The 144179-nt window shown below is 38.6% G+C and overlaps 1 protein-coding gene across 2 annotated transcripts; it reads left to right on the top strand.

Annotated features, from left to right (window-relative positions):
* Window positions 1-35149: 35149 nt before the first annotated feature.
* On the top strand, window positions 35150-141249 carry LOC149207666 (trihelix transcription factor GT-1-like). Of its 2 annotated transcripts, none has more exons than XM_089395824.1 (4): window positions 35150-36085; window positions 139333-139464; window positions 139821-140066; window positions 140262-141249. In XM_089395824.1, the coding sequence occupies exons 1-4, from the start codon at window positions 35551-35553 to the stop codon at window positions 140474-140476; spliced, it is 1128 nt and encodes a 375-aa protein (XP_089251950.1). In that variant the 5' UTR covers window positions 35150-35550; the 3' UTR covers window positions 140477-141249. The 2 variants fall into 2 exon arrangements, with proteins under 2 accessions (XP_089251950.1, XP_089251951.1); XM_089395825.1 differs by having other exon boundaries at window positions 35151-36085; window positions 139821-140045.
* The last annotated feature ends 2930 nt before the right edge of the window (window positions 141250-144179 follow it).

Raw genomic sequence — 144179 nt, 5'->3', positions numbered from 1 at the left:
CAAGGCTTTTTGGAAATTTGGACAAATGGATGATTTCGATGTGGGAACCTCTAGTGAACATACTTGTGCAATTATGTCTCGTTGTTCTTTATTTAGAAGTTTTGTCATTTCGTTAGAGCTGATTATCTTTCCTAGTTTCCTTGCGATACGCCTTAATTCAACTTCCTTTCCTTCTGAAGAGAATTTCATGAAAATTTCTTGAAAATTAAAAGTTATTGTACCCAAGGATTGTAGCCATTGGACTTCTAGTACAACATCAACACCACCCATTGGAATGGAAACCATTGGGATATTCAATACATATTCTCCCATGGATAGCTTGATATTATGGCACTTTTTCTGAGCAATTTATGGTTCCTCCACTTGCAACCATCACTTGACACTCTGGTTCTGGATATAGGAAGCAATTCAATTCCTTGGCTATCTTACAATGAATAAAATTATGGGTACTTCCTGAATCAATCAACACTATTACCTTTTTCTTCTTGATATGCCCTTCTATCTTGATAGTTTGAGGAGTGGTAATTCTAGCCAATGCATTACAAGATATGGTTGGATTCATTTCTTCTTTTTATAGGGTTTGTTCCTGGTGTATATCCTCTTATTTTGACATTTCTTATTCCTTTTCTTCCTCGTCTTCACAATCTATGTAAAATAATTTCTTCTTAACACACTTATGACCTTTAGTGTATTTGCTATCACAACTGTAACAAAGCCCTTTTGCTCTTTTTTCTTCCAATTGTTGTGGTGTCAACCTTGTAGGTTGTGTATGGCTAGGGGCAACAACACTTCCATCTTTATGATTGTGAATGGTAGGCTTCCTTGTTGCCATAGTTTTTCTTTCCATTTTTCTTGCCAACCTGAATTCCTTCTCCAATGAATCTGGTTCCCAAAGGATAACCTCATGTTGGATGTTATCTTTTAAATTTCCTATGAACACATCAATCCTATGTTCTTCTGGAATATCTTTTACCCTTACATTCAATTTTTGGAAGTCCTCACTATGCTCCATCATTGAACCCTTTTGTTTGAGATTTATCAATTGGCTAAAAAAAGTGTTGCTTTTTGTATCCTCATAATGTGCTATCATTTCATCCGTAAAAATAGCCCAAGTGACAATATGTTTATGAGAGCAAAGCCATCGATACCATATAAACTAATCTGGTTCCAAATATAAGGTTCCATTGTGTACATTTTGTGTGGTTTGCACATTATGGAGATCGAAAAATTGCTCCATCTGTAGTATCCATGTCCCGGGATCCTTGCCATCAAACTTCCTCATATCGATCTTTGGAACATGGTGGTTCTTCGATCCAACGTTAGAGTCTATGAAATCATTATTAACATTTATTTTTTTCTCATCATGAGTTTCCTTTACTACCCTTTCGCCATTAGTAAGCATTTCTTGTGGTCTAAACTTTGTCAAATTTGCCTTCAAATCTTCCATGCCTTTCTTTAAATCATCCATCTTAGCTTCCATGCCATCCATCTTAGCTTCCATGTCATTCATCTTAGCTTCTACACCTTTCTTTAAACCATCCATCTTAGCTTCTACATCTTTCTTTAAACCATCCATCTTAGCTTCTGTTACTTTTTGTGCGAGTGAAATTTGTTGCACTTGGTCTTGTAATTTTGATATATCATGTTGCATTTCTTCCTCCTTTTCATGAGTCATGCTAGAGCTTTCAGGTTGCTTACTAGGTGTTTCCATTTTCTTTCTTCGGGGCATCAATTACTGATAATAATGCTTCACTATGCCCTTTGAATTCCTTCAAACTAATTTTTCAAACCAAGCTTATGCAAACAGCAAACCAAAAATAAAAACTACACACCTCTTTTTTCACTTTGTAGGAGCTTGATATTGAATCTGATGTATCTCTATAATTTTGGATCTCCAAGGTCTGAAATTTCTTCCTGCAGTAACCCTTTGAGTAATCTTTCCAACCATGCAAGTCTGATCAATATTGGATTATCCAATGAAGAGTTATGCCAAATCTCCCACGATGACCTGAGTATAGACTAGTTCAGTAGAGCGAAATTGTACGATGTATCGCGGGTCACTGTTTCAACCTTAGGTTCTGAAAATGATATCCAAAAAACTACAGTCCGTCCTCTTTCTGTAACTTCTTACTAAAATTCAATCTGATGCTCAGAGCGAAAGTTATGACGATTTTCCCAAGGTCACCTGTTTGGAATGTAATCAGGGGGTCTACAAAAACCCTAATTTCCTCAGATTATATCTCCGAAAATATAGCGAGACGAGATCTGAAATTCAGGCCCGAGGTTCAGACTAATTCTGTCTCAAATGGGTTTTTTTTTAGCTTCTGAAAATTTGTAGCGAAAAAAGTTATAGCGAAAATTCTACGATGACCTGTTTGGAACAGTGAAACCCTAGAATCCAAAGCTCTGATACCAAATGCTATGAAACCAGCTCACAAAAATATAGAAAATATAGATCAATGCCTTAGAAATAAGCCTCTTCGAGGGTGCAACCTCCTTTACATTACACAAATGAACAATTCTTAAATGATTCAAATGACAAAACCTTCTTTATATATATAGGAGTTTAAGGGGTCACAATATAACAAAAGCCGACCTAACAATAATAATATCAAGGCACAAACATAACAATAGTGGGATTCTATGGGGCACAATAATAACAATATGGGGACAATAGGGGCACAACAATCAAAATAAGGGATACAATGACAATAGTAATGGGGGAATCACTAGTATTATAGGGACCTAACATTGTCAGAAAGGAACATAACTTTAAATTTAATATCTTGTAGCTTTCATAAGTGATCTTGATCAAAACATCTTTTAAGTTGTTGTGATTGCAGGGTATCTATCCAATATTTTTTTCTTGTATTCTTTCTTATAGTGGATTTGTGGCAGCCAAAACATTTTCTAGAACGTATACTTTTATTGGAATTTGAGTTGATTTAATTTTATGATTGAAAACACATACACGAGTTTTCTAAAATGAATATTGAAGCTTTAGATTTGAACAAGTACATTGCATTATGTGTTAAGTATTTCATTTGCATAAGCTAGCACACTACTCATATCCATATCAAGTTGATGTGTGATTGAAGTAGGTTTAGAGCCTTCTTTTCTTATGAAGCATATATGGTTTGACATAGAGTGATTATAATTAGGACTATGTGAAGTTTTGCAATTGAATCCATGTCCCTTTTTCGTCTTTCTCTCTACATTGAGTTAGGAAGAGAAATTGTCTACATTTACAGTCCTCTTTTGATGGTGTGAATTTTTTTAAGGGTTTTTGAATCCCTTATCCTCTAGAAAACTGAGATAGGCTTCGCACAAAAGTTTCTTAGCCCAGTCAAGAGGCAGAGTCTAGATTCCCGAGTGACCAGTAGTTAGGGTTTGCTTTCTAATAATTGCAATTGGGATTGCAAGAATATGATAGAGTTCAAGAAACTCATATGATTTTGAAATTTTGAAAGTGCTAATTGAATAGCTTATGTAGCAAGACAAAGATTACTTTTTGCAAGTCTTTGGAGTCTTCTTCTAGCAGATATTATGTAGTGCCCAGCAATATACAATACATCAGATTGACATGATGATGTTGGATTATTAACTAACATATACCGCAACCGATAAAAAGGAAAGAGAGCAGTGTCAATGGCTCAAATGAAGAATAGGACCCTCGGATAAGTAACCCATGGAAAAGATCAAAGAGTGATTAAAGAAGAAATAAAAGCTCCTGCCTCTCCAAATAATTTTGTTGAAGGTCAAGCATTCTTGTCAAGCAAAGGCAACAAGGTAGTTAATCAAGAAAATATCTGTGTGACCTTGGAAAATTCAGAAGAGGAAGGTGACATCCCAAATATCTTACCTTTGAGATCAAATTGTCCCTTCTAAGGAGATTCCTCATAAAAAATATATACCACAGGGAATTCCCCCTTTAGAGGATTCCCTCTTTCAGGAGGCTAACAATGAATATAAAGAGGGACAAGTTTTCCTCTCTCAAAGGCTCCCCCAAAATCCTCAGGGCCCATGTTTTGTGGATTCAATGGATGAAAGTTCGAAGGAGAGGTAATAAAAGAGGTGGTCAAAGTAAATTCCTAAGAAATTAGGGAAGAAATCAAATTGGGACATCCCTAGTGAAAAAGATGAAAAGGAAAAATAATTAGGTACCCAAAGCACTATCGAAGTATTACCATCAAGCAAGCCCATAATCATAAGGACGGGAAGTGATTTGGCCCCTGGAAATGGGGAAAACTTCAAAACCTCAAGTAAATGATGAAGGAAATCTCCTCAAACTATAGATGGTTGTGGAATGAGAAAAAGATAACAGAGGTGAGAAGTTTGATAAGGAAAGAGAAACCCCTAATCCTCCTTCTCTACGAGAAAAAGTTGGGGGAACCCTAAAAATATGTAAATTCTTGTGGTGAGAAAGCAATGCATTAGTAGTTGGATCTTGTGGGGCTTTTGAAGGCCTTTGCATGTTGTGGTCTAATTCATTTATTAGAAAAAAAAAGAAGACATTAGATAACCCTCCATCCTCTTTATATTCTAAGAAATGAGGTATGCACCATAGTAAATGCTAATGTGTTTGTAATGTACTTTGAAAAATTTTATTGTCATAATTTTTAATTAATCAAAATTGCTATGAATTTAAAATCAATCGTATAATTGGTAGTGATTTTAGTACCGCCATCCATCATTGGGAAAAAAAGGAGGAATTCTAGTACAAGATCCTTTTAGGGGAAAATATTGAATATCTCATATCTTCTCATGAACTCATTGATATACTTTCAGCCTAGGGAAAATTCACCTAGAGTAATAGGAAATTAGCCCAGGCCATATAGTTGTCAGGCTAGAACACTTCCTTATCAACAATGACCAATTAGATCATCAATTCTCTTTCACCTCTGAAATTTTGGCTTGGAGTGGTTCTAATCACAAGTAGATTATGATGTCCCTGCGTCTATAAGAAGATTAAGGTCCTCTTCCATTTTGATTTCACCATCACTGGCTTCGATTGTAGGAATTTTTTGAGGTGGTCTACAACACATGGGAAGGTAAATTCTTAAGCTCCTTGGTGTTCATGTGGGATAAAATGTTGAGAAAAGTGTTCTCATTGATGTCAAGAGAAGAAGTGAATACATGTTCATGGGGATTCTGTTTAGTGTTTGTTGATGATGGTTATTGATATGATGAAGCCTATCTTTTAAGGAAATTTTTCTCTTAGGTAATTTGACCAAACGCATGCATGAATTGGTTAGTTGGATAGTCCTCTCAGATACCTTTCCAATGGTATATGGAACTCAGAAAATCTCCCAAGGATTAAGGAGAAAAGGCCTTTCGAAGTGAAGGCATGACTGAGTAGTTTTTGGTTTGAGGTCATCTCTGCATATCCAAGCCAACAAACATATTCAAAATGTCTAGCTAGAGTGGAATTATCTGGAAATTTGGATTTTCAAGCTATGGAATGGACATCCATATATTTCAATTCATCTAGGAGATGAGGAGGTCTAGGGGCATTCGAACTTGTGGTAAATATGGGCATCCAGAGTATATGCACACGTGTAAACTTGGAAAATACCTAGATATGGATTGGCTTAAGGAAAAATTTTGATTGGTGCAATGTTCCACGCAACAAAGGTAATATCCAAGAATTTATCCCTTAGAAAGTTTATGAATAAAAACATAGAAAACACTTGAGACCCGAGATTCAGTTCCATACTAGTACCGGTGGCAATGTTGATAGATGGAAAAATTATAGTGGATGATAAGGATGAGTTGCGCAAATGTGGTATGACATCAACATGATGACATGGCAGGTGACACATGGAAAGCAGTTTTGGAGTTTTTTGGTGGCGAAGTGGATCGAATTTGAGTGACATGTGGCATGATGATGTCATCATGATGCAAGCATGACATCAACTAATGATGTGGTGAAGCATTGGGATTCACATCCACGAGTTGGTTTGTAAACAATTCTCTATGTTAATGAGTTTTCTGAAAAAGTGTGGTGACAAGGTGGTGGGCCAATTTTTTTTGTTAGATCCAAATGATCTGAGAGCAATGCAATATCTAACCCATATACAAATCCAAGGGTACAGAGATTGGGAACTGTGGAAAATTTTAAAACACCCATATATCGAATGAGGTGGCAAGGTTTTGTTTCGTCAAAGTTCTCCAAAGTGCCAAAATGTGGACCCCCCTCCATTAACCGTTGGAAATAAGGAGGGGGGCGGCAATTGAAAATGGATGCTTATCTACATACTGTTGGAGATTTGTTCATGGTACACCAAGGGAAGCTACAATGGAGCTAGTGATAGAGGCAACAAATTGTAAACCCCCCACTCTGTTGTTTGTTGAGCATACAAGAGGGCTTCTGAGTAAACATTAACTGTTGATTTAACTAGGGTTTAAAGATCAGAGACTGCAAGTCGTCGATTAGCACATGATTTTAGAAATTTGTACTCCATGATATTTTGGCATTTGATGCTGGTGTTTAACTAAATTTGGTGTTTTCACGGTGTTCTACGCATTCCAAATTTGGTGTTCCAATGCCAAAATCAAAACAGACATAAGGAACAAGTTGGCATGCAAATCAGAAAAGCAACAATATAGCAAGTTTCAAAAGATAAATTGAGAATAAAACATGAATATCAATCAAAGAGGAACAACCAGTGAAGAGAATCAGAGTATTTAACTCATTGAAAAGTAAATCAAACAACAACTAATTCCAAAAATAGAATTGAAGTCAGTCTGAAAGTTAAACTCTGAAATAGAAAGCCAGAGATAAGATTTGAAGCTTTATATATAATAGCATAAGCATTATAGAAGGTGCGTCTTTGGTGTGAACAACCTTACAGAGAATATGTGTTGGAGATTTGAGAGGATCTCAAATTGAGTACATGTGAGTGGAATGAATTAGAGAAAGATCAGAGAATTATTTCAAAAATATTTTGTAAGCTATTGACATAGCTCATATTTTTATGAAATAAATATTCAATTTGCATGGCATATCCAAGAAGGCAATTTCAAATATGGATACCATGTTTTTTTTTTAACTGAAACGTTTATATGATTTTTATTTATCTGGAAGCAAATGGGACTTTTTCGAACTGTCCCCAAATACAATGCAGATTTATGAACTCTGCCTCTTTTCCTCTATTACAAAATTCAGGGCATTTGAACAAAACTATTTTTGTTAACAAAAATAAGCCCTTTCATGATAACACTGCCTTTTTTAGCCATTTGATCCGCTTCACTGTTTAAATTTCTTAGTATATGATAAAATTTGCAGTTGTCGAAGTATTGAAGGACTCTTTTCAGTCTTTCCAACGTTTTGTTGAGGCTAGGATTATTGAATCGATCCCCCATGTTTAATTTTTTTATTATTAGCTCTGAATCTCCGAAGACTTGCAGCTTTTTCACACCTTTGTCTCTTGCAATTTGGCAGGCTTTGAGAAGCCCTAGAAGCTCTGCTTGATTGTTGGACTTCTGGCCTAATCCCCAATAGAAGATGTCTTTAGAGTAACCGTCTGGAGAGTAGATGACTCCCCCAGCTCCAGCTGTCCCTGGATTCCCTTTAGACGCCCCATCAAAGAAGACTGTGGGTATTTTTTGAGACCTCCACCAGTTTTGAAAGTAATCCTCTTTATCTCTTAAGCGCCATTCCTGTTTGTCACTTTGTGGTTTAGGATAGTTTCTGCTCGGATAAGGCACTAGAGAGCCTAACCACATCTTTTCTTCTGGCAGAAGCAAAGAGTCTTCTTTTATATACTGTTGCTGGGCTGCTTCCATCAGAAAGGCCTTAGCTTTTGCAGCTATTTGCAGCGGAGTGTGTCTCACCTCTTTAAATATCTGCTGCTTACGTGCCAACCAAATCTGCCAACAAACGTATTTGGGTATCATTGCCCAAATTCTGCTCCAGAATGATTTTTGGGGAATATGATGGGGGTAATGATGCCTCCAAGAGGCAAAAAGATCTGCTGCAGAGTTAAAGGATGGGACAGGAGTCTGCAAGTCCATTAATATGATCCCCCAAACTTCTTTTGCTACACTGCAATCCATAAATAGATGTTGGATTGTTTCTGAATTGTTATTGCACATAGCACACCTATGAGGTCCTATTATATTTCGTTTCTCTAGATTATCTCCCGTGAGAATTTTGTTATGAATCAAGGTCCAGCAAAAGAAATTTACTTTTGGTGTGGCAAATGAATCCCAAACGTTTTTCCAGAAAGTCGGAGGATGATTACTATTTCTTAAACCCTGCAGAGCGCTATAGCCAGCAGCTGTGGAGTAAACGCCAGATTGACCCCATCCCTAGCAATCTTTTGAGGCTCTATGTACAGGGGCAACGTCCTCCAATCGATCTTCCAACAGAGATTGTTGATAATTCAATCTGTTCGGGACTCCATGGAGATCCCAGCCCTCCCATTCCCCACGCTGGTTCCATTTCGACAGTTCATAGAGACTTTTGACTCCAACTCGCTCCAACCAGGATCTTAGATCTGATATATCCGCATGATCTGCTAAGGGAGCGTTCCTCATGATATTGTCCGTCCACAGATTGATGTGTTTGCCGCTTCCAGGGATTCGATACAGATGTTTTATGAAATGTTTACTGCTTTTACAACACAAACTCCAGAGTTGCGTGCTATTGGTTGTGGGCATGTGTGTTACATTACTGAGATCTTTGCTGACTCCATACTTTGACCACAATGTAATGCTGTCAGGGTGAGTGGGATCGTGGATCAATTTCCACAGGATTTTTCCTCCCAAGGCTAAGTTAACAAGCTGGGGATCTCTTATCTGTAGTCCCCCCTCCTCCTTCGTTCTCTTTACAACATCCCAATTCACCAGATGTATTCTGTTTTCATTGCCTTTCCCTCCTTGCCACAAAAAATATCTGAGTAGTTTGGAGATCTGCTCCATAACATTTCGAGGAGCCAAAAGAAAAGCAGCCTAAAAGATTGGGAGCACTGACAGCACCGATTTGATCAAGATAACTTTGCCAGCCTTAGTCAACCAGTAACCCCCCCAAGCTACAATCTTGGTTTTCATTTTTGAGATTATTTCGCTCCATAAATCTCTTTTATTGATTCCAGATATAATGGGCAGGCCAAGGTAATTGAATCTATCCCAGACTGTTTGTCCTTTGAACCAAAGAATAGAAGTTATGCCTGCAAGTTCTTGCTGATCAATATTCCAACTAAAAACTTCACTCTTGCTGTCATTAACTGCCAGTCTAGAGACTCTGCAGTAATTTCTGAGGACAGTGTCAAATGCTCGAGCAATTCTAGTGGAGGCTCCACCTAGGAGGAGAGAATCATCTGCAAAAAGTGCATGATTCGAAGGCTAAGCTCCTATTGAAGTTTTGAGGCCCGGTAAGATACCTGCAACTTTTTATGCATTGAGCTTTCGGCTTAATGAGTCTGCCATAATAATGTACAAATAGGGGGAGAGAGGGCATCCCTGCCTTATGCCTCTCTTGGCTTGGAAGAAATTTGTTGGACGGCCATTGACAAGGGGAGCGATCCACGGATTATCAATGCAAGATTTGATGAGATGAAAAAAAAAGGGCGAGAAGCCAAATGTGAGAAGTACTTTGCTAAGGAAATTACGGTTGACTCTATCAAACGCATTTGCCATGTCTAATTTTATCACCATTCCTTTCTCTTTCCGCTGTCTGCTGGAGTGGATTGTCTCCTGGACCTGGATTATATTATCCAGAATATGTCTACCTTCCACAAAACCACTTTGGGAGTTGGAGATCACCCTTTTTAAAAGTGGCTTAATTCTGTTTGCTAACAGTTTGGCCAGAATTTTATAAGACGCATTACACAGCGAAATAGGTCTGAATCTGGAAAAAGTTTCAGGATTGGTGTCTTTGGGGAATAAAGCTAGGTAAGTGGAGTTGGTTCCTCCACCTATCTTGGCTTTTGTCATAAATCCTCTTATCATTTTCTGCAGATCTGCCTTGATAATATGCCAACATGTTTTAAAGAAATGGATTGTGAATCCTTCGGGCCCCGGTGCCTTGTCCGCCTCCATGGCCCATATAACATTTATGATTTCCTTCTCCGTTATGGGTCTGCAGAGGATTGCATTTTCTTCAGGGCTGATGAGATTGGGTATGTTTGAAAGAAATGCAGCAGTTTCCTCATCATTACTTTGATCATCTGCACTGTAGAGGTTCTAGAAGTGAGCTTCAGCAGCTGCCTTGACTTGATTGTATCCTTTGCAGACTTGACCATCTGCTGTTTTAATTTCTGCTATATAATTCCTTGACAATCTTGCTCTATATTGCCTGTGGAAGAAAGATGTATTTCGATCCCCCGCCTTTAACCACAGACTTCTAGATTTAATTCTCCAATATTCTTCCTCCTTTCGGAATGACTGATATACTGATCGTTGTACTTGTGTTTCTGTTTCCAACAATTCTGTTGTGATATCTTTACTTTCCATGTCGGTTTGCAGGGTTTGCAATGAATGAACTGCCTCTTTTCTTTGTTCAGGAGGAGTATGGGTTGGTTTCTTGATCCAGTCTTTCAAGGCTTGTTTTGTAGCCTTTAACTTTTGCTCCCAAACATAACTAGTTGATCCATTGATGGGTTTGGACCAAGCTTCTTTCACCGTGTCTAAGAAACCCTCTCTCTCAATCCAAAGGGGACTGAAACGAAAAGGGATGGGACCAAGATCTTCTTCTTCTTCCAGGAGGAGCTGAATTGGCTTATGGTCAGATGTAAGTTTAGGTATTCATCATTATGGATCTTTGCACCAGAAAGCAGTCAAGTCGTGCAGAGATGTGATCCAGACCAATCCGGTTATTGGACCAGGTATATATACCTCGAACTGGGTTAAAATCCAACAGATCCCAGCTTTGGGAGAGCTCCTCAACCATGGGCAGCATGGGATCCCTGCTGACAATTCCCCCCTCTTCTCTTTTCCTTTCATTATGATATTTAGATCACCTGCTATAATGATATTGATGGGGGAAGATAGATCTAAAAAGGCAGAGAGGTTGTTCCAGCATTCTCTTTTTTCAGTATAAGAAACTGGTACATAAAGATTGAATAGAGAGATAGTTAACTTACTTGCTTTGTGTTTCAATTCCGTGAAGATCCAGTGCTGGGTTTCTTGGAAGTTATTCAGATGGAAAAGATCTTCAGACCAAAGGGTTGCCAAGCCCCCGGAGGTACCCCTTGCACTGACTGCTTTGCCTGCTTTTTTATTCCACTTTGATCTACTGACCTCTAGAAGGGCCTGCCCTTCTATTTTTGTCTCTTGGAGCATGAGAATATCTGAGGGTTCAGCTTTCAAAAGGTCTTTAACAGCCTCGATTTTGGAGGGATTCCCCAGTCCTCTACAGTTCCAAGAGACTAGCTTCATTATTTATTATTTTGATGGGTGAGACCTCCCTTGGAAGACCTTGGCCTGGTGTTTCGCCCGATAGACATTTCTATTGTGGGCTGACTTCCTTGTGTTTTGAGTCTTTCTGCCTCCTCCTCCCTCTTTTCCTTTCGGGATTTCCTTCCTGCTTTTTTTGATGGACGCTCGTAGGTTTCATCCTCTGAAGAATCTGAGCTCTCCATTGGTTTTTTCCTTGCTATATCAACATATGATAGGTTGGTGGGGCTGCCTTGGTTGGAATCGCTCTGGGTTGCTTCCGCTCCCTCTTTGTGTAAAGGAGGAGTATTTTCCTACTCCTCATTCTCCTTTGTTGGGTTAACTTGATGGATCTGTTGTTCACTTTCTGTCCCATTTGGACTTACTTCCACCTCTTGGTTTATTTTGGATCTGCTAGTTTCTCCATTCTTATTGCCTTTTCATGTACCTTTTTTTGTATTTGCATTTTTCTGCATTAGGATCCATTGATCCCCGTTTTGTTTGTCCACTTGTTCCTCCGCCTTCTTCTTGCAGTGCTTTGCAAAATGACCATGACCATGGCAGTGTCTGCATTTAAACGGCAGCTGCTCGTAGTCCAGCTCTTGTACATACGTCCACCCAACTACTGTAAGTTTGATGGCTTCCGGTAGCCCTTCTTCCAGGTCCACTTCGACGCAGATGCGTGCGCAGGAATACTGGTCCTTCCTTGCAGCTTGATCTATGTATTTTCCCAAGGCATTCCCTATGATCTGTAGGGTTTTTTGATTCCAATAGTGGAGGGGCAAATGGGGAAGCCTGACCCATACCGGGACAGCCGAAGGAATGTCCTGAGTGGGGTCAAAGTCAGGCGACCATTTGTTTAGGTAAAGGCCCTGGGGGCCCATGAAGTAAGGTCCATTTCTGAAAATTAATCCTTTTTCGTCAGGGTTTTCGAATACAAAAACAACGAATCCCTTACCCACGAAGTAGCTTTTGACACCCTCTTTAATGAGAGGCTTCTAGTTTCTTTGAGTCCACTCCTTTACCGATTTTGGCGAAGGCCAAAGGCCTATGAATTGGCCTATGTGGCCTCTTTCAGCCAGATTCAGGGCAGCTTTGCAAGTATCTTCTTCGGGCAAAGCCACTGATGGGATAGAGTCCATCTTTTTTACAAACCTCTGCATAGTCGCAGAAGGCAGAGAAGAGGGGGCGGAAAGCCCACCCCCGGACTGAGCAGAAGAGTTACCAACAGTCGATACGGGCCAGAGCAGAAGCACAAAGCACCGCTCACCACCAGCGCAACAAACAAGCGTCTTCAGGCCCGGGCCTGAGCGCCTCTCCGGCAGCCCAGAACGCTGCAACGAGAAACCAGTTTCAGACCTAGCTTGAATCGTGCAGAGCAGTTGAATATCCCTTTTTCTGGATACCATGTTCACTTCAAACTTTTGGAAAGCATTGTTTGTTGGTTTTGGAACTCAGCTATCATTTAGCACAGTCTATCATCCTCAAACATATGGTCAAACAGAAGGGGTAAATAAAATTCTATAAGACATGTTAAAGATGTATGTCCTGCAAATACTGAAGAGGTGGGAATAATTCCTACAATTAGTTGAATTTGCATACAACAATGGGTAACAAGAGTCGTTGAAGATGAGTGCTTTTGAGGCACTATATGGTAGAAAATGTAATACTCCCATTAGGTGGGATGACCCAATGAACAGAGTGATCCTTGGATTTGACATGTTAAGAGAAATGGAGCAAGAAGTGATTAATATTAGGTCAACATTGAAAGCAACACAACTTAGGCAAAAGAGTTGTGCAAACCAACAAAGAATGCACAAAGAACTCCAAGTGGGAGAGCATGTATATCCGCTTATCAGACTAAGGAAGAGCTCACTAAAGGTGGGGTCATGTGCTAAATTAGCAGCCATATATTATGGACCATTTCAAATTTTCGAAAGAGTGGGACAAATAGCTTATAGACTGGCCATGTCACCCATGGTGAAAACATGCGATGCATTTCATATATCTTTGCTTAAAAAGTATTTACATGACACTATGCATGTGATTGATTAGTTTGTGATACATGTGGAATTTGAGGAATAATTACAACACAACCCATTGTGCATCATGGAATAGAGACAAATTGCACTTTAGAGATGAGTAATGGAGTAGGTTAAGGTGCAATTGAGCACTTTGCACTCGACGAAGCAACCTGACAATTTGTAGAGCAAATGGGGGTACTCTGCCCATTGTTTTTTATGTATAGACTAATGTAAGCGAATATCAATTATAAAGCTCAATTTTGTGTTAGTTTATAGAACGCTAAGGACAATGTTCCTTTAATGTGGCGGGGTTGTGATAACCCGAACTTTTATCCCCTTGTTCCTTTTTGTATTTTGAATTTTAATGCCAACGTGGAGGGCATAACTAGCTAAGGAAACCTAATTGCAAACACTAAAATTAAATGTTAATTTTTAATGTTCACCTGAAGGGAGGAACGACCTTATGGATACCATATTTGAGGGAGCTTACATGCCATGAAAGACCACAAAACTAGCCTCAAATTTAATGTTGAACTACCATTTGTAGACCTAGCTAAGCCACGTGATTGACAGGTTAATTTATGAATTGGGTTTAGGGAGCCATGGGGGCAACCTTTCAAACACACATAAGTTTGGAGAAAATATGTGAGTGCACAACTTAAGAGAACACACAAACACACACACTCTTTCTCTCTCCTGTTGTAAAAATAGAATGCACTCGATGCTAATAGTTGGAGCATATGGATGTTATGGAGTATTAGCAACAAAAGATAGAGTGCCTTTCAACTGTTATGCAAAGCCTGTGTAAGATCTAAACCTCTGTGAATTTGGGTGCAATCCCTGTGAAATGTGTGAGGCCATTAGACTGTGTTGTCTAAGCATGTATGGTCAGTGGGAGGCCCAGTGGATGATTGAATCACTGTGGTGTTCATTGTAAAGTTGATAAACGAGTTGGACAAGGAATTTTGGGTCATTGTGGTGCTTGTTGAGTAGTTGATAAACACTTGGATTGTGGACTATAGACCCCTATGGTGCTTGCTATGAAAAGATAGATGATAAACCACTTGGATAATGGATTCCAACTCCATAGACTGAGCAATACCCCATCTAAACCTTGGGTGAATCCTTGTGAATGAATTCAGAGGAAAGAGTGAGTCATTATGTTGCTTAGTGTTAAGAATAGTTGATAAACCACCTTGGTGCTTACTGTAGGTACAATTGACAAATCACCTTGGTGTTGATGTCAAAGAGAAATTGATAAACCACCTAGACAATGGACTCTATCTTTTGAGTGTTTAACGAATCTTTTGGTGTGAATTCCCTGAGAAAACATCTCCTCAAACATTGTATCTGACTTAGAGGTGGTCAGCTACAAGAAAGTTGTGGTCCAACTAGCCTACGATTGAGTGGAGAGTAGTTATCCCCACATCAATTTCCAGTAGCATACTGTGAACAAGATAAGTGTGAAATTCTCTTTTTGTTAATGTAATGATATTATTGTGCAATGTTTTATAACTTGTGTTAAGCTAGAAGTATGTAAGTTTGTGGCAAAAATTATTTGGGGCCTTTAGAGACCATTCATTAAATGTTGATGAGTAATTGTAGGTACAATTGTGGATCACAACTTGTGTTCCAACTAGGAAGCTTAAAAAGCCTTATAGCTGTCATGAAGTTTAAGAGCCATTTGGACTATCATGAATCATGGAATGATCATCCATAATTAATTCATGATAGTAGGGAATATGGGTGTAAATGTTCTTAGACAATTTAAATGATGTATTTTGTTTTATTTTTCACAACAAAATCCAAATTAAATGTCTTAGATCTGTCAAAATATTGGGAGAAGTCAGGAGAAGTTAATAATAGTAAATTCTTATTCTTTTTCGTGTTATGTGGAGAGAAATAAAGCTACTTTTATGCATGCAAGACAAATATAGAACTTAAAGTAGCCAATTGTACCTAAATTCACGTTAATTACTTAATTCAAAAAATTATTAAAATTTGTTGTAGTCCATGTGTAAGGATTTTCAATGGTATTTATTTGAATTTAATGACACACTCCCCCATTATGTGGAAATATTTCCTTTCCCCCATATATTTTTGGTGGACTAGATTTATTCAGTGTGTGGAAGAACGTAGTATGTCCAATTATAATTTTTTGTGTTTTTCCTTGGTAAAAATTGGAGAGGAGTATGTACTTACGAGATAAACTTATAATTTCTGGAAACAAGATTTATTAATTCCATTAGCGGAAATAGGTATATGTGGTAAGTCTCCCCGCTTGAAAAATCTTGGTAAGTCTAAAGCTCGTGGGAGCATGTGCGGAGGTGAAAAAACACGTGCCGAGTTAAGGTATGTGAGGATATATATATATATATATATATATATATATATATATATATAATGCCTTAAAAAGCTCTTTGGGCATTTGGATTGTGTAGATTACACAATTTAAATTTGCAATTCCAACACATCTATGCTAGATTTTAAAAAATATTAATCGAACTACAAAGAAGACCATAATGTAAAATAGTAAAACTACTTGAAATGTCTTAAAATATTCTAACCATAAAAATGTTTTAATGACATTGTCCATATTAAAATGATCTTATATTATTAATATATTTTATTATATGTCAATATCACTTAATCTTGCATAGGGAAATATTTTATTTATGATCCATAATAAATAATTGTATTCTTATTAATATTTTTGAGTGCTATATATCAATTTTATTTATAAATTAAATGAATTACACATCACCCTCTCAAAATAGTTTATGAAGAGAGAACTAAGCCAACACGCTGAGAGTGACATTATTGATGTTTTGAAATGCTTTTAATTAAAACTACAAAATATGTATATTGATTTATATTTTACTATAGTCAATATTGTATTTTTGTTTAAAATATATTTTATTTTTATTTTAAAAGAGACACGTGTTAACTCGAGGTTGAGCAAGGATGAAATCACACATCGCCCTCATACTAGGTTGTAGGACGTGCCTGTCTACACAATGATTATTTATCTTCTTTGGAATTCGACCAAATTAGTTGAAGTGGATATGAATTAGTAAAATAATACAATTATGGGAATAAAGTTAATAATTTGTAAAGGATTTACCTAGTAAACATCCTTTTTTAAGTAACAACCACGTGTTAATAAACATAGACGTAAGTTAAGTGGAAATAAGGCAATGATTTACCATATTAGGGGATGGGTATGTGATACAATGGTATTAGAACAAGATGGTAGCACTCTCACAACCTGAGATGGCATAAGGGGGTGGGAGGTGTTACAATCTTCACATCCATCTGATGTATCATCCACCTATTCTCTAAAGCTATAGAGATAACAAGCCTAATAAAAGTGTATATTTTGACTGGAGCAAAAGTCTCCTCATAATCGACTCCCTCGTTCTTGGACAACCCTCTCGCCATGAACCCAACCTTGTACTTCTCGATACTATCAATTGCAACATGTTTGATCTTGAAGATCCATCTCTAATCTACCATTGAGTTCCCCTCTAGCCTCGACATAATTTCCCACACATCATTATTCATGATGAAGGCATGACATCTCTTCAAATGTGTTAGCCTATTGCCTCCTCATAGTTATTAGACTCAAAGTTAATGATGTCACTCATGAGCGCCATGTAACTAGGAAATTGTCTTGGTGGTATGCTCTCCCTAAAAGTGATCTTAGTAGCTTCCACATGCTCTTGAGCATCTCTTAATATCTGCTCAATCCATCTTAGCCTCCTCCTGATAGAAGTAGAAGGTGCCTCCTGCTCCTCTTTTTGACCCAAAGAAAAAGTACCTACTACGAGCCTCTCCTCAAGCTTCAGAGCCTCTCACTCCTAATCATCTACCATTGTTGGTACTGTATCATATGACTTCCTCAATGCCTTATGCTTCTCAAATTTCACATCCCTACTCAACATAATTTTCCCTTGTTATGGGGTGTACACCCTATTTGTCTTAGAAGTCTCATTGTACAAAACAAAAAATCCTTTCAATCCTAGGGGATCGAACTTTGTCCTCTTCTCTGATGGTACATGGATATACATTGGCCACCCAAATATACAAAAATTCCCCACCTCCAATTTCACTCTTGTCAACACCTCCTCAAGATTCTTAACCCCCAAGACCTTGCAAGGACCCTTGTTCTGAATATAGAATGTTATATTACATGCTTCAACCCACATGAGCTTGGACAAATCCTAATAATAGATGATGGCTTTAGTAACCCCAATGATGGTCCTGTTTTTCCTCTCACCAATCCCATTTTACTGTGGGTTGTAAGGAATTGTTAACTCTTTCTTTTGGCATGCCTCTTTGCAAAAATTCTTGAAGTCATTGGAGGTATATTCACCCCCATTGTTTGATATAGGGAATCTAACCTTCCTCCTTGTCTAGTTTTTTGCGAGAGCTTTAAACTCCTGAAACCTACTAGAGACCTCATCCTTAGCCTCCATGAAGAAGATCCATGTCCTTTTGGAATAATCCTTTATAAGGGTCACATAATATTTGTACCCACTCAAGGATTGCACTGAAATAAGACCATAAATGTTAAAATGTACTAGATCCAAAAATCCTTTGGACCTAGAATCATTTCTTAGGAAATCATTCTTAGCATACTTTCCCAAAGCACATCCTTTGCAAACACCTTATTGCCCCATGTTGAACTCTAGAAGACTAGTGACAATCTCTCGTAAAATAGGTAAAGCCTTATGATGCAAATGTGCCATATACCTATGCCACAACTTGTAAAAGTTGTTGTTGTCATGAACCAATGCTCATATTGGCTGACGCCTCAGTATATACAAGTTCCCTTCTCTCCTCCTAATCAGTCATCCTATGCTCAAAGTAGAATTTATAAACTTGGAAAATACTCGTCCATCTCTAAAGAACACCTCATACCCTATATCCTCCATGGATATGACTATTAGAAGGTTCTTGGTCAATATAGGAATGAATAATACCTTTGTCACATCCAAAGGCTTCACTGACTCTAGCTGAAATTAGATAGTACCAATCCCCTCTACAACACACTTGACATTATTTCCAAGCTCCACATGTAGCTTTGAGTATGTCTTTGAAATACTAGTGAATAAATCATGTGATCCCATCATGTGACGAGAAGCACCACTGTCAATGAACCATAGACCCTTGGATATGTTACTAGAAAAGAAAGATACAAGTGAGAATTCCTTCTCGAATTTGTTGGAAATTTTCTCACTTTCATATTTATTGAAGATGCTACCTTACTCTTACCCTTGTGTTGTTTCTTATTAGAACATTGGCCCACATAGTGGCCAAATTTGTGACATGCAAAGCACTTGACTTTGCTCATGTCCTTCTTCTCTCCAACTCCTAAGGTACTCTTCTCTCTTGTGCCATTCTTTCCCTTTCCCTTCCTTGCTTGACTAGTAAGGGCAAGGTTCTCGCCATCACCTTTACAGTGGAGAGACTTTTATCAAATCTCCTCTTATATGAAGTCATCCACAACCTCTCCCAATAAGGTAGGTGTTCAAGTGATATGATCCCTTTGAAAAAGGATTCTCAATGTTTCAAAACATCATTCAGGGTTGTCCTCACAAACTCTACATTTGACACAACCTCCCCCATTGTAACCAAATCTTCTCAGATCTATGTGATCCTGGTGAGATATGTAGCAATTCTATCTAAATTGGACATCTTGTTGTTTCTCATCTTCTCCTTCAACACCAATATCCTATTTGCATTGTCACTTTGATATAACTTAGTCAAAGCCTCCCACATTTCCTTGGCATATTTCTTTCTAAAAATATGAGGAATTACATCATCCTTCACCCCATTCAGAATGATTCTCCTGGCTTTCACATTGTTTTGGTTATGGATGGTCAGTTGTGCAACATCAGTAGGAGGGATCAATTGTTGATCTACGAACACCCAATCCTATTCTCCATCAACACTAATGTTATCCTCCCCTTCCAAGAATTATAGTTGGATGCACCCTCCAATCAGTCTTCAAACCTTAACCTTATTGTGGCTATCCTTGCAAACCTCCAAATCAAATGCTCAGAACCCCTTAAAATATACTACTAGCAAAAAAAAAGAGTTTGTTGCTATAAAATTTTATGACAACGATATCCACCTCATAGTTTTTAGTGCTTTGATACCATGTTAACTTTTAATACCAAGTCTAATTTACTTTTCCTCAATAATTAATTTATACCTAGAAAATATTTTGCTCAATAAAATTCTTAAAACTGTTGGAAAATAAATACGCTAGTATTTTAAATTCAGAAATAAAATTCCAGCATAAATAAAATAGGAAAATCAATCATAGGAACAAAAAATTTCTTTTGGCCAAACAAATTACCCCTCATTTTATTAAATCTATAAAATTAGGGCCTTCACCCACAGAGAATACACGAAAAGTACATCATAATTAGAACCTAGAATTTCGACTTCTAGAGAAATTCAACCCACTAGAATTTCGACCTCTAAACAAATTCAACCTTTTGAAAATTTAGCCCTACTAGAAAAACTCAGCTACTCTACCTGCAAATCATCACCTTCTTCTCCACCTATATGACCCTTTTCACACTAGGAAATTTAGCCTCTTCATAATTTCGACCTCCTCTAATAAGTCAACCTCCTTCACCTCAAGCTTGGCATCCTTTAATTTCACTCCAAAAAATTACTTGTTGCGCACCTTTCACTTCTCTTCAATATTTAAGTCTCTTACTCCTCGAGAAAATTTCTTTCTTGATAAAAATATGTAGTTCGCCTCTCCCCTAGACTTATTTTACAATTTCATTAAACCAAATTCATAACCCTAACATCCTAAGTGATCAATGGCTAGGGTTGGATCCTAAGCCTCACTTGAGATCAACGGTAGAGATTAGATCTAAGTCACTTAAACAATTAAATTATTTATCCTTAGAACTTGTTTAATAGTTGACATTAATTAATTAAATAATTAACGTACTTTTCCTCTTTTAATTTAAGAAATAAATCATAATAATCAATTACTCCCCATGAGAAAGCACCTAAAGATGCAATCTGACATCTTTAACATGCTAGACACAAAACCTATGTAGAAGCACATTTTTTAGCTATAGACATCAACATTTCTCTGGATACAAATGAATATGGCAAACATTTGGATCATAATACTCAACCATTCACTATTGGGTATCATCAATTGGGAGCCAACATGCATTTGCATATGGGATGAAGGTTTGCAGGTGAGCTTCATGTATTTATTTAGCCTTATAAAGAGAACTTCTACATGGGACCTTAATTTCTTGAGCTACTTCAACATGGCAATTGACACTTCTACAAAGGACCTAGGTTTATGGTGGATCTTCTCGAATTACTTCAGCATGGTGGATAACACTTGTATAGGGAACCTTATTTCCCTAACCTACATTATCATTATGATCAACACTCATCCATGGGACCTCGGTCTATGTTTATATTTCCTCATTACAAGCATTGATGGCAATGCATTTATAATAGGGGTGGAATCATAGTATCCTCCCTAGGGGTGTAATGGAGGGTTGAAGGACCCATTAGAGTGAAATATTGAAGGCTAATTAATGTAATATGGACTAGCTCCACCACATTTGATATTTTTAAATAAGTCCCATTATGGTAGTTAACATTGCATAAATTAACACAATCTCATTAAAGAAGGTCCACTTGGTAGTTAGGACATCGTTATGATTTTTGTTCTCTTATTAGCTATAAATAAGGAAGGAGTCTTCCTTGTGGAGATGTTTGAAAGAATATTGAATTTGGAGCTTAGGTCAAGAATAAGTCACCCTACCTTAAGAGGCAAGTGTGTAAGAGTGGATTCCTTCCATAAAAGTATCATTGTAGGTTGCCACCCTACCTTAAGGGTTTTTGTTATCTATGAAGTGTTGAGCATTATTTATATCACTTTTTTTATTCAATTTCTTAGGTAAAGGACCATAATAGGCCAACCTTAATGAGCAACTTTTAAAATTACTTAGTGTAGTCATGAACAATGCATTTTTTACCTTAAATTTTGTACTTGTTCAAATAAAATTTTATCGTAACATATGAGAAAAAACTTCTCTTTGAGTTTGAAACTAGCATATCCCATGCCTACATCATATCTTAGCCTTCTTGAACCCTTTCTTTCTACCTCCTCCCTTGGTTGTTGCATGTCCTTTACACCTAGAGTACACATATTTCACTTTTAAAGGATTCTCCAATTTCTCATATTCAAAATAATGATCCATGTCACTAATACAATCTATCAAATATTTTTCTTTTAAATTCCCATCATAATATATCAATGTAAACTCTTACAAGGCTTTTCTTGTTTTTGAGAAAACTTACTAATTGTCCTACAATATCTCATTCTTTTGTTGTATTTTCTTCATAATGATTTGGTTTTGGTTCACTGAACTACATGTCCTTGATTATACAATCTCATCCAATTCCTTAACTATTATTTTTAATGTTTATAACTCTCTACAAACAATTGCTCTTCCTCCTTTGTGTGCCATTTTCACTCCTCAAACATCTCTTTTTAAAATCTAATTCCTTATTCTTAGAATTCCTTTTTCGCTGGTAGTTAATCTCATTATCATATGAAGTTGACTCAACAAAAATGTGGAACTTCTTTCTTACTCCTTAATTTTGAATGACATGGAATTTGATGTGAGCGAAACACTATCTCCACACTTATTTAACTTAAGCTAATCTTGGAAGAAGAGTTCAACAACATCATTATTCAATTATTGACTAATAAAATACAATTATAGAAATCTTCCTTGTATGAATTCTAAAATTTTGACACTATCCATCCCCACCTTTTTTTCTAATATTCCCTTCTTTGATTTTTAATCCTTAATATTTAATAATTCCCTTGATTTTGTCTTCCTACATCCTTTGAAACTTATGTTGTTTGTTCATCTTCCATCTTTTGGAGCGAACACTTTTGATCCCTTTTCTTCGTGTTGAACAACACACATCATGTACCACATTCTTTGATTTATGCCCTTTAAGTCGTAATCTTTATGTTGGTGTGTTAATCAACAAATAATGTGTGATGTATGATCCATAAGCACACATCATGCATTATCCCCCTCATTGCATTCCTTCCTCCACACCATGGTTGTATTATAATGTGGGAGTTAACCAACCTAGAGTATTGCTAGACATATATGATACTCTTGCATCACTTTTCTTGAGTGATTAGAGAGTTTGTGCATACATAAGCAATTATAAGTAGTGCAAAGGTCAAACTAATAAGTGAAGTGCAATCAGGAAAGCAAAAGGAAGGAAATGTTACATGACATTGATTGACGTGAAGGCCTAGCCTCATTCATTGTGGTTGAAAAACAAATTTGAAGTACTATTGATTAAGGTGTTATCAAAGAAGTTGGACGATTGTCTATCCTCCTCGCACTTTTTGTTTTTTGGGTAAGGCTAGATATATCTTTATATTACAATATAACAAAAAAGAAACATAATGTAATTTTTGTTGCTACTGACTTGTCACTTGGGAAACTAGACTAGTAGCATTAATAAGTTGTTTTTATCCATATGCTTGGGATATATGATATCCTTTCCTCAAAACCAATAAAAGGTCTAATGGAGTCTAAAATGATGCCACAAAATTGAATTCTATCCAGTCTTTGAATGACAACCTTGTTACTTTTGAAACAAAAGAAAATACAAACAAGATAAACTTCTAACTTGATAAAGAGTCCACCTATATGGTGGATGATGCTTAAGTGTCCTCCTCTAATCTGAATAATTCCAAATCCACAACTTTATTTGCTATCATGGATACTTTATCATCAAGCTTCCAAATTTGTCTCTAAAATTCATCAACCCATAGGAAAATTTCCTATTGGGTCTTTGACTTCTCCATGAGCATCTCTCCTGTAATAGTTTTGAGCTGCCAATAGAAGTCCGCAATCCACATACGACGAGTCTTTCTTGTACGAGTATTTCAAAATTTGGGAATCCAACTACTTACTTCTTCCTAAATTTCAACATTAGAGATGAACCTTCTCTCTACCCTAGCTTGTTCCTCTGTGTGGTGAACTTCCCTGTGAATTTCCAAACCAATGTTGGCTATATAGCTTGCAGTAGAGCACTTTGTTGTAGATTGAGATTTTGGAAAAAGGGAGGGCTAAGGGCCACAATGAATCTTGTGTCTAGAGGGATGGTGAACTTGAGGCATAGTGGAAAAGTGAAGGTTAAGGAACTGAGGGACAAGGGGTAGAAGCGACTAGGAATGCAACACCATTCAACTTCCATTAAGGGTACAAAGATGAGATAAAAAGAAATAGAGAGCCATAAGGGAGGGACCTAGACAGACTTCAATTAAACCACCATGCTATCAGTGACACAAACAGATACCGCTAACTAGCCAAGAGCCCAATTAAAGGAAGAAAGACTGCCTAGCTTGCTCTCTAATGCAAAGGCTAAGAACCCAGTCTCAAGGAAAACCTTACACTTAGAGGTAACTTGATTAATATAACAGAGACTAGATTGAACTAAAAAGAGCAAAGAGAAAGTCCTATAGACAACAAAACAATTGAAAATAGAGTAAGGAAGAGTAAATACCAGAACTAACCTCCTATGGAAATCTTTGCCTATTGTAATATGAGAAAAGCTTGCCGAAGAAGGAGAACTTACCTATACTTTGAAGCAAAGAATTCTTTCCAAGGAGTCAAGTTGCTTATCTTAACTCAAAAATTCCCCCTAAACCTCTTTCTTAGCTTGATTTTGAAACACCTAAAAAAACCACCTCATACTTTCCCTCAAAGCTAATAGGTTATCGGTCTAACCAAAAAAGTCTAATACAGGTAGTGCAATAATTCCAATTCTGTGCATATTTCCTTTCCCACATATTTCATAGATTATCATTTTCCTTATTGATCTCCACGTTCTATGCCATGATTGTGGGATGCCACTGCGAGTATTGACACAAAGGGTATTGAGCACTAAGGAAACTATTGAACAATTGATTTGAATTCTAGGCATTGTGAAATTGACCATTAATGCACTTGCATGAACTATTTTCTTGTCCATTCGCCAAGTACGTGGGGCATTAAGTCCTCGATCTCCACTCCCTTGCATATTATCAATCCTTGTCATGACTGTCTAACACCCCTCATAGGAATAACCTCCTTGCACATTATAGCAAAGCATGAAGGACTCTAAGGCATGTGGAGATATGGTGCTTTTTGAATCAAACCTAAAAGCTAGTGGGGGTTATGCCTCCACCATTCACCAATCGAACCTCAGTGGGTGAAACAATGAAGATTTAAATCCAATTAAAAAGAAAAATATCAACAATTTGAACTTCTTAATGCAAAATTTCAAATATCTTTATCTATGCCTCTAGAGGGCTAATGAACTATTGTCTTTTAAAAAATTTCTTCCCAAAATATGCCATTTTCGAAGAAACATAAATGACGAAACAACTGTAATGACATAACTAAGTATTTTAAGTAAGACACAATCAAATATTAATAATAATGTAAAAAACATTAATTTATGAAAACAAAATTTTTCATATTATCTTATTGCAAAATCAAACACTTACATCTAACTAAAATCTTCTTCCCAAGCCACTCACAATATTTTTTAAAATTCTATAGAATTCAAAATTACCTTGAATTTACTAATACCTTTCAAACTATTTCCTAACTCTTACTAGTGGCCAAAAATGCAAATGACATTGGAAAAATTCAATAGAAATGACAGTGTCTAAAACATCAAGTAAAGCACGAGGAAAGTACAAAATCCATAAAATATTTAAAAAAATACCAACAACATTGTAAAAAAGCTATAGTAAATAAGTACAGTACTAAAGAATTACCAAAGGTTTGGTATATTATGTTTTTGATAACGATAGAGGACAAGCTTTCTAGGGTAGTTTAGTCTCTGTTATTTAGGTTAAAAATTATGTTATACCAAAAATTACATAAGAATTATAATATATATTAGTTAATATTGTTAAATTAATAGTGATTAATAGACAAATAGAATTTTTGTAATTTTGATGTATGAGGAATTAATACATTGAAATGTGATGATATATAGGGGATGGGCTCTGATGGCATCTGCGGCGCGCAAGGCTAACCGCGAGGGTTTCGATTAGGGCTCCCAGAAACCCTAACTTCGCAACCTGCAACATCTCAGCCACCTATCTCTCTTCCGACCGGGCCCGAATTTTCAGGACACAACTGTCGCTGTCGTTTTCACCATGGAGTCGGTTAATGAAGTCATGGACGGAAGAGGAGCTCGATTACTCCGAAGACCCACACACGTCTCAGGTATTCCCCGATCGACCCATTTTCACATCTCAGGTTGCTGCTTCGGGCTCCTTGTTACCTGGGTCGCACCCCTCTCCTGCGGTATCTATCCCGGTCCCCCCCCCCCCCTCAGGAACGTCGGAAGGTACTGTGCTCTCCAAATCGGCGGGCCTTGACATTCCCCCTCTCTCCCCGGGCACCCTCCGCTTCCTATCTTCAGTGATTCCCCCATCGCCGCCCTTCGAATCGCATCCCCCGTCATCTTCCATCCCGATTCCTCCCTCCACCAGCCACGCCCCTCCATCATCATCGGGTCCCTCTGCTTTCCTTCAACCTCCTTCGGGGTGTTTTGAAACTCCTGCAATCAAAGTTAGCTCTACTGGGGGAAACCCGCCAGACAGTCTCCCGGATCCATTGGTTCACCACCCAGCTGCGCCGAGATCTGGAAAAAAGAGAACCAAGTGTGTCAAATCTACTTCAAAAGACATTGCTACTTGGTTCAGTGAGGCCACGGCCATAACAGAGGCTGCTACCATGGCCAATACCATATTGGTGGGACATGTCCGGGGTCGTGCCTATTCCGCGACCAGATTAACTCTCTGGGTTAAAGAAATCTGGGGAGGAATTTTAATGGAGCTACCTGAGGTACAGGTCCTCTCCCGCGGATGGTTTGCTCTGCACTTCGCAAAAGAAAACTATACGGATATGGTTCTGGCCAGTTTCTGGCACATCGAGATGGCGCCGGTGTTACTCAAGCGCTGGAGCCCCCTGTTCGATCCAGAGCGAGAACAGATTGGAGCGGGGCCACTATGGGTTCGTCTGCCGGGTTTACCCCTTCAATACTGGAATGAGGAGACGTTCATCCGCATCGGCAATGCACTGGGCACCTATCTTGATCATGATCGCACCTTTGTGGAATCTAGAAATCGAACCCTCGCTCGGATACTGGTGCATCTGGACACTCGAGAAGGTCTGGAGGAAAAAATCACACTGCATTGGGGTAAATGCACTCGCGTCCAGATATTAGATTATGAAGGTGTCCCTTTCAGATGTCGTCGCTGTCACCGGGTTGGACACGTTTTCAAGGATTGCCCTCTCAATCAGAAAAGCACTGAGGCTCCTGTGGACACCTCTCACACTCCGAGAACTACCTCACCGGGGTTCATCAGGCTCCGGCTGCCAACATTCCCATCTCTGCTCCACAGGATCTGGGCATCTCACATGGGTGTCCTTCAGCACCGGTCACCAGATCCCGGGCGGCCTCAGCATCAGCATCTGCAGGCTTTCCGGGTAACTCTCTTATTCCTCCATTGTCTTTTTTATCTACATCTCCGTTATCAATTCCACCTTTGTCTCCTGCTATCTGTTCGATGCCCACATCCTCTGTCATTGCACCTGTGGTCACTGCAACGCTTCCTCCCTCATCCCCTGCATCACCTCCCTCATCTCCCAAAGGTGCTCATCATCCATATTACCTGAGGTCTCGAAATCACCCACAATGCTCCCAATCATCTCACATTGGTTTGGGAATTATCACTCCTGGCACATCCTCCCTGCCCTTGCGAGGGAGAAAATCAGATCTTACCAAGGCTATCCGGCGAGCGGGGGCAGAGGTCGCTACAGGGAGGCAATCCACTATTGATGGGGTACTTAGAGCGAAGAACACCCCTGGCCACTTGCCACCATGAAGTGCCTCTCATTCAATTGCAGAGGCTTGGCTAGTGCCTCAAAGAAACTAGCACTCAGGCGCTTGTATGAATCCTCTCCTGTCGATATTATCCTCCTGCAAGAAACTCTTGGTCTTGCGGACTCCATTGTGGCCACATTATCTACTATCATTCCTGGGTGGCAGTTTTTGGCCTTGGATGCATCGGGTCGATCTGGTGGACTAGCCATAGGATACAACCCTGTCACCATAAAAGCTCAGGGTTCTTGGGGGGGACCTGGCTTCATGGGGCTCGATTTCTTCTCTGCCGACCTGGGCATTGCCCTCAGGGTTATTAACATATATGGACCATGCCATTAGCGGGAATTATTCTGGAACCACCTTATGGGCTTAACCATTCTATCTGTCGACCACTTAATCATCGGAGGGGACCTAAATTTTTCCTTAGGATATGGGGAATCATGGGGAGCCTCTGCACAAATCGACCCCATGACTGCACACATGACTGACCTTTTGGATCGACATGACTTGAGCGACGTTCCCATGGTTAAGCCCCTTCCCACCTGGAGGAACAGAAGAATCGGAGATGCTGCCCTAGCCCGTAGACTTGACAGATTCTTGATGAAAGGAACACTGCTCGAAGATCTACATCACTACAAACAATGGGTGGGAAATGGTGGTATATCTGATCACCATCCCATCTACCTCGAAATAAATGGCCCAAACAAAAAACCAAAGGCGCCATTTAAATTCAATCATGGATGGCTCCAAGACCCTGCCTACATCAAACTTGTTTCGGATTTCTGGCCCATGCATCCGATTGATCGAGCTGACTCCCTGGCCAAGGGCTTTTGCATGAATCTGTTGCGGCTAAAGGAGCTCTCGATCAAATGGGCTAGGAACAAAAATAGGCAGGAGGTCTCGGCTCTCTTACACATTGAAGAGGAGCTCACCTCCCTCACTGATGAAAGAGGGCTAGGTTTTATTTCGGAGGCTGATAAAGCTCACCTTGTGGAGCTGGAAAATCAGAAGCAAAAAATCCTAAAGGAGAGGGAGGAATCTACTCGGCTGCGCAGTAGAGCTATATGGCTTAAGGCTGGGGATGATAACACTCGCTTCTTTCATAACTATGCAAAAGGCAGAAAAGTCAGAAATACTATTTGGAATCTCCCCATGCCAGAAGGCGGAGTCGCTGACACCTTCAATAAGCTCTCACAGTTGGGAACTGCCCATTTCAGGAACCTATATAAAATTCCCCCGGGCTCCAATCTGGCAGACATCATTAACATTGCTGGACATTTCCCCAGATTTGTCAATGAGGAGGAAGCAAAAGACCTGCTTGATCCTGTGTCCCCTGAGGAACTTGAATCCACCATCAAATGGTTTAAAAAGGAGCGTAGCCTGGGGCCGGACGGATGGACCATCGAATTCTACATTGCCTTCTATGAGATGATCAAAATGGACCTCCTCTGGGTTGTAGAGGAATGCAGAACAACAGGCAACATGTACAACGCCATAAACTCCACTTTCATTGCCCTGATCCCGAAATCTGACTCTCCTTCCTCATTTGATGATTATCGCCCCATCTCTCTCTGCAATGTCCTCTATAAAATAATCTCAAAAATCATTGCAAATCGCTTACGCCCCATCCTGTCTCGCCACATTGCCCCTCAGCAATTTGCTTTCTTGGAACACCGTCAGATTCATGAAGCCATTGGGGTGGCCCAGGAAGCCTTCCACTCCATATGGACTAAACATCAAAAAGCCATCATCCTAAAAATTGACCTGGCAAAAGCTTTCGATAGGGTTAGTTGGCTGTATATTAAAATGCTCCTTATTCACCTGGGTTTCCCTCATCATTTTATCACATGGATCATGGCATGTATCACCACCCCCTCATTCAGTGTATTGATAAATGGATCAGCTGCACCTTTCTTTCACTTTGAGCGTGGTCTCAGACAGGGGTGTCCCCTGTCTCCCCTTCTCTTTCTCATCATCATGGATAGCCTCAGTCGCCTGATTGACTCTGCCAAGAGAAATGGAGATTTTGGTGGCCTCAAAATATCAGATGACTGGTTCCTTACTCATCTACTATTTGTGGATGATGTCATGATCTTCTTAGATGGTGGCGTTCGGGACTCTCGTACCTTCTCCAAGATCCTCACTCTTTTCTCATCAGCCACTGGGATGCAGGCAAATCATACAAAGTCATCTATCATTCTTGCCAGAACCAATGTAAATGAATCGCATCTGGCCCAACAGCTATTTCCCTACAGCTTGCATCCTCTGGATCAGGGTCTCAAATACTTGGGATTCTGGATCAAGCCCATCAGTCCAAAAATTGCTGATTGGGTCTCGCTAGTAGCCAAGCTGGAAAAGAAGCTTAACATCTGGTGCCACCGATATCTATCTCGAGTGGGTAGGCTAGTCTTGATCAAAGCTGTATTGGAAGCCACCCCGGTCTTCTGGATGGCCTTAGCATGGATCCCTCGCAACATTTTATCTCGCCTTCAGCAAACCTGTAATAGGTACCTATGGAATGGGGCAAAAGACAAGCGCATATTCGCATGGATCGGATGGAAGAGGATCGCCATTCCAAAGAAATGGGGGGGCTGGGGGCTAAAGGATCTCCCATTATTTGCTCATGCATTAGCTGCAAAAATGGGATGGACCCTCATCTCTGGGGAAAATCTGTGGACTCACATGGTCTACCATAAATACATTTGGCCCCTTCAGCTCACGGATTGGCTCCGCCTTCCCTCATGGCCAAAAGCTGGGATCTCCTCCGTCTAGAAAGCACTTCTTCATGCTTTACCCCTCATCAGGGATAACTTGACATGGAGAATTAATGATGGCACATTGGTCAGGGTTGGGCTGGACCCTTGGAATGATAGCGGGGGCAGACACATCCTTCCGGATGCACTCATCCGTTTCCTGCACTCTCAAGGGATCACACACATCGTAGACATAGCTGATCAGGAGAACACCTCCATATTTGAACAGGGTTGGAAAACAGCTGATCAAATCAACATTCCTCCACTTTGGCACCAAGAGTGGAGGACATACACCTCTGCTCTATCAGAAGCTCACATCAGAATCAAGCAGGGCCCCGACGAACTCATCTGGTACCCCTCAAAGCATGGTACTTACACACCAAAAGATGGGTATCTCTCCCTCATATCACACAAGATCCCGGATCATATCTCCTTCTGGTGGAACTCAATTTGGAAGCTCACTGCACCCCCCAGACAAAAGCTATTCTTCTGGTGCATCCTAAAGGGTGTAGTCCTCACAGGAGACCACCTCATGAGACGAGCTGTCCACGGACCATCCTGGTGTATCTTATGTAAACAGGCTGCTGAATCTAGCATTCATCTCTTCCTCAAATGCCCCTCCATGACACTCATCTGGCAAACCATATCCTCTGATATACAATTTACAGGTAGATGGGAGGGCGAGGACATAAACCATACTTGGGAGCAATGGTACCTTCAACACAACAACTCTAAATTACAAAGTTTGCCCATAATCATATGCTGGTATCTCTGGCTAGCCCGAAACCGCATGACTTTTGAGGATAAGATGATCCACTGGCCACACCTCACAGCAAAAATCATTGCGGTATTTAATGAAATTCCGGAGCCCGCACAGCCAAAGGTCAGAAGACCACATGACCCTCCTCTTATCAACCAAAACAGCCCGTGGGCTTTCTTTGACGGAGCTGCCCAACAGCAAGGATGTGGAGGGGGCTTTATACTCCACAAGGCAGAACAACACTACTTCAAAGCAAAACTGGGTTTGGGTGCCGGTTCAAATAATTTCGCTGAGCTCATTACTCTCCGCCATCTTCTACATTTTGCATTAAGCCATAATTGCATGCATTTGAACATATATGGAGACTCAAAGATTATCATTGATTGGTTCAACAATAATACTACATGTCACACTCACACACTCCGCAGCATATTGGAGGAAATACATTTATTGAAGGCACAGTTTATTGATATCTCATGCTATCATATCTACAGGGAACACAACAGCAGTGCCGATCAACTATCCAAGGAGGCTACGTCACTTCCCAGAGGCGAGTGGATGATACAGGAGCAGCGCGGTGACAACGCATACCAGTACTACCACCGACCGTATATAGATGCACAGTATCCCCGGGCAGCTAGCCCATGAATATGTTTATGATCGGATATTTATTTTTTTGAACAATATTGTACATAGCTGAAAATGAACTACTGATTGCCCTGCGTGGCAACTTATATATATGATGATAACAAAACATCCTTATGAGATGCATTTTTGCTCTTTTTGATAGTACAGCAAGTAGAAACAGCCACACGCCTTTATGGCGGAATGAACATACAGCATATGCTAAACGCATCTACAACATGTAATTTTTTCCATATAATGAAAAGATTACGATTTTTCCAGTGGAAAAAAAAATACATTGAAATGTGAAATAAATAAATTAATTAGTTGCTTAACACATGGATTTGTGTAAATTTTGGTTGGTGGTAACTGCTTGTAAGTATAAACATTTACAATTTTAGTTCTACATAAAAACATAAACAATGGTTAGAAGTAATTTATGGTAAATATATTTATTTACATTTTACTCTTATTATTATTTTTTAATGTAAAAACTTAGTCAAATTATGATGGAAAGTCACTAGTGGTAAATATGTTATTTACTTCCTTCAAAGCTTAAGAATAAAAAAACACTACATAAAATTCTAAAAATAATGCATGAATATTGCCACGATATCCATAAATTATGGCATAAAATATGTGAGACACTTATCCACATGACATTATTTTGCTCCCAAAGACTACAATAAGACCTTCAAATTATGGTGCAATCAAATATTTGAAAATTAGTTTTTTAATAATAATGAAAAATAAATATTTATTTTTCAAAGTTAAACATTATAACTTGCATTGGTCAATGCTAAACTAATAGTGGTTCATGCCTTGGCAATTGGGGACTAATAAAAGGGAGAGGAGGGGAAAAAGTCATAAAAGGAGGCTTATAATTTGAAATGTTTCTTTTAAAATTGTGAAGATGTATTTTTTTTTTCGAACTTTGATAAAATTATTATTTTTTTATACACAATGAAATTAAATGCCTTTTATTTTTTTAGTGATATATTTAATATAAATTTTAAAAATATATGTGGATTAATGCTTAATAATAATAATAATTTAATTTTGTCAATTGGAGTTGTCTTGAGTGGTTAGGAGTAAGGAATGAGATCCTCCCAAAATTATTATTTTTTAATACACAATGAAATTAAATGTCTTTTTATTTTTTTTAATGATATATATAATATAAATTTTAAAAATATATATGGATTAATATTTAATAATAATAATTTAATTTTGTCAATTGGAGTTATCTTGGGTTGTTAGGAGTAAGGAATGAGATCCTCCCTACCTAGGTTCAATTTCTCATGTGACATTATGGATGTTGATAGTATTAACAATATGTGAACATACAAATATGAGGTAGTTGAACTTATATTGGAAATGACTTTTTTGCAGGACATTTATTTTGGTATATTTAAATCAAAATATGGTAGATATTTTTAAAAACTTGAATTTAAGTTGTTTAATCTATAAAATTCGATTGCCCCGATGGTTTTTCATGCTGTTGAATCTATTTATATATCAATCAAAATGTCTATTTCACTTATAAATTAGACTACACCTATTTAATAATATAAGATCATTTAAAATACAAAATTTTATATTAAATTTTGAAATATTTAATAGATAAATAAAAGGCGTAGTCTAACTTATAGAAGAAATAACTTTTTTCATGAGAATTCACCAAAATCTAGCAATACAATTTCAAATTACGCACAATTTAAATTAAATTTTTAAAAATTTATGTCAAATTTTGATTAAAATTAACTAAAAGAATAATTGTGAAAAAAATCATTTCCCTCCTGTTTCTGGAAGGCCTCTTGCCCCCTTAAAATGATCGTTTTCTCCTGGCTGCTATATTGGAATAAGAACCTCACGTGGGAAGTTCTTCAGAGGAAAAATTGGCAGGGTCCGAGCAGATGTTCCATGTGCTTCAACGATGCGGAATCCAATTTGCACCTGTTCTTTCAATGCTCCTCGTCTCTCCAAATCTGGTATGAATTGTCTTTACAGTTTGGTTTCCCTCACATGTCTTTCTCTTCTGTTCAGGAAGCTTTTATTTGGTGGAGTGGTCAGTCCTCTTCGGCGAGATCGCTGTTCATTATTTCCTGCTGGTTCTTGTGGTTATGGCGAAATGCCCTTATCTTTCAACATTCCAAAGAACCCATTCAGGTTATTATTCAGAAGATTCTGGCCTTCCATGATTCCTATGCTCGGTAGACTATCTTTCAGCTCCATGTCTCCTTGTTGGGTTTTTCTGCTATGATCGCATCAGGCTATGTGTTTTATCCATTTGGCTGTTGGTGTAATGATCCCTCTGTTTTCCTTCTCCTTTGAGGAGGCTATGTTCTGTAATCTGCTGCATCCTTAGTTATCTTGGGTCATATGTTTCTTTTAGCTGGACCTGTTAGAGGCTTTCAGGTTCAATTTTGGATTTTGTGGCTTTGGCATTCGGCCATCCTCTGCAAATCTGTAGGGAGTTATCCTTATGTTTCTGTTATATGTCTTTTTATATCTATATATAAAAATATGGCGGTTTTTTTTCCTCTGAAAAAAAAAAAAAAAAACTACGCCTAAATAAAATAAAGATATTAATCTCCATCAATTATATAAATTTAATTTTGTATATAAATTAATAATAAAAACATTTAGATGGCTTCGTCACCTGGGTAGCTTCTTCCAGCCAGGTGGATAGGGACACGCCTGACTCTCCGCAGCATGCAGACTAAAGCCGGCTCTTCACCGACGGGTGGCATTCTTGCCTCTGCTCTGTGTAATTTTGACTACGTGTCTTCGTTTCCTAGTCTATGGTCCTATGTCTGGTTTATGTTCTTGTTCAAGCTCGTGGCTCTAGCCAACCTGCTCTCTGTTTACTGTTGCAACTGTGGGTTTGATGGGTACCTTTTTGTATTTTTGATTAATGGCGGGCATGATAGTATGCGACTCAGTAAAATTTCTGGGAGGGTCATGGTCCAAACAAAATCTTTTGAAGTGTGCAATGTGAAATCAGCAGAAAGCATGAAATGTAATATCTCTGAATATTTGGCTGAGGGATGGCATCGGCCTCCTCTGAGGTCTTGACCTCATTGTACATAAATTTTCTCTTTTTTAATAGAATTAGTATTTACGCAAAAAAATAATAATAAAAACATTTAGAAATAAAATAATCTTTAGATTTAAATTTAAAAAGAAAATTTATTATGGAAATGAAATATCTTTAAATTTAAATTTGAAAAAGACAAAGACAAAAGAGAAATTCATTTTTCCAATATCATAATTTAAAATAAAAATATAATTTTAAATTTTCGTTAATAATCTAAGTATATAATAGACATATTTAACGCCACATAATCATCCTCCCAAATACAGTATAAACACATTCATACCCAAGAAGTTCATGGATGGTGTCATCCTCCTCGGAAGAGATACTCTCCGAGTAGAGGATCTTCCTATTGAGATACCCCAAAATTTAAGTTAGGGAAGGGCAACAAGATGACGTCAGCAACAGTCCGTCGACAACGGGATTGAAAATTTATGCACCAATGAGACGGGAAAACGGCGCCGTCTCTAGGCGTCAGTTCCGTTAAGTTTTAGCTTTTAGATGAATAAATAAATGCAGTTAATATCCGTTTCGTTAAGGGAGGGGAGATATTTGGTAGTCAGTGGTCTGAGAAGTGATGGGAATTGTAAAGCAAAGCACACAGAGTAGTACTCATCATCTTCTGCCGTGCATTTCATTCGACCAAAGGTATTTGAATTGGCCATGGCGATAGACGAATTTCAGTTAAATTCGTTGAACCATCCGTGTATGGATTTCGGCTTCCTCAATGGCGGCCAAATTTGAAGCCAGGAAGATCCAGGTTCTTGGTCCAACAAACCCTCCAGAGGCGGGGCTTTATTCGGTCATTTTGGTGCGCCTTAGGGTCTGCGCCATTGAATTTTGTTTCTGCAGGTTTTGTTCTCATTAACCCTTAAAAAAACCTACGTTCAAGCGCGCCCTGGAGTCAGGGATTGCGAAGATTCTATGTATTTATTGGATAATCACAGGCAAATAGAGGAAGACGGAGAGGAGAGGGACATAATTATGGAGGTTGTGACGAACGGCTTGCAGCCGCCCACGATGCACTCGGCGGCCCAGCAGCAGACGCAGATGATTTTGGCGGACAGCAGCGGGGAGGATCATGAGGTGAAGGCCCCGAAAAAGAGGGCCGAGACGTGGGTTCAGGAGGAAATCAAAGCTCTTATTGCCTTGAGGCGTGAGATGGATAGCCTGTTTAATACTTCTAAGTCGAACAAGCATCTCTGGGAGCAAATTTCGCTGAAAATGAGGGAACGAGGGTTTGATAGGTCGCCTACTATGTGCACTGATAAATGGCGGAACTTGTTGAAAGAGTACAAGAAGGTAAAGCATCAGGACCGGGGCGGCGGATCTGCGAAGATGTCGTGTTACAAGGATTTAGAGGAATTACTGAGGGAGAGAGCCAAGAATGCGGCATACAAGACGCCTCCGGCCGCAGCTGCTGCAAAGATGGACACTTACATTCATTTTTCGCCCAAAGGTATTGTAAAACTCTTTCTGCTTGCTCAACCTACGAACACATCAGAAAACAAGACACAAATATTTGTAGTAATAGTTCTCGTACATACATATTTTTAGCTCTAACTCTGGAACCAGGAAATTTCAGAACTGTGATGCTCCATAGAAACAACATCTTAAAAAACTAACATGTACCATCTGAATTTTGATTAGTTTTGACTCTTGTTTTTGATTATATAGGGAGATAGATAGATTTTCATTGAAATTTCCAACGAGACCATAGGGCATATGGGACAAAAAAGTGGTTACAACTTGTATGACTTGTAAACTGAGCACTAAAAAACAAGAAATGAACAAAAGAAATCATGCATGTAACCCCCAATACCTTAAATGACTGAAAACATCAATGAAGATCAATAAGGAAACTGTGGTGGCCAGTTCCTGGTTACAATACAAAAATATCATAAAATTAAGGATTGCCTGCAGATACTAGCCTTGCAGTGGCCCCTATTTCGTCCTCTTGGAATGCTGTTTCCCAATTGTCAGTGCAGCTTTTGGCCTTTATTCTATTGTGCGTGTAGGTTTTGCAATGAAGAAGGAAATATTGGTCTGTCTCCATTTCGCTGTTCCCACATATCCCACACAACCTCTCTTCCCACTATTCTTGCTCCCATATTCCTGTTTCATACCGTGGCCCATGGAAGCTGGCTTTAGTTGAACCATTACATGTTTTTAATACCATAATGTGTTTTCAGTTAGTCTTGAATTTTGATTTTTCCCTGCTTGTTGAAGTTTCATATGTAGTATTGTTATTTTTTATCGGCATTTTTCTTCCATTTACCGTTGCTGTAGCATGCTTGGATATGGTTTTTGAGTTCTTTTTTATTGGTCAGGCGACTGTTCTTTTCTATGCTCCAGTGCCTAATTCAAATTCTACGCTGGAGGTCCCATGATTTCTTCCAACTTTTCAACTCTCTTGGGAAATATTAGCCGGAAACCTCTTAATGTTCATAGCTGTCCTTTTCTTCCTATATAAAATCAGTTTTCTAAGTGTCCCCAACTCTATTGGGTTCGGGTACAATCCTGATTCCACAAAGAGCTCCTTGTACATTTTCACTTTTAGGCTGTCCAGTTCATTATTAGGTGTTTTTGTATCCATTCTAGCTGCTTCCGTGCGGTTTTGGGTATACTTGGGCCCCAAACTTTGCAGTCATACAAGAGCACCAGTGCAATGAGGGTTTGCAAGAGGGAATGCTGCATCTTGAGACTTGGAGTCCCTTATCTCCATTGACCAGCGTCTATTTTAGTCTAGAAAAGAGATTTCCACTTCCCTGGAGTCTTTTCCTTGTGCATATATTTTAATTTAGTTTTTCGTTGAAATCTAGCTCGAAGTATTTGTACTCTTTGGTTACTTTTAGTTGTTCTCCTCAAAGTTAATTTGGATTACTTCTTCTAGAAAAGGTAGCTCAAAAGAATTTCAAAGATAGATATGAAAATACACATGGTTAATATTTTGGAGGACGAATCATGTGTTCATTTGATGTTTCTGCCAATGCTTATGTGCATATGTGCAACTGTAGAAGAAACAGTTACGAAGGCCAAAGTTTTTGTGGAACTGTAGCAACCAATTGGGAAGATGTCTTAGAGGACCAATAATAGAGGGCGTGTTTAATGCCTACGAGGAGTGATATTTGCATTCATAAATCATAATTCTCTCCAAGGTATTCTATCCCAGGAAAACCAAGGTGAATTAGGAAATTTCATAACTGAAATGTTCAATCACAGAATTGAGATCTTAAAAACTCAACACCTCTTATCAATTTGCTGATTAAAATATGGTTAGTTAAATTCAGCCCTTAATTTTCGTTCTCAGCGAAGAGGTCCTATAGGCGAAGTAAGGTCTTAAAAGACATATAAAGCAAGCAAGCAAACAAATGACATGTACAATCAGGGAAATGTTACTGTCAACTGGTGATGACAATGATGTTACTGTCCATTGAGATCAACATTGGTATGGGAACTTAACAAATAAGAGTTAATTTTGTTGCTTCTAAGATAAAAAAAAATTGTGAATAATATTACTGAGTTTACTTTCGTTTTTATGTGTTAACACATTATAAATATCAGTGGTGTTACAAATGTTTTGAAAACAAGATCAAATCTTCATGTAAGATGTGCATTCTGTCGAGAAAATGTTTTTCATCTCCTACTTTGTTAGAATTGAAAATATATATTCTCGCTTCCTAGGATGTTGCAAGTCTTTTGTACATCCTAATTTCAGTACGAAGGTCATGGGAGTTTGTTTTTATTTTTGCAATATTTATTTTCCTCTTAATGCTGGCAAGAATAGAGAGATAATTTCAATCTTTTAACTTGGGATCAATGGTCTCTTTGTTGTAAACCATGGGGGCTTCACTCAATGAACCTCTGACATATCACATGCGTTCATGGCATACTAAACAATACCCCTATCACATGCGTTCATGGCATACTAAACAATACCCCTAATTTGACTGCATATTGGAAAATACCTCTAAAAATCACATTATTTAATCCCCTACCAATATGAATCCAATATACCTTCCCAATATAAAAACCCTTACTTTCACTAAACACTGTAGGTAATCCATTTCTTCATTAACATTTTTTATACCCTTTTATATTTTTTATAAACTTTGAGCTCTATTTTTTATACCTGCCAATAGAAAAATCCTTTAACCCCTATATATCCCCCAATCTATTATGTCATTTTCCCCTCAATATGAATGCACGTGGTATGGTATTGCTCCCGAGTGAAGCCCCCATGTTGTAAACAAACATTTTCTTATAGCTTGTTTAAATCATAAATGTGCTATGATTTTGACCTTTTACGGTCATATAATTCTGACCTTTTTTGCTCAAATTCGGTTATGAATTGCTAGAATCACAGATTTCAGTTGTTGAGATTACACAATATAGGTGCAGTGGGAGTTTTTGAGGGCACTAAATCCGTTTTTGCAATAACAAATGCAAATTGAGTAACAAGAATTTGCAATTACAGCAATTCTTATACAACAGAATTTTAGTGAGATTGCCTGAAAAAGTCCAAATCGTAGAACGTTTAGACACATTCTTTTCTTATTCTCAATTTTCTAGTAGCAGCATAGTTTTTCTTTAAAGTTAGTTATGATAATATTGTTAATAGTGTTGATATTTTCAAAAGGGGGCATCCTCTTTTACTACCCCTAATAAAAGAGCTTGGAAAGATGCATCTCTAGTCCACCCTCTCATTAGCTTTGAATGACTTTCACTATTTGAAGTTGTGATAGCTAGCCTCTCTTTTTTCTTGTTAGCCAAGATATACATGTATAGTAGGTACCTTATCATACTCTTACCATAGGTGAGAGACCAACCTTTAAAAAGAAGAATAAGGTAGGGTGTATTGCCTTTAATTTTGAGATTGTTTATTATCCTAGTTTTGCTTGATTTTCTTCCAAGTTTCCCTATAAATATTACATCCCTAGACCTCACAACCATACATAATCACTGAGATAACAAGCGTGTCAAAGATAAACAGTTTTGTTTTTGCTTTAAACCTAAAGAAACTACATGAAACTACATTCCGCAAAAAGTAGAAAGATATCGATGGATAGAGGAGAGATATTTTTCCCAAAGTTCATTGAATTAGAAAGTCTTCAAAATTACAAAGTCGTAGAATAATTAGTCTATTACTGTTCTAAACTAGAGTTCAGGTGTGGGATTTCCTTTTTAGGTTAGATATATAGGTTAGGAATATATCACAATGCCAAAATTGCACATTGCACAAAAGAGAGCTTTTGCTTTATTGCAGGATATATAAATGTTAACTTTTATTCAAATATCGGGTCATGCATGTTCATTGAACGGCTTTAATCCAATGACCATTGCAAACATCATTTAATGCTCTGGTCTATTTTTTAAATCTTTCCAAACTTGAAATTCATGCATGTTATAAATATCGAAACCTTGGTAAGACGTATTTGATGTTTTAGGATTGCAAATTTCTTATGTCCTATTGAGTGGTGAGATTGCATAAAACATAGGCTCGAAGTGTGGGATTGAGTGAAGGTTAAATGGGCAGGATATTTACCTTTAATTACGTTAATGGACTGTTTGGTTCTTTTTATTTTCAAAGTCCTTTGAGCTTTTTTCTCCTCGTGTTACATCATTATTGTTTATCTTCTTGTTTAAGAAGCGTAAACAAGGAAAAATATTGTTTATGTTCTTGTTTAGGAAGCATAAACAAAGCAAAATATTCAGCCATTTAAAAGCATTGTTCATGTTGGAGACAAAATTCAATAAACTTAAACGCAAAATTATAAGCATTGAAAGTTCTGATATTATGATTATTATTATTAAATATTATGTTCTACAACTTGTAATGATAGGTAGAGTATATTGTTATTAGTTTGGGTCAAAATGTTTTGACTCTTAATTAATTTGCAAATTTTTAAAACTATTTGCAAAGTTTAATAAAGTTTTGGTAAAATTAAATATAGTTTTTTTTAAGAAATTGAAAATTAATTTTTAAAATTAAAATTTTTGAATTTTGAATTTTTGATTGGTGGATGACTAATTTTATGTGGTTTAGAATTTTTTTGTTAGAATTAAAAATTGTTTAAAAAAAAAAAAAAAAAAAAAATCTTTAATTGCCAAGTGTCCTCGTAAATTAATTATCCATTTTTTTTTAAATATATGGATTTTTCCATAATTAATATTTTCTTTCCATTCATTATCATACTTTTTTTTAACAATAAATACTTATTAACCTATAATCGTTCCTTTCTTGCTTTCTATTAATTGTTGTATTTTTTTTTTGGTAAGCTTGGTGAGACTACATCTTCATCATGTCCAATATATCACCCTGATCGGGGCAGCGAATTGAATCGGTAGCTTCACATAAAGGAGTGCCTTAATAGAGCAACGATCACCGTCTATCCAAGACCCCATGGACACTTGTTGTATTCTTTTTAATAACAATGTTTTTTTCTTCTAATAACGATCTAATCTTGGTGAGACTACATCTTCATCATGTCCAATATATCACCCCGATCGGGGCAGGGAATTGAATCGGTAGCTTCACATAAAGGAGTGCCTTAATAGAGCACCCGATCACCGTCTATCCAAGACCCCATGGACACTTGTTGTATTCTTTTTAATAACAATGTTTTTTTCTTCTAATAATGATCTAATTGCCAAGTGTCCTCATAAATTAATTATCCAAAATTTTTTTTGATATATGAATTTTTCCATAATAAATATTTTCTTTCTATTCATTATCATACTTATTTTTAACAATAAATATCTATTAACCTATAATCATTCCTTGCTTGCTTTCTATTAATTGTTGTATTCTTTCTAATAACAATGTTTTTTTTTACCTTTTTCCATTAATATACTTTATTAATCATAATATCTTTTTATTAGTTTAATTATTTAATTGTTGCCGACCATTTTTTCATAAAATTATGTTATCATGTACCAATAGATTATTAGCAATTTGATTCCCTCTCCACCAAGGTTGTGGTGCTTAAATCATGCACTTAATATAACTAAATTACAGTGTTCTCTACCTTTTGCATAAAACGCAAGTACTAAGTAGCAACGCTGCATATTACACTCGTTTATTTTATGCTTTATGACTTGTAATGACACATTGTTTAAATCACAACCAAATAAATTGTTTTATGTTCTATAACTTGTAATTACACTTTTTTATTTTTAATTTTATATATTATAACTTGTAATAACACATTTATTAATAATTTTTTTAATGTTCTGCGACTTTAATGACACATTGTTTAAATCACAACCATATAATTTTTTTTAATGTTCTAAATTTCTATGACTTTAATGACACATAATTTTTTTAAATGACACATTGTTTAAAACGCAACCATGAAATTTCTCTAGTAATTATAGAGTTACTCTATAAATGGGGTTCACATGCATAGTAACATGTACTTTAAACTTTGTGCTCCCTATTATGTTTGGATGATTGCCAGAGTAACCGACTCAAACAACACCATCGCTCTATCAATGTTTGCTCTATGAAATGTGCATAAGATATGAGGTGGCTAAGTCTATTACCCTTGCTAATTCATTAATCAATTGGGTTCTCTTATCTCTTAGGGTTTAAAGTTATAACCTGATTAATTTCACATAATCAGGTTCTTGCATTAATTGTCTCAATTCTTCTAGAGTGTCATAGTTAAAGTCACCCATTAACGTCTGTTGGGATTCACAAGTGATAATTGGAGAATTGAATGGATATAATGACACCTAAATTCTACAATAATGCATTCATAAATCTGCTTGAGAGAAATAACCTTTTTGCATTAGAGAGAGAAAAATATCCAAGCTGCATATTACACTTGTTTACTTTATGTCTTATGACTGGTAATGACACATTGTTTAAATCACAACCAAATAAATTGTTTTATGTTCTACGACTTGTAATGACACATTGTTTAAATCATAACCAAATAAATTGTTTTATGTTCTACGACTTGTAATGACACATTATTATTATTATTATTATTTTTTGTTTCTTTTTGTTATGTTCCGACTTGTAATAACACATTTTTTAATAATTTTTTGTATTTTTTTTAACATTCTACGACATTAATGACACATTGTTTAAATCAGAACCATATAATTTTCTTAATGTTCTAATCTTCTATGACTTTAATGACACATTATTTTTTAAATCGCAACCATGAAATTTCTCTAGTAATTGTAGAGTTACTCTATAAATGGGGTTCACATGCATAGTAACATGTACTTTAAACTTTGTGCTCCTTATTATGTTTGGATGATTGACATCGTAGAGTAACAGACTCAAACAACACCATTCGCTCTATCAATGTTCACTCTATGAAATGTGCATAAGATATGAGGTGGCTAAGTCTATTACCCTTGGTAATTCATTAATCAATTGGGTTCTCTTATCTATTAGGGTTTAAAGTTATAATCTGATTAATTTCACATAATCAGGTTCTTGCATTAATTGTCTCAATTCTTCTAGAGTGTCATAGTTAAAGCCACCCATTAATGTTTATTGAGATTCACAAGTGATAATAGGAGAATTGAATGGATTTAATGACACCTAAATTCGACAATAATGCATTCATAAGTGTGCTTGAGAGAAATAACCTTTTTGCATTAGAGAGAGAAAAATATCCAAGCACAAGTGTGCTACACAAGAGATGCACAAGTGCTCATAAATGAAAGAAATGACAATCACAAGAGAATGGCAAAGATATAGGTTCTGATAGGCATAAAACACTTTATACGAGAGATCAATAAGATCACAAGATGATGAAATACAAATGAGAGTTTTTGGTTTATGAATGACTCAAGTATGGCACCATCCTTGAGAGGGGCTAATGAGCCTACATGAACAAGTTTGATAGGTTGACATTAACAATTCCTTTTTTTCTTCTATGTGGTTTATGGACTCTGGAGATTGGTGACTGCTATGCCCATTGAATATTGTAGATCCATTCGAAGGGATGACTTCATGCTAGCTCAACCATAGAGATTGAACCCTAGAGTGTTGAGATAATTGAACCCACAACCTCTCAATAGAAAAGGTTCTTTAACGATGGGGACTCGATCAATTGAGCTAACCCTCAGGGTCGACCTTAGCAATTCCCTTTACAATAAATGAGAATAAATGATCAAAGGATGCCCTTACCCATGACTACAAATATATTAATGATACATATGAGTGCGTTGGAGCCACTTGTGAAGATTAAAACTATAATTTCAACACTCCCCTTACTCTAAACAAGTGTTAGAGAGAGAAAGCATTGCATCATAGGATTTACCTTATCCCCCCAATTCTTAACAAGGGAATTGTTAGATTTTTGCAAACCTAGTACTTGACACTTAAATTCCTACAAGAATTGATCTACTGATTTAAATGCACAACTAGGTTCCTAAAAAAAATGAATCAATAGAAAGCAAAGAATACCAATCTTAATCATGAAAATGACACACAAATTCTGCCCAATTTGAGTTCTTCATAAAGCTCTGAACTTACTTGGGCTCCTTTCCTGGGAAAATGGCCCAGTTGAGGAATATACAGCATTGGATTTGATCCAGTTGATCAACCCTCCTTTGTTGATTTGGATCTCCTTGCTGCCCTTTCCTCAGACCCAACATACTCCCTGAGAAGCCTCTCTCAATCTTGTGCTACTGTATTGTGTCTTCTCCTTCTCCCTAGCCTTACTTTTGATAACTTTTAATTATGCTAAATCGCTAACTTTAATCTCCAAAGTGATTAATGGTCGAGATTAGATCTTGCCTCATTGAGATCAAGGGTTTAGATTAAAACATAGTCACTAAAGTAATTTTCTTTTGCTTTTCCTAAGTTTACTTTAGTTCAATAAGCCAACATAATAATTATGTGCTTTTCCTAAGTCTAACTTAGGCTAAGTTACAATAACATCTCGCTCACACTTGAGCAAGTGTTCTAAGGAGACAGTGGGCGACTTTTGCATGCCTAGACATTTAGGCCTGTGTAGAAGTACTTGCCCAAGCTACACACATCAACACTCCCTCTTAGCGAGGGAGGTGCTTTTGCAACTTGCAACTGACTTCGATCTTGCATATGTTGCTTTGGATGCTCCCTTTAAATTGGAAGCCTTTCCTGCCCTCTCATCTAGAAACATCCTTGAAATCCAACTATCCTTAGCTTGGTCCTTAGAAGCCTATTGCTCCCGAACATCTTCAAAGTTCATCTTGTACCAAGTGACCTTCTTGATAGACTTGGGGAATTTGTCGACTGCCACTGCCCTCTTGAACCTGAAGGCTAACTTCCTCTAAGTTGCTCAACCTTCGGAGCTACTTGTTCCTTGTTCCCTATCACTGCTCTACTTCGTGCATTTGCTCGTATAGACTGGCCCTTTAGCCTATACATGTTGCTCTCTCTAACTCCAAAGACATTTCCCTCATCAAAGCTAGATTTGCTTGGTGTAATTAGTGCCTTCCCATTTTTGAAAGCAACATAGAACACCTTCTTCTCCATCATGGAGATTGAGAGCAAACTCCACTCGAGTTTTGACACCTACAACATGTCCTTCACGTCCATCCCGCGTCTTGACTCAAGTTGGAATATCACTGTTCCAACTCCTTTAACTGCATGTTTAGCATCATCATCAAACTCCACGTTCAGTTTTGAGTCCCACTCGGTTAGGTTGTTGAACTGATCTCGTGCTCTTGTTATATGCCTTGTGGCTCCACTATCTAGTAGCCACACACTCGCACACTCACTAGTAATGTTCTTGACATAAGGTAGGATATAAGTATGATTTTTGTCTCGAACTTACTTATAAACTCCTCTTGAACTTCTGTTGACGCAACTACAACTGGTTGTATGTACTATGTCCTTTCCCCTTTTCTTCCTCTTTGGACATTCTGAGGCATAGTGTTCCATCATATGATAGGTGAAACACTTGACCTTAGTCAAGCCCTTCTTCTTTTTCGATTGTGAGGTTGACTCCTCACTCCTGCTACTCAAACCTTTGCTCCTCATTGCTCGACTAGAAAGAGCAAGGTTTTCATCATCCCCACTCTTCTGTTGTCCTCTAGACAAGGATTTCTTCGAGAGCTCCTTCTAGGTGAAGTCATCGCACAGTTTGTTCCAATTTGGTAGATGATTTCTTGCTAGAATGTCTGTTATAAAGGGAGCTCAAGGTTTTGAGAACCCATTGAAGGCTGTCCTTACAAGCTCATCATCTAACAAGGCTATCCCAACAACTCTGAGCTCATCTCAAACTTTTTGAATCCTTGTGAGGTATGGCACCATGGTGTCTGAGTTAGTCATCTTGGTGTTCTTGAGCTTCTCCCTCAACACCATTTTCCAATTTTGATTGTTGCTCTGACATAAGCTCATCAAAGTGGTCCACATCTCAAAGGCACTATCCTTTCATTATGTGAGGGATTATTTGATCCTTAACACCATCTATGATGATATGTCTGACCTTCGCATCTTTCAACTCATGAGCTGCTAGAGCTATAGCATTTGAAGGAGCTATAACCTTGGTGGTTGCAAACTCCCATAGGCTGTTCTCCTTGGGAACCAACAATATCGTCTCCTTCTATGGGCTGAAGTTAGAGGCCCCATCCTACTTGTCCTTGCACTTCAGATTGGTTGATGCCATCTGAAAATCAATTGAAAACTTCTACCATGCCTTGATTGGTACAATATCCCTCTCTCCCTCCAAAAGTTGGCCTTCGTCAATCATAGAGTCTTTCTAGCTGGCGGCTTGTTCTCTGGCCGTTGGTTTGTTCTCTGGCTGTCGGTGGCTCGACTCTATTTCCTTACTACTTCAACTAGCCTACTTGACCTTGACAACTGCAGTTCGCTTTGTCAGTTGGTTGTACTTGTCTTTTCTTGTGGTGAATGGACCGTCGTAACTTGGTAGCTTGTTCCCTGTGCTTGTGACTTGACTTACCCACTCAATTCACCTTGACATCGTAAATGTGCCTTGGCATTAGTGACTAGCCCCGTTATTGTCCCTTGCATGGTTTGACTCTTGCTCACCCCTAGATGCACTTCTTTGCTTGCATCCGTAGTCTTCGACCTGTATGCATCTGACCTGCTTTACCACTGAATCATTGCCTTCTCCTCACGCAAATGGTTGGCCTGAGTCCATTGTCGAGCCAGTGTTGCACTCCCAATTGGCCTTGTACATTTTATCTGGAAGTTGATCTTTTCTTACAACTGCCTCTACATGCTCCCATGTGCTGCTCTTGTTGGCCCGGCCCTTGCGGTCTGCGACCATCGACCGTTGTCTTGGCCGACGACTATCTGTGCCCCCAAAATCGATCATGTGCAGTTCTCACTGCTTCATGGCCTCCCCCTGCTAGCTATGCCAGCTTCTGTTTCTTTGTTGGATGATGGTAATTGGTTGAATGTGTTGTTGCATTGACCTTGTGTTGCCTGGTCTGCTTGCACCACCACTTGATTTTCCATTGCGCTCTGCAGCTGATCGACCTTGTTGGTTACCTCGACGGTTAGGTGGGCTAGTGTTTGTCGGCCACTCAATGACTGCTCTATCACTTTTATTTTATTTTATTTTAAATTTGCCCCTAAAAAAAATTGGCCCCTCATGTTTTTTGTTTTGTTTTGTCTTTCTCCAACTCAACCAAAAGAAAGGACTTTCTACCTTAAAAAATTTCGCTTAAGGGATACAACCATTTGGCTGATTTACTTCACCCCCTTTCAAAAAATTTCTGTCTCATACGATTGCAGCTAAACTTGGCCCTAACTATCTAGTCTGAACTCAGCACCTTTGATTAAGAGATCGGTACCCTTAAAAGTTTTAGCTCTGATACCATGTTAGATTTTTTTAATCCTAGCACCTGACACTTAAATTCCTAGCAGAAAAATGTTCTACTAATTTAAATAATCATTGGGAAGTAGACAATACCAATCTCAGTCATAAAAATGACACAAATTCTGCCCAATTTGAGTTCGTAATTAAGCTTTGATTGACTTGGGCTCTGTTCATGGGAAAATGGCCCATCTGAGGAATATACAACACTGGATCTGAGTTGGTTGGTCAAAACCCTCCTTGGTTGATCTGGATCTCCTTGCTGCCCTTCCTAGGACCCAACACACTCACTAAGAAACCTCTCTCAATCTTGTGCCATCGTATTGTGCTTTTTCCTTCTTCTTAGCCTTGCTTTTATAACTTTACATTGAGCTAAATCCCTAACCCTAATCTCCAAAGTGATTGATAGTTGAGAATAGATCTCACCTCACTTGAGATCAAGGGTTGAGATTAAAACATAATCACTAAAGTAATTTGTATTACTTCTCCTAAGTTTACTTTAGCTTAATAAACCATCATAGCAATTATGTGCTTTTTCTAAGTCTAACTTAGGCTAAGTTACAATCGCAGCTCGCTCACACTTGAGCAAGTGTTTTAAGGAGACAATGGGCGACTTCTGTACACCTAGACATTTAGGCCTATGCAAAAGTACTTGCTCGAGCTACAAACATCAACATGAACTGTGCCCCTAAACTCCATATCACTTGCTCAAGAGTCCTTGAGGATTGTTGATGACAAAAGTCATGCTCTAGAGTGATTTTGGTGGAAAACTCCTTGAACTTTATAGGAATATTAACATTAGAGGTGGAGATGGAAACTTTAATAATGATTAAAAGGACTTGAAAGAAACTCAACTATATCATTGATTTTGAAGACTCGAAGAGAGTGCACTTAGGCATAGGCCTCTTGGCTCACCTAAAGGAAGAGAAATTGATGTCGATGGGAAGTCATCTTTATCATTGAATAATGGAGTGGAATTGGTGGGAGTATTCACATTTGCATGATGAGGACTAAATGAATCACTGATAAGAATATCTTGAAGAAGTGAAGAGACTTTTACAATAGGAATGTTGGGGGTGTCATCAACAAAGTCCTAACCAGCCACAAGTCTACTTAGATATTGTAGGAGTACTTAGGATAGTAATCGTACAAGTAGGAAGAGGAATAGTGCCAGACTCTAATGTAGAAGGGTCCAATAAGAAATGGTAGGAGTCATATAAAAGAGGACTTCTAGAGTGATGAGAAGAACCATGATTCATGGAAGCTTGTTGAGAAACATTTGATGAATTTTTTGAAAGAAGTAATGGTGGACCGTGAGTATAAGCCTCTTTAAAAAGTAGCCTCTAAATATTCTGCCACATCGTGAGTGGTGGGATTATAGAGGTGGTAGCATTATCCTTGCAAAGCTTCATTGTAGCCAAATGGAGTGGAGAAGGATTTTGAAGATGTTGATATGTTTTATTGCTCGCCTTCCACTAGGAGCAGGGGCATATGCATGAGATCCAAAATTTTGAAATTGGAAATAGAGGATTTGTTTCTAAACCATTTCTCAAATACAATCATACCTTTAACAACATGAGTAGAGATCCAATTGATGATATGGGCTACGCAAGCAACTCCCTCCCACTAGATTGAAAACCTCATCTTTTTGGAGTGGAGCATGCAACAAGCCATCTCCATGATAGCCATCTTTTTGTTCAACTGTTCCATGTTTGTTGTGGAGTACAAGGAATGGTTCTTCATGATATTTCCCCATTAGACACTCCCCATAGTGTTGAAAATGTTGGAAGATGTAACTAGTTTTGGTCTTCATAATTGTCGTTGTACTGATGTCAATATGTGTATCTTATGTAATAAGTAAGAGAAGAAAGAAAAAATATTATTTTAGAGCATGGGTTTCATGCTTCTTTTTTATTAGTCTTCTAGGTAAAGCATGTCCTTTATGCTTCTAAGGTTTGTCGTGTCATAAGATTTATTGTCATGAGTCAAGAGAGTCAATGTCATGTATATAAGACCCATTTGGACAAGTTGTACCATGTAAAAGAATTTATTTTGAGTCAAGATAATCAAAATAAGCCTCCTAGCACAATGCGACCTTGCCAGAGACAAGTTGGCCCTGAGAGGGCTATTCAACCTCCACAAATGAGTATAAATAGAAGCTGCTCGACCTCATTTGGCACAAGTTTGATTTGCAATCAAGAAGTTCTATCTGGAGTGCGAAATTCAAGAAAAGCAAGGAGAAAAGAAGCTGAAGCAAGAAGGAAGGAAAATTGAGTTTTTAAACAAGGTTTGCCTATTTTTCTCTCCACATGTGTGAAGAATTTGAGATGCTGCAGGGGCCGAAGTTGCAGACCTACTGCAGGTCCAAAATATTGAAGCTAGTGGCCAAAGTTCTTAGTTTGGTGCAGTTTTGGAAGAGTTTGACTCTTGTTGACTTGGTTGGACTTTGACCTAATTGGAAGTGCTTCTTGAGGGCTAGCTTGGTGCTGGAGGAGGATTTGGTCTTGAGGTTTGAGTCTTGGTTTTCTCATTTGAAGTAGATTTTATAAGAAGAGAAGAGATTTTTTGGGTTTTGCCCTGGCTTGGAGCCTGATTTCTGTGTCCATTGTCTTTACTATTTTTGTACTTGATAATTGTTTGATGAAGATCTAATAAAGAAACACAAGAAGATAAATAAAGTTCACAAACAATGATTAAGGTTACGGAGAAATTGAATTAATAAACTGCCATATTGCATTCTCCAACATAGTATCAGAGCTAAGGTGAACAAGGGAAGGCAGCTGAAAGAACACAAAGAAGAGTTTGCTTGTCATGGGGAATCATTTGTAGAAGAACACAAGGAAAGAAGAAGACCTATTGATCTAGAAGGAGGATTTCCACATCAAGTTTTTGTTGAAGAAGACCTCATCATCAAGGTCTCATTAAAGGAAGGAAGGACAAGTATTTGTTGAAGATTCTCTAGTGCATCATCTTGAAGAAGAGGAAGCATCAAGGGATCTTGATATCATCATTCACTCTTTGAAGTTGTTTGAAGACATCTTAGAAGACATCTTTCTAGGACATATTTGAAGTCTCCTTGGAGGTCTTGAAAAACATCAAGATAGTTGGAGACATCATCAAGAAGGAGGACTCTTGGTTGGCAAGTAAGTAGTATATTATTTTCTTTTTTCCCAATCTACAGATAACATGGCTACATTTTGCAAGGAAAGCAACAAGCTCATTGGATCAACAAACTTCCTAGCATGGAAGAAGAGGATTGACTTGGCACTCACAAAGAATGAAGTCATGGAGTATGTCTTGGGAGAAGTAGCTATACCAGACAAAGAGAAGACTCAAGAGTTAGCAAAGTACAAGAAGGGAGAAGTAAGGGCACAAAGGATCATTGTTGAATCCATTAAAGATCATCTTGTTCCCTTTATTGCTGATTTGAAGACATCAAAGGCTATGTATGACAAGTTGGTAAAGTTGTACTCCACTGTTGAGAAATCCAAGGGCTTGAGAAGTTAATGATTTCTCTATCTTGATAACTGCTTGTGAAGTAAATTTGCCTTTAGATTTATTCAAACAAGATCTTTTATATGTTAGATATTATTAACTTCATCAACCAACTATCATGCATGATAAATAAAAGAACAATAACACAAGATATAGGCAGTAGCCAGGGCAAAAACCTCTCCAAATTTGAGAGGAAAAACCCACGGTAATTCTTCTTATGATATCTTCACTTGACAAAATTTCCAAGACCAATACAAGACCCTTCTTACCAATGTGACTCCAAGATCAAGGCTATATCATTCTGCTACTGCAATTCTTTGACTTGCTGTTCCATGGATCAGATCAATGACCATGAATGGATGAGCTGGCTTCCTCCTACCTTCTCCTCTTAGTCCTTCAAGCTTTCCTTGCTAAGGATAGTCCACTAGCCTAGTGGATCTCCTCAATGCTGCCTTGAAACAGTGTGATCTGCTTCCTTGAATGGATTGCAAAGAATTCCTAGTTGCAGACCTGAAGATGACACTTTTCTTCCACATGAGAATGAGCCTAATGCTCTTTAAGGTCTTCTTCTCCTTCGTTGTGCTTGTAGCTTTCTTCTAGCCCAATAACCGAGTTCTTTAGGTCTAGATCCAGCTCTTATCAACAAGATATCCAAGGACTGTAACACAACCCTAACCCAGATCTGCTCCTTCGTATGTGTGAGTGGTTTAGGGCTCTTCTAGCCCTCCTAAACCCTCGCTTCAATGGTCTCCCTTCTTCGCATGGATCTGCCTATCAAAATGAGCTCAAGACCGAGAATTTTCCTTGATGATGAGGGCAGATTAAGTGATGCCCTACCCTCGCACGTGTGACATACTTCTGCGGCTATGGACAGGCTTCTCTGTGGTTGAGGACAAACTCCTTCTGCGGCTCCCTGACTTCGCACTCTTGAACATAATTCTTCGCATGGAGTGAGACCCAATTGATCTTGTCATGATGATCCAAATAGGCGAGGAGAGGCTTTATATTTATAGTGTATGAAGGTTGTTCATTAGGCCGACATAACATCCTCTAAGCTGACGTGATTATGATATATAGCCAACGTGAACATTCAAATATAAATTTGTATTTATGCCGAAAATACATTGCATCTTCCACATGATATTTGGAGGGGTTAATTGCTAGCCTTGATCTTGACTTGGAAGGAGTCTTGCACCATGATTCTGCCCTTGATCTTGGAGTCATACATTGTACATCTTTAAGTGTAAACATTTACGTCAATGACACAAACCTATCACCTATCCTGTAGCTCATAATGAGAGTTATTAAAACAAATGCATTTTTGAGCATGAAACCCATGACTCAAATTCACAAAATATTTTTGCTAGATAAAGTTTACATCATTGGCATTGGAATGTGTCATTATGAAGACCGAACCTAGTTACACTTTCTTCAACATACACAAGGTCAAAAGATTTCCTTGAGGAATCAAAACTATAGAATAAGGAAATCAAAGGCTGAAGACATGGCCACCTGTCTAATGAAGATCTCACAAATAAGAGATCAGTTGCAAGGGCTTGGGGAAACTGTTACAGATTTTGAGATGACTATCTGTATATTAAATGCTTTGCCACCTGATTGGAGTAGTTTTTGAACGAGCATCTACTCAAAGAAAGATACTACACCCTTTGATGAATTATCGGTTCAATGCATCTTGGAAGAATCTAGGATCAAGGCAAAGGATAATACTGAATCAAAAGAAAAATATCAAGCCTTCATTGCAAGAACCAAGAAGTTGAGGAAAGGAAAGTTTGGAAAGTCCAAGAAGAAGACAAACATTTCCAAGATTCAATGCTTTGGATGCAATGAGTATGGACAATTTAAAAGGGATTGTCCAAGCAAAAAAGTGAACAACAAAATGAAGGAATGAAGTGAAGCTCACATAGCTATGGAAAAGGAAAGAAGTGAAGCTCACATAGCTAAGGAAAGGGGAGAACTTGTGAAGAAGTCGAAAAGAGAAGATCCCAAGGATATCTATTATTGAAGGAAGTCTCATCTTTGTTAGGTTCTCTATGGATTTTTGTCTTTCTTTTATTCAGTAGAAACTATAGTAGCATGCATTATTACTCTAGAAGAGTTTTGGTTTTGTAAAATGCATGGCATCATAGATAGAAGCACATGATAGTAGAAAGATTAGAATCTACTTGTTTAATTTGCTTTGGGAAAGATCATCTAGTTTAAAGAGAATGAGAAGTTTGGAACCATATTGCATATTATAGTTCATCCAAGCATTTTCTAACATCATGTTAGAGGTAGTCATTTTGCAAAGAAGGATCCTCAAGATCCTATAAGAATCATCATTATGGAAGATTCTTGGAAGCAACATTATGATTGGTATATATTCCATCTAGTTTGGAAACAATATTTCTAAGGGATGAAGGAATGCTATTGGTCAAGTTATAGGCAAAGGTATGCATATTTGAAGTTATTCTTCCCTAGAGCATGGTTCATATCTACAAGAATCATGAAGGAAGAGTTAGTTATGAATGTGCTTGGTAAGTCTTCCATATGGCTGCATGATGCTTGAAAGAAGAAATTTGACATACTTTGGAATGAATGGAGATCAAGACTCTAACAAAATTACATGGCATATAACAATGTTGATCAACATCAAGTATAGTCTCTAGTAGAAAGAATGGGAGTTAACAATGACAACTCCGAGGAAAATATTGTAGCTTGGTAATCAAGTTCGATCCATGGGCACTCTGATTAAAATGAATGTATGGAAGGATTCTTAGATAATGTGGAGATGGATTATATGAAAGGATGTTGATCTCAATGGACTCAAGTATGCAAATATTTTGATGAAAGGGGCCCTCAAGATAAGGTAAGTTTGATATTTATATTTTGATATTGGTTGTTTGGTTAACATAATTGTTTTGCTACTTGGATGGATACTGTAGGAATACATGATGATAGTTGAGGTAAGTTCAATTGATGGTGATGAGCTCCATTGAAAGAATATATGAATTGAGTAAATGGTTTTGACAATCCTTGGAAGGTGATGTAGTCAAGGTGTTCACATTATCACCTTGAGATTGAAAGGTAGCAGTGAAAGAAGATAACCTAATGTTCATCAACAAAGATCACTTTCATGAGGGAGCTATGGCAAGCTTGAAGTTTGACAAGGCGTAACATAATGCGAGGAAAGTGATGTACAAAGTTGATGGTCCGTACCTTGTCACAAGATTAAAGGAAGAAAATGGCTCCATAATATCTAGGAAGGAAGAAACTCAATATGATGAGATATAAATGGGGAAGAGGGAGCCTTGGAACTATCTCCATGAAGAACTGATCGCTGATACATTTATGAAGACAAGCTAAATGGCTTGTGGCTATGACTTCCCCAATTGAAAGGAAGTTAGGAATCTCCTCTACATTTGAGAGGGAGTAAAGAAGTATCCCTAAATAGGAGCAAGGATTTATTCCCTAATTAATAGAGAATGAGGATCTGCTCTCTGGTTGAGAGGGAGTGATGATAAACATCACATTTGTATTCTGTCCTTCATGTATCATGCACTTGACCAAGACTAACAACCATAAGTCTAAGTGAAGACCATGGAGAGAGAATGGAGGATTGGATAAGCATCTATGATTTCCTTGAAGATAGAAAAATCCAAGATAGGAATTGGATTGACGTTCTTTGAGGATTGGACAAGTATCCAAGACAAGAGTAGTCGAAGAGGACTGATATTCTTTGAGGATTGGGAATCTAAGATAAGAATAGTCCTAAAAGGACATACCTAGTGAACATTCGGATGGGGTATGTGCCTTGTAGAGTTAGTGTGGTATCTGACGTAAAACCTCCCAATATTATGCTCTTGTATATGAAAGAGCTTGTCAATGTGAAGGCCTTGCTATGTTGACAATGCTGTGTTGAAAAGTGTAACTAGGTTCAGTCTTCGTAATGACATGTGTAATTGTGATTTTATGTAATTGATGTAAAGAAGAAAAATAAAATTATTTATGTAATGCTTGTCTCGGGTTTCATGAGCAAGGAATTTTATTTTTAGTAACGGCTCCCATTGTGAGCCTTTAAGATTTGTCATCTAGTCATAAAAGTCAATTTGTGTCTATGTCATGTATGAAGGACCCTTCTTGGGCATGTTACACATTTGTATGAGTCATTTAATAAGTATGAAAGCCCTCCAAGGCAAGCACAAGACCTCCCGTTCAAGTCGGCTACAAGATGGAGTAAATAATCTACACAAAGAGACATGTCAGTTCACCCTCTTCAAGTCGGCTTATTACAGGCTCCAACGACTATAAATAGGGCAGTTTGGATTTCATTTGAAGGCAAAATTTCAGAGAAGTAATTCGGTAATGGTCTACGATTAGGAGTGCGAAGAGTCAAGGAGAGCAACGCATTATAATCAACGAAAAGGAAGAAAGGGCGACGGAATTGTTTGTGTTTGTCTTTGGGCTAATATCTCTACATATATGTCAGAAAAGTAGGGTTTCTGCAACACCATATCAGTCCAAGAAAGGGTCTCCAAAAGGGTCTTCTTACTAGCTCCATTTCTAGCCGAGTTCACCTAGAAGAGTCCTCAAGAATAGCGAAGGAAAGAAGGCATCTCCAAGTTTGTTTTTCTCTTCTCACAAGTGTGAAACTATAGAAGTACGGACTACAGTTATGTGGAAAGAGACCGAAATTTCAGAAGTGCAAACAACTTAACTTGCATTGACCAAAGGAGGAGGAAAGAGGCATCAATTTGATTCAATGACAGATCTCATCAAGAAAGGCATGTGACTTGGTCTTGGAGAGGCAAATAGGTCAAGGGTTTTGGTCTTGGTATTCGTCAATCGAAGTCTTTATAAAGAAGAAGAATTTGTTCTGGTTTTCCTCTCAAGTGGTAGAGGTTTTGGCCCTGGTTGATAGCCTATATTTTGTGTCTCTTGTCTCTCTATGGTTTCAGCATTGGTAATTTGGTAGTTGATTGATGAAGAAGAACACTAATAATATAAGAAAGAGAAGATCCTAATCTAAGAAAGTAAAAAGAATTCACAAGCAATTATCACCTAATACTTGCTGCCCTAGATTTCTCAACATGATGTCGATGCTTAAAAATGGCTTACCAATCCGACTCTTCGTATGAGAACTCTTCAATTTGAGAATAACAATGTTCCAGGGGGTACAATTATGAATACCTCACTAGTTAAGAGGGAGCGTTGTAAGATGTAACTAGTTTCAGTGTTCATAAATGTCATTGTACTCATGTCAATATGTATATCTTATGTGATAAGCAAAAGAAGAAAGAAAAAATATTATTTTAGAGCATGGGTTTCATGCTTCTTTTTGATTGGTCTTCTAGGTAAAGCATGTTCTTCATACTTTTAGGGTTTGTCATGTCATAAGATTTATTGTCATGAGTTAAGAGAGTCAATGTCATGTATATAAGACCCATTTGGGCAAGTTGTACCATGTTAAAGAATTATTTTGAGTCAAGATAGTGAAAATAAGCCTCCAGCACAGGTTGGCTCTGCCAAAGACAAGTCAGACCTAAGAGGGCTCCTTAACCTCATTTGGAAACAAGTTTGATCTGTAATCAAGAGGTTTGATCTAGGGTGTGAAATTCAAGAAGGAAGTCAAGAAAGGCAAGGAGAAAAGAAGCCGAGGCAAGAAGGAAGGAAAATTGTGTTTTTAGTCAAGGTTTGCCCTAGTTTTCTCTCACGTGCGAACAATTTGAGCTGCTGTAGGGACCGAAGTTTTAGATCTACTGCAGGTCTGAAATATTGAAGCTGGAGGCCAAAATTCTGAGCTTGGTGCAGTTCTGGAAGTGTTTGATTCTTGTTGACTTGGCTGGACTTTGACCTAATTGGAAGGGCTGACTTGGTGATGGTGGAGGCTTTGGTCTGGGTTTTCTCATTTGAAGCAGATTCCATAAGAAGATATTTTCTGGGTTTTCCCCTTGAAGGGGTTTTGCCCTAGCTTGGAGCCTAATTTCTGTGTCCACTGTCTTTATTGTTTTTGCACTTGATAATTGTTTGATGAAGAAGATCTAATAAAGAAACACAAGAAGATAAATAAAGTTCCCAAGCAATTATTAAGATTAAGGAGAAATTGAATTAATAAGCAGCCATATTGCATTCTCCAACATAAAAGTGTAACTAGGTTTGGTCTTCATAATTTGTATCATTATGTATTTTATGTAAAAAGAAGAAAAATAAATTTTATTTTTCAAGCATGGGTTTCATGCTTAAGACAAATTATTATTTTATTAGATAAGCACATGCTTCATGCTTCTAGGATTTGTTGAGTCAAAGAGTCGAAGTTGTATTTGGACCTATTGTAAAGAAGAAGGAAAAATAAAATTTTAAATGTATTATGGTCAAAGTTACGTTTAGATGCCAAGTTGGCCCTACCTGTTAAATCGGCCTTGCCCCAAAAGACATGTCTATTTGAACCCCTCTAGACAAGTATAAATAAAAGGCAAAGTGAGCTCATTTGGACACATAAATTTGCATTGATTGGTTCTGAAATATCGCAGAAGGAAAGCTGAAGTTTGAGTTTGACAAGTGAAGAAGGGTTTCTCTCAAGCTCAAATTTGTGGAAGTTCTACCTTTGATACATCTCTTGCTGAAGGTTCATTTATGATGCTGTACATATTGTTAGTCTCTAGCTGTTGATGTATTTGCTGTGTTGAAGGAGGGTTGTCTTTGCATCGAGAAGGCTGGAGTCTTTATGGTCACGGGTCTTGGACATCTCACTTTGATCTAATTGTAGGAGTTTTTTTTTCTGGGTTTCCCCTTGGAGGGGTTATGCCCTATCTTGGAGCCTATATCTTGTGTTCATTATTTTCTTGTGATCTTCATGTTTACATCTTGGTAATTATTTGATGAAAATAACATAAAAGATTAATAAGAAGCCAACAAACTTCACTAACAATTGCTAAAGAAGATAAATCTAACCTAATTCATAAGCCTCCCAATTTCTCAACATGGTATCATAGCTAAGTTTTGAAGGTCAAAAGATCACTCGGTTGGCATCGAAGTGTAATGCATCCTGCGATTGTGACTCATATCTTATATTCGGTGGCTCTATGAGGAAAATAGAAATTCAGGTATGTGATTCTATTGTTCATATTGTTCTCACAGTGGCTCGTTCTTATAATTGATGGCTTGCTCTTATGATTGAAGGCTCGCTTTTATAATTCGCTGTGGTTAGTATAGCTTTATGACCCTCGTATTTCTCAGAGGCTCATATAACTACATTGAATCACTTTACATATTCTATGACTCACATACAATTATAGTGGGACGATTCTATTTTCTAGAGACTCGTATAAATTACAATGGCTCATCCTATTTATGGATCTCGGATTTTTCTGTGTTCGCTCTATCTCCGTAATGGATTCACATGCTCTCTGTGGCATGGTGGATTCACTCTATGGATTTGCATACTCACTGTAGCATGGATTCACTGTGGCATGGACATGCTCTGAATAGTGACTCGATTTATTGCAAGACTCGTACTACAATGCTTCGTACTTACCTTTTCTGTGGTACGATGTATATTACTCTGGCTCGTAAATTTTACAGGTGATTCACAACATTACAATGGATCAATGGGCATTGCATAACGTCTATCAGTGACATGGATCTCGGTCATACACAATAACTATGGCTCTTGTTCTTATTCTTATGTGGCTCGCATGTTGACTGTGGCTTTTGTTAGTATTTGTAGCATCAAATGTGTTCTAGTCAGGAAACTTGGTGAAGAGGCTAGAATACATGAGATCTCCATAACCTAGAAATCATATATGGAAATTCACCTGGAGATGACTTAATTAGATTATTAACCTATTTTTTAATGTTTCCTAAGTCTAACCTTAAGAAAACTGGTTAATTAATCATAAATAATTAAGTCAAAGTGAGAATTCTCTAGAAACTCACATGGATCGACTCCATATGATCTTGGCCCTTGATTAAGTTTTAATCTTGGCCGTTTGTGCCCCAACAAAAAATTATCAGAAAAAGTCGATGGGCAATTGGAGAAGATACTTGAGAAGTTCGATTTCCTTGGTAGATCGATTTCCAGAGAGCAACAATAGTTGTCAGAGAGCCAGAGATCAAATCAAAGACAATGAGGGGCAGGGAGAGTGATCCGGAGGAAGTTTTCCAGATCTGGAGAGGCAACAACAAGTGATAGAAGTGATCCACGCAAAAGTAGTGCAGGCATTGTGTAGTAGCTGAAGCAGAGCGGTTCGATTTAGCTGGGGAGGAAGTCAATTCAGCTTCCAGAGGTTAGGAAAGTCTTCCCGAGGGCCGGAGAGTCACTTCCAGCAGCAGAGATAGGCTAAACGGCTTGCTTAAAGGCAGATTTGAGCCACACGTGTGAGAGGTAGTGCAAGGATTGCGTAGAAGGCCTACGATGGGGTTTGGACGACCAATTTTTCTGGAGAAGCAAGTGTTGAGATTGCTTGTGGGGTGAGAGAATTTTCTCTCTAATTATTTCTGTCAGATACTTGCTGTTTGGATTGCTAGTTGGGCATCCATAGATTGTACTCGGATTTCACTGCTGCGTAATAATAAAACTCTCAGCTATTGCATTGATTTCTTAAGTTGGGGTTTTTTCTAGGGATATTTGTCCAAAAATAACTTCGTAAATTTTATGTGTGCTAGATTTTCTCAGTTTCTAGTGTTATTTTCTTTCGCAATTTATTTGTGAAAATCGCAGTGTGAGTTATTTGATATTTGCCGTAGCAGACAACAAATAAATTATTAAATAAATGAAAAATTAGAAAAATAATTTCCAGTTGTTGTGATAGATTAAAATTTCACATGATATTAGAGTGTGAGTGATCAGCCGGGAATCTCAAAAGCGAATAAGGGAATTTCGCTGTTCATATGGAGCAAGAAGGCTGAAATTCTCAAAGACTGCGTAGTACCAAGGCAGGCATGCCAAATCACTGGGGCAAGGGTTCGATTTTCAATTGTAGGTTGGCAGAAAAGTCGTTGCCCAGGATAGTGATTCCAACAGTCAGAGGGAGCAACAACTTAGATTTTCGTTGAGCAGATTTCTGGTTGGACACAGAGGGTTTTGCAGCAGCAAAATCAACATCAAGTGGAAGAGAAAAGCACACACAACAGAGGGAAAATTTCTCTCAAGGAACTTCAAGTTTCAAAAGTTCAATTTTCTGAGGCAGATTGGCAGTAGCAGCTAGCAGATTTGGCCTTTCTAGAAGGGAGTGCGAGTAGCAGAGCAGCAACTGAGCAGAGGGAAGGAGGGAGTTTTCGACTAGATCAGAGATGGCCACAACAGGGCTTAGAGATTAGGATAGGTTGGAGGGAGCCTCCAGCTATGTCATCTGGAAGGCTCATATGTCCTTCCTTCTAGATGAATATGGCCTGAAAGCTTACATAGATAATGTGGTGGCAGTTGCCCAGGATGCCAATCAACTCAAGGAGTATGAAAAAAACGACGAAGGTGAAGCGGTTGACCTTGGATGGAGTCCGAGATCATATAGTCTCACACATAGCTGGCCAAGGCACTGCCAAAGAGATGTGGGATGCTCTCTCCATGCTATATTAGGGTTTTTCCGAGTAATGAAAGATGTTTCTCAATGAGAAACTCAGGAGCAAAAGGATGCAGAAGGGTGAAAGGCATAGATCCCTTCCTCATGAGTATTTAGGAGGTTTGAGATCAACTAATAGCCGTTGGGGAAGCAACTCAACCCACAGAGATTATATGATTGGCAGTAAACATTGTCTCGGAGGATTGGCAAGTGCTTGTCTAAAGCATAATGGGTAGAGACACTTTGCCAAGATGGGACATGATTTGGGCCGATTTGCAGCAGGAGGAGTTGAAGCGGGCTCTGTTAAAGAGCACCATCAGTGGCAACAACAACAAGGGACTGAAGAGTGAGGAGGAGAATGTGGCCTAGCATCTACGAGTCCTCGTCAGGGGTAAGGGGAGCAGAAGAAGAAAAAGGACTTGTCAAAGGTCAAGTGCTTCAGATTTGGTGAGCTCGGTCACTATAGTACTCAATGTCCTCTCAGGAAGAAGGAGAAGCAAGAGAAGCAGGACTAGGAAGTAGTGTCTGCGGAGATTGACATGCTGTCCTCCAGGCTGGAGGAAGAGTTTGCATGTTTGTAGATATACCTATGTTCGTAGATATACCTTCGGGAGTGAGGTGGGGTGACTTGGTGCTGTAGCCCGAGAGAGCTACAGAGATGGGTAGCGTCCTTGAGGAGTCCACCTTATGGATCATTACCTAGCTACGGGGGCCCACAATATTCAGTAGCAGGATGGATCAGTGTCAGAGATGCAGTCAGAATTCCAGAGCGACAGTTGCAAACTAGTAGTAGTCAGGTGTTGGGGAGCGCAGTGCAGAGTTGGCAACATTGCAGAGTGGCACAATGCAGAGTTAGCGACAACGTAGATTCTTAAGTGACAGTGTAGAGGCTAGTAGCAGTCAGGACTTGGAGACAGATGCATCAGATTGAACACAATTGATTCAGTATCTCAGATGCTTCTTAGTTGCAGTAGTTGCAGTTGCAACAACAATAGATGAGAGGGAGTTGCAGTGCAGATGCAGAGTCGACAACAATATGGCAGTGTCAACAACAAAATGGATGCAACATCATAGTTGCGCAGTGGTTGGTGGGCAGTATGGCCAGACATCAACAGCGTGACAGGAGATGATACAAAGACAGAGTATTGTGGGAGGGTGTGCAGCGCTAGAACACAATCCTCGCTAAGAGGGAGTGTTAGTTTTTGTAGCATCATATGTGTTCTAGTCACGAAACTTGGTGGAGAGGCTAGAATACATGAGAACTCCATATTCTAAAATTTGTTTATGGAAATTCCACCTAGAGATGAATTAATTACATTATTAACCTATTTTATAATGTTTCCTAAGTCTAAACTTCGGAAAATTGGTTAATTAATTAGAATTAATTAAGTCAAGGTGAGAATTTTCTAGAAACTCACATTAGAAACTCACATGGATCGGCTCCTATATGATCTTGGCCCTTGATTAGGTTTTAATCTAGGCCGTTGGTTCTCCAACAAAAGATTATAAGAAGTTGATGGGTACTTGGAGAAGATACTTGAGAAGTTCAATTTCCTTAGCAAATCGATTTCCAGAGAGCAGCAAAAGTTGCCAGAGAGCTAGAGATCGAAGCAGAGACAATGAGGGGTAGGGACAGTGATCTGGAGAGGTAGTAGCAAGTGACATAAGTGATCCACGCAGAAGTAGTGCAGGGGCTGCGCAGTCGCTGAAGCAGAGCAGTTCGATTTTGCTGGGGAGGAAGTTGATTTAGCTTCCAGACACCGAGAAAGTCTTCTGGAGGGCTAGAGAGTTAGTTCTAGCAGCAAAGACAGGTTAAATGGCTTGCTCAAAGGCATATTCGAGCCACACGTGTGAGAGGCAGCACAAGGACTATGCAAAGGGCCTACGCTGTGGTTTGGACGACCAATTTTTCTGGAGAAGCCAGTGTTAGGATTGCTTGTGGGGTGAGAGAATTTTCTCTCTAATTATTTTTGTCAGATACTTGTTGTTTGGATTGCCAGTTGGGCATCCATAGATTGTACTAAGATTTCACTGCTGCATAATAATAAAACCCTCAACTGTTGCACTGATTTTCCCAAGTTGGGTTTTTCCAGGGACATTTGTTCAAACATTAACTGTGTAAATTTTCTGTTTGTGTGTGTGTGTGCTAGATTTTCTCAGTTTCCAACGCTATTTTCTTCCGCAGTTTATTTGTGAAAATAACAATGTGAGTTATTTGATATTTGTCGTAGTAGACAATAGATAAATTATTAAATAAATTAACAATTAGAAAAATAATTTCCAGTTTCTGTGATAGATAAAAATTTCACAGTGCTATACTATACAGTGGCTTGAATTAATATATAATGGTTCACTTTCGCATTAAATCTATGGGATACGCTATATATCTACGCTGCATTGGTATAATCATTACAATGGTCACACACCTTCTTGACTATTATGTGGACTCGCATATTAAAGTGGCACTTCGGCTCATTCTGTAACTTGCTCTCATAAATCTATGGATCACTTATGTAACTCACATTTTGTAGTGTCTCAAATTCATCTCAACTATGACTTACATACATTTATGTAGCTCTTGCATTTATGATGGCATCACTCAAACACCTGTGGCATGAAGTCTCAGTGGCAAGTATAATAGCTATACCATATAACTCATAGTGGCTCATTGTATGCGTTAGAAGCTCGTATGTATACTCCATGTATAACACTGCTCTTATACTTTCTTTGTGAAACCTGCATTGGTTTGTATCAGTATCGTTTGTGACACCATTTTGAGTGGTTTGCTATTCTTTGTGGTGATTTGTTTACACCTTATACAAGGCTAGCTATCTCTATGACTCATTATTTCAATGGTTCAATTTAATAACTTGGATCTTCCTTTCTATGACTCGATTTACCATGGCTCTTTGACATGAAAGCTTGCACTTTGACATATATGTATGTTCTGGGACTCACCCTCTGATATATAAAGTTCTCTGGCTCACAACATCGCTCTATTCGCAATCACATCGCTCATGCATAATGGCATCACTCTATGGCACCATGATAGAGTAATATCAAATGAACAGGGACATTATTCTGACTTGTATAATTATTGGTGGCACATTGATGACTAGTATTGTGTGTGGCATGAATGATCTGAATGGAAAATGACATCCACCCATGGAATTTACCCATGGTATTGTAAGTGGCATCCACCCATGGAATTTACCCATGGTATTGTAAGTGACATCCACCCATGGTATTTATCCACCCATAGAATTTATCCATGGTATTGTAAGTGGCATCCACCCATGATATTTGCCCATGGTATTGTAAGTGTCATCCACCCTTGTTATTCATCTTCCAATGGTATTTATCCACTTGTGAAATTTATCGATGGTATTGTAAGTGGCATCTACCCATGGTATTCATTCACCCATGGTATTTACCCATTGATGGAATTTACCTATGGTATTGTAACCAAAAAAGGCTATAAGTAACAAGTCGCATTTTGTAAAAGGATAGATTATCCAACACAATGTAGCTTTTACAATTATTCTCTGTTTTAATAAAAAAAATTCTTTGTAGTTTTGTTTATTGTGTATTCTCTTCTTTTCTTATGGCATTTCATTTTTTTAGATCTTAGGGGCCTCCCCCTAAGATCTAGATCAGTGGTATCAGATTCAGGTTACGACTCCATGGGAATGAGGGTTTGAAGCATATTTCAGTTTCAAAATTTTGCAGCAATCTTCAGCAAACTTCATGCAAGTGCTACGACCTCCACAAAATATTCTAGAAGGTGAAAAGTAGCTCATTTGAAAGTATTTTCCGTTAGCTCAAATGGGTTTTTTATGAAATTTGATTTTGTTTCTTGGTTAGAGAAATGAACAATTGAAGTTACACATGTTTGGAACATTGTGCGGCCGCAGGTACCATGAGTTTCTTGAATCATTTTCTTACTCCACAGATCATGAAATTTTAAGTTTCTTATATCAATGGAAAGATCTCTTCAATACCTCAAATGGGTCTTTTGACGGAATTTGATTTCATCACCTGTAGCAGAAGTTATCAACAAAGTTGTAGCAAGAGGTCTATAATGTGAAAGAAGCCTTTACAACATCTCATTGGATAGGAGAATCTACAGCACCCATGGCCACTTTTTTTACAAGTTTGCAAGATATTTATAGTTTAGGTACATCTTTGGTGTGGTTTGGTTCTGTACCCCACCGATAATCTATGAGCTTTTATATCTGAAACAACATTCAGATTGGGGTCCCTTTGGAGACGTGCCCTCCTACCCCAGGCTATGTAGGCATTTGCTACTTCATCAACAATCAGAATCAAGGTTATGGGTCAACCACACAAAACCTTTTGTCATCGAAGTCCATTTGCTAGGCTGCACACTATTAGTATCACAGTTGGTCACAAGCATTACAAGGTATCTCTATTCTCGGATCTTCATTTTTCATGGTTATGGGTCATCCAAAAACCCACGCTTCATCGAAGTCCATTTGCTAGGTCGCATACTGTAAGTATCACAGTTGGTCACAAGCATTACGGGGTACCTCTATCCTCGGATTTTTGTTCATCATGGTTATGGGTTAACCACACAAAACCCTTCTCTTAAGTGGCTTTTCATTTTCAACAAGGCCTTTCAAGAGGAAACTTCACACAATGGGGACCTTTGTTTCTTAAGGAGGGAGGAATGATCCAAATGGAAAATGGCATCCACCTATGGAATTTACGCATGGTATTGTAAGTGGCATCCACCCGTGGTATTCATCCAACCATGGAATTTATCCATGGTATTGTAAGTGGCATCTACCCATGGAATTGTAAGTGGCATCCACCCTTGGTATTCATCTTCTCATGGTATTTATCAATGTTGCAGTTATCGTTATCAAAATATTATTGGCGAGGGGAAAAAATCGGGGAAAAATCGTAAAATACAAAAATATTCATTTTTTCAATTTTGTTAATATTTAATATTTAAAGCATCTACAACATAAAATAAATACATTGACATATAAATATGATAAAAGAATTAATATATAAGATGTGTAATATCATTTCTAGTGCTACATCACACATAACAGTGGATCTTGTCTTGAATAGTAAGTCCTCACTCCTGAGTCCCAACCCAGCCTCAAAATATCAATAAAAAATATAATAATGTATCTCATATCATGAGTCATAATGTCATATACAATGAAATGAACCAAATAACTAAAGTCTAATACGACTGATTTCCTCTGCCCCTCTTGTGAGAAAATGCAATAGCTTTCCCTTTCCCTCTAGATGTAGATGCCGATGGAGTTGGCAGTGGACTCTGCTGTGCTCTAGAAGCTGAAGAACTAGGAGCTATAGGAGGTAGACCACGTCCTCTACTGGTGGCAGGGGTAGCCCGCCTCCTCCTCCTCCTCCTCCTTTTCCTTTGCTCCGCCTCCTCCTCCTCCTCTTTCCCCTCCACTACCTCCTGCTCTAACCAATCATCGACAGACTCCATGAGAGGCCTCTCGGCCTCAACCCTCCATGCAGCAGTGGTGTCAATCCCATCCAATGAGTTGGCCTCCATATCAGGTATCCTCTCAGGTTGCCTCACCCACAATCGAAGATTGTAGTAGACATAGACCATGTCATTAAGTCGCTAGGACTCCAACTTGTACAAATATCATGAAATAATAATTAAAAAAAATATTGTTTAATGATTTCAAAAAATTATTTGGAAATTTGCAATATTTTAAGTTTAACTTGTTGTGCTTCTTGTTGTGTATTTTTTCAAATACACTCCAGTTGTGCTCGTATCTTGAGGAGCTACATGTTTGCCTGAGGATTCGAATGGCAAGATTTTGCAGAAGGGGTACCTTGGCACCATACATTCTCCACCATGCATCTACAACAAAATCACAAATAAAATTTTAAATAAACATAAGAAAAAATGAAATTTGAAACTTGAAGCAAAGTATGAAGTTATGAACCGGAAGAGACAATGAAATTTGAAACAAACTAAAAAATACTTGGCATTTTAGTTGTCCTATCTGCCACAGCCATGTCAAAGCCAAATGTGCCACCTGCCATCTTGTATGTCTCAATTTCTTTGGAGATTTCTGTACGTTTTTCTGGAGATCGCACCATCCTCTGAACACAGGTTAAGAATCCATCCATGATCTCAACGTCAAATACGAACTCACGTGAGTAAGAAAATGCGGGGTTCAGGTAGATTCTTGCAGCATGAATGAGACAATGGAGTGTGTTGTTCCATCGTTCATTAATCACTTCCCATAAGAGGAGTTGTCTCTGAAACCCCTCATCTCCCTTATCATCATAGTAGGTCCGAATGGATTCTTTGGCCCTGTCCATGGCCTCATACAAATAGCCCATGGTGGGCTTCTCACCATCAACTAATCGAAGAACCTTTACCAAAGGTTCAGTAACGGTGCACACCTCCTGCACACCCGCCCAGAAGTCTTCCTGGTATGAAACTAATCTGCATATGGCCTCTCCCTCTGTTTTGCGGCTCTTTGTCAAAGCAGGCCATTCCTTTGAAAGAAACATTCTCTTCACATCCCACATAGAATTCAAGAGGGATTGAAGAGATATGAAACTGGTGGCAAACCGTGTAATGGCGGGGCACACCAACTCTTTGTTGTTGGTGAATTTTCTCATCAAGCTAAGCACAAATGTATGATTATATATAAATTTTGTAATGCTTTTTGATGACTCAACAATATCTTTGATGAAGGAAATTTTCCATATGTCTTCCAACATCAAATCAATACAATGTGCAGCACAAGGTGTCCAAAATAAAGTAGGATGCCTCTCCATAAGCATCCTGCTAGCAGCAACATAATTTGCAGCATTGTCCGTTATGACTTGGACAACATGTTCTGCACCCACCTCCAAAATAAACACATCCAACAAATCACATAAAGTTTTTGCATCTTTGATATGTGAAGATACATCAATAGATTTCATAAACATTGTCCCCTTGGGACAACTAACCAAAAAGTTTATAAGGGTTCTCTCCTTTTGGTCGGTCCAACCATCTGACATCACAATGCATCCTTTTTGTGCCCATGATGCTTTAAACTCCTCTAATCTTTTGGTGCAGTCAACCTTTTCATTTTGAAGAATCCAGCGTCTAAAGTCATCATAAGAAGGGATTTTGTATCCTGGGCCAACAGTTGCAATAACATCAACAACAGGCTGGAAAAATGGATTATTCCTTGCAACACTGAAAGGAATATCACTCCAAAGGAAAAATTTGGCCAACAACTTGTCAGCTTGTTCTTTTTCAGTTTTTTTAAGCATTGGAGTGATAGATGGTTGTGAACTAGGGGTGGTTCTAGGAACAAAAAATGATGAGGCAGCTATCAAGTTGGTTGTAGATATTAATGCTGAAGTAGAACCAGTGCCACTTCCTTGTTCACCTGAGCCTAACACAGTCTTTGCTAGTTGCTTCTTCATTTCTGCTTTGGCCTCTATATTGTGCTCTAAAGTTTCCAATGATTTCATGGCTTTTTGGATGATTTCCGGATTTGTATTTTTGCAAGGCTCTACATCAAATCCAGGGATTTGTGCAAGGTGATACTTCAATCTATAAACCCCCCCTGACATATGTTGCTCATACAACTTGTAAGACAAGTTTATTCTATCAAACCATCCATCAGGTTCACCAAATTCCCACAGAGGGTCCAATTTCTTTGGCGTGTTTGTAATTTGGTTGAATTCTTGACTCTTGAGTTTTAAATTTGTAAGATGAAGTTTGAACTTTGAAGTTGAATGATGAACCAATGGCAAAATAAAGATTGCAAGTTACAAAAATTAAAAAAAATTACATACATGAGTAACATGACAAACACATTGAATTTTTGACAATTTAACAAACAAAAACACCATCAAATCAACTCAAAAATATTTGATAAACCAATGGGTTATCCAAACCCAACAAAAAACAAGAAAAAACAAAAAAAAACACATAAATTTGGTGCCCATACCGGTATGCCGGAGAAAATTGATCCTCTCCTCATCTCTCAATCCACTGGGGGTTTTAAGTCGTTTTCTCCTCTAATTAGCGCCCAATCGACCAATATTTTTCTCCAAGGGGACTCCCAATCCACTGCTGCCGCTGTCTGATCAAATGAATAAAAAAAATTGTTTTTGGGTGTTTATAACCCGCTGTCGTCCGGCCCCGCGATTGAAACACATTGAATCACGATAATCTGAAAAACTCGCGATTTTTTTCGGAAAAAATCGCCAAAAAAAAGCCGCGTAAAAATCGGCTGATTTTATCATCGTTTTGAAAAAACGGCGATAAAACGATAAAATCACGATTTTATCGCGAGTTTCACATCACTGGTATTTATCCACTCATGGAATTTACCCATGGTACTGTAAGTGACATCCACCCATGGTATTCATTCACCCATGGTATTTACCCACCCATGGAATTTGCCTGTGGTATTGTAACCTAAAAAGCTTATAAGTAACAAGTCACATTTTGTAGAAGGACAGATTGTCCACCATAATGTAGCTTTTACAATTATTCTCAGTTTTAATAAAAGAAATTCTATGTGGTTTTGTTAACTGTGTATTCTCCTTTTTTCTTTTGGCATTTCATATTTTTTTAGATCTTGGGGTCCTTCCCCCAAGATTCGGATCAATGAATAGTTCTCTCAGTGACTCGCATTTTCTTTGGCTTCAATGTGTATGGTAAGGGATAAGGCATAATAACAAATGGTATAACAATGATATGATGTATGCCTTGATGGGATATCGACATATGGAAGCGAATTGAAAATGTGACAGTGACCTCATTACACAAAAGAGTCTCCTATAATCACTGACTTGATATACTCCATGGTTCGTTAATTGTGGTTAGCATCTCTATGGCTTGTGTAAATAAACGTAGGACTTGTATGTCTGATCAAGTTGAAGTATGAATACCACAACGATCTGAAAGCAATATTGTGTTCTATATAACTGTAATGAAAACAATTGACAATGATGGTTTGAGAAGTATGTATATCAACCATAAGACCTCGTTTCTCTGTAAAAGAGTAATGAATTGAGGCCCCTGTGTTGAAGATATACATTTTCTGAAGGATGACTGGACTTGGCACTTGAAAAAAACTCGAATCTTTGCGAAGAAGAGATAAGGTAAAGTTGCAGAGGTACGCATAATTGTTTTGTGTATCTCATGATATGAGTCAAGTTCACTAGCTCATAATATTCATTTGAAAGATAAAGGGTTTGCATAAATATAGCTTAGAAACAGTGGCATGTAAGAGATTGATGCTATGTTGCATATGAATTCTAAGTCTTAAATGAAAGGTACTAGGGTTTTCCAGCATGTTGGAAGAATTTTGCAATACATGGATGACAAGTTTTGATGACTATAAAGTTTCTAGGGTTTACATATAACGTGACCGATCTTGATGACTTTAAAGTATCTAGGGTTTTACAACTAACTCTCTAAGTGTGGTTGCAGAACTTTGCAACTTGTAAGTGATAGGTCTTGTCATCTAAGGTGTGTAAACCCTAGCAAAGTATGGAATAAAGGAAAAACCTTAGGAATAGAAACCCTAACTGATTGTTTCCATTGTGAAAAGAAAAATAACCTAGTTCTTAAGAATGACAAGTATTATATCATGCTGTTGTGAAGACAAGATTTGTTGTAAAGTGGTCCAAGAGTAAGAGGGAATCAACCTTCCTCTAGAGGTAAGTATTTAACATCTTCTTGATTATTATTAATGTTACTTTTCTTTATTCTTTCGTAAGTCCTCTAACCAAGGCTATAGGTCAAGGAAAGTTCTATCTAAAGCTTGACTAAGCAATGAAAGCCTCAAGGAACATGGCATAGTTGGAAGATTGTAAAGAAAGGAGTAGTTTGATGGAGGCATCCATGAAGATGGAAAGAAGGAACTGTAAGAACCTTGATGAATACAATATTGAAGCATTCAAAAAATAAATTGAATGATAAGCAACATGAATGAGAAGCTTGGTACTATATGAAGACGAACCATGTAGAGGGATGTTGACATCAAAGGGAGCAAGCAACGTAATTTGACATCTTGACGAGAAAAGCCATCATGATTTGAAATATGTATACTACGATGGCATAAAAGGTAGCACACATGAGATAGATGGCTGGTCATGATGATTGCGATGTTGATCTAGAAGAAGTTCACTTTCCTAGCTGAAGAAAAGAAGCTACAATTAGAACTCTACATTGATTGGTTTGACAAGATATTTTTGATGACAAAGAATCTATGAATGATTGATGGAAGTGATGAATAAGGTTGATGGCAAGAACCCTATTACGAAGATAGATTATGAATAAATTTGAAGCTGAGGAGCGATATGATGATGCAAGAAGAAGGAGCCCTATAACTACTTAAAGATATCCACGACAAGAACATATAACTGATGAACAAGATAACGTGGGGCTTATGGCTAACCCTCCTTGGTTGAGAGGGAATGAGGATTACCTCCTTGATTAAGAGATAGTGATGAGGGACACCATATTCTCCATGTGTCATGCACTACGCCAGGACTAACAACTGTACGTCTAGTGAAGGCACTGGGAGGGAGAATGGAGGATTGGATAAGCATCTGTGACTGATACTCCTTAGGGATTAGGAATCCAAGAAAGGAAGTAGTCCCGTGGACTGACACTCTTTGAGGATTAGACAGGGTATCCAAGATAAGAGTGATAAAAAAGGATTGATATTCTTTGAGGATTGGAAATCCAAGATAAGAATAGTCCTAAAAGGACATACCTGGTAAACGTCCAGATGGGGTATGTGCCTTGTGAGGCATGATGATGGTGCCTATAGTCTTGCCTCCCCAACATTGTGCTCTAATCTAGTGGAAATATAGAGCTTGTTAGTCAATGCCTTGCTATATTGCTATGTTGACAATGCTGGTCATATGATGTTGATGCTTAAGATGGCTTATCAATTTGACTCTTCTTATGAGAATATTTCAATTTGAGAGTATCCTTGTGCCTTGTTATGTAATTATGAATACCTCCCTAGTTAAGAGGGAGTGTTGAAAAGTGTAACTAGGTTCGATCTTCATAATTTGTATCATTAAATATTTTATGTAAAAAGAAGAAAAAGAAAAAAATAAATTTTATTTTTCAAGCATGGGTTTCATGCTCAAGACAAATTATTATTTTATTAGATAAGACTGTTCTTCATGCTTCTAGTATTTGTTGAGTCAAAAAGTCAAGTCCTATTTGGATCTTTTGTAGAGAAAATGGAAAAATAATTTTTTAAATTGTATTTTGGTCAAAATTACCTCTAGATGCCAGTTCGACTCTGCCTATCAAGTTGGCCCTGCCCCAAAGGACATGTCAGTTCGAACCCCTCTGAACAAGTATAAATAAAAGGTGAAGTGAGCTCATTTGGACACAAATTTGTATTGATTGGTTTTGAAATATTGTAGAAGAAGGAAGGCCGAAGTCTGAGGTTGACAAGTGAAGAAGGGTTTCTCTCAAGCTCAAATTTGTAGAAGTTTTTCCTTGATACATCTCTTGCTGAAGGTTCATTTTTGATGTTGTACATATTGTTAGTCTCTTGTTGTTGATGGATTTGCTGTGTAGAAGGAGGGTTTCACTTGGCATCTAAAAGGTTGGAGTCTTTATGGTCATGGGTCTTGGACATCTCACTTGGATATGATTCTATAGGAAGAGAATTTTTCTGGGTTTTCCCTTTGGAGGGGTTTTGCTCTAGCTTGGAGCCTATACCTTGTGTTCGTCATTTTCTTGTGATCTGTTGAGAAATCTAGGACATAGTAATTATGTGATTTCTCTTCTATTAGTAATTGCTTGTGATTACTTTTTACTTCTTTAGATTACTTTCTTCCTTTACTTAAGTTATTAGTGTTCTTCTTCATCAAACAACTACCAATGCATAAACCATAAAGAGACAAGAGACACAGAATATAGGCTATCAACCAGGGCCAAAACCTCTCACTCTTTGAGAGGAAAACCCGAACAAATTCTTCTTCTTATAGAGATTCCAATTGACGAATACCAAGACCAAGACCAAGACTGTTGACCTATTAGATCTCTCTAAGACCAAGACACCAAGCTTCCTGTAGCAGAAGTTATGGGTGATGGACATAAATATGGGGTAGAGATCATGTTTGGCTTTTGCCCACGTGCTAAATTTGTATGTCCAGACCATCTTTTGCATTTTGTGGTACATTTATTGTTGAGAGTGGCCAAATTATGCTTTTTCTTTTCTTTTTGGCTACATCAACCTTCGGGGCATCGAAACAGGCTCGACCTAGGGGTGGACAAGGGGACGGGGAGGCTAATCTTATGTGGACCCAAATGGGGAAAGAGATGAATGGGGCTAAAATGAGCGGAGGGGAGTGATGTATATGGTGTCGGGAAGCGGAACCACACAACCAAAATCGAGATTTCCCATGTAGTGCCAACCCTAAAGCTAAGGGGCAGTAGTGGAGATCCCGAGGGACTAGGATACAAGGATAACCACTAAATCAGATAGAGGAGACAAGTGTACAGACCTAGCCCCACTCTTTCCGTCGAATTCCCCCACCAATCCATGCCCAAAAGTGCCCAGGATAAGTAAGGAAAATTACTCAACTATGCCAATGAAAAGCCATACCTTCAAGGTTGGGAGGCCCACCTTCAAACATGCAATCATAATAGATGGGTGAGGGACCACATAGCTGGCTTAGGTGGCGGAGATAATGGCACATCGAGCTATCTGGTGGTTGCAAGGGGTTGCTGGCTGAGGACCTTCTAAAAAAAAAATTCTCCTATGCATACTACCCACAGGTGGTGGGTAACATGACCTATGCAGATTGGAGCATCTTAGGAAGATGATGACAATGGACTATAACCTTGAATAGGGTTTTCTAAGATAAGGGACTCTCATATATCTTACAAGTAACCCTGATAGTTGTGATTGCCTCCAAAAGACAATTCCAATGAACTATAGCTTTTGATAGTGTTTTTTGTATGTACGCTTTTCTCATTCACTAACAAAACCATTATGGTAAAAAACATGATAATATTTTACTTTGAACCTTGAAACATATTGGGAAACCAAAAGCCCTAACTAGGGCAAAAACTTGCCTAAAGATTAGTGAACACTCTCTTATGGCCATGCAACTATCTTGTTCGTTATTTCCTTAGTAAGGAACAAGATAAAAATCCTCTTCTAGAGCTCCCAGATTTGTTGATTTGCCACCACATTTAAGGATATTTTATGCAATTTAAGACTCACAAAATGTAAGGAGAACAAAGAAGTAGAACTCTTATTGCAATGCTGCTTTGAGAGGGCAACCTTCCAATACACGAAAACAATATTCTTTGATGTCTTCCTCATTCATACCTTGAATTATTTATAGAATAAGTAGTTACCACATGCATTCTCTTGTGTTGACATGTAGAGTGGATAAGAAAATTAATTAGTATTATAAGACTAAGATAGTAATTTTATTAAAACATTCACAAGGCGAAATAGGTTATGCGGCGTAACAACTTACATCTTATTCTAGCGTTCCTTTAGAAAAGTAAGATGTTGGAATGTAAGGAAGAAGAAGAGGAAGAGGCGATATCCCATAGGTGGGTATCAATTAAGCTATTGGTTTACTTATCTAGCTGTCCCGCTTGAGAAAGGTCACTTATTTCGGTTCGATAAGCACATTATCATTGATGCATACCCTTTTTTGTGTGCTTTACTTGTGATTTTGGGAATGATGCATACCTTTTGTTGTCTTCTAATGATGTTAGCTTCTTGATATATCTATATGGCTTAGTAGTGTACCTTGCAAAAAATGTTGCTTGGTCTTCGCCTCCCATTTCCCATACACTTGGTATGTTCTACATTCCCACTCCTCCTTTGGTTCCTTCCATGTTCTTGTCTCACATTGTAGCCTATGTGAGCTTTGCCTTAATTGGGCTAATATCCATTTTATTCTCCAAGAGATGCTTAAATATGGTAATATGCGAGTGTTATGATACTTATTTGACTGACTCATATTATTAATGGAAATAATTGGGTAAAAGGAGAGAAATAGGTTATTAGAAGAGTAACATAAAGATATGCCATGGGTCTGATGTAGCCATTCTTGTATTAGAATAACTGTCCCTATTAGTATCCTTCATGATGGAGTCTAGAATTTATATTTCTATGTTAGGATCTCGGTCAATCATTGCATTTGTCTTGTTGGGATGTGCTCTTAACTATTGGCTTTGCGATTGGATGGAAATCCCCCATTCTCAATCCGTTTGAGAAGAAGGAAAGTTTCCTAGTAAATTGTTTTTAGAATTTCCAATGGCTCCATGGGTTTGAAGGAGCCATTCTTGTCTTGATATGGTGGGTTAACACCTTCCTTTGAGCATGGTTTGGGTGATAGTGATATCTTGTTGGGTTACTATGTTGGCTATGGTTACAAGGACATTATTACAATTCCAGTAGGTTAATCTTTGTTGAGAATTCTAGGGTATTCAAAGTTAATAATTTCTCTGCTTGATAATTTCTTGTGATGCACTTTTACTTCTTATGTTACGGTCTTTTCTTTGTTAACTTATTAATGTGTTTTTTCATCAAGACAATTACCAAAATGCATAATAGAAGATAAGTAACACAGTATGTAGGCTTCTCCAGCTAGGGCCAAAACCTCTCACTTCTTGAGAGGAAAACCCGATAAAATATTCTTCTTCTAGATCTTATTTTGATAAGTACCAAGACATTGACATAGACCCTTGACTCTAGTATCCTCTCAAGAACCGTATTACCAACCTTGATGCTCTCCCTCTTCCTTCCTTCACCTTTCTTCTTGATCTTGAACTGCTCTCCTCGGCTCCTTCTAGAGAAACTCGGTCTCTATCCCTCTCACTACTTCTTCTAGACTTCCCCTAGAGAATATCGGTCTCTAGGTCTTCACTTCGACCTTCCTAGAAGAATCCTTTCCTTCTACCCTAGAAGAAACTTCGCTGCCCTAAATTTGCACTAGCCAGAAGATACTTTGCTGCCCTAACTTCGCACTGCCCAAAAGATACTTTGCTGCCCCATAAGAAAATCACTTTCACTGGCCCAAAAGAAACCCTATTCGGCAGATCCCAGAAGAATTCTACTTTCGCTACCCCAGAATATCCTTCTTCGTTGTCCCAAAAGAGTGACTTTTGTAACCCTAGAGAAAACCCTTTCACTGCCTCTTCTTCGCACTTCTTTTGTACTTTACTTCGCACTTCTCTTAAGCCGAAATCAGATCGAACTTCTTGCTTAGAATGGCGCCCGATTTCCTCTATTTATACATCTCTTCACTGGGTCTTTAGGCTGATTTGACAGTTGGAGATAGGCTGACTTGTTCTAGCAGCTTCTTCAATGTTTGTAGGCCGACTTGAAGTGGTAGGGTAACAAGTTCTTTGGAGGATACTTTACATAGACACGATGACATTTTACAAAGTGTAACGTGACTTCATTTACATGACAATGACTATTACATTTTATGACTAGATGAGAAATAAATTCTGAAGACTCTCAATGGGAGTCTTGACTCAAAAACAAAATCCCTTGCTCATGAAACCCATGAAACAAGTCAATATAATAATTTATTTTTCTTAATTACATCCCATTACATAAAATCATATTTACATGTCATTATGATGACCAAACCTAGTTACACTTTTCAACACTCCCTCTTAACTAGGGAGGTATTCATAATGGTACTTGGAATTTCTCAATCTGAAGAATCTCTCATAAGAAGAATTCAGATTTGTAACTCATTTGTATAGCATCATACCAACCAACATTGTTATATATAGCAAGGCCTTGACTAACAACTCTATCTCTCCACAAGATCAGAGCACAATGCTAGCAAGACCAATGATTTATAGACATACTCATCATTGTCTCTCTAGGAACATACCCCACCCGGGTTCACTCAAGATATGCTCCATAAGGACTATTCTTTTCTTGGACTCCCCAGTCCCAAAAGAATATCAGTCTTCCATGACTACTCTTTCATGGGATGCCCTATCTCATCCCCTAAGAGCAGTGGATGCGAAATGATTACACAATCCTCCATTCTGTCTTCCCAGATGAAGAACAAAACATGTCTATCTCTCCTTTTCAAACTAGTAGGTTTTATTCCATTAAAGGAATGTACTCATTCCTATTACATAGGAATGTACCTATGCTTCCTGCTTAGGAATTTCCCTAGTTTCTTCCAAGTAAGAAACTTCTTCTCCGACTCCCTCTTAACGAGGGACCTATCACAACTCCTTCATGTGGAGGTCCTGTAACTACCAACTGCTTGAAGAGCTCCTTCCTTCAATGTCATGAATATCTTCTTTGTCAAGGAGTCTTTATCTTTGGGAACTTCTATATAGGGCATAGATCATTCATCACATTTTATCCATGAGTCAATCATGTCCTCAACTCATCAGAAAGTGATCCATCAGATTCTCCATCTGGCTTTGCTCCATGTCATTCTACTTCCATGCCATATTTCAGAAGGACATTACATCCTTCTATATGCTCTGTTTTGAAGTCATTCACAGATCTTCCCTTTGACAATTCTACACAAGCCCAACCAGATGTTAGTTCAAACATAATCAATCAATTCAAATCAGAATTACCTTTGTGATGATCTTTCACCATGACATTTTCTTGTAATTATCAACATCCTGTATGCAGATTGACATATCTCCCATTGATATCCTTTGTCAAGGGTCTCTATCTTTTTCCGACTTCCATCTGAGTCTTCACATCCTTCTGGGAGATCCTCTAGTCAAATCTTCTTGGACTTCAGATGTTGAATGCCTTCTACCTTCATTGCATATTATCACGATCTCTTTCTATCTTTTTCACACACACTTCATTCCTAGGAGCTTCCAAACATAGTTCCTTGATTGTAGTCAGCTTCATCATCATTCATGTGAGAACATATTATGTCGATTTCATCTAGTGTGACTTATGCTTTGCTGCAATCTTTCGAAGGAGGAGATCCTTTCTTCTTTTGATCATGTTTCCGAAGATGGAGATAGTGATCCATACTATTTGCAACCATATGACATTACTTTTATAATATCCTATGTTAGCATACTTACCTCATCTTTTTTTCGGTCATCCAAACTTCTTTATTCGAAAGGAATTTCTCCTTTAGCTTTGTTTTCCTGTTATGTCATCATACCATCATTCCTTGAATCCCACAAGTTGGAATTCTTGATGAAAACCTTTTTCTTCCTTTCTACATTGGTGAATCCTTTGATGTGAATTCTATAAGAGAAACTCGAGGATGTTTCATATCCTTACTCGACATATGTTTTCTTTTATGATGATCTCAGTCGATGATGACCTTTGCTTTTATAAGTATTAAAAAGGTTTCCTAAGAGCTTCCTATCCTTTGTAATCAGTAGGATCTATATCAAACATACTTTCTGCTTCCCATGTCTTGAGCTCTTACTTCTAATGCTTCTATACTATTTTCTAACCTGATGCATCCTATCTTATTTAAATTGCACGCTATCCATAATTTACAAGTGGAAAGTCCCTTTTTGAGAAGAAGATCATCTCATTCATAGTAGAGATTTTCTATTACTTCATTCTTAGGCTTCTTTGACTCAGGTTCTTTGACTTCCTTGGTGAAGTATGCTTCTTCTCTATTCCTTTTGTTCTTGCCATGGTTAGGACAATCTCTTCTATAGTGTCCAAGTTCATGACATCCATAACATCTTATCTTATCCATGTTCTTCCTCTTCTTTGGAGGACCAAACTTTCCAAAATTTTCCTTTCTTTTTGTCATTGTAGCATATGCTTGATTCTGCTCACTTGGTCCGACATCAATCTTTGCCTTCAGTATGGTTTCTTTGATCTTACAGAGTAACCATAGATCTTGAAATGGAGTAGTCTCTTTCTTCCCATATAAACTTGAAGTGAAGTTAGCCCATTCTTTCGGTAGTGCATTTAGTACCACTGTGGTCATCTATCTATCAGAGATAACTTCTCCTAGTTCTTGTAGTTGATCTCGAATTTCTGATATCCTCATGAAGTATGAGGCTATTCCATCTTCCTTGGATATCTTTAGTTTGTAGAGTTCTTGCCTTAAGGAGATTACTTCTCCTGCGGTACTTACAGAAAACAACTCTACCAGTTTTTCATATATAGCTTTTGCAATTTCCTATTTCAATACATATGGGATTAGAGAGTATCTTATAGATTCTATAAGATTCCTTTGGACTCTCACTTCTCCCTCATGTATCTAGCATGAGCTTGAATATCTTCTTTTGGAAGATGGGTTATTGATCCCTTAGTGTGATCCATGACCTCATTCTCAATAAGATTTAGGTCAATCCTTTTCTTCCATGCAAGGAAATTTACAGCCCCAACCAATTTATTGCTTTCCTTGCAAAAAGACATTTTGATATTATCAGATATAGTCATAGACTTACTTGTCATATTGCTGCTTGCTTCCTCTTTTATCTCGATGTTGATAGAGGACCTTCTTCTTGAGTGATTGATGAGAGAGAGCTTGATTCATGATCCTTTGATGATGTGATGATATTTGAAGTGCTTCTAGGGTTTTTACAATGTAGATCTTGATCTTGTTGATGACCTTTGACTTACTTTGATGTCCACTTTGAAGATCAACTCTTGTGTGTTAGCTTGCTTTGATGGCCCCTTCTTGTCTTTAGCACCTAAGCTTTGATACCATGTTGAGAAATCTAGGGTATTCAAAGTTAAGAATTTCTCTGCTTGAGAATTGCTTGTGATGCACTTTTACTTCTTATCTTATAGTCTTTTCTTCGTTAGCTTATTAATGTGTTCTTTCATTAAGAGAATTACCAAAATGCAAAAAGTGACACAGCATGTAGGCTTCTCTAGCCAGGGCCAAAACCTGTCACCTATTGAGAGGAAAACCGATAAAAAATTCTTCTTCTAGATCTTCAATTGATAAGTACCAAGACTTTGACACAGATCCTTGCTCTAGTATCCTCTCAAGAACCTTGTTACCAACCTTGATGCTCTGCCTCTTCCTTCCTTCGTCTTTCTTCTTGATCTTGAACTGCTCTCCTCGACTCCTAGAGAAACTCAGTCTCTATCTCTCTCAGTACTTCTTCTAGACTTCCCTTAGAGAATCTCGATCTCTAGGTCTTCACTTCAACCTTCCCAGAAGAATCCTTTCTTGCTGCCCCAGAAGAAAATCACTTTCACTGGCCCAGAAGAAACCCTGTTTCGTAGATCCCACAAGAAGTCTACTTTCGCTGCCCCAAAAGATCCTTCTTCCTTGTCCCAAAAGAGTGACTTTAGTAACCCTAGAGAAAACCCTTTCATTGCCTCTTCTTCGCACTTCTTCTATACTTTACTTCTCACTTCTCTTAGGCCGAAATCTGATTGAACTTCTTGCTTAGAATGGAGCCCAAGTTCCTCTATTTATACATCTCTTCATTGGGTCTTTAGGTCGACTTGATAGCTGGAGGTAGGCCAACTTGTTCTAGCTACTTCTTCTATGTATGTAGGCCGACTTGAAGAGGTTAGGTGACAAGTTCTTTGGAGGATACTTTACATAGACAAGATGACATTTTACAAAGTGTAACATGACTTCATTTACATGACAATGACTCTTACATTTTATGACTAGATGACAAGTAAATCCTAAGGACTCTCAATGGGGTCTTGACTCGAAAACAAATTCCCTTGCTCATGAAACCCATGTAGCAAGTCAATATAATAATTTTATTTTTCTTATTTACATCTCATTACATAAAATCATATTTACATGTCATTATGAAGATCAAACCTAGTTACACTTCTCAACAATCTTGAGGTTGGTTGATCATGGTCAGGATAAGTTGGCAATATTTAGTTTAGGCTTGCTTGTAGTTACTTCCAATGTAGCAACCGATGAGGCATACATGATTAAATAATTGCCCCTACCAATATCCTGCATGATGTGGCCTAGAATTTACCTTTATATGTTTAGATGTTAGTCAATGATTGTGTTTGTCTTGTTAGGAAGTGCTCTTAACCGTTGGATTTGCAATTGGGATGTAAATCCCATATTCTCAACCCATTTGAAAAGAAGAAAATTTCCTAGTAAAATGTTTTAGATTTTTTGGTTATCATTAGAACAACTTAGGGTATAAGTTCCATTATTTTTGATAACTTTGTCAAGATGAGTCACTTAACCATAATGTCAGTGGTGTTTATGGAAGGATTGATAGGATTTGTCAGGAACCCACCAATTTGGTGGTTTTAGGAGGTTCATTGGTTTGACAACCCCTATGTAGTCTATAGGTATTCATAATAAATATGTTTGTTAACTTTTTTATTTGTCATTGGGCATTTCCTACTGGTAAAATTTCTACCTGGGCAAAATTGTATAGGTCAATTCTCTTGAGATTCCTTTTTGTAATTATATAGTAATTGTGGTAGCCAAGAATCAATCTTTTTTCAACTATGGTTGAAAATTGTGTTTTTGTTTTTAAGGGTTTACTCTTCTTGTTCTTCGAACCAATCTAGAAAAAAATCTATCTTGGAATAAACCAACAGGGTTCAAAAACTCAGATTAGGGGTAAATCTCCAAGAAGAAATATGAATGACTTGGAAAAAATTAGCAAGCATTCCCCCATAGAAATTCCCATCATGGCGCTGCATCTTTAGCCAAAGGAGAACTGTAAGTTACCATAGGCAACATTCTCCGAAAAAACTAGTAAGCATTAAAAGATGAAAAATATTTCATCTTTGTCAATTAATTTTTATATCAAACTACTAATAACAGAAATAATTGCATTGCTACACCCATATCAAGATACACATACAAGATGTCGATTGACGTATAATGTACATCGCGTGTTACAACTCATATTGTATGAAGGTTTCACATTATGATTTTCATCACATTTGATGGAGTTTGTTGGTGGTTTCTTGGATGTTGGAGGATATACATCTTCATTGAGCGTCTATTCTTCTTGGCATTGGAGATTTTTGGTCGAGGACCTTCACATCTCTTTTTTGGGGATTCTGCTTGTTGTTTTGGCAGTCTTTTCACATGTGCTTGACTTGTGGATCATCCTTTGGCTGCACATTTGATGGTTATGGAGCATGCAATCTTATCATGGCATGGTTTTGGACCTTGGTTCCTTGTTCATTCGACAATGATACACCTTGTGCATGTATGTTGGATATATCCCCCCAAAGGTTTAGATGGTGGTGTTCTAAGGTGTTTTGTATTATGTTATTGTGGAGCTTACTAGTAACTTTTGCATGGTGGTGTTATATTATTGATGTCACTAGGAGGGGTTCTTTTACATGGTCCCTTTTTGCTATGTATGATGGGCATGCTTGATTTATCATTAGGTGCTGGCATTTTTCCTATGTTTGTTTTCTATGGTATTATGTGCTGATGGGGTTTAATAAGGTGATATAACATTGTGACATTGCTAGGCATCACCTAAGAGGGGACATGTGTTGGATGATGCAAGTGCCCTCATTGACATCTCGTTTCCTATGTTTGAGTTTGGTTGGGTGGGGTGGGTGATGGGGGGTACCGCATGAGCTTTTATGTTGATTTAGCCTTTTCTTCAGGTTGGATGATATTTTTGTGATGTAATAATCCCTTGGTGGTGCACCCTAGTTTGAGCCTTATGTTTTGTTCTTATCATGGTGGGGGATTTACTAGGGAGAACATCTTTTAGTTGCATTGTACAACACCTTGATGGAGTGCACCCCATCATTGGCACACATGTTCATGGTGATTGAAAGATGGAGGGATTTATTGGATGTGTATTGTTGTCGCGAAATCTAGCAGGCCTTGTGCAAAGCCCCACTAGGCAGAACCAAACCTTAGGGAAATAAGGGAAACGATTGCCATAGTCACCTCATCAACTTTTTTCAAGCTCTTTAGGTATTTGACTACAAGGGAGGCTTCCCTAAAATCACCTATAAAGGATATTCAATGATAATGGTGTAAGGTGGTTAATATGAGGTCTAATAAAAGGGATAAAGTACTGGAAGAGCCTAGAAGGCCTAAATATTCTATGCTAAAGTTCAAGTAACTCTATTCCTAGACCAATTGAAGAGTTGTTATAAGTTAGGTTTTTACAAATTCTTAATGCTAAGTTAAATGATACCATATTGTCAGTCTAATTTATGGAGGTGAATTAGAGCATCTGTTTTAATATCAATCCGGGTTGGTAAACTTAGAAGCACACCCAAAGTATATGGATCTTAGATTTAACTAGTGTAGGAAGTAGTTGTTTAGATGAAAATAATGGAAATGCATATTACAAATATAAACTACTGATTGTAAAGAAAGCATATAAATTCTGATCTATAAGCATGAACAAGTGAATAGTGATTTTATTTGAATCATAGTCAACAAGGAAGAGGCTCTTGTCTTAGAGATCCCAATTGTCCTTCCTTATGATTTCTATTTCAACAAAACCAATTTCACCATAAAGCATAACACACCTGATTTAAGAAAGCAAGAAAGGATGAATGCATAAATACAAATTCCAGTCCAATTCTTAGTTCACAAGGAAGAGGCTCCAACTTGGAGACTTGGGTTGTCCTTCCTTATTCAAACTAGTCACTAAAAGGAGATCAATTTCAAAATCTGAATGGTCATGACATGTTAATAAGTTTATACAGAAAATATTCACAAGAGATTATACGGAAAACTAACTTACTCACAATTATGCACATTAATTCACAAAATAGTGTACTTAGCTTATAATGGGGCCCCTCCACGTTTGCTTGGTACACTTTAAGACAATCAGCTACATCAATTCACCATTCACATCCCACGGCAATGATGCATAAGAAATAAAAAACTTCTTCAAATGTATTCAGAAAGAGAGTAATCACAATCATAATAATAATATGTCCATAGTTGCTTAGTTGTTGTGCTTAAATAGGCTAAGAATGTAACTAAATCAGCTAAAATGAATGTAACAACCAACAAGAGTCCTATTCCACCTAATAGGGTCGTACTCATCCCTTTTGTTGCACAAAATATGTAAAGATTCCACAAAATCACAAAACTACCCCTAAATTAGGGGATTTTCTGAGTGACTGGTCAAGTTTGACTAGCTTTAACCGGGCTTGTTCTGATTCATTTGGAGTGTGCCAATAGGAGTCTGTCCATCTTTGGTTCCTGTACTTCTCGAATCTATCTTCAGTTTGTGCCCAGGTGTCTTGCACATACGACTCCAATGGAGCCATTACGGGAAATTTTGTTTCTGCCAAAATTAATTTTTACTGCTCAATTTTTATTAAAAATTAAAAGACATAATTATTTTACCTTAATATGCAAAAAGAGGCAAAAATATGACAAATCATGATATGGTGGTAGGGGATGGTAAAAAGGTGGAATATGTATGGTAAAAAAGGGTCAAAACTGAGGGCTAACACATATAATAACTAAAAGAAAATGTCTTCAATGCAAAATCAATAAAGGAAGCAAGATCTTCAAATTGACACCAAGGGTTTAGGGTTTTTAATGGACTTTTGTGGCTGCAATCATGCATAAACCATAAATAAATGGTGACGTTGGCCCTAAATAGGAAGGTTTAGCTGCAATAATGTTAGGTTTTGCTATTATATTATTTATTAATTCATTTTCAACTCTAAGAACCATAAAGGTTTAAAACATCAAACACAAATTTATTTTTTAGCAATTTTTCACATAAAACCCTAGCCCCAATCCTTGGTATTTGGGAGAAAAGAAGAAAAAGGAGAAATTTAGTAAATAAGAGGGTTGATCAACACAACAATGATTAGTGCCTTGTCCAAAATGGGAAAATGGAGTCTTTTTAGGGCTAATCGATGAGAACGACCTTGTGGAGGTTGGGGGAGGGGGAGCTGATTAGGACATCCTCTTTAAAACCTAGTGATTGCCTTGTGAGGGGAGATTTTAAATTTAAGATATGCACACTTAGAGTTCCCTCCAAGGTTTCTAGGAAAGCAATCTTACATATCATAGAGGAGAAAGATTTCAAAATAGATTTAGCAACTATATCATGGCACGAAATAGAAACTCTAACACAAAAGCAATATGCAAAATATAGAAGATATACATTAAACTTACAAAATTTTCCAAGAGAAACACCTTAATCAATCCAAGGAAAACAACTCCAAGCAAGATGTCGTCTTCAAAAGAATTTTGCACCACAAAATGATCACATTTTTCCCAATTCGAAACAAGAAGACTAATTAACACTCTTTGGAAGAGAAGAGTGAATGAATGTGTGATGATGAAAAATGGAGTAAGACTTTTTTTTATTTATATGACAACTTGGTTTATTTTCCACTAATTTTACAAGCAAAGCCCTAAAACTAATCTGTTTGAGTGTTCAACTATTGTGAGTTACAAGCCAACCTCACTATATCTCCAAAACATAATAATAAATGCCAAAAATTACACATGTTTGGGGAAATTATGTCCTCTACTTTGATGTCATCCTCCATAAATGTTCTATAAGCCACAAGCGACAAATGGATCATGAGTGCTCCATACTCCAAGTAAAAGCTCGAAGTGAAATGGGTATGCCTCCATAACCATGATGTGATCACCAAGGTGCCCTACGTCACCCTTCTGGGGGCAATGGGGTGATGTGGCATCATCATGCCAAAGCGTTTGGGTCTACTAGTGATGTGCAAGCCCTTCCCTGACATATCAAGGATAACCATCATCACCCAAGCTCTAGAACAAGCAACATACATCAAAAAGTGTCTAGGCTAGCCCAGGGGCATCTTTGGTCCATCAGGGCACATCATGAATACATCTAACACCAAGCCTTTAGTGGCTCAAGGTTTTAGCATCTAGGCGTACTAACGGGAAGGAAGTACCATGTGGAACCATCTCATAGCCCAACACTCACATCTGGAGGGGCAACACTGTATCATCAAGGTCGAAAATGCTCTTTGAACTAGGTACAACAACCTCTAGAGATTTTTTGAATTAGATGAGGATCAAATCTCAAGGGGTTTTTGCTATTGCGATAACATCACTTGAAAAAATCATCTCAAGATCAAGTGAAATCAACAATCCTTGGGGACAATAACCATAAATATATTATAGTGGAACATACCTAATGCTTGGGGCACAACAATACTTCACATAAGACTCATCTTCAATTGTCTAACTAGATTAGGACATGTAAACAAGTTACCTTATATTAGGGACGATTAGGTCAACAACCTTATTAGGTGTTTCCAGCCCCTAAGGGGAGTGGCATGACCTAGGTTAGCCTATTGATTCGTAGGTGTGTGTGTGTGAGATAATGATGGTTGCAGAGTGGGAAAGACTTTAGGGTAGGTGTCACAAGCATGTGATCAACAGATGGGGGTCCAACATCCTTAGTGTGTAGATGTAAGGAGGGAGCAATCGTGGTGGCACGATTTACCCCTTTCCTTGGACCTCTTTTTCCACCCATTTGGTGTGCCTTTTACAATTTATGGTTTTTTCATTTATTGTGTGCATAGTTTAGGAGACTAAGTTTGCTTTTGATATTTTCCGTTACCCACTTAAGATGAAGTAGTTTCTCGCTCATTAGGGTTGAGACATACATGAGTTCCTTTCTTTTAATGAAGCATTAAATGCTTAAGGAATTGGATGATGGCTAATGAAGGCAGGTAGAGCTCATGCTAAGCTTTTGCCTACATGCTAAATAAATGTCCCAACCATCTTTTGCATTTTGCATTTTTCTTTCAAATTTCATTGGTGCCAGAAATTCAAAATGTTCAACAACAACAACATCAGGTACCCCAAACTCTTATCTTTCTTGTAGCTGCATCAACTTCCAGGGCTAGGTTTTTGGGCCTAGACTCAAGGATGAGGATGAAGGGTGCCAATCCCAAGGACCAGTGCCCACCAAGCCAAAGAATTGAGATGATAAGAGGGAAAGAGGGAAAGTGATAAGTATATATTACCTTGGATACACTGCTTCCTCAATAGTGCCCTTGCTAATATCCTAAGGCCTCACAGGAGGTCCCAGTGTACTCAAGTCAAGGACTAACCTTCAGGTGAAGGGAACAAGAACGCAATCGAGATTGTTCAATTATACAATTTCCCCTTGATCCATATTTTTATGCCCATAACATTAAATGAAAGCACATGATTGCAAAAATGGTTAAAGTACTTGCCAGTGGATGACCCTCCTTCCTTCAAGAAGGTATGCCAGATGGGAGAGGAATTTGACTAGAGCAAGAAGTTTAGGATTCTGACATCATGTTATGCGCTGATCATATAGGGCTGTTGGCTGGCTGGCTATCCAAAGAGGAGGAAAAGTTCTCTTATGGGTTCTCCACTTTTTGGTGGGTAACATGTACTATGGTTATTAACCTTTAGGCACATATGTTGAAAATGATTTAATCATTCTAGTGGCTTTTGACCCTAGTTTGACCACTTGGGGGCTAATTGCTCAAGTGCCCTCCTTCACTTGATTTTCACACTTGGAGGGGTTTGTTTGGATGAGTTTGAGGGGTTTTAATGGACCACACCCCTCTTTGGCACACATTTTAAGGCATACATTGATATTTGATTGTTATTGGAGAGCATGGTACACTTTTCTAGTCCTCACTCCCTTTGAGTTGGTTGAGCATCATTATCAAGTTTTGTCATGGAGGAGTTTTATATTGATTAAGGTTACAACCATATTGGCAAACTTCTCTAGGTCACCTCCTTATTGTGCACTTGGTATTGGGAAATAAATTAATGGATTTGGAAAACAACACATGGTTTTGGCATGTGTTGGAGTATAACAACCGTGGGTGCGCTTCATATTGAGGATATTTTATATTTGATTATTGTTTGAGGTACTTACGGTTGATTTTTCAAGTGCAATAGATACAAGCACAAATTTTTGAAACACTGATAATTACTTCTGATGATATATATCTTCTTTTAACAATTCTAGTTTATTCATAAGCAATTACACTTCAAAAATTCATGGTTGAAAGATTCATCTGTTTTTTAGGATTTCAAGATTGGGGGGATTGCAATGTTTCCATTGGATTTTGTCTTGTACTAGGGTACAAAACTTTTATTTAATCAATGGCACCAAGCCCTCTATGTACCTTGATGTTAGTAACAATGGTTGTCGAAATCCTCTATAATGGCCCTACAAAAAATGTACCTATCACTCAAACAAAATCTTAACTTGACTTGCTCCGTTTTTTCTATGTTATGTTAATGCTTAGAGGGTGATATTAATGACAAAGATCCCAAGACAGGCGATGATTTTGAGGATATGTATGTATTTGTTGTAGCATGATTTTTTTGGATGCTAGAGGCCATCTAGAGCCTATTTGTTGATGTATTTTCGGTTTAGAGATGGATTGAACTCGACGCTATTTTGGTTATGTGCACCCTTACATGCTATATAAATGAGAACATGTAATTTATGGACCTGTGATTGATGACGATTATAACTACTAGATGAATTATGTTATATGGTTTTGTTTTTTATCACTAATTCCTCATTCTACATGCCATTGTTGACATGTATGCATCAAAATATATAAAAATATATATTATATAAAAGTTGCTCCCAACTCTAAAGCTTTTGAAAATGTCATTCCCTGCTCTCACTTGCCGCTTCTGCTCCCCCTCCCAAGTAGCCTTATCATGAAGAACCAAAAGGACAAATTGAACCTGTAGAACTTTTCAACATTCCAAAAACTCGAAAGAGACCAACTTGGCTAGAAACAACCCTACAAGAAGTGGAAGGACATGTAGCTCCAAAAGGAACATTCAGAGAAAGAAAAAGACCCAAAAGGTTCTCTGGTTATGTAGCATATATGATCAAACTCATTGACTTAGAATCCTCTACCTATGGAAAAGCTGCTAAACAACATGTATGGAAGAATGCAATGTTGGAAGAATATCAATTAATAATGAAGAATGATGTTAGGGAAACCTTTCCTAGACCAAAGAATAAATCTGTTGTGACCTCCAAGTGGGTTTATAAAATTAAGCATGCAGCTGATGGAAGCATCAACAAATATAAGGCTAGATTTGTGGCTAGAGGATTCTCTCAACAAGAGGGAATTGATTATGATGAAACTTTTGCTCCCACAACCAAATATACAACTATCATAACTCTTATCTCTATTGCAGCTTCTATGGGATGAAATATAAACCAAATGAACGTGAAGACAACTTTTCTACATGGCACAATTGATGAAGAAGTTTACATTGAACAACCTTAAGGATTTGAAGTGCATGGAAAAGAAACTCATGTTTGTAGATTGAAGAAGGCTCTATATGGCTTAAAACAAGCCCCTAGAGCATGGTATGCCCATATGGATGCTTATCTAATAAGGCTTGGTTTCATCAAAGGAGTTGTAGATCCAAATCTCTACATCAAAGTAGTAAAGAATGAACCAGTAATCATTTTGCTATATGTGGATGACTTATTAATAATAGGTGTGGAACATCTTATTCGTTAATGCAAGAAGGATCTAGTAGCTGAGTTCAACATGAAAAATCTTGTACTAATGCACTATTACTTGGGACTTGAAGTTTGGCAGAAATCGGGTGAGATCTTTGTTATTAATAATAGGTGTGGAACATCTTATTCGTAAATGCAAGAAGGATCTAGCAGTTGAGTTCAACATGAATAATCTTGGACTAATGCACTATTACTTGGGACTTGAAGTTTGGCAGAAACCGGGTGAGATCTTTGTTGGTCAAGGAAAATATGTGATCAAGGTTCTACAAAAATTTGGGATGATGGATTGTAAGCCTATAACAACACTAATGATCACCAATTTGATGAAGTTGAGAAGCACAGACTTAAACCTTGTTGATCCATCATCATACTTGAAACTTATTGGTTCTCTAATGTTCTTAGTGAACACTCGACTAGATATATGCTATGTAGTAAATACTCTAAGTCAGTTTCAGATGGAGCCTTGACATGATCATTGGATAGCAACAAAACATATCTTGAGATATCTCCGTGGAACCTTACATCATTGTTTGAGATATGTTGCAGGAAATGAGATTCAATTATTAGGATACACTGATTTTGATTGGGCAGGCAACACTGATGATGGGAAAAGTACTACTGGTGGTTGTTTTTGTTTGGGATCTTCTATGGTTTCTTGGATGAGCAGAAGACAAGACTCAATTGTGCTAAGGCAACCAATGAAGTTTTTTGTGGAGTAGTTTGGCTCCATAAGTTGCTTAAATATTTGTTTGAAGGAGTATTGGATTCAACTATAATATGTTGTGATAATCAAAGTTGCATAAAGTTGTCAGGAAACCCGATCTTCCATTTGAGGTCGAAACACATCAAGATCAAATACCACTACATTCGAAGCATGGTGCAGGATGGAGCCATGAAGCTACATTATATCTCCACTGATGAACAGGTAGCTGATGTATTGACAAAGCCTCTTCCTAAGGGAAAGCTTGAGTATTTTTGAGACAAGCTTGGGCTTGTGGATATCTCCTCCTTGGTTGAGAGGGAGTGAGGATGGACATCGTGTTCTCCATGTGTCATGTACTATGGCCAGGACTAACCACCGTAAGTCTAGTGCATGAACACTTGTGTGGAGAATGGTGGATTAGATAAGCATCAGGGACGTACATTCTTGAGTCATGTATTGTGGTTGATTAGGATTAACATCCTAAGTTAGATACATAAACTTGGTAAAGATTGATTTGCACGAGGAACTTTTCCTTGGGATTAAGAAATGGCTTCATGAGGTTATACCTTTGTGAACACCTAGGTGGGGTATGTGCCTTGAGAGACAGTGGTGTCCAAATTAATTCCCTCCAACATTGTGCTATGATCTAGTGGAAAGATAGAACATACTTGTCAAGGCCTTTGTAGTTTGACAATGCTAGTTATGATGATGTAATCATCATCGATGCTTATCAATCTGGATCCTCTCTTATATGAATATTTCAACTTGAGAGTATCCTGTTGAGTCGTTATGAATACCTCCCTAGTTAAGAGGAAATGTTGAAATTTTAATTAGAGTTGGTCTTCATAATATAAAATTATCTTTGATGTATTTATTATTTATTATATTCATTTATTTATATTTTAAAGCATGTTCTTCATGCTTAGAGTCAAAAGAGTAAAAATGAATTTATTTTGAATAAAAAAGAATAGTTATTTGAGTCATGTCCCATTTGTACATTTGAAAGAGAAAGAAGTCAAATTTTATTGTCGTGTCATAAGCCCACAAGATCTTCAAGTCAAACCTCCTTGGACAAGTTGGCCTAGTGGCACCTGTTCGACCATCCTGGACAACTACGTATAAGAGTCAAGTTCGACCTCTTGGAGACATTCATTCTTCATCACATTATCATCTATTTCTGCTCCAAGACAAAAATAAGAAGGCCAAAGTCAAAGTAGAGTGAAGTAAGTCAAAGGATAGATAGAAATCGAAGTTTTCTGCCCTATTTTAGCTCACATGAATTTCTGAGGCATTTTATGAGGTGTTGCAGGGCCGAAATTCGACCTCTATTGCAGGGCCGAAAATCCTTGTTTTGACTAGATTTGGAGTAGGTTTGACCAGTGTTGACTTTGAATATTGGAGGGGACTTGGAGGAGGGTTTGACTTGGAATCTTTGTGGATAACTTGGTCTTGGTCTTGCATATCTCATTTTGATCTGATTCTATCAGAGAAGGATTGTTGGGTTTTCCCCCATGTGGGGCTTTGCCTGGCTAAGAGCCTAAATTTTGGTCTCGTCTTTTTGTGATTTTTATGTTTTATACATTTGTATGATTGCTTGATGAATAAAACATAGCAATTAATAAGAAGGCAACTAACATTCACTAGTAACTATCAATAAGAGGAATCAAGCATTAATCTCTATTACACATGGTTTCTCAACACCAAAATCTTTTGGTGTTAATAAATTTCATGCCAAATCGTAAAATATAAAAGAAGAGAAGTATGAAAATAATAACATGATGAAGTAAATGAGCATTGAATGACATTTAAGTATTATAGTTAGTGTCTGAAGACTAATTGTACTGAATAGAGTTACTCAATGTAGTTGACATCTTCAGAGTTAAGTATAGTTATGAATATTTTGCAATAATACAACAATCTATAATCTGGAGGACACTGAAATCTTGACCGAGGAAGACTATTATTATAAGCATTGTATTAAAGAGGCCCTTAGGCCTTGAGATTGTTAAGCACACAAATAGTTGTATCAAATAGGCCCTTGGGCCTTGAAATTTTTAAGCATACATATTGTTGTATCAAAGAGGCCATTGGGCCTAGCGATTCTTAAACATGTAAATAGTTTGAATAGGGACGGAGGACTTGGAGGTTAGTGGTAGTTGGATTCCTTTATTCCACCAACACAGGGATCCACCTAGGTAATTTGTTGGTAAGGCTGACTCAGATTCTTAGTTGATTGCATGAATCATCAACTAGCTCAAGACTACTTGTCCTGATGATGAACTGTGATGACAACTTTGAAATTTTGACAAATTGACAAGTAATCTGGAATATGTGGAAGTGAATTCTCTTAATATATTGATTCTTGAACTTTGAAGACATGAATGATTGCAATGCCTTTATAACACGCCTTCTGTGCTCGAAAGAATACCCATATTTCATCACTGTGTGTGGTTATTTGTTACAAAGAATGTTTGTTTTGGTTCTATTATTAATTATGAAAGAGGCCTGTTACCCCTCAAACTAGTAGGGGACCTAAAGGGGATACCTAAACAGAAAATGCTAGGCCAAGGGAAGCAAATGGAGACTTAGCCCACAGTCACCTCAACTAAGGCTCCCTTCTATTTATGGACTTTCATCGATGGGAGGAGACCCGGTGTATTATGGAGTCACTGATGAAGCATAAGTCAATGAAATGATGTGGGGTGACCCTAATAATCCCTTTCCTGGAAGAGTTAGAAGATAAGGCTTGCTTGCTTTCTAATCAAGATACAATATCTTCTAGGGAAAGGAAGGGAGGATTTAAGGGTTAGATTATGGGATATGACTTATGAAGGAACTTCCCAATCCCTAAAATCTTTACTGTAATTGATATCCCGGATGGTTCTTGAAGAATGATCTTTCAAAGGAGCAGGACCACACGGGGCCAAGTGGCCCTGGTCTAGGGTATGAGGAAAGTATGTAACAACCAATGATATTCTTACCTTAGATAAGGTGGGGAAAGGATCAAAGAAATAATTTTTACTTGAAGATATTGTTTTGACTCTATGAGGCAGTAGCCTTGGGGATGGCATGCGAGTTTGGATAACGAAGCTAGGGCTTGGATTTTCTCCCAACTCCACCGTTGGAATGGCTTCAAAATTGGAGGTGAGCTAGAGGAAAGGCCAGTGTAAGAGACACTAGGAGATCAAATTTTTTAGATGGTTAGCTTGTCGGGAAATTAATGCCCTAGGCACCCCAACTTGGCTAGACCTAGAAGGAGGTGAAAGAATATGATTTTTAGTGACCACCCTGGGTAGATTAGTGCCTTAATCTTTGGGAGAATGGAGTCTATGATGAATATGAGTAGGATTTCTTGGTTTCTAGGCAAGGAGGCCTCAAGATCACTTCGCTAGCCTTCTAGGTCAAGAAGAAGGAACCTTGTAGCTTTAATATTTCGATGTGAAAAGGAAATGGCTTATCAGGGTCAAATTCTTTTATAGAATTACCTTTAGGAGATTTCACTCATATTACATTGCCCACACATTGAGAGACGTTATAATAGAGACAAATTCCACAAATTCATGCAGTAAATGCATGCAACAATTAGCCCTAGAACGTATATGACAAAAGTAAACAAGAATAAGGTTAAAAGCAAGTACTTACATGTAATAGAGTATATCCAACCATCTACAATTGACAAAAGAGAAGCTCGAAGATAAGATAGACCAATATCCACAAATCAAAATTCATCCATAATGCTCCAATGCAAAATTCTCAAGAGAGAGAAGGGATCCAATCCAAATGATGATGAGAAATGAACTCATCTCACTTATATGTATACATAACTTATGAGTTTGAATTAGCCTCCTTGGCCTACATAAGCGCCCTCAGAAATAAAATAATGTTATAATAATTCAACTTTTGGTGACAAGCCCACCAAACTAGCTCATAAATGAAAGAATAAGCCTCTCTGGAGGTCAAATAATAATCTATGCATGTCGTAAGTCCCTCTGAGAGGCCTAATGAGGTCCATGGGTGCCATAATGAAGAGTAGGACTCTCAAAAGCAGTGGATAAGGGGTTGGCCCCTTGTAATAACCTCTGGTGATCCAAATGACATGTAGGGGCACACAAGTGTCCTCATGGGTCTCCAAGCAAATTGAAGATGCTTGTAGATTGCTTGCAAGGGCTAGGATGATGGTGTAGGTGATGCCACATCATCGTGCAAGTCCTGTATCATCTTCCAAGTTTATGGTGTAGATTTGGGGCTGTCTGGGCATGATGGATCAAGTGCATCCTCCTCGTCCAATAAGTGAACCATGAACAATCTCTGAATGGCTGTGGGGATCCATGGAATGCAATCTGTTGCTGTGCAAGTCCATGGCTCTTAATGCCCACCCTACATGTGCCAATCTAGCCCTCTGGAGGATTAGGACCTCATATAGGGAGGCCAAACCCAAGATGGAACCATCTGAAATACTGCATAAGATCTAATGCATCCGCCAGCCTTCCAGTATAACAAGGCATTAGAGAAATCGAGTAAATGAGCTTACCTAATCACGGACCACATGTGGGGACTTCACAATGGCTTGCCCTTCCATAATGGGCTTTGGGATGCGCCAGTATCTCTTAAACTCCAAATGGGGTTACCCAATAATCCTATTAGGTGGTTTCTACTTCTAAAGTTAATATAGTCAAGGTACATCCTTCAAAAGGTGGTGGCATGTGATAGATATGTGAATGAAGCAGGGGATGAGAAGGGGCATCCTTGGGTCACATGCTGGTGTATAAGGGTAGCTAATAAGAGGGAAACCCACACTTGGGCTTATAATGTGTAGGAGGGAGCAATCGTGGTACATGAGGTGCCTCGACCTTGATTTTTCCATCCTTCCCTTTATGCCTTTTTATGATATTTGATTAACTGCTTGGGGCTCAAGGGGTTAGAGCATGATGTATAGGATATAGTAGTGAGTTCCCCCTTTGAAGGTGGGGCAGTTCATCGCCTACTAGGGGTTGGGACAATCATGGGTTCATATATGATGAAGAAGGCTCATAGAACCTTCAGGAACCAGGGTGATGGCCATGATGATGGGGTAGAGCTCATGTATTGGATTTTGCCCACGTGCTAAATGTATTTGTTCGGACCATGTTTTGCATTTCTGGTGCATTTTCCTATTGAATGTAGCCATATATGCTTTTATCGTTCTTTTCTGCTGCATCAACCTTCGGGCTTCATTCTAAGCCATGACCCAAGGTGTGGGCAAGGGAAAGGGGCGAGCTAACCCAATGTGGACCCAATGGAGGAATGTGGACCCAGGTGGGAGAAATGATGATTGGGGTAATAATGAATCGAAAGAGGGTAATATAAGCGGATACGGGAGCGGAACCATGCAACCAAAATTGGGCTTTCCTGTGAAATACCATCCCTAGAACCAAATGGTCAGTAAAAAAGATCCCACGGGGCTAGAATCCAAGGTTAATTCTTAAAAGGGGTCTGGAGGACAAAAACATAGACCTAGCCCATTCTTTTTGCCAAATCCCCCATAATCCATGCCCAAAAGTGTCCATGATAAGCAAACTACAATACTTAATTTTCAAATAATAAGGCATACCCCTAGATTTGGGAGGCCCACCTTCAAACATACGATCATGGCAGATGGGCGAGGGACCACACTGCTGGCTCAGGTGGCGGAGAAAATGGCACAATGAGCTAGCTAGTGGCTGTTGGTTGATGTCCACATTGGAGAAAAAAAATTTCTTGTAGGGATATTACCCACAAATGGTGCGTAACATCTGGCTCCAACTGGGACGTAATCTCTTGAAGAAGTGCGCGAAGTTACTCGAATGAGGTGTCACGAGAACTCCAACAATCTCTTGGTTACCGTAGAGCTGTCACCTACACATATTGTAGATGAAAAACACGGGCAGCGTGCTTTCGCAATGCCTCATGATTGCACATGCTAAATATTCGGTCATAAAATCAACATAAAATAAAATATGCAAATATACTCTATCTACCATGAGAAATATCATATGACGTTACTTCTAATGCAAAAGTCATCATGCAATGCATCTTACTTTACAATGCATATGACAAAGCTATTATTAAGTGTAATCATAAAGCCAATGCAATCAACATATCATCAAGTCAATATAAATATGCCTGCCTATATGATTCTTCATGCAACATATCCCAAAGTGAATGCAAATCCAAACACATGGAGGATGCTGTGGGTGGGAGGTGGGAAAATATGATGTCCACACATGGATGATTATGTGAGAAGAGGTAAGAAAATGATGTAATCTAGTCCATGAGATTTTTTCTTGCAACCAAAATATAGAGACGTCAACAACCAAGCTCATAAAATTTTGATGGATGGCAACCTTTGGCATATCACTTCCACCATTGTCCTTATTATTGATGTCATGGTTTGTGGCCTTCATCGGGTTATAATTAGTAGGAAAGGGAGGCCGGCGAGGTGGAGAAACACAAGCAGATTGTACATGATGATTACACTGGAAAGGGGAGACTATGGAGTGATCAAAACCCTGAGGGTGTGTCCGAGGAAAAGTATAATCGATGAAGGGATTTTCCTTGACACTAGAGTGGGGGAAAGTGCTCACAACTACTTGACATTATATGACCAGGGGTGAGGGAATCACTTGACAAAGACTCAAGATGATGACCAATAGGAAAAAGGGAGAAAACAATATTGCATTCAACGAGTTGCGCTTCCCCAAAGTCATAATCTAAAGGCTCATGTGATTTGAACATAGAATCATACTTAGGAGAAGTGTGAGCCTTCTCAATTTCCTTAGTATCAAAGATCCAGTCTCTTATAATGAAAGTTGATCGCTTCCAACTACCCCTCTTTATGCAAAGGAAAATGAAGATTCTCCTTCCCAAGGGTATCAAATGGGTATGCCATCATAAATAGTGCCCGAGGGGAAGGGAAGACCTATCTCATCCTCATCCTCCTTGTCGGTGTCATAAATGGGAGTACAATCAAATTGAGGACCAACAATTTCCCATTTCTCCTTTTCAATGTGGAAATAATCTTTCAAGGGGATAATGGGATCATCTTTTTCAAGGTTTTCAAAAGAGGATTCATTGGGAGTAATATCCTTGAAAAAGGTAGGGTTGGTCTCAATTTCACTTTCCATAAATGTTAATTTTAGGCAAGAATGGTGTATGTACTTATGCTTTAGATCAATTTTACTTCAATTTCTTTATTAGCCCAGTATCAATATTATTGAGATTAGCGATCATACCAACATGATAGTAAGATAGAACATAAACATAAACAGTAGAAGACAAGCCAAGACAAGAGGACACAAGATGTGGCACTAGCCAGGGGCAAACCCCAATGTGGGGAAACCCCTGATCAAATCTTCTTTTAGTTTTCAATAGTTCAGCAAAGAGAGATAGTACAATTTACAAATCTGATAATTATAACAGCAGCAAAAGAGCCCTAACCAGAAAAGTCAACGTTGGTCAACAGGGCAGATTTGACCCTCAACAAATCGGTCAACTTCAGTCAACTTCGTCCCCCAAAACATCAAGATAAAACAACCCTCAAAACAATCAAATTCAGCCCAATCAAAGTTTGGTCAAACAACCCACCTGCAGTGAGCCTTAGTTGCAGTCAATGTTGGTCAACAGTCAACGTTTAGCCTCGATTTCTATGCCCATAAATGTGTCCTACCCAAACAGAGATAGGCCTCTCAAAAACGCAGTCAAACGAGGTTAACGCATTCTGGTCAACGCTTGGTCAAACTGTCCAGAAATTCGGTCTCTTGAAATTTCTACCTCCTGAAATTTCGCTCTCCTGAAATTTTGGACGTGTGGAGAGAGAGACCCAAAAATTCGTACCTAATCAATGAGGAGAGAGAGAGAGAGAGAGAGAGAAGTGTGAAGATGAGTGTGTCCAAATGAGGCTAAGTCAACTTCTATTTATATGCAACATTGAGGATGAATAGACGTGACTGTTGGGCTTCTGAGCCTACATAAGTTTGCTGGCCGACCTTGACAATTTGACCATAATCAAAATAAATTCGTAACTCCATTTGTACACATCAAAAATCAGATGATCTTTAGATCAATCCTACACCTCTCGGAGAGAGGAATCCAAGAAAAATATCGGTTGTCATAAATAAGATGACCCATGTGGAGTTTGGCCCTAGTTACCAATTTTAACACCCCCTCTCAACTAGGGAGAACTCCATCTGCTAATCCATCCTGCAAATCTATACTATCTCTGCCATTAATGCATTGCTCTGCACTGCTTTTCTCTGCTGAACTATGAAGAAGAAGTGATTGAGAATGTATCATACCATTCTCTACTGACTCGAAGTTAGTCCCAATCAAAGGAGAGTATGTCATACCACTCTTACTGACTCGAAGTCAGTTCCAATCAAAAGAGAGTGTCTCATACCACTCTTACTGACCCGAAGTCGGTTCCAATTGATCGCAGATCAATATCGATCATCCTAGCATAGGGAGTAAGGTCGTACACGATGTGTCCATTGGTAGTACTATGGTCCCTATCCTCATTTCCCTACTCATTGGTCAGATGAGAGGTACTTCCCATGAGACTCAGACTACATGGGTGGGATGTCTCAACATTGGAAGGATGAACCACTCATCCCGCCTACATGTTGCCAAGGGTTATCACAGGGGGGGCTGAACCAATCACCCTGTACACAACAAACCACTAGGGGAAGGTCGAACCACTCACCCTATGGTTGCTCATCTCCCCAAGAAGTACCCCAAGCCCCCGGGAGCTCCCAGAGCTCAATGTCCATCTCACACAGGACCCTCATAAGAGGGTCTCTCCACGACTCCAAGTCATTCTCGGAAGGCCAAGAACTTGACCATCCCCAGGGGCTTTGTTAGAATAACGATGACTTGCTCATCAGTCCCAATGTGATGGAGATTTATTGCTCCTCGTTGTACCACATCCTGGATAAAGTGGTCCCTGATATCTATATGCTTAGAGCGATCATGAAACACAGGATTCTCTGATAATTGGATCCCACTCTAGTTGTCACAGAGGATCACAGTGGTATCCAACACATGTCCAAACAACTCATTGAAGAGCTTCCTCAACCAGACAACTTCACAGGAGGCCATACTAGCAGCTATGTATTCTACCTCGACGGTATTCAAGGCAACCGATTTCTGCTTCCTGCTCATCTAGGATATCAAAGCAGAACCCAAAGAAAAACAATATCCAAAAATGCTCTTGTGATCCACCACACTGCCAAACCAATCAACATCAGAATAACCATGCAGCCTCACATCTCCGGTACTGTATCTCAGTCCATGAGTGATTGTGCCCCAAAGATATCTCAGAAGATTCTTGGCACCAATCCAATGTATATGATGAGGCTCAACCTTATATTGGCTCAACGTGTTCACTGCAAAACATATGTACAGATGGGAGTTCACCAAGAACATCAGTGTTCCTATGAGTTGACAATACTCAAAAGCATTTCCCAATTCAGGTCCACATAACTTCTTAAAGTTAAGTTCCATCGGAGTAGTCACAGGCTTGTAGTCCACCATCCCAAATCTTTCCAATATCTTCATAACATGTTTTCCTTGAGAGAAGAAAATTTCACTTGGCTTTGGCCAAACCTCCAACCCTAGGAAATAGTGTATCGGTCCTAGGTCCTATCTCAAATTCAGAAGCTAACTCCCTCTTACATTTGTGAATGAGATGGTTTGCACCTGTCAGAAAGAGGTCATCCACATAAAGTACCAGAATGAGAGGTTTATCATTTTCAACCTTAAAGTAAATGTTTGAATCGGTTTCACTTCTAGTGAATCCCTGCTTCATCAGATAGCTATCAATTCTCTCATACCAAGCCCGAGATGCTTGCTTCAATCCATAGAGAACTTTCTTCAACCTGCATATATGAGATTCCCGATCATGAACCTTAAACCCCTCAGGTTGTTCCACATAGACTTCCTCTTTGATTAAACCATGCAAGAAAGCAGTCCTGACATCTATCTGATGTAGGTTCTATCCTTGCGAGGCAACAAGGGCTATGATCGAGCAGATAGTGGTGTATCGTGCACCAAGTGCAAATATCTCATCGTAATCTACACCTTCCTTTTGAGAGAAGCCTCGAGCAACAAAGCTAGCCTTGAACTTTTCTATACTTCCATCAGCTCCATGCATGATTTTGTAGAGCCAGTTAGAGGTGACAACCGATTTGTCTTGGGGTCTAGGGACTACATCCCAGACATCATTTTTCATATTTGACTTGTATTCTTCATTCATAGCATCCTTCCATACTTGATATTTCACGACTTTTTCGAATTATGAAGGCTCATTTTGAATGATAGTGCTCATGGCAGTCAAATATCCTTGATACCTGTTCGGCTTCTTGCTTTTGCGGAAAGTTCCCCTTGGTGCAATGTGTCTCTCGGCATCTTCGAGAGTCTCCCTAAGCCATGAGGGTCTCCTTTTGGAGGAGGAGGGCTCATGAGGAGGAGGATCAATAGGATCCATAGGTTCATCAACATCATGCATCGTTTCGTCTTCTTTTGCACCCTGATTTCCAGTGTCATCTTCTTTGTCCTTCCTTAGGATAGGAAGGTTGTTGACCTTCCTGAGGGCCATATCTTCTTCGAAGGTGACATCATGACTTATATCAACTTCCTTTTGACCAACCACATAAATTCTATATCCTTTAGAATTTTCACTATAGCCCACAAAGATTCCTTTCTTCCGAGATGTACCCAATTTGCTTCTTTTCTCTTTCGGCACATGAAAATATATGGGACTTCCAAAAATTCTAAAATGAGAGACATCAGGTTTCTTATCAGTGAACATTTTTTCGGGAGTCTTGGAGTCCAATGCATGATGAGGGCATCAATTTTGAACATACATGGCGGTATTTGTAGCTTCAGCCCATAGGAACTTTGGAAGGCCTTGATCATGAAGTATGGCACAAACTGCTTCTACAATAGAGCGATTCTTCCTTTCAGGCACACCATTATGCTTAGGAATGTATGGCGTTGTAGTCTCCCTCTTAATGCCAGCTTCTTTGCAATAATCTTGGAATTCATTGGATTCGTACTCGGTCCCATTACCTCTTGATTTTCTTCTTGGATTGGTTTTCGATCAAGGCTTTGAAGTGTTGGAACTAGGTGAGCACTTCATCCTTCTTCTTCAAGAAATAGATCCGGGTCTTGCGAGAATAATCATCCGTAAAGGTGAGATAATATAAGTATCCTCCCAAAGAGTTTATAGGCATCATACCAGATACGTCGGAGTGGATCAATTGCAATATATCTGTGGTCTTGCTATTACTTGAGGGGAATGGTCCCCTTGTAAGTTTTCCTTCAGCACATCCTGGACATTCACCTTCATGCTCTACTTTGAACTCGGGAATATCTGTCACCGTTTATCTCACATCGGGTAGGGCCTTATAATGAAGATGGGCAAACTTTCGGTGCCATAGTTCAGATTGCAGAGATGTGTCGCAAGACATGGCTCCCAATGGACTTCTTCCAACTTGATACAAAGTGTCAACCTTGAACCCAAGAGTAAAAGCATCTTTAGAATTTCTTTTCCAAACACGTACCTTTCCATTAATGAATGCCACCTTGAATCCCTTGTCCTCCATGGCTGAAATGGATACCGGGTTCTTCTTGAGATCAGGTACATATAGTACTTCTTGCAGATGAATAATGTTACTTTGATTCAATTGAAGGGTAACATTCCCTACTCCCTTCACGGGATAGGTGGCATTGTCTCGAAGGATGATCTCCAAGTTTGTCTCATTTTCTATCAGATTAGAGAGGGCTTCTTTGTATTCGGTGAAGTGCCTTGAGGCACTACTATCAATCAACCAATTTCCCGAAGTGTCCGGAGGAGAGGCAGTAAAGAGGGCCGATATAAGATAGTAGTCTTTTCGGTTATTGTTAACAACATTTGATTCTTCATACCTGGGGTTCCTTGATTTCATGGAGGGTCGACCATTTCCTTGATGTCCTGCATTCCCTTTTCCTTTGCCATTGGACCTGCCATTCCTTTGATTGTTGTTGTTGAAGTTGCACCTGGGATGATTGTAATCATCATCATGCGATGTGTCCCTTCTATTTGGACACTCCCTTGTATAGTGGCCAAACTTATTGCAAACAAAGCACCTGCCCAATGTTGCACGAAGCGGGGACGAAGCAGGGACGCAGAATTTTCCAAAAATCTAGGAGGCGAAGCGTCTGCTATATATATATATATTTTTTATATTTTTTTGCATTTATACTCAAAACAAACATCCCAAATACCAAATTAGTTGTAGAAGACATGAAAACATGCATATTTTTGCATAAATCAAGATAGATATGGCATCCGTGATTCCATTGTAGTTACTAGTATGTACATCAACCATCTATATTTTAACGATTACAAACATACATCAAATTTTTAAGCATTTATAAAACATAAAACCTTTAAGCATATTATAAAACATAAAACATAGAGCATATTATGATTTATCTAGCAAGTGAGCAACTATCAACATTTGTCATGTCCAAAATTCAAATAATAATGTTTACAAAATATGTCACTTGGTCACCGCCAAAACAAAAAAGGTTCAAAATTCAAACTGACAAGCCTACAAGTCTAATGAGTAATCTATGACAAAAGTAGTAAATTGTGAATATATCTACTAATCTCTCATCCTTCCACCACGAAGAGAACGTGGTGGCGGGCCTCACCCTAACCCAAGGTGGACCCACCCCCTTTATGCCAAGTCAGCTAAAATAAAAAAAATAATAAAAAAAAGATTTGCATTTCTTCCCTTCGCGCGGCGCTTTTCCGGAATCGTACGCTTCGCCCTCCGAAGCACCACGCTTCATACGGCCGAAGCGTTGTAGGAAGCGCGCTTCAGAGATTCAGAAGCGCGCTTCGGAGAAAAGCTTCGGAAATTTTCAGGAAGTTTCCAAAACAAGCGGAAGTGTGCTTCCGAATTTTGGAAGCGCGCTTCTAGGGACGCTTCCCGTACGAATCTGCACGGTACGCGCTTCGGGCCTTAGAACCGGGGGGGGACGCTTCCTGCAACATTGCACTTGCCCTTCCTTCCTCCCTTATATCCAGGCTTTCCATGGAAATGACCTAACCCTGCATTATTTTTTCTTTTGGCATGAGCGGAGAATGCAGTGGGGTTGCTTCTATTAGAAGGCATTTCTTGCTTCACCATTCTTGTTTCTTCTTGAATGCATCTCGACATCAATTCTTCAAACCCTGGAATTCGATCATTGTTGAGGATGGTGGTTCTAAAATACATACTACTCAGGTGGGAGTCTTCCAAGGGTGGTGAGTGTAAGTTCCTTGTCAGGAATGACTTCTCCAATCGAGAGTAGATCATTCTTGATCTCAGTGATCCTCAAGAAATAGGATTGAATATCCTCATCCTTGCCCTTCTTAATATCCTTCAACTTATTATTGAGAAATAGAATTTGATTAGCATTACTAACCTTGAACATGCCGACCAACCTGTCGTCAGTGTTTTTAAAACCAGAACCGGTGACCGGACCGGTCCACCTAATGAACCGGTTTACCGACCGGAACCGGTCTAACCGGGACTGGTTTGGTCTAAACGAACCGGTTTTAGAAAAATACCTTAAATAATTATTTTTTAATGAAAAAAACTATTTTTAAGATTTAAAACCATGATTCCAAGCGAATAGAGACAAAATATGGAAAGATTGCTCATTGATATACCATGTAAAGCCTTAAAGGTGAATATATCAAAATGGCACCGAGTGCAATACATATCATCGACAAAATACATAAGCAATGAGGCTCTAAATGGCCACTAGAGTGCAAAAATAAAGCCTACAAACTATGGGGCCAGTGGCCTACTACAAGACTTCAGTCTAGACTCTACATATATGATAATATCATAATAGTAATACTATAATAGTGATCAACATTATCACTTGAAGTTGAAACTTCTCATGAGTCTCAGTCATCATGATCAAACTCAGTTGGTTGAGTCTCGACTCCCAAACTGTGTAGCCACAAACTTCTCTATTGGTTCAGTGACTTGAGTCTCAAACTTCTGAAGGTATTCTGCCCTAATATGCCCTATTATTTCATTTGGTGCTCCACATGGCTTTACATGGCCTCCTATCCCAGCCAATTGTTGCTTGAACCTGTTAATACCCCCTCCTTGAATGGATTTTTGGCAATATTTGCAGAGCATTTTGCCATCAATCATATCACAATGAGCCCATGCAGTATCTTCGGCTTTTGGAGGCATGATGACTCCCTGGATGGTAGATCATAGAAGTGAAAAGTTTATAACACAAAAAAAAAATTCATGGACAGCAGACTCAAATGAGGAATTATCAAGTGCAAATCCTTACCTGGAAATGCAAACTAGCTCCCTTAGCCTCCTCTTGAAGATGGCAACTCCACTGACAGCTACACACTATCTCCAAAATAGCTCCAACTCCAACTCCAAGATGACTACTTCAGCAAAAACTCCACACTCTCCAAGTTCACAAACAAACTCACAAACACTCCAAATCAGTTGTGTGAGACAAATGAGAGTGAGAGGGGTCTCTTATAGCAAGTGTGAGGGTGTTTTTGGAGGGCAAATACCTTTCCCTCACCCCCAAAACCCCTAAACCACAAAACCGCTGCGCTTTTTGTCATAATTCGGTGGGCTGTCCATAAACCGGCCGGTTTGCTACAAACCGGCCGGTTCCGCCCTAAACCGGCCGGTTTTGACCGGTTAGGGCCAGTTTTCGGGCACATGTAGCAAAGGTTTTCTAAAACCGGGTTTTCGGGCACATTTTCTAAGGTCGGTTTGGACCGGCCAGGCCTCTAACCGGTCGGTTAGACCAGTTACCGGTTTTTGTGGCCGGTTTTTAAAACTATGCCTGTCGTAGATCTCATTGGAGGTCTTCAATTCGGAGTTCACCAGATGCTTGTTAATGGAATCCCTCATAATATTCTTTGCTTTGAATTCAGCCCTATTGTACTTGGTCTTCGTAGCAGCCACTGCATTTGAAGGAGGTTCAGGGATTTTACCTTGCACGTAGTCCATCACTTCTTTTTCTTCCAAGGTCAAATCAGGAGACATCTTCCATCCATGATAGTCAAATTTATCATGGAGTTTGTCTTCAGCCGGGAAATAGGATGAGAAACCCATTGAATCTTTTGTCCTTGTCCAACTATCTTTGGTGATTGCTCTTTCACTCTTGCGTGCGCTGTCTTCACCTGAGCTCTGATACCATGTTAATTTTAGGAAACAATGGTATGTTCTATGCTTTAGAGCAATTTTACTTCAATTTCTTAGTAGCCCAGTATCAATATTCAGATTAACAATCACATCAACATGATAGTAAAATGCAGATAGAACATAAACATAGACAATAGAAGACAAGCCAAGACAAGAGGACACAAGATGTGGCACCAGCTAGGTACTAACCCCAATGTGGGGAAACCCTTGATCAAATCTTCTTTTAGTCTTCAATAGTTCAACAGAGAAAGATAGTACAATTTACAAGTCTGATGATTAATAACAGTAGCAAAAGAGCCCTAACCAGAAAAGTCAACGCTGGTCAATAGGGCAGTTTGACCCTCAACAAATCGGTCAACTTTGTCCAACTTCGGCCTCCAAACAATAAGATAAAACCACCCTCAAAACAGTCAAATTCAACCCAGTCAAAGTCTGGTCAAACAACCCACCTGCGGTTAGCCCTAGTTGCAGTCAACATTGGTCAATTGTCAACGTTTAGCCTTGATTTTGGTGCCCAGAAATGCGGCTTGCCCAAACAGAGATAGCTCTCACAAAAACGGAATCAAAGGAAGTCAATGCATGCTGGTCATCGCTTGGTCAAACTGTCTAGAAATTCTATCCCCTGAAATTTCGACCTCCTGAAATTTCGCTCTCCTAAAATTTCGGCCACCTGAAATTTCACTCTCCTGAAATTTTGGACATGTGGAGAGAGAGAGACCCATACATCCGTACCCAATCAATGAGGAGAGAGAGAGAGAGAGAAGTGTGAAGATGAGTGTGTCCAAATCAGGCTAAGTCACCTTCTATTTATATACAATGTTGAGGATGAATAGACGTGATTGTTGGGCTTCTGAGCCTACAAAAATTCGTTGGACGACCTTGACAATTTGACCATAATCAAAGTAAATTCATAACTTCAGTTGTACATGCCAGAATCGGATGATCTTTAGATCAATCCTACATCTCTCGGAGAGAAGAATCCAAGAAAAATATTAGCTGTCATAAATAAGATGACCCATGTATAGTTTGGCTCAAGTTGCCAATTTTAATAATAAATTCATCCTTCCCAGCACATGTGTCCTCAAAATCGTCATTTTCATCATGTGGACCCATGGAAGACTCGTCTTCTTGCTCATTACCTAGATTCTTAATGTCTTGATGATGCTTGATGAAAGCTTTCTCTTGGATGCTTAATGCAAGGTTTACTTGAAAATGTCTAAGAAAGTCCTCAACGAACTCTTCAATAGTTGAAATGCTCCTAGGTTCGTGACCATGCAGCCATGGGTTATGACCACCGAGCGACCCCATGAACGACAACATGAGGACATCTTGGTGGACAACCTTCTCTGTTGAAGCATGTGCATCAAATATTTCTACGTGGTCAATTGCAGAGAGTGGATCACCATCAAACACGGGTACCCCACGTACCATCCTTCCTGCGACATGATTAGGATGTCTAGGGATGCTAGTAATGTCCAAAGCAACAAATTTACGAAAGAATGACAACCTATTTGAGGTATCCATGAAACATATGTAGGAGTCGCCAAGGTGAAATTAAAGATGCCTAGAAAAATGCTTACTTCATCCTACAAGCATCGACTTTAAAGTTTAATGAAGAACTAGGGCTTCGTTCTTCCAATGGAGTTGCCAAGAATGATATGTCAGTATGCCGTATGGGGAACAAAACACACGTTTTGTGTCCCCGACAACGACGCCAAAATGTTATCGCTCAAACTAGTAGGGGACCTAGAGGGGATTTATAAAAGGCAAATGCTAGGCCAAGGGCAACAAATGGAGACTTAGCCCACTGTCACCTCAACGAAAGCTCCCTTCTATTTATGGACTTTCACCGATGGGAGGAGACCCAGTATATTGTGGAGTCACTGATGAAGGATAAGTCAATGAAATGATGTGGGGTGACCCTAATAATTCCTTTCCTGGAAAAATTAGAAGGATAAGGCTTGCTTGCTTTCTAATGAAGGTCGAAAACAATGTCTTCTAGGGAAAGGAAGGGAGGATTTAAGGGTTAGGTTTATGGGATATGACTTATGAAAGAATTTCCCAATCCCTAAAATCCTTCTTGTAATTGGTATCCCAGATGGTTATTGAAGAATGATCTTTCAGAGGAGCGGGACCACACGGGGCCAAGTGGACCTGGTCTAGGGTATGAGGAAAGTATGTAGCAACCGATGCTATTCTTACCCTAGATCAATGTTGAGAACATCGCGATTTTTTTGCGCTCTTGATTTTTTTATTTTCAAAAAATTGCGAGATGCGAAAAAATCATAGGGGTCCGAAACAACGCGTTTTTAAAGTGAATTTTGGGTGTTTATTTGTCATTTTTTGCAGACAACGGGCTTGTTTGAGAGTTGAGGAGGAGAGGAACGCGACTACAAGGGCAGAGCAGGAGAAAAACGAGAGATTTTAGCATCCCAAGCAAGACAAATTTGAGTTTGGACCAAATTTCTTTGGCAAAGCATGCTTTCCAGGTATGGGCACCAAATTTAGCCATTTTTTTGGTTTTTTTTCTTGTTTTTGCTTGGGTTTCTATAACCCATTGATTATCAATGATTTTTGAGTGGATTTGATTGTGTTTTTTTTTCATTTTTGTTGCATAGAGTGGAGAGGGTTCATTTTGGTCAAGAATGCAGAATCTTGATTGTTAGATTTATTAGTTTAATTTCTTTTTGTGCTCTATTTTTTTGCATCATTTTTGTTTGGGTTTGAATGTGCATTTTTTCTATTATTGTTGCATTGAGTTGAGGTTTTTTTTGTCAAAAATTCAATGTGTTGTATGTAATTTTTTTTTTTTTTTTTTAACTTGCAATTTTTCTTGTGCCTTAGGTTCAACTTCAAACTTCATCTTACATTAAAACTCAAGAGTTCAACCAAGTTACAAACATGCCAAGGAAATTGGACCCTCTGTGGGAATTTGGTGAACTTGATGGAGGGTTTGACAGAGCAAACTTGTCTTGCAAGTTGTGTGGACATCATATGACGGGGGGGGGTTTATAGATTGAAGTATCACCTTGCACAAATCCCTGGACATGAGGTAGGGCCTTGCACCTTTACAAATACGGAAATCATGCGAAGGGCCCTCAAATCATTGGAAGAAATAAAGCAAGCCAAACTTTCCAAGTCAAATATGAGGAACCAACTAGCAGGAAATATTTAGGAGGTGAATATGAGAGTGGCACTGGTTCTACTTCAGCATCAGTATCTACAACCAACCTTGTAGCTACCTCATCATATTTTGTTTCTAGAATCACGGCTGGTTCACAACCATCTATCTCTTCATTGCTTAAAAAAAGGAGAAAGAAGAAGCTGACAAGTTGTTGGGCAAGTATCTTCTTTGGAGTGAAATTCCTTTCAGCATTGCAAGGAATAATCCTTTTTTCCAGCCTGCTGTTGATGCTATTGCAATTGTTGGCTCACGGTACAAAGTCCCTTCTTATGATGATTTTAGAGGCCACATTCTTTAAGATGAAAAGGTTGACTGCACCAAAAGATTGGGGGAGTTTAAGGCATCATGGGCACACACAAGATGCACTGTGATGTCAGATGGTTGGACCGATCAAAAGGGGAGAAGCCTTATAAACTTCTTGGTTAATTGTCCGAAGGGGACAATGTTTATGAAATCTGTTGATGCATCTGCACATATCAAAGATGAAAAATAATTATGTGATTTGCTGGATGTGTTTGTTTTGGAGGTGGGTGCAGAACATGTTGTCCAAGTCACAATGGACAATGCTGCAAATTATGTCGCTATTGGCAATATGCTTATGGAGAGGCATCCTACTTTATTTTGAACACCTTGTGCTGCACATTGCATTGATTTGATGTTGGAGGACATAAGAAAAATTCCTTTTGTCAAATATATTGTTGGCTCATTAAAAAACATTACAAAATTTATATATAATCATATATCTGTGCTTCATTTGATGAGAAAATTCACCAACAACAAGGAGTTGGTGCGCCCCGCCATTACATGGTTTGCCACCAGTTTCATACCTCTTCAATCACTCTTGAATTCTATGTGGGATGTGAAGAGAATGTTTCTTTCAGATGAGTGGCGTGCTTTGGCATTTAGCTGCAAACCAGAGGGAGAGGCTATATGCAGATTAGTTTCGTACTAGGAAAGCTTCCGGGCGGTAGTGCAGGAGGTGTGCAACATTACTAAACCTTTGGTAAAGGTTTTTCGATTAGTTGATAGTGACAAGCCCGCAATGAGCTACTTGTATGAGGCCATGGACATGGCCAAAGAATCCATTCGGACCTACTATGATGATAAGGGAGATGAGGTGTTTCAGAAACAACTCCTCCTATGGGAAGTGATTGATGAACGATGGAACAACACACTCCATCATCCCATTCATACTGTAGGGATCTACCTGAACTCCACATTTTCTTACCCCTGTGAGTTCTTATTTGATGCTGAGGTCATGGATGGCTTCTTCACCTGTGTTTAGAGGATGGTGCCATCTCCAACAGAACGTGCAAAAATCTCCAAAGAAATGGAGATATATAGGATGGTAGGTGGCACATTTAGCTTTGATATGGTTGTGGTTGATAGGAAGACTAAAATGCCATGTATTTTTTAGTTTGTTTCAAATTTCATTGTTGGCTTTTCTCCCAACTCCACTGTTGGAATGGCTTCAAAATTGGAGGAGAGCTAGAGGAAAGGCTAGTGTAGGAGACCCTAGGAGATCGAATTTTTTAGATGGTTAGCTTGTCGGGAAATTGATTCCCTTGGCACCCCAACTTGGCTAGACCTAGGAGGTGAAAGAATATGATTTTTAGTGACCACCCTTGGTAGATCATTTCCTTAATCTTTTGGAGAATGGAGTCTATGATGAATATGAGTAGGATTTCTTGGTTCCTAGTCAAGGCCTCAAGATCACTTCGCTGGCCTTCTAGGTCAAGAAGAAACAACCTTGCAACTTTTATACTTCGATGTTCAAAGGAAATGGCTTATCAGGGTCAATTTATTTGATTGAATTACCCCCAAGAGATTTCGCTCATGTTATATGGCCCACACATTGTGAGATGCTATAATAGAGACAAATTCCACAAATTTAAGCAGTAAATGCATGCAACAATTAACCCTAGAACTACGAAAATCCCAGTCCAACGTATATGACAAAAGTAAACAAGAATAACATTAAAAGCATGTACTTACCTGTAACAGAGTATGTCCAACCATCTACAATTGAGCTAAGATAGACCAATATCCACACATCAAAATTCATTCATAAAGCTCCAATCCATCCTCTAGAAAAAGTGCGAAATTCTCAAGAGAGAAGTGATCCAATCCAAATGTTGATGAGAAATGAACTCATCTCACTTATATTTATACACAACTTAGGAGTTCGAATTAGCCTCCTTGGCCTACATAAGCTCCAAAAATAAAATAATGTTCTAATAATTCAACTTTTGGTGACAAGCCCACCAATCTAGCTCATAAGTGAAAGAATAATCCTCTCAAGAAGTCAAATAATAATCTATGCATGTCGTAGGGCCCTTTGAGAGGCCTAATGAAGTCCATGGGTGCCATAATGAAGAGTAGGACCCTCAAAAGCAGTGGACAAGGGGTTGGCCCCTTTTAATAACCTGTGGTGTTCAAAATGACATGTGGCAGCACACAAGTGTTCTCATGGGTCTCCAAACAAATCAAAGATACCTGTAAATCACCTGCAAGGGCTAGGATGATGGTGTAGGTGACGTCGCATGATCATGCAAGTCCCGGATCATCTGCCAAGTGTATGGTGTAGATCTAGGGCCGGCTGGGCATGATGGATTTGGTGCATCGTCCTCGTCCAATAAGTGAACCACGAGCAATCTCTAAATGGTTGTTGGGATCCATGGAATGCAATCTGATGCTGTGGAGGCCCATGGCTCTCAACGGTCACCCTACATGTGCTAATGTAGCTCTCTGAAGGATTAGGACCTTGTATAGGGAGACCAAACCCAAGATGGAACTATCTGCAATCCTGCATAGGATCCAATACGTCCCCTAGACTTCCAGTACAACAAGTCATTAGAGAAATCGAGTAAATGAGCTGCCCTTCCATAATGGGCTTTGAGATGCGCCAATGTCTCCTAAACTCCAAATGGGGTTAACCAATAATCCTATTAGGTGGTTTCTACTTCTAAAGGGGATAATATAGTCAAGGTACATCTTTCAAAAGGTGGTGGCATGTGATAGATAGGTGAATGAAGCGGAGAATGAGAAGGGGCAACCTGGGTCAAATGTTGGGATACAAGGGTAGCTAATAAGAGGGAAGCTCACGTTTGGGTTTATAATGTGTAGGAGGGAGCAGTCGTGGTACATGAAGTGCCCTGACCTTGATTTTTCCACCCTTCCCTTTATGCGTTTTGCTTTTTTATGATTTTCTTTGATTAACTTCTTGGGGCTCAAGGGGTTAGAGCACGATGTATAAGATATAGCAGTGAGTTCTCCCTTTCAAGGTGGGGTGGTTCATCGACCACAAGGGGTTGGGATGATTATGGGTTCATATATGATGAACAATGCCCATAGAACCTTTATGAACTAGGGTGATGGCCATGATGATGGCATAGAGCTCATGTGTTGGCTTTTGCCCACATGCTAAATGTATTTGTCCCGACCATCTTTTGCATTTCTGGTACATTTTCTTGTTGAATGTAGCCATATATGCTTTTATCTTTCTTTTCAGTGGCATCAACCTTCAGGCTTCATTCCAGGCCATGACCCAAGGTGTGGGCAAGGGGAAGGGGCGAGCTAACCTAATGTGAACCCAATGAAAGAATGTGTACTTAGGTGGGAGAAATGATGAATGGGGTAATAATGAATGGAAAGAGGATAATATAAGCAGATAAGGGAGTGGGACCACACAACCAAAATCGGGGTTTCCCGTGAAATACCATCCCTGGAACCAAATGGTGAGTGAAAGAGATCCCACGGGACTAGAATCCAAAGTCAATTTTTAAAAGGGGTCTAGGGGACAAAAACACAGACATATCTTTCTGCTGAAACCCCCCATTAATCCATGCCCAAAAGTGTCCATGATAAGCAAACTACAATACTCAATTTTCAAATGAGGAGGCATACCTTTAGATTCAAGAGGCCCACCTTCAAACATACGATCATGGAATATGGGTGAGGGACCACATGGCTGGCTCAGGTGGCAGAGAAAATGGCACAATGAGCTAGCTGGTGGCTGCAAGTTGCCGGTAGAGGACCATGTTGGAGAAAAAAATTTCTCGTAGGGATATTACCCACAAAATGGTGGGTAACAAGGCCAATTAAGAGCATTGAAGCCAATAAAGGAAAATTGGCAAGCCAGCTCACTAGTTTCACTAGACTTAACGAAATGCAATCTTCACTTTCCATGAATGCTTAACCTCATGCATTGTAGTTGACTTATTACTTTAATTTCGCAACCTTCACTATCAATGAATGCTTAACCTCATGTATTCAGTTGACTTCCCAATACTTTAATTTCAACCTAGTATGCATACACTACCGCACAGATATTGTTATACCATTCCTTCTGCACCTCATGGACTCTTTGTCTGCTGCTAGGTGCTTGGTGAATTGAGCATTGAGGCTCTTGGTGCAATGGTGGGTGCTTGGATCATTGGATCTCTTTTCATTGTACTTGGCTCCATAACATCGTATTTCTTTGTGGCATTGCAATAGTTTCACCTATATCATATAGATTAGCTTTTATCTTTGCTTTATAGGAGTGAATTTTGTACTCCCACTATGTATTAGCTACTTATGCATTGAGCAGTCCGAATAATCCAGTGATACAATTCTTGGTGAGGCCACAATTTTATGTCGTTTAAATTGAATTTTTGAATGCAGAAATGGATTCAGCACCCTGAAAATCCTTGGGGCGCTTGGATTTTATAGATTCAACAACTTAAAAGTTAAAAGTACAATTCCAAGAATTTATGGTTGGGTTTTGGGCAAAATTGACAGGAAAATCAGCCTGGAAAAAGTCCAAAAAGTTGACCGTTAAGACTAAGTGTCAATTATTTCATATCCCTTCCTGAGCTTGTGGCAAAGGACAATTCAGTGTGAAAAGCATGGTAGGGGCCAAAGATCCCAAGCTATCTTAGGGTTCAAGCTTTTATATCTCTTCATATATGTTGTTCCAAGTAACCCATTGAACTTTTCATAGATTCATCATATTAGCTTTGAAGCGAAAACCTAGGTTGATCCTCATCTCAATTCCCCATTTTTGTCACTTCAGTCATGATTTTCTTTACTTCAAACTACTGTGGGATGCTCAGATATTGTGATTAATTTTATATGTCTGTTTTATATAAATTATGAGTATGGCTGAAGTGTCTTCTTTGATAATATTCTTTCATTAAATGGACATCGGAAAATTTAAAGTGGTCCCTTAACTCAATGGCCTATTCTTCCTTGGTCTTTAGTTAGCACTTAGCAGGGCTGGGAGTAACGTTCTCATGTAATGTAACTATATATTGTATATAAATAAGATGTATTTTTAGTTCAGTAAGCTAGAAGCTTGATGAGTGTTATATGAGGTGTAAAGGTTGGAAAAGGAAATGAAAGGGCATATTGACCTTGATATTCTGAAGTAACCCTCGGTGAAGTTTGAATCACTTCATTTAATGCAGGTCTTATTTCATTTGCTTTATTCTTACCTTGCTTGCATGCTTCTATTCCAATTTCCTGGCACTTAGACAACATTGTCATAGAACCGCATGTTTTGATTTGTTATATGTGTGTGTATGTTTTCAAAATGCAAGCGTTATGAAATTTTTATTTGGTAAAGTTGAGTTATTTTGCTAAAATGGGGTTTTGTCATTTTCTTCTTTGTTAAAAAATCTATTGAAGTGATACAGACCTTGTATAAAACCATTATTGAGATGTGTTTGGAGCATCAATGAGATCTTTAGGTGTATTTGATTTAACAATACCCATATGTCTACACCTCCAACAAAATAAATTTGAATGCCTACTTAGAAGAAAAAATATTTCTTGCATGCTGTTGTGTGTAAAGCGTTTTCACAATAGCTCATGTGGAAATCTACTTCTCCCATTCATTAATATTAGCATGAAATTCTTCGAGGATCTCTGTTTACAGTAAGTATTTTAGCTCAATCACACATTTGAATCCTGCTGCTTTGGACTTGGTTTCAAATATATATACACCACACACCAATTTGGTGTTTGACTTGGCCACGACCTTAAAATTTCTATTATTTTTATATTTCTTTTTATTTTTCTCCATGGAATGCATATCTTGGTGAAACACACTGGGCACTTCCCCTCGTTCTCAGGATGTTACTTTGTAAACTGGATTCTTCAGGGTTGAAGGCCAGGTCAACAGTTCAACAAGAAGTTGCTTTTGAAGAGCACTCATGCTACATAGTGGGATTTGAATTTTGAACACATGTAGGGGAGGAAACGATGTTTTATCTCAAACACTCACCCATTATTCCGGTAGACTGTTAAGTGCTATAGTCACTAGTTCATTTTCAGAAATGACTTCATCAATTGCTTGAAGCTGATCTCTTACTTGAGAAATCCTCATGAAATATGACGCTATAATATCACTCCTTGTCATCTTTACATCACAAAGTTGATTTTTTGAACTCATTGCTTGACCAATGTTGTTGATGGTGTATAGTTCAATTAGGGCATCATACATCTTCTTTGAAGAATCAAGATTTGTGACATAAGGGATCAAGTGATCTTTTAACAGCCGTCTACAATTATGCTTCTAGCTATAATGTCATCCTTCTCGTATTTTAATTTTCCTTCATTATATAACTGTTCAGTAACCTTACCTTTCAAGATACCTAGGAGATCATTCTTTTTTGCAAGAATAAGGTCAATCCTAGTCTTCCAAGCCCCGAAATTTGTAGCTCCTTCCAATTTTTTCTTATACTTCATAGAGGAACCCATAGTCACAGATTGTTGATGTAGGTTTTCATTCAACGCTCTTCACTTTACAAAAACTTTTCAAAAGTGATCTCAATGTTCTATTCTTCATCAAGGCTCTGATACCATGTTGATTTTTCAAGTGCAATAAATACAAACACAATTTTATGAAATAATGATAATTACTTATAATGATATAGATCTTCTTTTAACAATTCCAGATTATCATTAAACATTTACACTTCAGAAATTCAACCATAAAAGCATAAGGACAATAGAGATCACAATGCACAAAGAGGACACAAGATATACCCTATGAAAACCCACTTGGGGGAAAACCCAACAACCTTTTCCTTAGATAAATTCTTCAGTTCGACAAATGATACATCTGATGCTGCTAGTCAACTATGAAATCGAATTGATCAACAAGCTATGGTCAAACCTGGTCAAGCAACCCTCTAGTCAACTCAAGTCAAACTTTTTCACTTCAAAACTTCAACCCTCTTTGATTTGCCTAGGCTGAATTTCAGCCTCTTATAGTATGCCCTGAAACTCAATCGGCCTAGAATTTTGGCTTGCCCAGAATATGTTGTTTAGAAATTGCCCAGAAATTCACACGTGCGAGTTCAAGAGAGAGATAGATGCTAGAGATGAATTCGCCTTTCTTGTCCTTCATCCTCCTTTTCCTTCACTTGGATTCCCAAAGACTGTCTTTTCTTGTGTGAGTCAAATGTTGCCTTGTGGAGGATGTCAAATGCTCTTTATATAGTGTTATGCCTTAGTGAATGTGTGTGTCTCTTCACTGCGGCCAACTTGACTTAAGGGAGGGTTGACTTGACTAGCTTGGAGCAAAAAATTAAAAATTCAAATTTCGAAATTTTCTCTTTTATATGTGACATGAAGAACATGTCTTATAATAATTCTTTCAAGGGCTAATCAATGAAAATGACATGAAGAACATGTCTTACAAATACATTATACATTTCAAGAGATCAAGTATAAATTATGTAGACTGACCATAGCTATAAAATTCAATAGTTACAAGGCATCATCCTCTAGGGTGCACCTCTCTAAGGTGCTCTTTAATCATTATTACATGGATATTTGAGCTACACATGACATTATTTCAACCATAATGGAGAGCATCATCACATCTGGCACATATATATTATTTTATCGGAGGTTGTTGTGGTGGGGCGTGTGGCATTGGCATATGAGGATGGCAATAATCCCCTTGCATGCACTAGAGTTTGAGGAGGGCTACATGTGGCACATTGCATGCATTTACTTGGTCTTCTTACTATTCTTGGAGCTTCTTCTTGGAGAGTGCATGTGTACTAGCATCTTGCTATTTTTGGAAGTGGTATTTGAGGATGATTATTAAATTGTTTTCTCACTCATACATCTTGGAGGGTGCACTTAGTGAGTTCTCCTAGGTGGACCTTGGAGCACATCCTCCCATGCCAGGGATTATTTTGTGTTTTGTTGAGTTAGCACCTTGAAAGGAGCATTGTATGTGCACCCATATAACATTTTGACACTGTAAAAGTTTTATTTTGATGATTTGCTCTCTCTTTTGGAGGATATCTAGCACACTAGTTTCTATTTTTAGATGGAATTACCTCTCATGGAGAGAGTAGTGCCCACACTATCCACTTGACATGGTGAACGAGATCATTTGTTTATTATTTGTTTGACTTGTCATGGAGTTAGTTAATAAAATAATGTATTTTATTGTAAGAGAGACTTAGCTCACTCTATATAAAGGAGCTTTCCCTCCATTTCATTTGTTATCGGCGATTTGAAGATTGTGGAATGAAAATAGTGATTTGAGATTGGAGTTTGGAGATGATAGTGTGGGGATTCCTCTTGTATCAAATTTGAAGACTAATGAAGTGACTTGCTATTGTTTTGGAGTGTGGTTATTTTCTATGATATTCATTTGTTCTCTTGTTTTGGAGTATGATATGAAGTAGTTCTCCTAAGTGGACCTTGGAGCACATCCTCCCATGCCAAGGATTATTTTATGTATAGTCGAGTTAACACCTTGGAGGGAGCATTATATGTGGACCCATATAGCATTTTGTGATGTCCCCATTTTTATTTTCTTCTATAGTACAACCAGGGTGGATTTGCAGGGCACAGGATGGCCTGGTTATGAGAGCAGGTTTATGTCATCAGGGATCATGGGGGAGTTTTGAGGATTTTTTATGGGGATCTGATGGCATTCTCTTAGCATATTCTATCGTCCGTGCAACTTGCCTCTCATTTTGTTGCATTCTGACAACTTTCGGAAAACGAGGTTATTATTGAGCATGACTTAATTAATTTCACTTGAGGTGGCATTCCGGGAGAAATGTTTGATGGAATACCTTAGTGTAATAGCTTGTTGAAACCGGAATGAGAAGATCTACAGGGTGGATGCTGATAAGTGACTTCTAGTGGCTAGAGAGAGTATGGTGGGAGATTTACCATTTTCCCTTATTAAAATGGCTTTAATTAGTCATTTAATTAAGGAAAAATAATTAATTGGAGGAAAAAAGCCAAAAGTGACTTAAGTGAGATAAAATAAAATTAAAAGTCACTTAAGACAAAGTCAATGGACGGGCCTGACTTAATTAATTTCGCTTGAGGTGGCATTCCGGGAGAAATATTTGATGGAATACCTCAGTGTAATAGCTTGTTGGAACCAGAATGAGAAGATCTACAAGATGGGATGCTGAGAAGTGACTTCCAGTGGCCAGAGAGAGTATGGTGGGAGATTTACCATTTTCCCTGATTAAAAATGGCTTTAATTAGTCATTTAATTAATGAAAAATAATTAGTTGGAGGAAAAAAGGCAAAAGTGACTTAAGTGAGATAAAATAAAATTAAAAGTCACATAAGACAAAGTCAATGGAGGAGCTTCTAGAATAATAATAAAATAAGATGCTTCTAGAGGCTTGGAGATCTATCCATCAGATCTATAAAAGAGGAGGAGGAGATCATTTGGAGACATCTTGGATTTGAGCATTTGACTTTGTTGTGGGTTGGAGAATTCAGTTCTCTACCATAGTAGTCCCAAGACAAAAACCCTCGGGTGATTCAGTGAGATTGGGCGAGTACCCAATTCTCCCCTTGGTGAATTCATCTAGAATTCATAAGAGAGCTTAGGAGTTGCATTTTAGTTCAATTTTTGAGGGCCAGTGCAACATTGGAGCAGATTCTTGAGGCCAACTCTTTTCATCTCAGCTATATGGGTTGTATCAGCTTGTAAACCCTAGTTTATCTATTTTTTTCCCGGAGAGAAAATATCGTAATTTTCATTAATTTGTGAAAGTTATATGTTGTAAATGCATAGGCATATGCAAGTACCGTGACCCGTGGTCAACTATGAAGTGTTTGTAAAAACTGTAAAGTACTACAAAATGACCCTGTGATGGGTATACTGATAGCTACTGATCATATACAAATGAATTACATATTTCAAAATTTCACCCTTAGTGATTGCTGCTCTGTATGACAAGATATAAACAAAAAACTGATAAGTTAGGGCCTGTCTGCCCTCTGTAGTTCTTGTTCCATATATGGTCTGTGGAAGAAGCGATAGATCCGCTCTGGTGAGTGCTCCGTAATCAGCCATTCTCCTCGAGGACGATGCATTGCTTCTTTCGATAGCTTGTCCGCATCTTCATTACGCTCCCTGTAGTTATGAGCGCACGAGGCATGATCAAATTGAGTTTTGAGAAATAATATATCATCCAAAATAGTTCTGAGTGTATATGCATGGCATGTTGTTAAGTAGTTGAACCAGTTTATAACTATCTTGGAATCTCCATATATTTGTAATTGTCTGCAATGTTTGTGTAAAGCAAAATATAAGAGGTGTCGGAGTGTGAGCAGCTCCACAAAATTATTTGTGCCCTCTCCCAACCCCATGCAGATGTGAAAGAAATGTGATTCAGTCAGATGAAGGATTATGCCTCCACCACAACCTTGTTCTTGTGCTGCTTCGTCGAAATAGGCCCAGGGGTGTTCTTTGTTTATGACTTCCAGAGTGATGTTCCGGGTCCTGATTACTTGTTCCTCAGCCGGGATTTCCAAGTAACTCGTACAGATTTTAGGTATGATCTGTGGCCAGACTATATTTCCCCCCTTAAAAATAATGTTGTACCGGCACATCCATATGTACTAGCAAACCAATAATTGCAGGTTCCGAGCTCTCGGGTTGGATGCTAATTCCCACCACCTATTCTAGGCAATAGGGATATCATCACCGCTCCAGATAAATGGGATTTTTAGTGTATGAAGGACTTGTGCCCAGATCTGTTGTGTTATGGTACATGAGAGGAATAGGTGTTGGTTCGATTCCTCCTCTGCATGGCATAAAACACACCAAGTCGGTCCTTGATATGCCCATTTCCTGAGATTGGATCCAGATGGTGTTTTGTCCATGATGATGTTCCACATCAGTAGTTGAGTGCGCGGTGGGGCTTTTAACTTCCATATATTACTCCACCAACTCTCCAGGCTATCTGGCTTGTGGTCAGCATGTATGATATCATAACCATCCTTAGGGGTGTAGTTCCCTTTCTTTGCAAAACCCCAGATCAGGTCATCCTCATCGTCCCTTAGTCGCACATGGGATTCGATTAGTGCCTGCAAGTATTTCCTCCATTGCCTTTGCCATTGGTCTGGAATGTCCCATGCCTCCCCTGTTTGCCATGCTTGTTGATAAATGGTTGTGTTGTGAGGGTCCCCGAGATGTGCAATGTAGTGCACTCCATTGTGGTTGAGTAGAGTAATCAGATCCGGTGGAAGCTGGTAGGAGTTCCCACTGCCAATCCATGGATTGATCCCAATCTGGACAGACCCACCATTTCCAATCCTCCATATGAGGCCCCTCCTTATGATGGGAAGGGTGTTTATTACAACCCTCTAGATCACTGATATACCTTTCCTGTTCCATGTGGGTAGTCTTAGCCAATCCAAGGCAGAGCTCGGCCATATGTATTTGTAGGTGACCACCTCTGACCAAAGGCTCTTGTGCTTCAGGAGTAGCCAACCAAGTTTTGCTGCCAGTGCCTGAGCAAAAGCAGGGAGATGTTTTAAGCCCCAACCTCCCCATTTTTTAGGAGTTGTAATCCTGCTCCATTTGACCCATGCATAGGGTTTTCCTTCCTTGTGACCCTTCCATAGAAAGTGACAACAGACTCGCTGAATCCTATGTAGTATACCTTGGATGATCTAGGCTAGAGACATCCGAATAACCGGGGTTGCTTCCAGCACTGCCTTAATGAGCACTAGTCTACTTGCTTTGGAGAGTAGTCAATGGCTCCAAATGTTTAATCTTTTTTCCACCTTTGCAATCAACCAAGTCCAGTCTGCAATTTTATATCCATCCGCTTTAACCCTGAAGAGCCCTAGTACTTCAATCCATCCTTCAACGCCAATATTTGATAGGGGAAGTTTTGTAGTGCTAGCTGGGTTTCTTGTGGAGTGCAGTCAAAGAATGATATAGTAGATTTGTCTCCATTTATTTCCATCCCTGTAGCAGCACTGAATAGCTTCAGTACATCAGAGAGTGAAATGATGTCCTGTATTCCCCCATCTAGGAATATGAGGATGTCATCAACAAAGAGCAGATGTGATATTAGACATTGTTCTGTGATCTTGAGGCCCCTGAACCTCCCTGCTCTCTTCTCCATCGCAATCAGTCTGCTCAGTCCTTACATAACTAGAAGGATAAGTAAAGGGGATAAAGGGAATCCCTGCCTGATTCCCTGCTTCGCTCGAAAGGTTTGGGAAGCAGATCCGTTGATTAAGATTGCAAAGGATATTGATGTAATGCACCCCATAATCCATCTGATAAATACCAGTGGGAACCCCAGATGGGGGGGTATCATCCTTAAATAGAACCAACAGACCTTATCAAAAGCCTTTGAGAGATCAATTTTAAGCGACACTCGTTTTAGATTCTTCAACTTGATGGAGTGGAGGGCCTCTTGTGCCAAGCCTATGGCCTCATGGATTTGTCTGTTTTGTAGAAAGGAAAACTGCTCCTGTGAGATGTGTTCAGATAGGATTGGCTTGATGCGATTTGCAATAATCTTCACAATAATTTTATAGAGGCAGTTGCAGAGGGATATAGGCTGGAAGTCATTGAAGGAGAGTGGGGAGTCCAACTTGGGTATGAGGGCAATATAGGTGGAGTTGATAGGATCATAAATACGACCAAGGATCCGACTTTCTTCAACCACCCCGAGTAGGTCATGTCCAATGATGTCGAAAAAAGCAAGGAAGAATTCCATAGACCAGCCATCCGGTCCTGGACTTTTGTCCTTCTTGAACCACTTGAGAGTGCTCTCTAGTTCCCCCATGGAAATTGGTTTGATGAGGTCCTCCATCCCGTTAGGTTCCACAAATCCAGGGAAATGACCAGCAATGTGGATGATTTCAGCAAGTGATGTGCCAGGGGGGGCTTTGAATAGCTGCTTGAAATGTGTGATACCCAATCGAGCAAGTTGTGGGTGTGTATTAGCAATTTGATCCTGATCCAAGGGCATATGCCAGATGGTATTGCTGGCTTTCCTTCCATTTGCATATTTATGAAAGAATTTTGTATTACCATCCCTCGCTTGTAGCCAGATTGCCCTGCTTCTGAGTCTCCATGTTTCTTCCTGGTCAAGCAGTATATTTGTTTTTTGTGCTTCCAGTTCTACTAGATGTAGCTTTGCTTCTATGGATAAGAAACCTCTTCCACATTCATCTGTTAAGGAGGCCAACTGAGATTCAATGTCAGCCAGAGTGTGCTCATCCCTAGCTTTTTTCCTTTTTGCCCACCCAATGGATAATCTCTTAAGTTGATTCAGGTTACTACAGAATCCTTTAGCCTTCCTCTGCTCAATAAGTGGGGGCTGAGCTTGCCAGAACTCTGAGACCATCTGGATATAGTCAAGGTCCTTTAGCCAGGTAGAGTTAAATTTGTAAGGCGCCCTTGGTTTTCTGAATGAGCCCGCCACTTCCAGATATATGGGGGAATGATCCGATATTCCCCCAGAACCCACCCATTGTCTATAGATGGTGAGGGAATGAAGGAGGTCTTCATGAATGAGGTATTTGTCTAGTCTTTTCCCTAGAGCTGCTTCTCCAGTCCATCTGTTATGCCATGTTGGCATCTTCTTGTTCATAGGGACATCAATGAGGTCATATTGTTCCAAGAGGGTGCTCAGCTGATCTGAGAGGGGATCCAACTGCGAATGGTGTCCCCAGGATTCCTCATGTCCGATGGAGAAATTTAGGTCACCCCCTAGAATAGCTGTATGACTGATCATAGGATTTTCTAGAAATTGTTGCCAGAAGGCTAGTCTGTTTTGATTAGGGGCATAGATATTTATAATACGAAGTTGTTTGCCCAATTCAGCCGAGAATATGTCCATACCCAGGAACCCCTGACCTCCCCATGATGAAATCACCTTGATGGATAGAGGGTTAATCCCAATAGCAAGTCCCCCAGATCTCCCTGCCGCATCCAGAGCTTGGAGGTGCCAGCCGAGCAGGATGGCTTGAAGGGTCCTAACAATCTGCTCGGATGGACCTAGGGTTTCCTGAAGGAGAATCATGTCACAGGGTACACAGTTCAAAAGTTGCTTAAGGGCCAATTTTTTTGACGGGCTGGCCAAGCCCCTACAGTTGAATGATAGCCACTTCATCAGGGAATAGAGTCAAGGGTGTCAGGTGCTCTAAGTGCCCTTTCAATGGTGTTCTGGTGCCCTTGGGCCACATCTGCCCCCACAATTTTGATGGCTTTGGACATCTTTGAAGGTTTGCCTTGGGAGGGTTTGTGCTCAATGAAGGGGGGTGGGATGCACAGGTTAGGGTTCGTTAGTTGATGAGAACAGAGGTTGTAGGAGTGCGAGCTTGAGGCAGAAGGGGAGTGAGGGGGGTGATGATGATCCTGTCCATGGACAGCGGGCAGGGTGGTGGAGAAAATAGGGGAGGGGGGTTCAAGAGCACAATTGATGGGAGTAACCATGCTAGTGATAGATGCAGATTGAGCTAGAGAGACATTAAAATTATTAAAAAACAGAGCAAAGGGTAAGGGATTAGAAGCAGTACCCGATGTAGGAGCAACCTCCACAGCAGACCGGGATCGAGTCAGTGGAGGGGATATAGGTGGTATCTGGGGAGCACTGGATGGCAAAGCAGTGACTCCATCCGCAACCTTTGAATGATCTTGACCTGTGGGCTACTCGTCCACAATCGGGTCTTCTGACTGGCGATGCTTCGTTCCCCTTGTAGCTGCCGGAGTAGGAGTGAGCAGTGGACAATCCTTGTAGAGGTGGCCGACCTTATGGCATCGTCTGCATCTAAATGGAACACCTTCATAGTCGAGGTTTTGGCGACGCGAGAAATGTCGCCAATGAAGGGTTATCTTTTCCTCCAGCCCCTCCCTCGTGTCCAAATGTACCAGGATACGAGCCATTGTCATGATTCCTGTCTTCTCAAAGGATTGATCGTGTTCTAGGTATGTTCCCAGTGCGTCTCCAATGCGCTTGAATACCACAGGGGTCTAGAATTGCATCGGAAGGCTCGACAAGTGAACCCAGATCGACCCGACACCCAGTTGTTCCCTCTCAGGGTCGAAGAGTGGATCCCATCTCTTTAGCAGAACCGGTGCGAATTCTATGTGCCAGAAATAGGATAATATCCAGTCCATATACTCCTCCCTGTGGAAGCGTAGGGCAAACCACCCTCGAGCCAACACTCGAATGATGGGCAGTTCTTTAAGTAAGGAGCACCAAATCTCGGTGGGCCATAGATGAAGCTGCTTAATTGAGTAATTCTTGCCACGCATATGGCCAGCGAGGACCTTCTTTGCTATCTCTGCAACTTCACCCATCGAGATGTCTTCGCCCAAGGCTAGGTTAATGTCGTTATCCACTGATTTGAGGCACCTGCCCTTCTTGAGCTTATCAGTGCGATGAGCAGTCAGATAATCCTTGAGAAGTCCACAACCCTGGTTTACGGTTTGAGGGGTGGATTTAGGGTTAGCTAAAGCAACCATAGCAGATGGGGGTGTTAGGGTTTGGGCCACCAGGGTTTAGGGTAACATTGGAGAGAGCAGGGTTATTGAGGGAGGAAGGCCCGGAAAGGGGGGATGCAAGAGGAGGACGCGGTGCAATGCAGAGCGGATATGTGGGGAAGCTGGGGTAGCAGTGCATCGAAAGTGGGCGAGGGCTGGAGGCAGGTTCCAAGTAGGTTTAGGGTAGCCAGGGACAGAGGGGGACAGTCCACACCAAGGCCATCATCAATGTTAACTGAGGGCGGGGGATGTGGCGCAGATGAACCTGGGCGAACTTGGACGGAGTGTGCAGCTGACAAAGGTCGCAGGGTTGTAGTGAAAGGACCAGAACCCGACACGGAGCGATGGTGTGACCAAATGACCTCCTGGGGATGAGGGTCCTCCTCATAGTCTACCTCGTCCAACTCCATAGTAACCGACAGTAAATGGTCGGTGGAAGTAACTATTGTTGAGAAGAAACGGGGTGGTCGTGGGGACGGAGGGAACCAGGTAACTGCGGGGTGAGAGGTTGAAAACCGCAGGAGGTTGTGATGGGTAGGCAGGTTAGGGGTCAGGTGAGTCGCTAGGGTTTACCCAAACCATCAGGACCTGGGCTATTGAGCCACATAATTGCCATGGATGTCGCCATTAGAGCTCCGCATTCCTCCATGTTCATTCACCCCAGTTTATCTATTATAATAAAGTTGAGATTAATTTTTTCGATCATATTACTGAGTTGCAACACTTTATTTGTTATATTTTACATGAAAATCTTATGTTGATTGAATGAAATTTCTTTGCGAAGAATTTTGTTGAAAAAGTTGCAAAATTTTCCGTCTGGGATATTACAGTGGTATTAGAGCTGGTTTTCCTGCTACCCTGAGGGTTTGCTTGCTAAATTTCCGGACCAAATTTATTGCGGGAGCAGGAATGAGGGTTTTCTTGAAGACAAAACCTAGTCAAAAGTGATAAATTTTTGAGCGCTAATTTGTCTCCTTAATATTAATTGCTCAACAAGTTTTTATTTAATTTGTCGGTCGATGAGCAAATTGGCTGATGAATAATAGTTGTGCGACAAATCTGTATATAATAGGTCCCATAGGACGAATTCTTAAAATGGCCATGGTTTAATCTTTGTCCCAAGCCAAAAATTCATTGCCGTCCAATTATTTGAAGGAGCCCATGTATAATCCATGGCCGATTTTTAACTTTTGAGGAAGTCGTGCGCTGCCCGTGGTTGACTCCACCATTGATAGCAGTCGAGAAGTTTGTTAGTCGAATTTAGGCAAGAATTGGGTGATAGCTCGATTCATCAAGACGTCGATAAATCGAATCAAGCTCATATCACGTGGAGTTATTGGCACACGGCCACATCAAAAATGTGGATTGAAGTAGCTGATTGGAATGGCCTACGAACTGTTAGTTGTGACTATGACAGTGTAGTGCAGAGTGTTCAAAAGTGTAACTAGGTTCGGTCTTCATAATGACATGTATAATTGTGATTTTATGTAATTGATGTAAAGAAGAAAAATAAAATTATTATTGTAATGCTCGTCTCATGGGTTTCATGATTAAAGAATTTAATTTTAGTGATGGCTCCCATTGTGAGCCTATAGGATTTGTCATCTAGTCATAAAAGTCAATTTGAGTCTATGTCATGTATGAAGGACCTTTTTTGGCACGTTACATTTTTGTATGAATCATAAAAAGTATAAGAAGGCCCTCCAAGACCAAGACAAAGTCACCTCGTTCAAGTCGGCTTCAAAATAATAATATAATCCCTCAAATAGACATGTTGGCTCACAATCATCTCATGTCGACTTATATACATGGGCAAACAACTATAAATAGGGCAGTTCAGATTCCATTTCAGAGAAGTAATTTGGTCAAGATTTGAAGCTAGGAAGAAGTCTGAAGGTCATCAAGTGAACCTAATAACCAACAAGGAAGAAGGAAAGGAGCAACGAGGTCTCTAGTGTTATTTTGGGACTGTTTTTGGGCCAACTTACCTCCACAAGTACGAGATTGCAGACCTGTGTATCAGAGAAAGAAGGCCAATGTATTACGGTCACAATGAGAGAGGATTTCGGGTGAAAGACAAAGTCGAAGTGTCAAGAAGAAGTTTCCTTCTAGAGCGAAGAAGATATAAGGTCAAAGTTGGTCAAGCTCATGTGCTAAGGGTTTCTAAACTAGAACCAAGGAGTGCATTACTGAACCAAGGGACCGAAATTCTGAAGAGTAGCCGTGAAGGAGGAAGAAGTAGAGAATTGATCATTATAGGAAGAATCTCATTAAGGAGGATTTGTGTCTTTGTCTTGGAGTGGAAAATAGGTCAAGGGTTTTGGTATTCGTCAATTGAAGTCTCTATAAGAAGAAGAATTTGTGCGGAGGATTGGTGGTGACCAACCATGCAACAAGAATGAGTTGAGGAGGAAGGGTCTTTGCCTCATTTACAAGGAACCTTGGGGACCTGACCACTCATGCTTGAGTGACACTGAGGAGATGACAAAGGTAGAGCAGGATGAGATTCTTTTTGACTTTCAGGGTGAGGATTTTTCTTTGGATGAGTCCATGGGTTCATACGAGGATGATTCTAAGGAGCATGAACAATCATGTGGAGTTGTTGACAGTAGGCTAGATTTATATTTCAATGTGTATAGTGCGTAGTCAGTGGACCCTATGGGAGACATTCAGGGTGATGAGTCACTAGTGATGATTCAACATGAGTAACATATGGCGAAGCATGAGTCAACTGAGGATGATGATATGCACAGTATGCATGATGAGTCTTTTGTAGAGAGCCAGTTGGAGTTTCATATTGAGCCCATGATAGAGGAGGATGAGAAGCCATCTTTTGGACTAGACCTTTATGAGGAGTAGACAAATGCACAAACAACCAGCAAGGTTGTAGTACTTGCAAACACTTGTCATCATGAGGTGCTGGAGTTTGACAAGTAGCTTTGCAAGAGGTTGGAAGACTGGAGGAGCATGGAGTTTTTAGTCAGATGAGGGAGGATCTTTTGGAGATGGTGGTGCATCTATCTTTGGGCCTACCCACTAATGAGGTGCAAATAGATGCACAGGCAGTTAGCAGAGCTGCGGTACTATCAAGGAGCAACCCTCTCCAGGAGTAAATAGACAAGGCATGCAACACAATTTGGCCACTTGTACCCATTGTAGGGAGATAGGCAAGATTTTATCGATGGATATTATCGATTGACCAGACAAAGCAGCATGAATTGAGCGTGGACCAACATCAACATATCAGACTTGTTCCTTACACCAATGTCCATGCCTTAGATTGGTGGGAGATTATGAGTTGGTATCCTATTGATGGAGTATCATTCCTAGTCAGGGGAAAAATACAACAGGAGCCCTTAGATGAGAGGGTTATTGCATGTTTTAGTGGACAATGGGATATGGACCAATAGTTCGTCAGTATTCCAGTAGCACTAGCCTAACATTAACAAAGTGGGGTTGACCTTGGCCTATGCCGGAGGTTGGATTTGAGAGAAGTGATGAGTTGGTATTCTACTGGTGGAGCAACATCGACAGTAAGAGACAGAGCAGAACTTGAACCATGGGGGATGGACGACGATAATTCGTTATGGTGGTTTTAGGATCCAGGTGGATCCATGGATGGCGGATTGAGTTAGCTATTTATTTGGGATCTGGGTATTGAGGGACCCATTCATGTTTGGTTGGCTTGGAGGCATGGCATGGTACAATGCTTCATTTGGGATCTTGGAATCAGTTTACAAATGCCTTTGCAGCGGACAGGTAAGGATTGCTTGAGGGCAAGCAATCTTGGGGCGGGAGGATTTGTCATGTCCCCATTTTTATTTTCCTCTATAGCACAACCAGGGTGGATTTCTAGGGCACGAGATAGCTAGTCATGAGAGCAGATTTATGTGATTAGGGGTCTCAGGAGAGTTTTGAGGAGTTTTTATGGGATCCAATGGCACTCACTTGGCATATTCTATCATCCACATAGCTTGCCTCTCGTTTCGTTGCATTCCGACAACTCTCGGAAAATGGGGTTATTATTGAGCCTAACATAATTAATTTAGTTTGAGGTGGCATTCCAGGAGAAACATTTGATGGAATACCTCAATGTAATAACTTGTTGGAATCAGAATGAGAAGATTTACAGAATGGGATGCTAAGAGGTGAGTTCCAGTGGCTGGAGATAGTATGGTGGGATATTTACCATTTTCCTTGATTAAAAATGGCTTTAATTAGTCATTTAATTAAGGAAAAATAATTAATTGGAGGAAAAAGGCCAAAAGTGACTTAAGTGAAATAAAACAAAATTAAAACTCACTTAAGATAAAGTCATTGGAAGAACTTCTAGAATAATAATAAAAGGTGAAATAAGATGCTTCTAGAGGCTTGGAGATCTATCCATCCGATCTATAAAAGAGGAGGAGGAGATCATTTGCAGACATCTTGAATTTGAGCATTTGTCTTTGGGGTGGGTTGGAGAATTTAGTTCTCTAACTTAGTAGCCCCAAGACGAAAACCCTCAGGTGATTCAATCAGAGTGGGTGAGTACCCAACTCTCCTCTTGGTGAATTCATCCAAAATTCACAGGAGAGCTTAGTAGTTGCATTTTAGTTCAGTGTTTGAGGGCCAACGCAATATTGGAGCAGATTCTTTGCCAACTCTTTTCATCTCAGCTATATGGGTTGTATTAGCATGTAAACCCCAACTTATCTATTATAATAAAACTGATATTATTTCTGTCCATCATATGATTGAGTTGCAGCACTTTATTTGTTATATTTTACATGACAATCTTATGTTGGACGAATGAAATTTCTTTGTGAAAAATTTTGTTGAAAAATTTGCAAAATTTTTCCGTTTGGGATATTACACATTTTGACATGTTAAAAGGATTATTTTGATGATTCACTCTCTCTTTTGGAGGATATCTAACACACTACATATATTTAGATAGAGTCACCTCGTTTGGAGAGAGTAGTGTCCACACTATCCACTTGACATGGTGAACAAGATCTAACTACTCGATTTGTTTATTATTTCTTTGACTTGTCATGGAGTTTTTAGAAAAATAATGTATTTTATTGTAAGAGAGGCTCAACTCACTCTATATAAAGGAGCTTTTCCTTGATTTGCAATTTGAAGATTATGGAGTGAAAATAGTGATTGAAGATTGGAGCTCATAGATGATGGTGTTGAGCTTTCTTGTGTATCATATTTGAAGACTAATAAACAAGTGACTTATTGCTGTTTTGGAGCATGGTTATTTTCTATGATATTCATTTGTTGTAAATCAGTTGTAAGAATTTCATGCTTTCATTCTAACATAAAGGCTTAGTAAATGAGAACACTATTCATTTAGGAATAACCAATGTGAGGAGGTTCTCACTATCTAGTTGCTGATTGAATAACAATTCAGCTAATAAACAACACCTTTATGTTCATTTGATCTATGTCAAATTGAGCCCTCCAAGATTAGTTTCCACATCACATTATCTAGCAAGCATCATAAGGTTTAATATATAAAACAAGTTCATTTTACCTTTTAGGTACACAATTGATTTATGAAGGTATCAAGTTAGATCTTTCGTCTAAGTAGATGGAAGGTGTCAAATTAGTCTTTCTACCTCATGGCCTACCTTCAAAGTAGTTGAAGGTGGTGATTCAGTCCATTCATTTTGTAACGTCTCATGACTCCATTAGCCCTTAGATTTATAGGCAATGGTCCCTGATCATTTCATTTCCTTAATTCCCCTCCTTCCTTTCCTTTATTTCCTTTATTTTCTGACTACCTTTCCCCTTTTCACTTCCTGATACATTATTACAACCATACATTTTGTTAAGGCTTACTCTTCACTCTCACCTTGAGCCCCTACTCTATAGCCTTGTTAATAACACCAAAGCAGCCCCTGAGTTGCAGAAAAACCAACCAAAAGGGAGAGGAAGAGCTATTGTGGTGACAATGGGTAGTTTTCCTAAGTTACACAAAGTTAACATCTTGTGCTTAGGGTTTTACACTTTGGAGATGCTATATTTTGTTGTAACATAACGTCCACTAATTTTTGGTAGCTTCTAGGTTAAAATGAATAGACAAGACAAAGTTATGTCATATATAATTGTATTTAATATTGGTGATTAGTGCCTTTTGTCGCTTTTAATGGCATAGGTATTGGTTTCCTCTAGTTTTGGAATTGGAATATTTTGCAAATTGAGTCAAACATCTTGTGATGGGAGGCCAGAGCAGAAGTTTGCTTGTCTTTGAATTGCTGGTCTTGAACATGCTTTGCTGCTGCCATCTGTTGATCATCCTCCCCATCTAGTTAACTATTGAAATCCACCATTGTTGGCCTTGTAGCACCCTTGTCACAGTCCAAGGAAGCAGTTGTGCCAATTTTGTTTCAAAGATTAGAATTATCAGCCAACAACTTATTATGCCATTGTAAACCCATTTTGCAAATTTGTAATGTAAATGATGTTAGTACCACTGTTAATTATGTAACAACCTAGGTAAGCCTATGATTTTGGCAACGAATTTCATTCTATGAGATTTTTCTTCTCACTGATTATTTGTGTTTTTAAACACGGATGATCGACAAATTTTTTCTCTCCAGCTTCACCCCAAAGTTAGGGTGGAATTTATTGTTGAATTCTTAGGTGAGTCCTAGTGCTTTAGTCGAGTTTATTGTAAAAGTGATTTAAAAATAATTTAAGCTAATTAGCTAAATTATTTTATTACAAATTACTTGGTTTACTAGATCATATTGTCTCGTAGAAATGGGTAAATGTTATGAGAGTCTATAACGAACGAGTATTAAAATCTTATGTAAAAAATATTTTAGTGCATGGTCCTTCATACTTGGACACCATGGCTAAAATATTAGAGGGTGGAAAAATAATTAATGCCCTTATGATTCAATTAATTAATTCTTTTGGCAAAAATAAAATTAAATCTCAAGCCAAAAAATTAATTAATTTAAAGTCAAAATTAAAATGTTAGAAAATTTAATTTCTCAAAGTGGAAAAATTCGTGGGTCTAAAAGAAGTTAATTTTTGGAGGTCCTCCACCAAGGGAATATTACAAATTTCAATAAAATTTGGACCCTTGGACCTTAGTGGTTAAGTCAAAGTCAAATTTCTGAGGAAATTAGTTCAAAATAATTATTTTTAAACTAATAAAAAGTGGATTTTATGAGAAATTCGAAAATTCTTCAAAAATAAGTATTTTGGATGGCAGAGATTAAAAGTTAATCAAGTATTTATTGATGGTCGAAATTATTTTGACAGGGATCAAACCAACTAGCTGTTATTTTCCAATTGAAGAAATTTCTCTATAAATAGAAGACATTTTGCTTCTAGTTGGATCATGATGACCTTTGGTGTGATGTAATTTTGTAAACACTTGTATGAAGCCACTGTTTTGCTAGGAACGTTTGAATCTCATAATAAAAGACTTCGGGGTACAATTCATGGTGTCTTTGTCTCATTGATTTGGGGTATGTGCTTTCCTATATGGTACTTCAATATTATCTGAATCGTTATTTCATTTGTAGATGGTAGGAACATTCTATTGGTAAATTTTGGGCTTATCTTAGGTGATTCAATTCATTGTATGTTTTAACGATTTTTCTCAAGAAAATATATAGAGTTTGCAGCCCTTGGGCTCCAAGTTCACAGATTGTGGGCATAGGCTGACCTTGTTTGGACTTTTGAATATTTTGTGATTTTCTTACTTCACGAAAGGGCATAGGCTGACCTTGTTTGGACTTTTGAATATTTTGTGATTTTCTTACTTCACGAAGGTTGTGGTTGGATATCTATCTTTTGAAATACATGTAGCCATTGTCAAATTTGATAAAAAAAATATTCTCCAAAAGATTCTTTTCAAGCATTGTATATTTTGTATATTTGTAAATTATTTTTTTATAGAATAATTTTTTCTAACCCTTGCCTTGCAGCTAGGGTTTGGGATTTTGAATTTTTTGTATATATTGGGGTGTTGGGTATTTGTAAATTTCATTTGTGTAGGTCATATCCAAGTGATTCAAAGAGATTTGCTGGGGTTTTGAGTTAGATCTAGGCCATTGTGGGTAAGATCTAGTCTTCAGAATTTTTTGTAGGGCCAACATTTGAAGAATTTGCATTGAATACTAAAGATCTGAAGCAATTTTTCAAATTTGTGAGGGTTTCAAAATCTTTTGAGGCCTATAGGCCCAACGTCCTCCATAACGCTAGCTGTCTAGTCCTTGAAGCCTTAGCGTCAACCTTAAGGCTTAGCCACAGGCCCCTAGAGGCCTCAGCTTGCCTTCCTTGCCCTGGATGTGAGGTCTAAGGGCTTCAGCCTACCTCCTAATCCTCATGGCCTCCTCTTTTGGCCTTGCCACATGCCTGAGAAGGCCTTCCCTTCCCTCTGCCCAACTCTTACTCCACCGACCTCCTTCTACTCCTCCTTCCATGGCTTCCCTTTCCCTCAACTCCCCTTGGCCTCACCTTGCAGCCTAGCTGCAGGCCTGTTAAGTCCTTGGCTTCCCCTTGTGATCCCTGTCACAGGCCTTTAGGGGGCCTTAAAGGCCTAGGCCATAGCCCTTTTAGGCCCCCTCGGCTCCTCTTTAGTCCAACGACAGCCTTTCATGGGTTGCCATGAGGCTCTCTTGGCCTTAGCCGCAGACCTATTTAGGCTTTAGCCCCCTCTTCCATCCCTATTCCTTGCTTCATTTTCCTTCATCTCATCCCTGTGGGTTATCGTGATTTTGTGGACTGAATATTGGTGTGTTTTGCAGTGATATTTGGCGCAAATTTTGGTATTTGCAGGTGTTCCAGCCATTGGAAAAATTTGGGCAAGTTGGGCTAGCTTCTTCTATGCGTAGGGCCTAAGGGTTTGATCCTCTAACCCTCATTTTATCGCTGTTTCGCTTTAGCAAGTCAAATCATTTCATAACAGTAATATAACACTCATAAAAGTGCCCTAAAATCAATTCATAAACTGTCTAACACACCGAGGAATTAATTGCATAAATTGGGCAAATTTTGTTTGGGTAAATTTCACTCATTTCATCTCTGTCATTTCTGCATTCTAAGGTCTGATATAACAGTGATAATTACATCATAAGAGGGCTAAAGTATCTAAGATTTCATATTTTGGCAAGTTTGATTAGGCATTTGGAAATTGTTTGGCACAAGTTAAGCACATTGATAGCTCACTGCTCTCATAATTTGTCACTGCTGTCATACATGTTAATTAATGCTCATTGGGACACAAGTAGCATAAGTGATTTCTCTGCTCATACCCTATAGGTAATAATTGTTACTTGATTCATGGTTTTATGTGCTATTAACATTGGTAATTAAATCTTCAAGTAAAAATTTCCATTGGTTTCTAACACATTTGTTGTTGTGAGTTGATTGAAGTTTCATAAGATCACATCTAATAAATTCGCTCACTACAGCACTTTAATCTCAAATTGCATTGTCTTGAATGGTTTTAAGTTTCTTTGAGCATTTTGATCTAATTGTCTCTACCAGTTGGCATTCAAGTTATTTGCTCTTTGAAGTGTCTAAATCCTTGGCATTGAGAAATCTAATTGATATTATTTTGTTGGGATTCCAAGTGAATCGTTGGATAATTGCTCGTGTTCTCCTTTGCCATTATTGGTTTATGGTTATTGTAAATCCTTGGCATATTGGCATATGTTGAAAAGCTCTTAATCAAGAATTGAATGTCATTGGATGTCTCTTAAGCAATTTGGGAATTTGGCTTGAATCTAATTAGTAATTACATACCTTGTTAAAAGAGACTAATTGTTGAAGAGTGTTGGCATAAGATCGTTAATAATCTTGTTGTGAAGTCATCATTGGCATATCGTATTGAATCATTGTCTAATTATCTTAAGTGCTCTAATTGTTATTGAATTTATTATTCATATTGTAAGTGGATATCTATTATGAAATCTATGTATTGGTGAATCATTATTAAGAAAATCTTTTTGAGCAATTGTATCATGGGCATTTTATCTCTTGTTGGCACTGTTAAACTTGAACCTTTTTCTTGTGGTTGAGATTACCTTCTCTAAGCATTGTGAAGTACTTGATATCTTAACTTGAAGTAAATCATAACTAAGTACTTAAAGGAACATTTAAGTAATCTCACCTTAAGAAACTCTCATTCACCTTGCACATGATTTTAAGCTTGTCTTTCTCTTAATAACCTACCTCCAAGCATAAGCTTGGTTGATAGAAATAATAAGACCACCTTTCTCCATTTAACTTGAGTAACTAAGCACCTCTTTAGTGGTTAACATGGTGACTTTGCAGTTGTCAGAGCCACAGTCTCTGCAGCACTGGAGGAATTGGGTGGTTAGAAGTAGAACATAGGGGGAGGTATTGTTAATCGAGCCTTTGCTTGCTTCCCGTTGGCTTTTATCCCACAACCTACTTTAGAGACTAGTTCCAAAATAGTTAAGAAAAATGCTACACTTAGAATAGGCATTTAATTAAAAATAACCAAGATTTCACATTTCACATAGCTTATAGGATTTGCACTTCATATAGGATAGTTAAGCATCCAAGAAATGATTGTTCATCCGGTTTCTTTGTCTCTAGGAGCGTTTTTTTTTTATTATATATTTTGCTATAAAGAAGAAAACCTAGCTTTTGAAAGAAGGATATGACATCATGCTGATGCTGAGGACATGGATGATGAATTTGCGAGATAAATGCAAGAAGTCCAAGAGTAAGAGGGAGTTGACTTTTCTCAAAGGATAAGTATTTTATAACTTTCCTCTTTGATTAAGACTATTGTTATTGTCTTTAATTTTCATCTAGTTTCTTGTCTATATATCCTTTGCTTGCTTGTAATCATTTTTTTCATATCCTCTCAAAAAAGGTTGCAGTCAATGGCAAACACTGGCTAGACTTTCGCAACAGATGGAAGAAGTGGAAGAATGAAGCAAAGCAAGAGGATTTTCCAGAATCTCTACTTGAAGGATATTGTACCAATATAAAAGGAACGGGCAGTTCGAATTATGTCTTGATTGTGCCAAAGAGATGTCAAGATCTAACATGCAAAAACGAGCAACATGGAAGCAAGATTTGAGAAGGTTCTCCCAGAAAGAGGGAGAGGATCATGTCAAGAAGTTTGCCTCAGTTGTAAAAGTTGCCTCAGGTTTTTGAAGAGCATGAAAAGAAGCCTCATGATTGAAGAAGACTTTACATTGTGGGCTTGATTGAATGAATCAAGGATGATTCTATATGATTTATCTCTGACGTAAGCTGAAGGACTCATGTGTTAGAGGAAGCAATTGTGGAGAGAGTATTGCCTCAGGAGGGAGCAATCAAAAAGCCTTGTTATGATCTCGGAGAAAGGGACCTAAAAGCATCTGCGATGATGGATCTTGTAAAGCTGCAAGGATTCCCAAATTCAGTTTTAGTTTATTGCCTCAGTTTAGGCTTGGTTATAATTTTTTGGATGAACAAGTCACCTGGTATGGCAGAGGCCGAGTATATTGCAGCTGGATTCGCAAGGTTAGAAGCAGTATGGCTTCAAAGACTACTTGCTGGATTTTATGTTGACAAACATGGTGATGAAAGGTGCAGTGAAGCTCGAGTATATCTCCACTGATATGCTGATAGCCGATATTATGCTAAAACCTCTTTCTAGAAGGAAGTTTGCGTACTTCCGGGACAAGCTTGGGCTTGTGGAGAATGCAGAGAGGGATTGATGATTGCGTCATGGATATGGTTTCTTTGTGTCAAGTACTTTGATCGGAATTAGGGATGTTATCTTTGTGTCAAGTACGCTGACCGAAATTAGGGAGAATGGTTTGAAATATTGGATAGCATCATGGACTGACATTCTTCTTGTGTCATGTACTTTGACTTGATTAGGGAGGTTATCCCTGTGTCGAGTACATAGGCTTGATTAGGAAGAATGTTCCAGTGGATTGACATTCTTTTTGTGTCATTGTATAGTGACCTGATTAGGGGTGTAGTCCCAGTGTTAGATTGACTTGAATTAGGAAGAACGGTCTAATGGACAAACATTTTCATGTGTCATTGTATAGTGACCTGATTAGGGCTGTAGTCCCTATGTCACTTTGACCTGTATAGGAAAATGGCCCGACAAAAGACAATCATTCTCTCTGTGTCATTGTATAGTGACTTGATTAGGGATGTTATCCTTGTGTCACTTTGACTTGGATTAGGGAGAATGGTCCTAGATGCTGTAGCCTCCTAGCATTGTGCTCTAATCTCTCTCTAGAGTGAGGTCCTAGATGCTGTAGCCTCCTAGCATTGTGCTCTAATCTCTCTCTAGAGTGAGCTTGTTTTTGACATTGTGCTCTGATCTCTTTCTACAGTGAGCTTGTTTTGGTATCATGCTTTGATCTCTGCCTAGAGTGAGCTTGTTTTGGTGGATACCAAACAATGCATGTGCGTTGCACGTCAAGGGCATTGATTGGGGTATGGCAATATGGTTGATGCTGGTGATTATAATATTGATGATGATGCTTATCTTAATCTTGATAATCTTTCCTTATAGAATTGTCAATTTGAGAACATATTGATAGTCATTTTGAATACCTCCCTAGCTAAGAGGGAGGGTTGAAGTATATAGCTATGGTCGGTATTCATAATAACAAATTATTGATATATTTTTAACAAATAAAATTATTATTATTTTTATTGTCAAGTATGTTCTTCATGCTTTGTAAAGGTCAAAGAAAATTAAGAAGGGCATGTTCTTCATGGCCTTTGCAAAAGAAATAAATTTGAAATTTCTCCAGTGTCATTTGTCTCACCAAGATGCCGAGTTGGCCCTCCTACCCCTCAAGTCAGCTCAGCTACCTGTTGCACCCATTCGCTTGTGGAGATGACTGTATATAGCCCATTCGCATCCCTCATTTGAAGTTTATCACACGCTCACATAGATGACTGTATATAGCCCATTCGCATCCCTCATTTGGAGTTTATCACACGCTCACATCTGATCTGAAACGAAGAAGAAAAAGGATTCTTGGGGGCCGAAATCAGAAGCTAATATCTCTTCTAGCTGTCGCTCTAGTAAACAAGGAGGCCAAAGTCTGTTTGAATATCTGAGACATCTTCTGAGGCATGCAAAGTCTTTTTGTGGCACATATTCTGTGGCATGTGAAGTCTTTTTGTGGCACATATTCTGTGGCACATATTCTGTGGCATGCGAAGTCTTTTTGTGGCACATTTTCTGTAGAAACATGTGAAGTCTGAGGCACATAATTCTGTAGTAATACCCGAGTTTTGTGGCTGAGATAGAGGCTGAAATTCGGCCCTCTTGGAGACCTGTGACAAACTACATCAGACCTCTTTTGTGGACAGATTTGGAAGGCACCTTGTCTTGGTATGCTGGAAGGGTTGACTTGGATCTTGGTAAATAGTCATCTTGCTTCTATACTGGTCAGTTTATCTATGACTTTGATGTCTCTTGTTGAACTAATTCTACAACGAAAGGATTGCTGGGTTTTGCCCTGGCTGCTGGCCTAATTTCTGGTGTCTCTCGTCTCTCGTGCACTTTGATCTTTTATCTTGTACTTGAATGGTTAAATTGTTAAAGTATAATTGCTTGATAAAGAATACAGAATGGCTAAAATTAGAATAACACCTTCACAAGTAATTATCAAGATCAGAAATTCAAATTGTAATCAAATTTCAACAATATGTACCTTTACTTACTATAAATGGGAAACTTTGCATATTAGTATATAATGGTTTAGATTCATATGGATGTACATTGTACATGAATAATTTTTTGTTTGTTTGTTTGTTTGTTTGTTAAATTTGTATATTTATGTATTTTCTGGCCAACTATTTTTTCCTCTGATTTTTTTCCTGGTTCCCGGTTTTGGGGTATGCTGGTTCAATGACTAGTTTGGTTCTGATAACATTGCTTTAAACTCAGCAAATTTCCTGGTTAATCCATATTTGTATTTATCTGAGCTCTTTTAAGGTCAAACCTAGTCTTATAAGTAATTTATTTTTGTCCATCTATCTCAATTGAATTTCTTTTTGGATCACTTTTCAAGGCTTTTGTAAATCTTTTTTTATTTTATTTTGGAAGTTTCTTTGAGAAACATGCCCCAAGGTTTTGGGGGCTGCACTGCATAACTTGGAATTTTTTTGAGGTGGCAGGTTTGACCAGCCCCATCCCCCTTTGACATGCCGTTTGGGTGGGGCAGACCATACAGAAAATAAGTACTGAGGGCGGTTTAATACTCCATTGATATCACCAGTGATCTGAGGCCCTGTTGGCAATTTTTTTGTTTTTGTTTATTAAATATAATGATACCCATTTTATTTTCTCATACCTTCTTCCCAGCATCAGTCCTTATTAGTTCATAAAGATGACTTTGTTCATCCATCTAAAGAATGTAAATTTGATAAAATCCAAAGCTAGACAGTTTGGTAAGGAAATTTTATCTTGTTGGTCACCATTGAGAGTAGTGAAACTTTAAATCTTATAGGCCATGTCGGGGTGTTCAAGTATTGGTTTGGCAGTGTAGTCCAAAACAAAGTTGAGAGAACTGTAGTATAACTCGAAGTGTCAAAGATGGATGACCTTTGGAGAAATTTAAACTTAAAGATCCATTGACAGAAAACTAGCAGATTTCAAAAGGTGATAACTTTTTTGGGTGGTCAGTGCTTCACAAAATGAATATGTAAAAGGTAGAGAAAATTGCACATACAAGTAATACGTTTCTCTTATTCTGCCATAAGCTGCAATTTTTAGAAGAAAAAAGATGCAAAAATAAGTTGGGACAGGCATTTGTCAATATTGTCAAGTGCTTGAAGAGAAATGCAGCCAATTGAACAACTATAGCTACACGGGGCACTGGATTCTGAGTCCTGATATGCTTACATGAGAAATATTGCTTAACAGTGCTTTGACAATACAAAGGTTGTTCCAGTAGCATAATTTTTCATGAATTGATCAATAAGGTCACTATTCTTGTTTGTAAGCTTCTGTGGTTGGAATTTGAAGAAGAGAGTGTATCTGGAATATGATCCACAGTTTTATTTTTAAGTTGATGTTTCAAGTTCTGGACTTGAAACGTTGACTTAAAAATGGAATCATATTCCGGATACACTCTCTTCTTCAAGTTCACTATTACTGCTCGCAGAGAAGTTTAATTGGAGGAACTTTTAGTAAATTCTTACAAGCTAAATTCGTACCTGAGCTTTGGATAGAGATAAAAACAGGCAATTAACATCGACAAGGGGAAATACTGCTTTCTTTTGCTCTAGTTCTGATCCCAGTTACATATCTCAATAAGCAACAGAATCTAACTGTATAAAAATCTCCTGTCAAGATGTAGCTGGTTATCATAATATATGAAGCTTGCTTAAATGTTATCATAATCTATTCTTTTGGTAAATGCTTTCTTATACAGAATACACTAAGAAAGTGACATTCTCTTGACAGCTGAATGGGATAGATATATTCCAGTCTAATCTTTGCTGCCTATTTTATTAAGTTAAATTCTTATCGATTGTGTCTTGTTATGCAGGAAGTGGGAAGTCGTCACTCAATCTAGAACGTAGATTAGATCATGATGGACATCCTTTGGCAATAGCATCAGTTGATGCAACTGCTGCCAATGGGGTACCGCCATGGAATTGGAGGGATGCCACTGCAAATGGTAACTTGTCTGGCCTAGTTTAATTCAAAGTTTGATTAGAAATGTTATGTTCTCTGTCACTCATCACTAGGCAACCTTAATTGTTTTCGCAATATTATAATTTGAAAAGTCTACGCCATTTGCTGTGCTGAATTGTCTGTGAAATCAAGCAATTAAATTTCACGGACAATTTTTTTCTGAAAAGATTAATAATGGTTCTGCTCAAAGATTTTGATTGCGTTCAAACCTTTTTCGAGTATAACTAGAGTTTTATTGTTGAGATACTAATGGGCATACCTTGTCACATGATGGGAAGGATCCACCTAAATATCCCTTTTTAATGAGGTACTTCTTTGCATTAACAAATTATTTTGTAGGTGATCATCACACATCTTATGGAGGGAAGGTGATTGTGGTAAAATGTGGGGAATTTACGAGGAGGATTGGTGTTGATGGCACAGCTGAAGCTATCAAAGAAGCTGTTAAATGCGCATTTGGGTTGCGTACCAGGAGGGCGTTTTGGTTAGAAGATGAAGATGGAGTTGTGCGTTGCCTTGACAGAGATATGCCCTTGGGGACATATATACTTCATCTGGATGATGGTATGTTGGCCAATCAAGATAGTACGTTCCTGTTAACTCAAAAGTATTTTAAAATCACTTATTTGTTTGAGTTCTTGATCTCTCTTCTGTCTCTCTATGTTGCATGCATGTATAGATAAGCGCTCTGTACCATCTCTAGTAAGATAGTATTGTAGTATTAAGTTCTGATGTTTCAGTCACTCTGAGAGTTGCATTTTGTTGCAACTGTAATCTTAGGTTTGACTATCAAGATCTGCACTTACGATGAATCTGATCGTCTGACGGGTGCCACTGAAGAGAAGACGTTGTACACTGAAGAAGATTTTCGTGATTTTCTCACACGACGTGGTTGGTCTGGTTTGCAAGAAGTTGGTGGATTTAGAGCGATTGATTCTCTGGATGATCTTCGTCCCTTGTGTGTATATCAACGTGCGGGGTTGCTGGGGGAGTAGTTTAAACTGGCATCTGTTTGTGCACAAACTAGCAGGGTATGCAGATGATCCACATGCAATCCTAAACTTGCTTTGGAGACTGCAATGTAAGCCTATGCCTCCTGCATAAGACATTGTACACTAATGATACTCTTAAGAATATGAGTTTTCGATAGCTCACATGACTTCTAGCGCATTCAGGTGAGCATCCAGTTATAGACAGCTATAAAATTAAGATGGAGATTGTTCAGCGCTGTACAGCAACCACATGCTTATGTTACTTGCAGACTGAATGGAAGAGCATTTCTTTCCATGTAGGTTCTAGTGTATTATTATAGGATTGCAACCAGGAAAGCATTTACAAGGATTTGAATGCGATGTTTCTGATTTGAGATGTAGCCATAATCTCATCTTCTGTCATTTCCCAGGCAGAAAGGGCTCATATATATATATTTATGAGAAACCATGTCATACAGTAAAATGATTAGTTTTGGGAAGAGAGAAGTTGAGAAGAGTGATTGGACTGCTTTTTCATTCTGCAGTTTATATACTGCGCAAGGCATTGCGATCTTAAGGGAAATAATAGGTGTCTGGGATGCCGCACTTGCAACATTTAGGATTATTTGCTAAATCCTCTCATTCTAGTGCAAGCTTTCATGCTACAGTGAAGCTGTAAACTAGTAAAAATTACACAGCTTGAAAAACTATGAGAGCACAGTCAAACTTGTAATGTAATCTTCATTGTACTTGTTGAATGATATATATTCTTAGTATAACCTCAAATTTGGTGAAAATGGTAGGTAGTGTCAGTCTTTCTATTGGAGAGATGCGTGTTGTAGTCTAAGCAGTTTAAAATGAAATATTAATAAGGCAACTAAACTTGGAACCATATATAATTCAATTCAGAAAGATTGTTATCACTATCACAAGTATAGCTGACAACTTACAGACCATGAGTATGACTCAACTCCAATCAGTAATTAGAGTCTATATTCTATCTTCAATTCATTCTAGCAATTATCTGGATTGCCTTTGAGACAAATGCAGTAGGCATTTCCTTTTCATTGTTTGGTTCCTTGAGCATTGACAAAGGCTAGTGCATGGATGATTGCTTAGATTTCAACTTCATTTTTTTCTTCAATTGATGCATATTTTTCTGTAACTTTTATTTCAGTCAACTTAATCTTTACATATTGGTAACAATATTTTTTCATGATATTTGAATTATCGAATGAAGCTGACTTTTACGTCAGTGCTTTAGAACTCGTTCAGAATATTTATCCTTGAACATGTGAAAAGAAACGTGGTAGGACTGTAAATGGCCTAAATTTGACAGTTTTCAGTTATATACAGATTGACGGAACTTGCTTTGTTTTCTTTGTATCTAGACTGAATTATTCTAGTTCAAAGAATTTGGCACATTCTAAATGGGTGGTTTCCTCAGCATACATTACGCCTGAATTTTCCCTGTGAAGAGTTGAATAGTTCATTGCAACCTATATTGACATATTTGATTGCCAACCAGGGTGCAGTAATGACCTAGCCAGCCAAAACGCATTGTTGGTTTTTCTTTGAAAGGGATGCAACTTTCAACTCCCCAATTACACTATTGAAAGATTGTCAACATATAAGGACTTTAGAACTCACTATTGTAAGATTGTCAAGTTGTCTAACATATAAGGACTTTATTTAGCGTGGTTGCTTTCAACTTAATTTGCCGATTATTGATTGAATTTTAATCAATTCTATTTCAGTTTTCCTGAATTCTCGTTCATATCTATATTATTGCTGTATTAAGCTGTTACTAGAACGACCTTAAACAGGTCATATCACATTTCCTTGAGCTTTTATTTATCATTTTGCTACATATTGATTCTCATGTTTTGAAGTTCGATTGCATGGTTCTGTATTTTTGGTGTCTTTGTTTGGACTACTTGTTCTTCCCTCAATTTAGCTTGAGGCTTTATATTGCACATAGCCTTCACAATCATGGAAGTCACTCTGAGTATATTGAGTGAAATGGGGTATCTGCAGCTTAATTAAGGGCATGTAAATAGGGGAAAACAAGGAGCATGAGATAGGGTGTCTCAACAATATAGAAGTATTTTTAATGCAAAAAATCAAAGATTACTTCACATATTATTATAAGCATTTGTTTTTAACATACAGATTCAATCCTGATGGTGAAACTGAGTGTAGTTTGAAATGTTCATACGGAATCCTTTAACACAGTTGATCCTGAAACATTATTTTCAAAATTTAATTATGAAGTATTACCGGAATTCGAATCAAAATTAATATCATTTTATAAGTCATTTCAATCTATTGAAGGAGAAGAAATAATCTCAATGTTCCACTGACTTTCCGGGACGGGGAAACACGGGGATACACACAAGGGGGACATATAACCCCAAAATTTAGGGAATTTTCGGGGAAATGGGGGACGTCATAGTCATAAAAATTATAAAATTATTAAAAATTTAATATATAAAAATAAAAAAATAAAATCCCAAAAATATGTCAATAACTAAATAGAAAATCTTAATAATCGTGAAATGTACATCTAAAGACTAAATATGATCATCATTACTTATTAGACTATTATCATTTATGAATTATCATTTGACATTTCTGCGTTGTAAATCTAAAAGTAAATTACTAAATTGAATCCATCATTTGACATTATGCAATGTCCCTTCTAAATTCATTGTTTGGCATGGTGCAAGGTACATCTAAATTAAATTAATAAATTCATCATTTGACAATTGAAATTATGCAATGCGCATCAAATTTTCAAAAACGATAAAAAATAAATTTATCATAAGACAATGACATTGACATTGACATTATGTTGAAGTCTAAAATAGTCATAGAATATTAAACTAAAAGTAAACATAGAAAGCACTGAGCATTGAAATACTAGTAATTTTTTCAAAAAATACTAAATAATATATATTTTTAAAAGAAACAGGCAGCATTTTCATTATATAGACTTGGAAAGGGCTAGGTCCCTTACAAAATTCAAGATTGTGCTCTCAACAATTTCCATCGATTTACATTGGAATGGGACCTTCTTGCTACCAATATTATCTACATATATTCTTTGAGCATAACTAAAATGTAGACTCTCCATAAAACACCACTATATTCTATACATCGACATAGTATATATATAAAATTTAAACGAAAAGCTTTCAGCAGCTACTGGGATCAAATTCTTCTCTCGTAGGTTCATCCACAGTAGTCTTCAATTCCTACGCGACATCCTCTTCGTTATCAACCTTAGCAGCAGCAGCAACGACCTCAACAACAACAATAGCGACCTCAGCAGCGACAACCTCAGCACCAACAATGTTGTAGACCATGGCTTCCCTAACCCCAAAAACTTCCTTTAAAACCATGACAATAACATTTTCCACTTTTATTTCGATGTTATCCACCTTCTGCTGCACGCTAATCACATTGACACAAATCTTCCATAGTCTTCTGTAATAATTCCATATCTTTACCCAATCTAGATAATTGAGCATAGAGAACTGTCATACTCTTGTTAATTTCCTTAACAATCTCCTTTATAACTTGTTTACAAGAGTTCTCCACCAAATTCTCGATGCTTCCACCATTGCCATGACCAGACCTTGAGCTTCCGAACAGAGAGCCTCCACCATTGTCATTACGCGCGGAGGCCATCTTTGCAGCGATCTGCCTTTGGACAATAACTATC

This window comes from Pinus tabuliformis, chromosome 1_2 (genome assembly GCF_031772625.1).
Source record: "Pinus tabuliformis cultivar Carrire ecotype Pingquan chromosome 1_2, CPIR1, whole genome shotgun sequence".
In the NCBI taxonomy this organism is placed as follows: domain Eukaryota; kingdom Viridiplantae; phylum Streptophyta; class Pinopsida; order Pinales; family Pinaceae; genus Pinus; species Pinus tabuliformis.
Note: the sequence above shows the minus strand (reverse complement) of the source record. Positions and strands in the feature narration are given on the sequence as shown.

Excerpts from the sequence above, each read along its gene's own strand:
- LOC149207666 (XM_089395824.1), top strand. The coding sequence starts at position 35,551 with ATGTATTTATTGGATAATCACAGGCAAATAGAGGAAGACGGAGAGGAG. Across the intron at positions 139,465-139,820 it reads GAGGGATGCCACTGCAAATG|GTGATCATCACACATCTTAT; the intron begins GTAACTTGTCTG and ends ATTATTTTGTAG. Across the intron at positions 140,067-140,261 it reads TATGTTGGCCAATCAAGATA|GTTTGACTATCAAGATCTGC; the intron begins GTACGTTCCTGT and ends CTGTAATCTTAG.